General features: G+C 42.0%; 1 long non-coding RNA gene across 6 annotated transcripts; it reads right to left on the bottom strand.

Moving 5' to 3' along the window:
* Positions 1–46,692: 46,692 nt before the first annotated feature.
* LOC114016110 (uncharacterized) lies at positions 46,693–140,735 on the bottom strand. 6 transcript variants are annotated; one of them, XR_003560406.2, is made up of 8 exons: positions 140,254–140,735; positions 136,132–136,238; positions 93,878–93,909; positions 91,318–91,377; positions 90,569–90,620; positions 87,905–87,984; positions 85,463–85,668; positions 46,693–60,888 (listed from the first exon to the last, which is right to left on the bottom strand). It is a non-coding gene; the product is annotated as an uncharacterized LOC114016110 (long non-coding RNA). The 6 variants fall into 6 exon arrangements; XR_003560404.2 differs by lacking the exon at positions 85,463–85,668; XR_008735431.1 differs by lacking the exon at positions 90,569–90,620.
* Positions 140,736–144,179: the final 3,444 nt, after the last annotated feature.

Here is a 144,179-nt window from a genome sequence, read left to right as displayed (position 1 = left end):
TCAATCTTAAAGAGACGCAGAATAATAAACAAAGAGCAAATATTTGCACTAATAATCAAAAGGTGATATACAGACTCAAAATATTAGTAAAGAGCATGTGAATGGAAAGCATTCTCTTTAATATGTTTCGCTCATGTATTTCTTTCCACCAAAAGACATAAAACTACTTCCTGAAAATGATTTACAATTACTTTCTGCCTCCTTTGATTTCTGTACAAGCCTGGAACAACCCTCTGAGCCCTGTAGAGTCAGCCCAGATTTACAAATCCCATTGTTAATTATTAATCCTCATAACAGCACCCATCAGGTCAGCAATACAAGCATCAGTGGGTCTGCCGAACAGATGGGTAAACTAAGGCACAGGGAAGAGTAAAGGCAGCCTCACCAGCAAGAATGCACCTCCTGCTCCTACGATCATCAAGTGAAGGTGATGTGATGCAGGAGGTCCAGGATCAATCTGGGAGGACGAGTCTACAGGTCTGAGTGTGCACTTCATTTCCAGTTTGAATTTGCCTTGCTTGGTAACAGGCTTTTATGCTTATCTCTAGTTGATTAAATGGCCTTTTGGTGTCTAGCATTTTTTTCTCATGAATGTACCGATGAAATGCCAGCATGGAGTAATCAAGTCATCTCTCTCTACTCTTTTTCCTAAATAGACAGCTTTTTCAGTCTATCACTGAGCGACATCGCCTTTATCCCTCAAAATACTTCTGTGACTCTTTATAAAAGCAATGTTCATATCAGAATTATATACAGTGCCACTTCTTGTAATGACTTTGTGTAAGGGTGGAAATACCCTTCCTCTTGCCTTCACATCTGCCTCCTTAGAGGACTGCATGAGAACTTGAGCCAAAGCCTCATGTGACAGCCTGCACTGAAGCAGTGTCTAGTCTGTCCCCCACAGCCTTCTCAAGCTCCCTTCCTGAACACCGTACCCCTCTGGAAGGCTTGCTGTGCACTCCTGCACAACGTTTGTGTTGCACTTTCTGTGGGCTGTGACCAGGACAGGGATAAACTAGAAAACTGTCAGCGCAGACACATTAGTGATATTTCTATGCCAGAAAATGCCTATTTAATACCAACACAAATAGTTCCTACAGCTCTAGACCTTGCTGTCATACCTGAACTTTCTAGTCCAATTCTGGCAAAGAATCTCCATCTCTTGCTGCCCTGTATGAGCTTTCTACATCTTTCTGTTTGATCTGACTTCCCTCTGGCATTCTCCTTTCCACAGCCACACAATGCTCCTTGTGAAGTCCAGGCCTCTGTTTTGGGATCTTCTGGGGAAATGTTTTGCTATGTAAATGCAGAACATTGTCATTGTAGTAGTGCCTCCTGTTGTATCGTCTTTCCTTCTGTTAATTGATTTGTTGTTGTCTAGACTTGAGCTCATCACAAGGAGGGCTAAGGCTCAGCGTCTTTCCTTTGGAGCCAAGTCAATCTGTGAACCAAGTGGTGGGGCTCTAGACTGGATAGGGAACATGTTCTTGCAGATGTAAATGGCCTGGGAAGAGAAAGTAAAACTGAACTAGGTAATGAATGGAAATGGAATGGCCATCACTGAATCCACGAATGCCATTGACCTTTCTCAGATTTACATCATTATCTAAAGTTCACCAGAGACCTTCCATGCTTGTTATCATTAGCCCTCATTAGAAGTCACTCTAGAAACATTAACAAGCTTCTGAAATGCTTGGCTAATTGCTTTAATAAGGCAATACCAATACTAAACGATAGTTCCCATAATTTAGTACAAGGCAGGGGCCCTTCAGGCTACGTCTTCTTGTGTTTTACATGCTGTGTTGGGGGGCCTAAGGGAGAAAAGAAAAAGACTTTACTTTCAAGGGTAAAGCACTCACACTGGACGTAAAATGCTCTGATGTTGCAGATTGCAGCTATATTTTAAGTAAGTGGGGCTACACCATGCTAGTCACTAGAGGATATGAACATTGTCTAGAAGATGACTGCATGGTCCTTCACCTAGAAATGCTTTGGCGCATGTAAGCAATCCAAATTTAGAATGGGAAGGCTGGTGAACTTCCAAAGCGAGCCATTTCTCATACAATTTTACAAAATAGATAACACAAATACCTACATTTCTCTGGGCTTGCTCCCCAGGCAGCACAAACTAGCACAGCTCAGCTTTACTCTGGCAGCCTGTCCCTGATTCATACCAGGTAAGCATCTGGCCCATGAGCCCAAGCACTATTTCTTTTAAAGGTGGAGTACATTACTGGAGAACAAAGGTGGATCACGTGCAAAAACATACATGTCAGCACAGGCACACCAGACTGCTGTCATCCCTGAAATCACTTCGCAGTCATGCTCAGAGCCCATGAGTAAGCTAAAACACAAACTTGAAATGCATTGTTCCCCATAATCAGTGCTGGAAATAAACAGATGAACTAGGGGAAGTTTCCTCCTGTATTCTGCTACTGTCATGCTGGGTTGCATGTGGGAACATATTGTACTTCCCATGAGCTGTCAGCCCAGCTCCTTTCACCTGTACTGAGTCTAGACATCAACATTCTACAACAAATATTTCTTTCTGTATGCTCCACCTGCACTCTCCTCAGTATGTGTTCCTCATTTCCATTAATACTCACAGGATGCTTCCAGGGGAGGCCACAGTCCTTCAGAAGGTTCTGCCACTATAAGAATGAACAACTTCTGTGCTACCTGTCACTTATCTTCTAAAATGGAAAGGTGAAACAGGTACTAGGAACCAGTACACCAACGTTATTTGTCTGCAAACTCACATCAGCTCTCATTTGCCGATTTGCATTCAATGCACAGACTTTGAGTTGTTTTAAATGGGGAAAAAGGGAAAAAATACACCTACAGCAAACATTAATATATATTTAATGATATTCAATAGCTCTAAATTTACTCAGATCGATCTCAGCAGAGAAAGTCTGACTGTTCAAACTTACAGTAACTTAAGCAAAATTGCATGAGGATGCACAAGTACAGTTTCTATGGATTAGGAAAGGCCTGGGCCTCAGACTGCTCCCAGCTGTGCTATGGGCTTCTGGAACTGTGAACAAAAGCAAAGAGTCCGAGACTAAAATAATGGAAGGATTTTCTTCTGTGGATCTACGACTAAGCTTAAAAGGCCTCAAGAATCCTTCTGCCAGCCTCAGTCCATTTGTTGATCTGACTCTGAGCCTCCAGTTTTGGAAAAGTTATCTGTATAAGCATACGGGGAGTTTTGAAAAGCCAATAATTATTTAGAAACATATAAAACCCAAGACGAATCAAAAGAAAGCTAAAGGAAGGAGTCAGTGAGACTTTTTTCTTTTCCTTTAGTCATCTTCATAGGCTCAAATAAATCTCTGACTCCTGCTGATGATCTTCTAGAGTGGAATATTAACGTCTTTTTTTTTTTTTTTTTTTTTTTACTTAGAAATAGAGGCACAGAGCAGCAGAAATGCAGTGACTAGTCCAGTGCCTCATCATGAGTCAGAATATTAATGAATGTCTGAAATATTAGCATCAATCCCCTTCATCAACCACAGGGCATCACTGCCCACTACTAAAACCAGGCAGGGGAAATACCCTTTTTCTTCTTGATGTTCTCTACATAACCCCACAAAATCCTTGTCTGCTTTGTTTTCTCCCTAAAACGGGCCAGGGCTAGGATTACCTTACATACAGCTACGGTACATTATTAGATTATTGATTTACCTGAAACTATTAAATTAAGCAATGCTGCAATGCTACAGTGAGAACTGGCATTTTGGAAAGGGTAAGAAGTGATCTGTGGAGTTGATGCAGCTACAGACTTGGGCAATGGGTTCCCACAGGGAGAGCAAGGCAAGAGCTGTGGGCATTTTGGGGCATGAGTAGGGGCATAGATAAGCTCAGGGACGGGGGGCTTTTGCAGCAGCAAGGCAACCCACGAGAACTGCCCAAGGAGCTGCTTTTGCAAACACATTCATTTTGGTATTGCAGTCACTTCTCACTAAGGGTCCTACTTCCCATGGTGAAAATAAGAGCAAAAGCGAGCCACTGCACATGAGGGAGAGGGGTGGAGAATGCACAATAAGCTCACGTTCCTCTCGCTTCTGTATGCATCATGTTATTAACTTTAATGGCATGACCTTGCCTTTTGTGAGAGAAAGGAGAGCAGAATCAGGCCATTAGAGAGCAGAACAGATAAAACAATCCCTCCTATTTAATGGCAGCAATGAGTCAGCTTCATTATGGGGACAAAACCACCTTATTTCAGGAAATGAAGAGTTCTAAGAGCTGGATATTTATACATTTACTGTTTCATATCCTCCTTCAGGGACTGGTGCTACAATGAGATCCTTCTCTGAGAACTATCAAAGAAGGTAAGATACCTCCAGGATAGACATGGGTACTTCTAGAAATTATTACAAAAAGGTGACAAGCTTTGCTTGGTAGCTCTCTGCTGATCCTTTCCACAGGCATGTGCAGTCCTGCAGGGCCAAGCTGTCTCCGAGGCTCTAGCTGGCATAAAGACACTTATCCACTCACAGTGGGACAAAGCCTTCAGCTTTTTCAGCAACAGTGACAACTTCTGCAATTAGTTCCGTGTTTTCTGAGACACAAGTCTGCAGCACATATAAAATGGAAACAATAGGGCCCTCCCAAAATAGACTGGATTTCATAACAAACTAAATGCTGAGCTATTGTCAAAGAGTGCTATTGTATAGGGCCATGGCAGAACATTTGGCTCCAATACTCAGTAGCGAGGGCCATGCCTATTGCATTATAAAAAATGCTATGGCATCAGTTTTCACTTTGTGATGGTGTTTACTTGGCAGATAACAGCAGATAATTCCTCCAGCCATTGTGACAGCTTCAGCTGACCAACATCCAAGTTCAGGTTTCTATACTAATGAAGAGACAATTTCCCCACCACCCCACCCCACCCCACCCCACCCCCCATTTGTTTTTATTTGTCAAATCTCTGTTAGTAGTTTTAGGGGGAAAAGGAGACATAAATAAGATCATGGACTGAGAGGTATTTTTAATATTGATGAACTTTAAAAAAATAGAAAAGTAGTTGGATTTTAAAAATGAAATTAAGAAAATAAAGTAATCTTCTTTGTTTTTGGCAGGGTATCATCTATTAATAGCTTCTTTTCAGCTTCTACAGGTTATATTAGCATTCTTGAGATCCAGTGGTCATAAGCCAAATAGTTAGCAATTCACTTCTAGACAACATATCTGCTTTAAATTCAGCCTGGCAGTACGTATTTCAAAGGTACACCTGGAGGAAGCGCATCACTTTTAAGGGGAGCCTGCTGAAATGAGATGAGCTCTGAGGATAAGGTGTTGCTGAATATGTTTATACACAAAACCGATGGCTTCTGCTGGTGAAAGACGGAAGCCTGGAAGCGCACCCGAAGCCAGTTAAGTCCATCAAAAGACTCAGTGATGACTGATTTTAGTGACTTTGGGATTAATCCCTATGTTTGCAATTTACCAGAAGCAAAAGAACAAAATTTTACCTCCCCAGTAATCTTAAAGCTTGCTTGCAACAATTAAACAAAACAAAAGTCTCCAAGACCTTTTTGTTTCTGGATCATCCCAGCCCATGGTCCATGAAGTGGATTACTCTGTTGCTGATCTTGTTTGTGCAGGTACATTCTGGAAGTGAAATATTACCAAGCTATTAAAGCTGGTGTTTGTGTGGAGGATCAAACCAGCATTTTTGTTCATCAATTCAGATTAAAAATTTAATTTCATGGTACAATGAACCCATACAGAGTTATATCTATTAAGGTCACCTATTTCTTGTACTTCAGCTTACTTTAGGTATTGATGACTGCAAAACTCCTCAGAAGATAAGAATCACAGCTTCAGACTTCTCAGCTCTTGAAGTTTTAATGTTAGACACAATTTTCCTGACTCTCAAATACCTTGGATGTTATGTTTGGGAATGAGAGGAAAAAATTGAAACTCACTCTCTTTCTCTCTCAGTTGCTGCCTGGAATTTTTAAATAAGAGAGATCTGGCTTTAATTGAGGCTTTCATTGTTTGAAAAGGAGCTACAAGTCTTTCTAAACTAAAATATTTGCATAGTTTCTTGCTCACTCTGCTAACTCCTGAGAGGTGCTGGACATCTCGCTGAACTATCCCTTCCAGAGAACACAATTGCTATCCTGTTGCTGTAATAGAAAAGATTTGAAGAAAGGTCTTCTGAATACATATTTAACATCTAAATGTTTTCTTTGCTGTCTTTGGGCCAAGTTCTTTTTCGATTGTTACTCAAACAAAACTCCCATTCATGTCAAAGCAAGCCAGCCTTTCATTAGCTCAGGAATTTAGCAAATTTGTGGTTAGTGCATCCAGAAATTGGTAGCATTTAATTGATCAAATAAAATAATTTTTAAAAGGGATTTTCACCACTGAAACAAAGATGTGTGGCCATTTGGAAACACTTCAGAATAAACTCACTGGTTTTTTGCCAATTTTATTTTTTTAAAAATCTCTGGCTCTTGAGTGCTTATTCCTGGGTACTGTCGAACACATTGCCTGGGAGGAGTAGTGTTGTCCCAGTCATCTATGACTCAGGAGGTGATTTTTGATACAGCTGTCCCAGACTCATGGAGGACCTTGAAGAACAGGTCCTTGTAACATCCCGATAGTGAAATGGAATCAAGCACAGGACAGTGTGTTTTTAGAGGCAGCTGTTGCTATCATCTATACACCATAAAGAGTACAAAGTGTCCTATGTCACCTGCCTGTGAATTTGGCTGTAACACCTGATTTCATCTGGATTTAGTTTTGGGTATCCCAGAACAGGACGTCAGCCTGCTTGCGCAGTTTGTTTGACAAATCAGTGCTGTCTTGTTCTCCTCCTTCTTATCCTCTAGGTGTGAACAAATACTTGCTTCAATTATTTTTTTCCAATAGTTTTCCATGGGCTGGCACTGAAATGACTAGTGTGTGACTCTCCACTTCCCGGACTTCGCACCTCCCCTGCACAATATTTTTTTTTTTTTTTTTTTGAGATAAGCATCATGTGTGTGCTTTGTTTCTTCCCTCATCCTCCACATGCTCTCAGAGATAGCTGTTAACAGTACAGAGATTGCACCAAGCAGCCTGTAATTATTAGAGGATGAAGTTCATCAGGCCAATGGCATTTCAGACATCTAACTTCCCAACACTGTTCAAAAACTAACAAGAAGAGGCACTACGTTTAGACTTTTCACCATGACACAGTATCATCACCCTTCCTTCACTACACAGGCAATCAACTTTTTGGTCTTTCTCTTGTTTCTAATGAGTTTACAGTCAAATGTTGAGTTGTGTTTAACTGCAAACAGTTCCTTGAAATTAAGGAGAAATAAAAGGATTACATGACTAGACAGTCAGAAGTACCTTAGTTGCTTAGCGGCCACTGCAGCAGAGAAGGCAAGCCATTAACAGGACAGGACTAGTCCAGCCAGGCTTAACTTCAGTTACCAGGGTCTGAAACTTTATCTATGGGATGGTCAGCATCTCGCAACTGAGTTTGTCAGTTATCAGCAGTAGTGAAAACTGAAAGTGAGAATAACCTAACCCAAACCTCACTTTGAATAATAACCTGCGTCTACAAACTGGCGGTAACAAGTAATATAATGGGGAAAAAAAAGCTCACTTTTTTTTAGCCTGTTATTAGAGAAATAAATAAATAAATGCTCAGCTATCTAGAAAATGTTTAACTTCTATTGCAAGGCAAACAAAAATGGACTTAGATGAAATTTAAAACATACCCTCTTTTTGAAATGCTGTGCTGGAATCATATGTGTATATGTGTATGTATGCGTGTACATATGTGTCCTGTATTGTTTAGTTACGGCAAGAGAGAAAATATGAAGCAGACCTCAGCAAGGCTGTGGAGCTGCTGGACCTGCATTTTCTCTTGTAAATCAGAAATGACTCCACTGAAATTATGTTCTCAGACCTAGCAGCGTTAATCTCTATCTCTAATTGCTGTCATTCCACCCCATCTGTGATTCAGTGCTCCAAAGCAGCCTAAATCTTTTGACTCTGTGTACCTATGCACTTCCCTCCCTGTACATATGCCAGGGACCTGTCCTGTGTCCAGACATACCAGTAAAGTCGATTCTGTAGTTGATTCAGTGCAGAAACATATGCTCGTTTCATATCTAATCTGTGGCAGCATGTGTGTCTTTTATCCACTGGCCTCAGCAACTGGAGTGTGTTTGTGCCATGCACATCACTATTAGGTATTTTGTTAAAGAATGTCTCTGAAAGAGCTCTCTTGTCTGCAAACTGGGGAGATATTTTCACTGCTGAACTGGAGCAATCTCCATACTCCTCTTCCTGACCAAAGGGGAATCTACAAAGATAGCGTTTTCAAGCAGCTGGAATGACTCATGGCAAGGGGATGGAGCCACGTTGTCTCGGCATGGGCAGCTACTAACGGTCCTCCCCTGGCGTTGGCCCTGCATTCAGTAACATGATTATCCACACTTCTGTGTATCAAGTTCATCATGTGAATGGGTAACCCAAAGGTGAGTTCATGCAGGGATGCCAAGGGGAATAAACAAAACCCCCAAAAAGCACAAAGTGCCTGGGATTTGCAACAAGGATGAATTCCTCTGCCTGTGGGAGAAATGTTAATTTTCTTTTTAATTGTGCTGCAGGCAGGTAAACTGAGAAGGACAACAACCAACAAAGAATTCAGGAAGGACATTAGACACAAGCAGGAGGGCTTTTTTTTAAGGAAGGTTGGAAAAAGGAAAGTGTGGGGCCAATTCCTACAGGGAATGTCTTCCTTATTCCCCAAGAGCAGGATCGGGAAGAGCCAGGAGAGCTGGCAGTGCCTTCATCTCCCTGCAATCTCTCTGCACAGGACCAGCAGGCTGCCTGAAGAAAACATGGTGCTTCATGGTCTGTTAAGGGTTAATAGGTAGTGGCAGTGGGAGGGGAAAACAGGACAAACTGAAATCTAATATTCTCTGGGTGTTTCAAGCTGCTGGAATGGCCTTATAGGATGGATCAGATAATAGAAAAGAAAAGGTGGAACTAGGTCTGGTGTGTGCTGGACCTGCCTTGACCCACTGTAGCCTAATCTCCAACTGTCTCCAGAAAAGGTGAGGAATTAAAAATTCCTTTGGTTGTCTCTGACATGCTGCCTCAGTGCGGGGCAAGCAGGGCTGGGGCTTGAGCTGCCTTGGTTCCTCCCCAGCAGAGAAAACAGGAGCGACAGCATACAGAGGTGAAATAGGAGTTCAGCAGATCTCTTTCACCTGTGACAAATCACTTCCTTTAAATAATTTTTGTTATCCTTTTCTGGATCAATACCAACTCTTCGGTGTCAAACTGTCCAGGAATAGGTACTGAATTTTTCTTTTAGCTGTTCAGTCATTTAGAATGCTTTAATCCGAGTCTGGACATTGGCATGGATTAAGAAAACCTTGCTCAGTTGAGATTAATAACCTGCCTACTCTGCTTTATGATGTGAAAGGAGCTCATCACAACCTGAACATTCTCTTACCTGGCTGTCACATAAGCAGTTTGGTTCATTGTAATTGCTTCCTGAGACTCAATTGTTTTTGGACAATGAAAACAGCCACAGAAAGTACAATACATATTCATTTTGGATGCTTTAAGGACTATATTTTGACTTCAATTATAGTTAAATGGCAGCAAAGGCTGAATTCAAATTGTTTATTTAATTAGCTGTCATATTTATCACATTAATTAGTGTGCCGTACCTGTTCTGCTTAAATTCAGATTATTGCTCTGGAGGAGAGGAAAAAGTAATAATGGTCATGGGGTAGCATTCAGAGGAAGGTATCACAGCAAATCCCCTGTTTCAGGCAGCCAGGCTGTTCTTTAGACATGAGCTCTGGCTCGAAGCAGAAGTCCAGATATTGCAGATTTACAATCCAGGGCTTGAGGTGTCCCCGTTCAGAGCACTGATACAAAGCCAGGTTCTGTGGCTGTTCTCTCCCTGCTGGGTGAACCAAGGTGGAGCTCCACAGGTACAACCCTTTGGAGGAGGGAGGGACACAGGACCCCCGGGAGAGGGGTCTGACCTTACTGTTGCTGCAGATTTCCCATCCAACATTAGTATTAGAGCTCCACTTTTCAGTTTTCCTACCTCTGAAATGGGTCAGGGGGGAGCAGAGGATGTTCCCTGTCTCCCAAATTGTGTCCTTTAACTACAGCCATCCCTCGCCCCCTCACTCATGAAACATTTCTGTGCTGATACTGCCCACCATCCAGTGGATGTTGCAGGATAAAATGTAGTAATGCAAGATGCTGGCAATCAAAGACAGCAGAGAGCTCTGGAAACTTGCTTTGCAATTTGATCCGAGAGCTGTTTGCTGGAAGGACAGAGCAGTACCCCTAAGACTTAAGGCGTAACTTGAAGAGTAAGAATCAAGAAGTTTACTGCTACGTTATTAAATATAGAGGCTGTATAACATGATCAGCAATGAGTAAGACAGAAGCTAGGCTTTGCAGAGAAATGTCAGCCTGTACTATGCCTTTGCCTACTGTTCATCACCTGCATTGCCCTCAGCCCAATCTGTCTAAGGCTACAATGGATTTACAGCGGGGGTAATTTAGGTCCCATCACACAAAGTTCTCTCTCCCTAAAGCTGCTTCGTTTTCCTTTGAGTTTTGAGCTCATAAGCTGCTCTCCCCCGGTGTTCAGAATACAGGTAGGAAGAGCCGGTGGGGCTAAAAGAAACTGTAGATTTAACCTGGATCTAATCGCAGCAATTTGACATCTTGTCGTAGTAATAAATCTCTCCTGTATTGTCTCCTGAAGTCAGAGGAGACAGCAAAAAGAAAATGTAGCAGAAAAGAAATGAAACAAAGCAGGACCAGCCTCCCTTTCCTCCGTGTTCTCACACAAGAACAGTACCCCCAGCCAGCTGAGAGGACTGTAAAATGTACGTGTGTCTACCTACGGTCTTCTGTCATCACACAGTGAAGGGAAAGATGGTACCAAATTGCTATTCATCCCGCTGCTCTTAAGCACCCCTATTAGGACAGGATAAGCCACCCCCTATAAGTGCTCATATCTCTCCACTGAGACAGACAGTTCACCACTGAATAGCTGGTTAACCGAGACACGGTCCAGAGCTATTAGACAGACAGACCTCTCTGAGATTTATCCCACTCTGCCTGACACTATCAGGTTGTCCACTGGCACTGCCACCTGAAGCTTCACTCTCTTCAGGTAGACTATGCAGCTTTACATCTGCTAAATGTTTAGCCGATATTTAGTTACACAAAAAGAAAGAGGTGAACAGGCATCAATCTTCATGAAAAAGGTGGCAGGAGGTGACATCTGTCGTCTTACTGCAGGAGCTGTGATGGTATATCTGACTATTGGGAAGGAGAAAAAACCATCAATATTTCAACCCTTTCTACCCTCGTTGAAAAATGACACTGCAGGAAAAGGAAGATTAAGTTGCATTCAAATGGAAATTCAGTATGGAAAGCCATACATAGTGCTATAGCAATAGTAAAAGGAATAAAACCTTGCTGGCTAGCAAACTCTCAAACCAACCCAGGAAGTCTTCATAAGAATTAGCCAAATGTAAGACTGCAATATACTTCCAGCCTGCAGTGATCATCTAGAAATGAACTCTCCCATCTACTGGGATGCAGTTACTAAGCACACAGTAATTCCTACAAAGCAGTGGCCACATTTCACTATGGCACAGGACAGGTTAAGCAAGAGCATTGGACAATAATTGTGGAAGAAATAGCAGGTATTTAGTTGTTTTCTCACAAACTGTCCAGGCCTGAAGCAAATGCCAGTCAAAGGAGAGCCAATTTTTTTTCAGTGCTCAAATGGGTAGAGAACGTCTGCAACCTGCTTCAAAAACATAGCTACTGAGGGCAACTGATTAGGGACAGGACATCACAGCCTCAGGGAACAATTAACACAGACCCTTCCACCTGCTCTCCTGAGCCTACAGTAGGGATAATTAGTAAACCAGTACCTGAGCATCATAAGGTGCGGGCTGGCTTAGAAGCCAAAAAAGGATGAAACTAGATAACTGAGGATCTGGCCTCAGATGCCATGCAGGCTGAGAGAAAAGGGCTGGACTCAAACCAGGGATGGCATTCAGTACCTAAACTAGGACATAAAGAGGTTCTGCTTTAATATATGCTACTCCAGAGACTAGAGACCTCCTCCAACCAGCAAGAATTCCAGATTCAGTTCTGTGTTTTGCGTCAGTGTTTCCTGAGAAAGGTTTCATTGCCTGTGGTTTCAGGGAGAGAACTGCTGTAGAGGCTCCTGAAAGCCAGAGGAAAACAGAATGGCACAGGGGCCAACTTGGGTCTGTGTATGTATATAGTCCTATTTTTCCCTTTCCTTCATGCAGGCACTGGGAAAATATCTGCGTTTCTTGCTACTGCTTGAGCAGGCTGGGACATGGACATCTGACCTTGCACAGCTCTTAGAAAGGAGCTGTGCACAGACCATCTGAAGGACTAACTCATAAAGCAAACTGGAGCAATCAATAGGGGGAAATGATGAAGACCTGAGCAAGGCAAATGGTTTTGACGGGACTAGGAGCAAGGGATTATTTCTTAGGTGATAAAAAGAAATTATGATGCCAGAATCCGAGGCAGCTTCCAGTAGCAGAAATAAGACAGAGACAACCAATATCATGGCAAACAAATCATGAAAGAATCAGCTTCTGCTACTGATCCTTGTTCTCAGGTTTTATACCCTGCTCAGACAAGTATTTGAAGTGAACAGTCTGCAGGGTTTTTAGTTCAACAAACTTCGCTGTGACTAAAAATCCTCCCTGTGACTCTACCCTCTTGAGGAATGACAAGAGGAATATACCTTTCTTCTTTGCTGAACAAGGTTCGGTTTCTCTTAGACAACAATATAACAAAGGTCAGAATTTTTATTAGCCTACTCTCAACCTGCCTTAAAGTGGCTAATGAAAGATCCCTAGAGCTTCATCTTGACCTTGGCTTGTCCTGCATATTCCTTAATTGTAGGTAATTATTTTCTACCCTTTGGGTTACACTGACTCTTGTAAAGGAAATCTCTAAGAAAGGAGAGGACTGATTTCTAGCTTGATTGATGAAGATAACCAAACTGATTTGTAATATTATTTAAATTTTATTCTTCAATTATGCCCCCTTGCTGCTGTTAGGCATGTAAATTTGAACGAGTACATCTACATCCCGTGATAAATTCGGGTATCTTGACTTTGCTACAGTGATCCTGTACCTCACTATCTCCTTGCAGCTTGATTTGTACTGTTCTGAAGGAGGGTTAATAATAATAAGTATTAGATATTTAGCCATTAAATTTTCAGAAGAAAAACCAGTAATTCGTCATTGTTTCTAATCTTCAGTCCTGTAGTTCAGAGAAAAGAACAAAGCACTACTTCTAAAAAATCTCTCCCGTTTTTCTTTCCTATCACTTGTTGATACCACTTCACCAGTGGGAAAAGGGACAACAACTCGCAATACTCTGCTTGCAATTTTAAACAAGCTTCCTCATGAAATATCCATTTTAATACCTTTTTTCATAATTTTTTTAGAGGAAGAGTAAAAATCTAAGCAGAGATAAAATGTTTTAAATGATTTTTTTAAAGAAAACAATGCTAAGAGTTCTCTAGTACTGAACATTATTGCTTCTGCCCTGCAGACAGCCTGGCAGAAAATGCATTTTGTTTGCGATATATGAAAAAACTGTACAGACTATATGCATTTTTAAAATAACAAATAACAAGTCTGTGATTTCTTTTGGCAGGAAGGGAGTAGGAAAAAGAATACAACTTGCTTTGAAAGAAAACACTTATCTAGTCCTCAGGTTTTGCTTGTGTATTTCTTGTCCGTGCATCCATCTGTTAAGTATACTGGATTATCCTGACCTTTTCGGCATTCTGTATGCTGATTATTTAGTAGCTCCATTCCTCCGATGATAACAGCCTCCTCAACTAGTGGGAAAGGGCTGGGATAGCCAGTCAGTCAAACTGCAGAATAATGAAAAGGTCAGACCAGTATAGCATACAACCATATTTCATAGGCTACATCAGGCATTAAATTTTGGTACCTCTTCTTCATAAGAGAGACTGCAATGAGGTCAGAAATCAGGATGGTGGCTGCCAGACCAAAGGAAGGACTGGTGTAGGAAACCAAACATTCAAGACATGCTACAGTCCTGAAACCTTTTGGAGCTTTGATCACAAGGGCAGAAAATCTAGTTCATACCCCTGGTTTGTGCTGAAGATGTGATTCCATGTAATAAAATGAGAGGCAAAACCCAGCAAATTCTACTAGATGTGTTAGAAAATATAAATTTTCCTCTGTCAGGAAGAGGAATTAAAATAGAGTGCAGGGCTGACTTAAGTAACTACAGTGAGCTTCAGGCTGCCTTGTCCCAACAGGATAGGTTTTTTTCCCACAGATGACAGAAAATATGACTGCAATGCAAGCACAAGTTGTTTCACAGCTGGGAAATAAGAAAACATGCCCCCTGTGCCCCTCTGCAAGCTGTGTTCAGGCTAGCGGGATATGGCTGTTCAGTTATGAGCTGTAGTGTGGGACCTGCAGGATCTTACCCCAGGCACAAGAAGGGAGCACTATCACAGAACAGTTGGTAACTTGAACAGGCTCATCTTCCAAGGCATACCAGGAAATCCGTACTAACGCGGCCACTGGTAACCAGCCACTCACTGTTCAGCACCTTTAAGTCTGATGCATCAGCTATGTCTTCTGGCTGAAGAGATTCATGGAGGAACCTGACAAGCAAGCCCTTGGGCTGAGAAACAGTGGTATCAATTGAACACGTGTCTATAATGTGCCTATGCTGCACGTTACACTCCTGCCTTTCTCATCCTCTGTGCCTCATTACAGCTGCCTTGTCCTGTACCATGGCTCCCACTTCTCCATCCTCTTGCCTTTCATTTGCAAAGCATTACAGGTCTGTGCCCTGTTTTCCCCCTCCTTATCTCTCTAGCAATGGCATAGGTGTGTGTGGGAAACCATCCCAGTTGTTGTTTCCTCCCTTCAGCACTTCTGTCCCAGAGCAGAAGTGCTGTAAATGGCTGAGGGAACACTCCTGATCTGCTTTAGTGCAAATTTAGCCAGGATGGCAGAAAAACATGGCTTTAAAAAAAATCAGCAGCCATTGGGAGTTGATAAACAGCTTGGGAAGCTGGTCTGTTAAATACTGAACCTGGCTCCACAAGAGAAGGAACAGTCTATCACTTTGTGCACTACAAGGGCTCTGAACTTGCTTTAATTCTAGATGCTGATCCTAAACATCATGTAATAATACACACTAACAAAATGCACCAGGCCTTTCCCATGTCAAAATAAAATAAATTAAAAGAAAAGAAAGAGAAGTGAAAAGTATAAAGGGGATTTCATGGGATTTGAGTGCCAAACTCCAACAGGCTCTTCTGAAAATCCCAGCTTAGAGCAATAGACTTGTATTCTTGCATTTCTTTCTCCTTATGTCAGTAATAATGACTGCTGAACTAGTTTAAAGATCTCACATATTGCTCCAGGTTTTGTTTGTTCATTTATTTTCTGCATTTTATGCTCAAAAAGTTAATAAAGGGAAAATTCCTCTGCAAAAGAAAGAAGAGAAAAGATAAAATCAGAAGGAAAAGACTGAATTTTCATCCCATTTAAATCCACAGCTGATAATTGAAGAGGAAAGCTGTTTTAAATGAAGGATCTATTTGAAAGATTTTGTTTCTGTGTTCCCAATTATGAACTGTATATTCCAGAAACAGGTTCAAGTGCAGGGCTCTGGCAAAGTCCATGCTCAAAATTCAGCACAGTCTTAAAGTCCATTGACTCCAGTGATACTTCTCTATTTGCTAAAATTTAAGCCTAAGCCATGCTCAGCAGAGTTGAAATTAAGCATGTAGCTAAGCATCTGCTTGAGTGCTGAGCCTGGTCAGTGCATTTATTGCTCAATCCAGCACAGGAGAAGGCTGGGAAGATGGTAAAAATGCTGAAAATTTTCCAGAATTTTCCCCACAAAATGTCCTAGAGACCTCCTTAAATTCTGAAGTCAAGTGATCACTATGTCCATCCAAGAAAGGACTATGAGCTGTACTCTGAATTTCATCTGAATGAGACATCCAGGAACTAAGAACTCCCTGCTTTGTCTGAAGAACCTGATTCATCATGAGTTGTCCATCTCACCCTTTGCCCATCATTGCAGCATCTGGGCTGTTGGTACATTTCTTTTTCTCTTCTGGGTTGCAAGCAGGATGAAAACAAAATGTGCCATAAAACCACACAAGAGGCTTTGAGATTGGTATGCCAGACTTTGATGCAAAGGAAGAGTTTCCAGAAAACCAGCAAGGAATTTCCCTGTGGGATTTTTTTAGTCCACTTTGAGAGACTCAAGACCTCAGGAGGAAGTACATAGTCCAGCAGTTAAACCACAAAACAGGCCATCATCTCAGCCTTAGCCTTGCCCTTCCTTACGCTCTATGACCTTGAGCAAATTGCCTCCAGTCCGACCTTTCAAGCTCAGGGGTCTCCATATGGCCCCCAGATCCCTTTTAACCGGGAAGCTGAGTCTCAAAGTGCAAGCACAGCATCGGCAATGTCCAGGTGGGCTGTGAGAGTGCCACTGGCCCTCCTTTACCTGAAGCTTTCGAGGGAAATGCAGGCCCTTCATACGGTGCAATACTGTGAACGCTCAAAAATGCAGACAGTGGTCCGAATAATATAAAAACCGAGTGTGTTATTAGTGCTGTCAATTTAGCCAAGAATGTTATGGCATGCGTGTCACTAAGAGAGACAGAAGCCATTATCGAAATGAGATTAGAATCATTTTGAAACACCAACAGTGGCATTATAGTTGGTAACATTTCCATCTAAAATAGATGACATTGATGCTATACAATCAACAATGCCACTGGGAATACAATATAGAACAGAAGACTAGATTGTTTTACTCAATATTGATTTTCCCTTAGTAGTTTTTGATTAACTGTCAAATCAATTAGGTTTCCCCACCCAAACATCATATCACATTCCTATGTTTTTTGATGTCCCCCTCACAAACTCCCTGTTCAATAGCAAACAAACAGGAGAAGCCTGGACTCAAGTGCTCAAAAGCACTCCAAAATAGAGGTTTTACAGGCAGAGATAAGTCCCTGCAGATAGCCTGCTTCTCCTCATAATGCTGGAGTCCAGCCACATTTTTATTGAATCAGGTTCTGAAGTTGTCTGAGGCACTAAGAGATCTGATTATAGCCTTGCCATAATGTCCTTTTAAAATAAAATGTGTGGCATTTTCATGGTGACGTAATGTTCTTTCAGCTCAGAAGAGACAGTGTGTCTAGAAGTTTTTGACCGGCTTGGCCTTCCCACATTGGGAAGAGAACAGATCTATCTATCTATCCATCTATCTATCCATCCATCCATCATAATTTCACAGACCCTTTACAGAAAATACCTTGCTAGCTTTATTATCTGCATCCCACAGCAGCCCTACAGAAACTGTAGGAACATGTTGTTATTACTGGTGGGGCATTAAGGGGAATCAACGAGAGACCAGGGAACTTGCCCAAAGTCACAGGCAGTCCCAAACCACCTCTGGTTTACTGGGGGCTTCCCAATTACAAGGCCTCCTGCTTTTTCCTGACCGTTCCACTCCAGGTGAAGGGACACATGCAGCATGGCGAAGAGGGTTTCAATCCGAAAAACAGAAGTCGAGAACTTTTTCAGCTCCCATAATTGCTTCACACCTACATAGTAGCGACTGGTAGTATGGAATCATAAAGCTCAGACCCAGATTGAGTCTAGATCTGAACTTTTCAGAAGTTCAGAAACGTGCTGGACCTTGTCTTTTGTTGCACTCTTTATTCTTTAACTGCCATCTCTCTTCTACACCTTCTCTTTGTTTTTCTAATTCAAATTGTGTTCATTGTAGGCATTAAAAATCTCCTGGGGATGCTGTGCTATCTACTATATCTACCAGGACTGATAAATTGTACAATATATATTACTATTTGCATTGCACCAATGCTTATAGGGCCCAGCTGGGACCAGGCGCCTTTTATGTTAGTTTGCACAGACTCGCAGCAGAAGCCAGCTCCAGCTGTGAAGTTCTGGCAGCTTGAATGGGGACGGCAAGGCAAGGCAGGGAAAACTCAAAGTCACACAGCAGGTGAGTGTCTGGAACAGATCCTGGGTGTCTCAGTTCCCAGTCCTGTGCCCTATGCATTCAACCCCACTCTTTCTCAAGAGGTTGTCGTGACGAATGCCTTGGGACGGCACACAATAAATAAACACCTCTAATAAAGACTTCCACTGTTTCACTAAAAACAAGATCATCTGAACAACTTTACAGGACTTCATCTCCCTCCTGCCTGCTCCCCAGTGCTTCCCAGTCCTCTAATGAGGGAAAAGGATCTTTCCCTGCCTAAGCCAAAGCTGCCCCAGTGTTAGGTGTAGGGAGGCACAGTGAAACCAGCTGCTGCTACCACGCTGGCAGCCAAGACTCTCATTTGTTTTGGCTAGCACTGAAGAATCAGCTTAGGCATCTTTGAGAACAAAATGGTGCATGGAACCAGTCCAAGCTGCAAAAGATAAGAAGCAATAAGAGTCGCAACAGATTATTTGTCTAGTAAAACAGAAGGAGAATGCTATCGAAAAACCAAGAGGATCCTGGTCCAGTCCTGTGAACATAAGTTCCGTTTGTGTAGTGCATCTCGGGCTGCACAACAGGTGCTAAGCTGCAGCTATTTCTGGCAAATAACAAATTGCTGCCGCCGAAAAGGAATGACAGAGGAAAGTGATTTCTGCACAACTGTTGTACAGAGGAAGGCTCTTCAGCAACATAGCAACGCTCACAGCCTCCACGGCAAAGTTGAAGGGGAGGGATGTAAGTATTTGGCTAGAATAAACATAAGCAACAACTTAAAATAACCAGTTTGCTCTCCTGTGATGTTGGAAAGGGATATTTGGTTGAAGATTAGCCACAGCCTTCCCTAATTGATTTTCAGCAAGGCAATTAACCTCTGAAACTGGACCGAGGGTAAATCTTCACCACCTTCTATTGCATTTCAGATATATTTGGCCCATTTTCTCCCTGTCCTTTACATAGAAGGGGAGGAGACAGGGGAGTGTAAGTGAGAGGGTGTTACCCAAAAGGGGTCTAACCAAACAAATCCAAAGAAAACAAGAAAAAAAAGGAATTCAGTGACCAAATATAAGCTTAATAAGTGATGAGTAAAGACTTGCATGAATTCTAGAATTAGTTCTCACCTAACATACCTCAGTCTTGCTGAAACAGCCTTGAAGAACCTGAAGTAATTTTTATTACATGATGGTCTACCTCTCTTCCTTAGTCAAATGTAAACTTAACAGTACTTAAAAGTACTGATTTCCTTTTTAAGGGAATTTTTTAAAAATTTGAGATTTAACATCACTTTCCTTACAAGTCAGATAATAATCTTCTGAAGTTCCCTTTCAGATCTAGGCTCAAACACAGTCCTGATCTGGGAAATGAAACCCACAGAGGAGGTTCTGAACGTGCACGGAACACTCACCTTCAGCCTAAACAACTGAACTTTCACGTATCTTGAGCTAAAAAAAGAAGCATCTGAAGGGATGCCACAACAAAACTCAGTGTGCACAGGCATGGTTCTCACAGTCAAAGGTTTCTGAAAGGAAAGAAGTACTGGGCACGGTACAAGTGAAGCCAGATCCAAACCTCTGCAATGAAATCACAGACAACTGGACTCATTTCACTCCCTAACTGGGTTTACAGGAAATGTTTCATTCCTGTGTGACTTCCCATGTGTCCATTCCTGTGTTGGTCCAGAGAAAGGGTTTGTGTGCCTGAAAATGTGTTCTTTTTTGTTTTGTTCTTCAGTTCCATAAGAGGTTGCCATTAAAAGAGACTGCTCCTCCCTATGAACCCTGACTCCCTTAGCAGCGCACAGCATTTTTTAAAATTCAACATGTGAAAGGCTTTATGATAAACACATTTCTGCAGCCAAAGGGATTTTTAATCTCACTTGATTTACAAGAATTTCATTGCATTTGAGTATAATATATTTTAATAGCATGGTGGAAATTGCAGCAGGGGCTAATTAGAGCAACTGAGTTAGTTAGATTTCTGTGCATTTGGAAAACAGACTGCAACCTTTTAATAAGATAATCAAAATGGATCACCCCAAGTCGCAGAGTTTCGCTGTAGATACCTGGAGTACTTCTTCATGTAGTTTAAATGGATGTAACTCCATTGACGTTAATGGGACAAAGATGATTTGTCCCTGTAAGAGTGCAACCCCATCCTTAGGGTTAGATCCTGCAAAGTGGTGAACACCTTCAATTCCCACAGAAGTAGTGGAAGGTCTGGAGAGCTAGAAATCTGGTAGCACCGAGCCCTGAGGTTGAAACTCTCTGCTTTCACTGCCATGTTATTAGTAGCTGCTCAACTTGCCAGCAAGACCTGCTGTTTGGGATTTTTAAGACTCACAGTCATGGTCTTAAACTAAATTATAAACCATTTGGCCTCAACCAAATTTGACTTGCTTCAATACCATCAGGCTGGTTTGAATTTTTCTCAACTGGCAGCCATAGGCTACAACTAATTTGAAACACATTGTGAAGGTCAACAGACCTGTCCCTGGCTCTCCCTCTTGTCTTGTTTCTCAAGGTAAGTTCTTTACTCTTAGACCTAGTGATCTTTGGTTCCTACTACAGCCAAAGGAGAGAAACAGTGATATTTAGGGTAAAACTCATCTGACCTATTTTGTACATGCACTTTAGCATAAGATGAATCACATCCTACAAGTAACATTTACTTCCTCTGCAGAGCACCAGCGAGTCTAGACGATTAGCTCAGATGCAGACATGCCCAGCAGAATTTACCAGTTCAGGCTCTGCCCTGGTCTCTAATATTGGGTTACCTTTGAGTGACAGAAGCCTCATTGACAGGGACCTTGGCTTTACACTTTATCCCAGACTCAGCCAGGAAACCACCACTCAGCTGCTCAGTGCTACATGAGAGTGCACAGGTGTCACAGCCACAGGCTACAAGACCTGCCACATCCACTCACTCCTTCAGGCACCTGCTCAACAAGAATGGAGAAGCAAACACAGAGAAAATTAGATGTCAGTATGTGCTGATTATAAGTCTCAACCAGCACCATTCTCCGTCAACGAGGCATGATGAATATGTCATATCAATGTTAGAAGGATACTTCAAGCTGGTTACGTTGGCTAGGATCTTCACGTGGGTGCACTCCTGCTCAAGGAATTGACTAAACATCATTCCTCCTGCCCTCTGCCGCTGTTCACGCAGTTGCAGTGACCTTCCAGAGCCTCAGTGTACCCAATTCTGTTCTCATTTGTATTAAGTAATTTATCTGACTTCCAACAGTTACTTGCTTTAAGAAAAAGAAGAAAAGGGAAAATTATACCTACTTTCCACAGAAGTGCTTTTCCGAGGGTTCCCTGCCTTATATTGGGAGTAGGAAATGTTCCACCTAGGCTCAAGCAAAAGAGAGGAGCATCTTTGATCCCCTTTGAAATTTGCACAGAAGGATTTCATTTAATTTTCCAGGCTGTTTTGCCTTTCTCATGTAACAATACCTGATATCATTTAGTGCAAAGCACACCACCACCATTAAAAATGGTTATTAGTCTGGAACTGCTTCCTTAATAGGAAACACACATGCCACACTCTGGGAGTTCAATGTTTTTTAATAGACTTCAAGGTAAATGCCACTGTGACCCTTATTTTTAAGGAGGGAGGCAGAGAGAGGAATATGTTTCTTGGGCTGAGATTTTGCCCTTAGGCAGAGCCTTGGGCGAGAGGTGGAGCAGCACCTCCCCCCAAGAGAGACCCTGCCTCTGAAGCACTCCTCTGAGGATCTGCTCCTCTGCAGCGACTCATTTCTGCTGGAGGGAAGGAAGATGCATTAGCACTTCAGCATCCTTCCTCCCCAGCATCCAGCTGGTGCAGAGGAGCAGAGCCATGGCTCAGCATACTGACAGCCTTCTCCACCCTCTGCTCACCCTCTCCCTGCTTCCTCCTTCCCGCAGGCAGAACGAGGCCTTTGCAGAAGTGGGGTGCCCTTCAAGGTGACCCTGACAAAATCGGATAGGCAAGGAATTTGCATGTTCTTAAACAGCAGCATTAAGACTGATTGCAGTCTTGCCTTAATGCTTTTCGTGACTGGCTAAATGCCCCTTCTAGAGTAAGAGATAGTAAAAATTCCTGCCTTGGGGAAGAGTAAAACAGTATATACCAAACTTCAGCAGACTGAAATGTTTCAGTGTAATGTGGCACTACACATCTAACATTTAGAATTAACATTGGTACTTAAGATCTTTAAGGGTTTTCTTTATTTACCTTCCCTTCTCCGCCCACACCTTGAACCTGGTGTTTAAAAGCAGAACGTGGGACCTCCTAAATGAAAACAGTAACAGCACCGTACCCACTGCAGAACAAGGACACAGGGGAGCTGTGGGCAACTTGACCTTATACAGACATTCTGAATCCATAGCATGCCCCCTGTTATCAGTTATTTATCATACCCAATGCAAGATATCCCCTTTCCTTACAACTGTATTTCACCAACAGGATATTTTATTTGCAATGGCAGGGAATGTCTAATGCCTATCCGATGTTTGCACTGGGATTTGTTGTTGGTTTTGCTCCTTTCATCACCTTATAAAGGCCACACTATGATTGCGTGATGTTGAGACTTTTGACAGATGTAACATATGTGCAACAATATTTATCATTTATTTAGCATGCTGGGTATAGCGGCTGGCAAGGCGCTGCCATGCCTGACTTAAAGGCTGCTGGCATTTCCATTAGATAAAATCCCATCATGCAGGGGGTTAAGAATTCAGGCATTTCAAATCGCATCAGGCTGAACCATGATTCAAATCAGAAAAGCCAGTTTTTGATTCACTAAGGGCTGACAAAGTGGGGATAGGGGGAGGGTCAGAAGGAGCAGGAATTGATGGCAGGTCACGAATATGTTCCTCTTTTTGTGAGGATGATCAGGCTAGTGCAGTATAGCTTATGGTTTTAAGTAATTGAGAGAGAGAGAGGTTCTGCACAATTCAGATGTAGCTCTCAGATACACAGTATTTCACAGTGGGATTTTCAAAGGCATTCATATCTTGGCCTAGCTGTCTTGCTGCTACAGACAATTTTGGTGGAAGCAGACATAAGCCAATAGTCATCTGCTTTGAAAATCCCACTGCAAAGTGTCTGACAGTTGCATTTTAAGGACCACATGCCTGCCAGACACAGAAAGCCTCCTGCTATGTACTGAGGTCCTGCAGCTCCCAAGAACAGAGAGAAAAGCCCGTGCTGATGGCAAGATGCAGCAAGACCAAAACAGCCGGAGCCCCAGGTCGAGCTCAGGAGCTCAGCATCCAAATCCTCTGTGCTGGCTCAGTGTCTTCCGAGTGTGACAAACAAATGTACGAATGCTTCAGACCCATATTCAGTGTTGCAAAGGTTAGCATAGTGCAAACAACCTTTCTTAAGCCATCCTTATAAGCAAGATATAGCTTATGGGTTTAGTGATCATCTCAATGTTCTTTTTTTTTTTTTTTTTAATTCCCAAAGAAAAAAGGACTTTTAAAAAACCCAAACAACCAAGGACTGCCAGTTTACCCTGAACATGGCTTGCCTGAAGAGGAATAAGAAGAGTCTTTTAATTTCTGCCCAGTTGCAGTGCTCTCTGTTCTCATGGAGCAGCAACATACCACACATTTCATAATTAGGGCGAGAGTGAGAGATAAGGCCATCGGTCTGTGCACATGAGAGGAATGTTCTGGGTGTGGGGAGATGGTGCTGAAAGGAAGAAAAGTTTTATATGGGCTGGAAAAGGCTCCGGGAAAGCAGAGTTATGGAAGGGGGAGTTCCATGTGCCAGTGGGAAAGTGCACACATGTTAGGAAAATTTGCCGTTTCCCTCCAAGTCCTGCCTTACAAGGATTAAAAAGAGGCTGGTAAAAATACTTAAATTCAGATGATGTATAAGCACACACATTTGTGAGGGAGGTTTGGCACTCAGGTAAAAGGACAAGTGCTTTGTGGTGCTGCTACCCCAGGAGGGACACAGCTGGGGAGAACCTCTGATGGCTCTTGTCACTGAGGTCCTGCAAACTTGCTGGTTCGAGGCAAAGGGGTGCCTTTTCCCTTTGACCTTTTTTCGCAAATCCACCACAGGGTAATATTTACAAAGGCCCACTCTGCATTTTGGAGGCCTTTTGTGTTTGTTTGTTTTGAATAGCCTTGGTTTTGGCACCAGCCTAGGAAACCGCGCATTTTTACAAGCTTCCAAAGCGAAAAGAGACCTTAGTGCCAAGCACAAAAATAGTGGCGGAGGCAGAAGACAATCATTATTTGCTGAAAAAAACCATAGGTAAATCAGGAAATATGAAATTGCAGCAAAATACAGAACCGGCAAAATCTGATATTTATCCTGGTCTCTGCTACCAACAAATTGCGTGACCTTTGGCAAGTCACTTGATTTCTTTGTGCTGGTCTTGCTCCTCAGACCGTGGGTTTGTTTCCTCCGATTAAAACTCTGGGCGCTGAGCCCACAGCACTGGGCCCGCTGCACTTCTGACCTTTCTGGGGACTTACAGCTGCTTCTGAAAACACCAATAAATGCCCATACTCGATATTTCGCTTTCAGCCCATAACGCTCGCTGACCATATAGGAGACTGAGATCCATGTGAATGCTGGAGCCTGGTATCAATCATGTTAAAACTCCTAGGTATGAGTAAATACATATTAGCTATCCAGCCTAAAAACTTCCCCAGCTGTTTTTGGGAGTTTTGGGTTTTATTTTTGTCTTGCTTTTAACATTAAAATTCAGGTATTTCAGAAATGGTATGTTTTGCTGGGCTGCTGTGTGAGAAGGCTGGCCCAGAGTGCCAGGTGCGGGAGCAGCACGTAGCTCCTTTGTCTCAGATAAAAGAAACTGTCCTGATTTACACCACTGCAGCATCCAAGGCTTTGTTCAAAGGAGCCTCACATAGATTTCTGTCAGTGATAACCTGGTAAGAAATGACCTAAAAGTAGTCCACTGTTCTTTTCTTTTTAATATATATTTAAATGCTGTGTTTCTACCTGACAGCTGTTCTTCTGGGTGTTTTCTCCTCTGGGCAATGCAATAGTGGAAGCAATACTTAAGCAGCAGGCTGACTACAAAGACACTTGTACCAAAGCCTTGCATTTTACTAACAAAAGCAGCACATGAATCCCCTATAGAAATGATGTGGAGCATTTTCCTAAAATCAATCAGGCTCTATTATTCAGTTTAAGCCCAATCTCATTGTCTACTCCTTCCTCCGGAGGCCGATTTCTGCCAGGTAGAAAATTAAGTTTCCTTTACTTTTCTTCCCTACACAATTTTTCAGTGTTTCGGCACCCGTTGTTCGGTGTGGGAAACCGACTTCCTGTCTCAATAAACAAGTGCACACAAGGCTTTTCTGGACACATAATGGGGGCTTTTTTTTTTTTTATTTTATACAAAAATCATTCCACACTTAACACATCAATGAAGCCACTTAAGCTCTACTGCATCTGAATTAAAGGAGGAATTGTGTGATCAAAGAGTGTGAAGGAACCACACATGGAGTTCTTCAGACACTTTACTTTTGTTACATTTGATACATAACAAACCCAATAAATATGCTTATCCCAGTAGCCCATTTCATTATCTCATATCCTTATGTTTAAGAGCATTTCCTTTAAGAGCTTTTCTTTTTCTTTTGTTTTACAGCATCATAGTTTTGAGACAGTTTATTTTAAATTAAGATGCTAAAAAGACAGAGAATTTTTTTTTTTTTCTGGGTATGCTCAAACAAGACCAAAAATGCCTCTACTTTGAGTTTTCCACTGTCCTTCAACTAAGCAGAATATATTTATTCTATGGCACAATACAGATACATGTGCAGTAACCTCAGAAAGAAATTATTAGAGACAAGACTCGCACAGGACATAAGGAAGGAGAGAAACATTTTTTAACAATTGTTTGCAATAATTCTTTACGTATTCAGCACACTTACTTACACTATAGATCAAATTGCTTAGAAAAATAAAGATTTCATGTACCCACCCTGACACTTTCAGTTCTGGGAATAGTTGCAGATTCGCAGCTAACAGTATTTCTCAAGAATTACATTTAAATAATGTAAGAGTGGAGTCTGCCCTTTTTTTTTTTTTTTTTTTTTTCTGTTGTTTCACATGGAATTGACCAGTTTCTCTCCAGCCAACAAAGAAGCTGCAAGGTCTGATTTTTGGAAGTGCTTATCATTCGTAGCCAACAGTGATGTCTGGCTGGTCAAAGGGTCTGCCGGCAGAATAGCTCTGACTGAGCCAAAGCGAGGACCTTGTTTAGTTCCTACAGTGAGCAGGAGGTTTTAGACGGTACGTTTTACACCCATGCAGAATAGTTGGCCAAATCCACTGCTCCTGTGAGGAACCTGTATTTACGCAAGGAGCTTCAATGGGATTTCTGTCGGAAACTGTGTGACCACAGAACTATACATCATATGGTCTGCCGCAAATAACCATTGTAAAACATCACCAAACCTTCAGGATAACTCATTTGGAAGTAAATGACAGGTGTTTTTAGCAGAGTTTCTCATTAAAAGGCATTTTAAAATGTAATTTTTAAAATTGCCTTTGTATCTTTTTGGGTTTTTTCTGCCTTTTCCCCCACTTTCCCGAAGGGGTTCTGACAGAAACACTGGAGACAAGATCCTATATCCATTGAAATACTGAGATCAGAACCTGCTTTGGTAAACCCGCTTTCTGCCACACAAGATTGGTTTCTTTCTTCTCTAAAACTGGATGAGAAATTATCGTGCCCTAAAATTGTAGATTGAATTGAATACATTTAAATGCTTCTCACAGACTCACATGCAGCAAAGGCAGTGGGGAAAAAGCACCTGAACTACCAGAAAAAAACGTACTTTCTGCTCTGTTTAATTCCTATCATTAAACATCATGCTTTTGTAATGAGCACGCCCTGGTTATAGCTCCCTTTGTTTTGCCGAGCAGTGTTTATCTCTTGTCACTTCCCAAATCAAAACAACTAAACAAAACAACCCCCTGCCAACAAGACAGGGTCTCAGCTTCTAAGTAGGACACTTCTTCATGTCTTCACTCCCGCTGAGCTCCCACCAGTCAGTAGGGACTCAGCTAAGTACGAATGAGGTAAGACTTGCAATATTTGACCCCATGTCCCTCAACCACAATCTTTAAATGCCTTTTACAGCTCAGAGACCTCTGTCTCTCTGGTAACAGAGTTCTCCTGCCACCATGTTCTTACGACAAGTTTAACCATGTTTTTATGGTGTCTGCCATGAAACACAGTTCCTGAAATTATAAAAACCTGTGACTATCAATATTCATTAAAAGGGGGCTAGAAAAAGGAAGATGCCTTTAACAGTCATGGTTGAGGAGGATGATCTTGTAAAACATAACTGAAAGAGAGCCAACAATTTCAAATGCGACAAGGCAATGAGAACAAGTCCCACATATTACTTTCCTAATCCCATTGGTTTAAGACTTATGAAGTTAGGCACCTGACACTCAAGTCTTGAATGCTTCAGTTAGCAATACTACACCAACACCTCATTGCTGCAAAGTGTAAAAAGAAAGTGCTTGGCAAGGAAGAAAAGGAGGATCAAAACCAGCAGCCTGGCTGATACTAAAAAGTAATGCCAAAATATCAACTAAAACAGTCATGCTCGCCCTTTGTTTGTGGTGCAAGGGGAAACATTTATTTATAGTAGTGGTATCCACACACACATTAAATTTTCAACATTTTTCCTTCCTGCATAGCTTTTTTTGTTGTTGTTTTTTGTTTTTTAATGCAAATCCATTTTGGTCATTAAATCAAAATTTAAGAAGTATTTAGCAGCCAGCAGCTGGGTGGCAAAAGCCTGCTCCTTTAAACTCCTGCATCTCATTTTGGTGTGTAATATCTATCCCTTGCACATCCTTGTTATCGTGTCTAAAATGATCTAGTTGAAACAAACTGGAAGAAAAGAAGAACATTAAAGGAATTTTTTATAATCTCAGGTTTTTCCACAATTGAAATCCCTGTGTGATTTTCAACTTTTGTCTCATTTTCTAAACAGGAGTTTTTTAAAGGTAACTGTACTGGGTGTGGTAATCCAGCAGCATTAGTAGTTCTAATCACCTTTTGCTTCTGAGAAGGTATGCTTTGGGAGAAACTATTAGAGGAATAATCAGATACCAGCTTTTAAAACAGCCTGATTACAGGAGTTTGAGGGAAAAGGTGGAAAGGCTGCAAATTCTGGCTGAAGTCCTTGCCAAAACACTTAAATGATAACAAAACAAAGCAGAATTTAGTTTTTTACAGATGAAATTGAGAAAAGAGACCTCAAAGAGCCACTGATGCCTCATGAAACCGCTGCAGGTATTTAGTCTGGCAATACTCTACACTTAATGATTAAACTAATTCCCCACTCAGAAATTTTAAATCTTGATCTAAATTGTGAAGCAAATTTCAAAAAGAAAGAAGTGGATATTTGAATGGCAATGTTTGGTTCATTCCGCTGTAAGAAATAAGGTTTCCCTAGTTGTATTAATTCAACTAAGCTTAAAAACTGCCCTAGGAGGATTAAAAAAAAAATTAGAAAACCTGTCTTATCTGTATGTAAAGCTAAGGTATTCCTATGGATTTAATAAAACAAACAAAAAAAAAAGACGGTACTGTCCACCATGTGGACAAAGATGATTCTTCATTGGTTTTGATGTGATACAGGAAAATTATTTAAAGATTTATTTCAGCTTTTAAAGCTCTTTCTGACAGTACAAGGGTATCTGCAGAGCTTCAGAACTTCACATTTGCCATTCAGAGTTTAAAATGGATCATTCAAGTCCACAAGTCCAAAATCCTTAATTATGAGCCGTAGTCATCACTTCTTATGAAGGAAAGAGTACTACGATAATGAAGAATTACACAAGAGCCACCTTCCACTAACACTTTCTAACTTCAGATATTTCATAGGTAGTTTTAGGCGGGATCACTTGCCAATGAAGTACATGTTAGCCCTACAATCGCCCCTGCAAGCAAAGAATAAATAACCCAGTTTTCATACCTGATGGCAATTTGGTATCTGCCCAGCAGCACGGAATTCCAGCAGCTGTTTTAGCCTCTTTTGCTGTAATATAGAGGCTGCCAGGAAAACCCTCCACACTGACTTCTGCCACCATGGCAGCACATGAAAAGTACAACTTCAAGCCAGAGATGCCTAAGGAAAGTCAGATCCAGACTCAATATATTGGTGTGAAGCGAGTAGAAACCAGCACAGTCCTTGGTGGCATGGACAATATCCCCTTCCACTAACAGAAAACTATATTCTGTACTAGGGGGTAATTCCTCATATCTCTGGCATAAACATCCCATGGCAGTAGCTGAAAATCAAACCTAAAATCTGGAGGTCATAATGTCAGAGACTAAAATGATAAAGTTGCACATCAAAGAAAAGTACTGAAAACGGATTAATGTTTCTCGCTTGACACAAATAAACCCAACAAGATTCTGGGTTGCCCAATAAACTACACTGCTCAGACGGTACCAATGGGCTATTTTCAGAGTATTCAACAGAAAAAGTCACTATCACCATACTGTCCTGCGTATATGCCCTTCAACTCTCCAACTACATCTTTCACGTGCTTTCACTATATTTTAACTAATTAAAAAAAAAAAAGAAAGAAAGAAAGAAAGAAAGAAAGAAAGAAAAAAGAAGTGTTAAGTTTCAGTGCCTCTAGAGGAAGATCACAGCTGTCACCTCTGCAATAGGACTTAGCAAAGCTGGCATCAGAGTCCCTTCCACAGACCTAGACCTTATCCTTCAGCAGAGCCACTAAAAACAGCAATTCTACATGCAAAAATAGTGCAGAAGTATGAGCCTTCCTCTAGCTGTCTCACAACTGCATCTCGCTTTCAGAAAAGATCGGTCACTGCAAGGAAAGATTTGTAGCACAGGATATAACTCATCATGAGCAAAAGTGGGAATCTGAGCCATGACATTTTAATTTCAGACATATTCAAAGGTAGGAGAGTCACTCTGTTCTGACTGAACTTTAGATAAGCACACGCTGTGCCATGGTTTTGGTCTACTCACAACATTCCTCAAATTTTCACTGCAGTAGGAGGAAAGAGAGAAAAAAAAAAGAAAGAAAGGGGGAGAGAGAGAGAAAGAGTTTGGTTTACAGGAGGTGTTTTATTGTGTCGATACCCAAAGGCTGGATTCAATAAAACCTCCATCTGGCTCTCACACAGAGCAAACTCCTCTAAGACCTCGCAGCAGCTCTCCTCACCTCCAGAGTCAATTTTTGGAGGATTGTGAGTGTTTGCATGGGCTTCCCTCCTGCCACAGCAGGACAGGGCTTTTTATTGAGCCAGACCCATAGAAAGCACCTCTCTGACTTACACTTATTTCAGAGATTGAGGGTGACTTCAAACCCAGAGGATGTGCCAAGTGTGCTTTAAAAACTTGGCTTGAGAGAATCAACTATTCCCCCTGTGCCAGAGTACAAATAAAACTAAAGTAGTTGCTGAAACACTGCGTGTAGAGTCTACTGAGCAAGGTTCCCCAGCTTCACTTACAGAGGGGACCAGACATGCTGTTTACGAGGGTCTCTTATGGCCTTACCATCCACAAATACATTTCCATTCACCCAACTGAAACTTCAGTCAATTTTTTTTGTGGCTGAATCAGAACATAGGGTTAAAAAAGCTTGGAAATACATAAAGCTTGGTCCCACTGCCCTTATTTTCCGATTTACCACATGCCTGGGTACCAGGACTATAAGCACAAAATAAAAGCCTAGAAAGACAGTGAGATAAACAATACATACGTCCATAGACAGAAATAATTAATTAGATCTGATAGGCGTTTAGTCCTCTCTCAAGTAAAACAAATATCAACTCCCAGGGACTTTGGTTCTTTTCTTTATATTGTAAGATTTGATCAATAAATCTTTGTTAAAATACCATTTTATTTTTTTTTAATCAAGCGGCATTTAAATTTTTGAGTAAGTTAATTCCTTCTTTGTTAATTCCCACATAGCCTTTTCTCCTCCTGAAAGTTCATTTTATAGCTGGCATTTTGGCTCCCATTTTGTTTCATAGCAAAGACACACAGACAGACAATAACAGAAAAACCTATTCCTTTCTTAACAGATAACATTCGTGTCTTGTTACAGAATTTTCAGGCTGTAAATCAACTTGAAAAGCTAATTTAAGGATATTCACTTGCACTGTTCAGGGCTGTATAAACATTCCAAATTCCAATTTTTCACGAAGACATATGCGAACATTTAAAAGGGATTTAAAGAGCCATTTTGCAGCTAAGAAGATCTAGATCTAGCATTTTATTTTTCTTCAACAAGATTATCATGTAATATTAATATACAGAAAAAAAATATTTCCAGTGCCTCTATGTATTTATGAGGTCCTAAGGGACAGCAGAATTCCTTTAGCCGAGAGGAAGGCTGGAAGAAACTGCAAGAATAAGACCGACTGTTGAAACATCAAATACACGGCAGAATTCATTCATACACTGCAATTTCTGCAAAAGTGCTGTGGTGTTGGTTTTCACTGTATCTGCTAGTTTAATTGTTTCTGCCTGTTCATTTCTTTGTCCGCTGAAACCACTAGCCTAAGGGAGATTTAAAAATCAAAAGGTAGGACCGAGGTTGAACAGGAAATGAACACTGGTGTTGCGGCATTATTAAAGTAAAAAGTTCAGAAGTGGCTCTAGGAACTCGCGCATTAATACACGGTTTAAGTGCCATCTCCCTCTCTCCCTGCTCTTTTTGTTGTTGGGTTGCTGCTGCAAATAAAACTGAAATCTGCATGGCGAAGAGGCCTGGATTTGTGAATCTGAAACGGTGAGAATGTGTCCTTGGCAGCCCTTCCCAGCCCGCACGCACCGAGGACCCCTCTAATGAAAAGATCTGCATTTGATTTGGTGCCATTGCAACCGCCTATTTTCCCTGTGTATCCCTTACCCATGTGGGAGTTTGTGTAGACAGAAAGCTCGAACGGAGAAAGAGAGCAACACACGGATTTCTATTTTCGGTGGGGGAGCATAAAGTGAACTTCCAAAGTTAAGAGCTCCTCACCCCTGCAGGCTGGGTATAACACCAATGACACACTCAATGAAAATAAACAGAGCTGGCATTAGAATCTATGCAAGGAATTTCCCCCCCCCCCCCCCTTTTAAAGTGCACTCTATCTTTCTCCTCCACTACCTCTCCTTCCTTTTTCTCTGATCTCCAGGACAAAAGATTCAACAATCAGAAATTCAGACCCCAAGCAAGGAGGATTTGTACTTAAAATACCACATGGCCAATAAAACCTATTTTACAACATATCTCACCTTTAACAAGCAAATTGACCAATGTAAGCAAAAACTAACCACAAGTCCTTTTACAAAATAACCAAAAAAACCCCAGCCCTCAATTATAGCTATTTATACAGCCATACAATTACCAGAAATATATTCAGATTTTTTTTAAAAAAATCACAATACTGGGAGTTTCACTGCCTAAATGTGCTCACTAACCAAAAGGTACAAGGCCACAGATTTCAGGAATTAATTTGGGTTAATTCAAACAGCAAAGATGAGGTAGGCAAAATAACAAGCAATTACCTTTTCCTGCCTTTGAAGAACAATGAATTTGGGACTGGTCCAACTTCAGAAAGAGTGATTACAGATTTTATGCTCAGACGAACCTCTACCTTTTTAATACATACAATATATATATGTGTACATGCACACTACATATGTACTTTTTATGTACATATACTTATCTGTATTCCATAACACTCTGCACTTGAAGGATTAATTAGAGATAAAATTCAATTATTTATTACATACCCTGCTAATTATTTTTGAAGCTCTATAAAGAGAGCAGGAAAGCTAACCAACACAAGACATAATTAAGCAGAAAGGCAGCATTTGTGTGGTCACTTGGTGAATTCAACATGCAAAACGTTTATCATTTAACCATTTCCTCTATATTGTGCATCGGGGTGGAAGGATTTCAAAGCAATACAGAATTACAAATTTGACTTAAATATGTTTTTGAGGAGGACACATCTATTTCTATGTGTATTGACAATCACTTTAGTGGATAATAAGCAATGTTAAATAAAACATGTAGCTAAATAGGCATTAAAGGCCTTTTACATACTTGGAAGAAAAGAAAACAGGTTTTTTTCTTTTTTTTTTCCTTTTTTTTTTTTTTTAATGCTGCAGACTGCAGGCATTTTGGTCTATCTCTGTCAAGTGCAATTCTTTCTTGATGAATGACAAGGTACGATAATAGGCTGCCGTTACCAGGGCAACCAGACAGCAGAGCTGTGTGCCTTGAATTTTGTCATCTGAAAATGAAACCAGAAGCAAAAGAAAAGCTGAGAATCTAGCGACAGATTAACTTGGGGGGGGGGGGGGGGGGCTGGTGGGGAGAGAGAGCGCGGGAGGAGGAAGGAGAGAGCAAGGCGGGGGGAGAGGGGGCTACATTACAAGCAATTAAAACTACTGTAATATGTGGTATATGTGTATCTGCATGTGCCTGTATTGCAATTTCAGATACCATTTGTCAATAGGCTTTTATTCCTGTTTTCTCCACCACTCTCTTTGTTCCAGAAATTTATAGAAAGCTTTAAAAAGTACCTTCCAGAGAGGCCTCTTCAGCACATCCACCTTTACAATAGGTGTCTCTGCAATTCTGCTCTCCACCCTACCACCAGCAGCACCCCAGCAAGTGCCTCCCAGTCCCACTCAGCCCCTAAGATGCTGCAGCTGAGAGCTGAGGATGGGGAATTAGTACTCGTTGCTGTAGTTCATGCTGGGCAGGTGGCATGGGGCCTTCCCACACATGGAGCTGTTCAACCCATGGCTAAATAAGACCCCCTCAACCCAATGATTCATCTAGTGCCTTCGCTTTGGACCGGGAAAGTCTCTGCTATGGTCTCTGTGAAGTTCTCCTGGGTCAGACTCAGCCACAGGGGCTGGTTCTGGTTCATGCTGGGGTTCACAGATGCAAAGTTAGGGGAGGTTTAGCAAAAGGTTGAAAGCAAAAAGACTGAAGAGGAACCAGTTGCTAAACTCCAACCTGTGATCAACGTTTAAACACCAGGATGTCTGGATCTGGGCTTAATTGAGGTTTGGACCTTTCAGAGATGAGCTAAGACTGAAGCAGTCTACCTTCTGCTTTGTACCCTGAAGTTAGAATAAAATAGAATCAAAACACACATAAACCTCAGGTTTAGAAAATATAACTAAACTGCAAAGCTTGAACTGTTGAGGCACAGTATAACATAGCCACTGGCCTTCACAAACACACAATAATATTCATAGCTGAGACAAAAACTCTGCTTGCTCAAGCCAAATTAACTAAACCTGTAGCACATTTCCTCAGCAAAGTAACCTGAAACCTCATCCCGTTCGTGTTTCAGAGCCACCATCTTCCATAGTCTTCATGGATTTTTATGGATGTCCTCTCTCAACAACCTCTTGGGTTATCAGATGAAACCTCGCTCCTACCATTTTGCAGAAGAACTGTTGATAAAATAAGCCTTCTGTAATTTCTCTGCTGTCCCTCAGGCAAAACTCCCTGTGATCCTTGCACGGTGTGGGTGAATCATTAGGCTCCCATACCTAAGTAGCAGGTGTTTCTGCCAACTTTAAAGATGAAGAAACTGACACAGAGAAAAGCTGCCCGAGTCAGACCCTTTGGAGAGGCAATGGGACTCTTCCATTGTACTTCAGCTGGTTTTGGAGCAGGGTTTAACAGCCTCCCACGGCACTGTGAAATAGGACCTAGCACTCCTGGCTTACAACCTCAGGCCTTAATAAGCCAATTTCTTCCCAACAAGCTTTCTCTCAACGTACCAATTTAAAACATAGTTAATTCAATTAAATGAGAATGCAAAGCAATAAATGATGCTTAACTAAGATTACTCCACCTTTGCACAGGAAAATTATACTTGAAACATGTCAGTCAGAAGGATGACATGTTCTTGAAATAAAAAAACATAATCTATGCATGTATTTACATGGGGAAACCAGTTACCTGACTTTTAAGGCATTAAAAAGAAATGATCATCTCTAATATTTCTCCACAGACACCCAGCATAATGGATTATACAAGAATGACTTAATTTTTTGACATCTTGATTGTCTTTGAATATTGTCCATGGAAAAATGAAGTGATTTTTCTCAATATCATCACTTGCATGATTGACTTTTTCACCATGACAAGTCCAGGACATTTCAGTTATCCTGATTTATTTTTGCTTGACTAGTATCCTATGACTGGGTCTACATGCCATTGAGAAGAACCCCTGCTAGCTCTGGCATCAGCAGCAGTCTAGTTGCATCAGCAGCTTCATTCCATATGGACTAATTAGCTTCAGTTTTCAAGCAAGAATATTACATTAAGCACAGTTATGCTAAGTTTTGAAGCCAGATTAATATAATCTACATGTTACATGTAGCTTTAGCTGACGTCCTGCACAGGTACCAAGAAGACAGTAACTGCTTTTTTGGGTTGAAGGAGTAACTGGCTACTTCATTTGCCAGTCTCCATTGCCAGTCTCCATTCAAGCAAGTGGTCACTAGGGCAATTACAAACTTGTCTTTATTGCAGGTTGCTTTCCAAATGCAGGGTTTGAATTGAATTTGAACGCAGGGTTATTCCTTCTGCACATCTTTTCCATTCAGATTTCAAGAGGTAACAGGAATCTTCATTAGAATTTTTCTGTTACCAACTGGATTTATAAAATGGGAAGGTCTTACTCCTGATGATGTTATCTTGTAACTCCCAAATGGATTTTGTCCAATGCAAAAAACAGTATTTAGAATTTCAGATTTCCTGCTTTTTCCATCCTTTCTGCATTCCCCGGTTTCTGCGTTGTGAGAAAGGAAGAAGGGAAGTTCTGCTTTATCCTACTCACTTATTCCCAAAAATCAGGAGATGTGGAGAACACAGTAAAATACAGCACTTCTCCAGCTACTGCCTGTCAATTCTATTTCTCTGCTACCACGTACCACCACATAGCATAGGTGTCTTTTGCCATATGGAAGATCCCACAGTTGAATGGCAGAACCATGAAAACCAAACTTTGGGAAATGCTCCTCAAACCTTGGGCACTCCTTATACCTGCTTTGGCTAAATGGAAAAGTGATCGCCTTAAAAGAAAATGATTACATATTAGTTACATTGACTAATTCTAAACTGCTTTTGCTAGCTTTGCCTAAACCCACAATTGGGTGAGGCAGTACAGAGTATAGCCATCATGACTATGTATTATTTTAAAGATGGGAATTGAATTAAGGTCTCAGTTTCAGAGCCATGTCTTAACCACTAGCCTATCCTCCCGCTGCTTTATAATCCTCCTTCTGTGCACCTCTGGGTTAACTCAAGCTGAAGCTGAATTACGGCTCTTCTTTACCCCTGATAAGCCGAGGGAGCTGTGGAAGAGCAAGCTGGAGTTTACTTGGCCTCATGCATCCATCAGCAACATGTCAGCTCGTTTCCAGTTCTGGAATCCTTACTAGCAGTGATGATGGAAGAGGCACATGGAAAAAGGCGGGGTTTTCAAAACCCTCCATTGAGCACAGAGAGGTGACAGCTCAACAAATCACCTTTAGATTTGTGAACTCAGCAGATTGTTTCTGGAAGTTGTTGAGAGAAAATAAATATGGGAAAACTGCAATGTAATTTCTAAGAGTCACTTTTCAGAGGCTGACCACATTTTAAGTATGTGTTAAGTGATGTCCTTTCTCCTACCATTCTTCTCGCCAAAACCAACGTTGTATCAATCTCCTGACAAAGACAAGTTTGATGCTGGGATTCCAGACACCAAAACAAATAACACCACCTACAGCCCTTGTGAGTCACAGAACTCATGTGATTTTTTTCTTTTTTTAAAAAAAAACAAAACCAACTAACTCTTAGTATAAGAGGCTCAAAAAAGGAAATAACTCAGTTACCAAGGCTTTCCCCTTTGTGAATGATCTTGTGTTCAAAGGAGAGAGAATGATTTATAAATATCCTGAAATAACACAAAGAACACATCTTTATATACTTAGTGATTTTTGCATCTGGACCCAAAACCACCCTGCATGGTCTGATCTCATGGACAACCTCTGGGAGAACTATCCGATTGTGGTAAGCTGCATAGCTTTCTTTAGCTTCCATGGAGTTTGATGGTCCTGCATTTCTATGCTGTGGAGGTGAACCAGCTCCAGCCCCAGTTTATATACACTCATATGTTAACATGGCTGCATGGCTATCAGACCACAGTCGGCTCAGTTTGGCCAGCTCTGGACACAGGCAAGTGCAGCTTTGGGCTCTTTGCACCGGCCTGCATAGGTAAGTCCTTCTCTGCTGCTGGTTGTGTGTGGACAGCTGGCTCAGGAGCATCCCTTGACTAGGCAGGTCCTCAGCCAGCTTCTCCAACAGTCCTTCCTGAAAACTATCTCAAGGACAAATGCAGCATTTACAAAAGACGACTGGGGAAAACGGTTCTATTGGAGAGACATGATGCTACACTTACATATGCAGTATGGGGATACTCTGGTTTTGGGTACATTAAAATATATTTAAATGCGAGCCTTCCTAGTGCTTCTTACTGCGAGTGCGGTTGTCCAATAAATTGTTTGGGAAATGGCTTTAGACTTTTGCAATAATAGGTTTTTGGCAAGCAACAGGACTCTTAAAAGAACCACTTTATCATTATGAGAAGATCATAAATGAGAGTTAACTCATAGATACAGTGGTTTGCTAAGCGTCAGAGGTAATAACAAAATATGAGCTACTTTTATATGGACTGCCAAGGAGGAAGCTAGGGGGAAAAAAGACTGTCACCAGCCCACAGCAGACCAAACAAATGCATGCAAAATGTATTACACCCTGCAGTCCGGCAGATCCTCTTTCTGTCATCTTGTATTGGCACAATATACTTTTTTCTTTGGGAAGATTCACAGAACTGTCTTGTGGGCCTCATCTCCACTGGACATGGAGAACAATGTCCTCCCTTCTCTACTTCTTTCTTTTATGTATTAGAAGGCAACTTTCAAGTTTCACTTGCAGCCTTCTCTTCTCTTAAATAAACGCCCCCAGTTCTCTCAGATTTTTTTTTCTCCAAAACCATTCATTACTCATAAGCCTGTAGCCACTCATGCTGCTTTTCCTACAGCGTGATGGGTTCATGTTATTACTGAAGCACAGACCCAAGAGAAGATGATGCCCTATACCAGTTCTGCTTGGTAGAGGGGCATGTTTATTTCTCATACACGACATCCCAATACGATGACATTGCTGACTCATGCTGAAGTAGCTGGTACTACATATGCGTGTTAAGAACATAGTACTTGCTAGCCTTCACACGTGCCAAGGTGGGCCTTCAAGAATAAAGCCATGTTCAGCAAAGTGGTGAGCAAAAGTCAATTGGTTGCCCATGGAAACATGATACCCTGGAAAAGTAACTTTCAGATGCTCGGAGATGGGGACTATATTGACAGGGAACCGAGGGACTCAAGCTGTAGTGACAAAGGAGACCAAATATTTGGAGAACGACAAGAAACAGCCTAGTCAACTTATCTGTTTTCATAGCAGTTGGAGATTCTCCTACATCTACATTGGCAAGTGGGTGGGGGGTTAAGATAGCTGTCACACTTCGATAAGTAGGCCACTCAGTTATGAAAGATTAAGGCCAGAGATGCGGATGCAGCAGAGTGTAAATGAGACTCCCAAGAGTGAAGATCAAAGTTAGTAGGAAAACCATAGTAAAGCATGAAACCCAAACTTCCTACCAGGATTTTAAGCATGAAAGGGCTATGGTAACTTTCAGCTTCAAGGCCAGAGGCTGAAGACCTTATTGAAAGCTGGTGGAGGGCCTCTGTGCCAAGCTTAGACAGTCCTCACTGAAAACAGGCAGGAGAAGAGGGGTTTCTTCCTGTCCAATAAAAAGAATCAATTTTGCAGGCTGGGGAATTGTGCTAACAAAGTAAGACAAGATACAGCTTTGATATTTCTTGGCATTTTTCTCCTACAAATATGAAGACCACAAGACTTTAAAAAAAGCCCAGAGGGTTCTTGTCTGTTTGTAGTCATGTAAACTGCTGCTCATCAGAGACTGTTTCTGGCCAAAGAATTAAAGCCGTTTCCTTCCTGGCCCCGTTTGTTAAAGATTTGCTCTCTGCTGCTCCACTTACATTACAACTGGCTGGGGCTTCGCAGGATGTGAGAGGTATTGGAAATCCCTTCCACAACAAGGTGACATTTATGCACTCTCATCTGGTATAGAAGAACAAGATGCACCAGTTTAAGTTTCATATTCTCTTTCTTGCAGTCCTGTTAGAGCCTACAGCTACCTGATGAAATCCTGGCAATTTTTTTCACTGCTGTCAATACAGCCATGTTATTACCTTAGCCATTTCCCTCACTCTGTGAATGACTTTATGTGAAATTTGGGATAAACAACTCGATTTTCCTGTGCCTGTAATATGGGAGCACGTGTGTGTGTAATAATTATTGTATTTGCCCTACAAACTGCAACACAGCCTTTAGATCCATCTTACCTGAACATCTGATAATCTATTGCTCATTACCACATTATAACCATGAAGTTTATAGAAATGTGGTACGGAAATAGTAGAAATGAAGTCTGCGTTGATGTTCTATCAGAGGAAACAATAAAGGGAACACTGACAAGCTGGTTTGGCAATGGTACTTTCTCACTTTTCAAATCCCAGCCTCCTTTAATTAACTTTTCTAAAGTATTCAAAGAAAGAAGGGTGGAACATTAAGCTCTGCTCATGGATGCTGGTGTGCTCTGATTGCTATTTCCAGCAGCTGCTGCTCATTGCAGATTTCAGTGGAGGGGGAATAGGGGAGGTATCTCCCACTACAAATACCACCACATTTGTGTGCACTATCACTTCTTAATCGAGGTTTAAAAGTCCTATTTAAAAAAAGACAATGTGCAGTGGAGCATTTTGAGCAGGCTAAGGGAAGGCACAGCTGCACCCTGCATCAGTGCTGCCAGGGTTGGTCAGCTGGAGGTGAGGAAGGCAGATTCTGCCCTCCCGTGCAGTTGCACTGCAGCAACTTCTATCCCCATGGACACCTCATGGTGGGGGCACTTCAAATGCCTTATCAGTGGCCCTGTGCTGTAAGTGAGCTGTTCACAACAGGCTAATACTGTCCAGCACCTTCCCTGTTACAGCTGTGGTTAGAGTTTATAATGCGAAACATATCCCTTGCTGGTTTATTTTCCCCTTTTCCTACATTTCTCTCCTCTGGTTTCCCGTTTCATTCTCATCTTTCTTATCAAGTCATTACCTCTCTTGATCTTCTATTATATCTCTCTGAGGAAAATGAGTGATGTAACATTCCTCCTGCTCACACTTCAGCAGTATCTGCTTCAAACGTGTACCAACCTCATCCCCTCAAGGGGTTTCAGTTCTGTCATTGTAACTCGGCAGCAACAAATTTATCAGAACTAGACAGGGGTTTAAGTGCCACAGTGACTGAGAGCGGGACACATAGCTAGGCCTGAATTTTCTAACCTTAGTAACATTTCAGCCCAAAGCACCTAGCATGCACTTCACCATGGTCTAGCTCAGTAAGGGCTCTGCACACGTACTCAGGTAACCAGGTCAGGCTAATTTCTGTGCCGTCGCATTTCCACCCCAGATTCACCTGCTAGCAGTAACATAGTCTCTGGTAGCCCAAGCCATAATATCTCATCACACCTTCACCTCTGGCAGCAGGGCCAAACACTGTGAGGAATTTTCAGCATACAGATATCATCATCACAGGTGGCATGAGTCTGTTCCTGTTGGCTTTAATCAATGCTCTCCCTCCTCCCATTCATGCAGAAAGCAACCCTTAGCTGGGTGCACAAGAAGACTTCATCAGCAATGTCCAGGAGAGCTAGGATGATTTACGACAGCTGGGGACTGAACCAGATTATGTTTAGCTTTAGTCCCCTGTTTCAGAAACAGCAACATTATGAATAATCCTGTTATGTTCATACATCTTGCATAAAGATCTGAAACGTATAAAACCAAGGAGAGGAGGGAATTCATTAAGGTGGTTCAGGGAAATTTTGCTCAGAGAAATAAGGGTCTGCCTAGGAGAGTTGAAATTATTTTATCCCGCTATTTTTCTACAGAAAAGAGAAAGGAAGGAAAAAAGAAAGGAGACAGGGGGGAAACTAAATATAAGAAAAATTTCCAAGGTGTGGTAAGGATTAGTCTGTGGAAGCATATTCCTGAGGAACTCATGGCAACATTATTGGGCTAGTCCAGCTGTACTACAAAAAAATGTGTGATAGTGATTCTTCTGTGTTTTACTGCAAAATTCCTGATCAGCCAGGTCTGAAGTCCAGAATCAATAGTAATCTTTCAATAGAGTTCAAGGAACTTAAGGGCAGGCCCCATGTGCTCATTATTATAAGTAAATAAAGGGGAGAAATAGTGAGTCAAAATGTGACATGGGCAGTGAATTTAAGAAGAGCTCCCTAATTTTTAAGAGACCTGCTTAAGCCAACTTTTTAAGACAAAACAGTGCATGCATTGAATTTTCGGTTCAATTACATCATGTCAAACTGATTTCATCTGGTTACCGCATGTTATTGGAGGGAATGTAACTTGATGCAGCTCAATACAGCTTGTGGCATACTGTGATTTATTACAATTTAAATGATAAAGCACCCAAGAATGTTCAGGCAATTGGATTACTCCATTGACTGAATGTTTAGACATCTATTTTTAGAAAAGAGATGTCAGTTTGTGCAATACTAGATGGAGCGATCCATTGTTAGTGAAGGGGCAGGGGAACTTCCCTTATCCCATAGCACTGCTTAATGTTACCTCTGCATTTTATTCTTTTGAAGTGGTTTGTGAAGACCTGGATGTGACAGGATTTTATTCATCAAAGGCATTACCAAGTTCTCAACACACTTTGCTGGGCCTTCTTCTGAAACAAAGATTGACTGACAGGATAAATCAAGCCCAAGTCCAAATTTTGCCTGCGTCTTAAGGACACTCAGGGCATGGTTCTGGTTTTCCTACATTTTCTAAGGAGGGGTCAGTAATGATAATTGCTGAGGAGCAGGAATAGGACTAGAACTTGCCTAGAATACACGCAAGTCTGTGGATGCCAAGTTCTTGGTTCGCACCATCCCATACCCTCATAATTTATCAGCTAGATTCGCAAAGCTGGAAACCGTTTGGACCCACAGCTCTAGACAGACAGACAGGAAATGGAAAAACTATGTTCCGTTCTTTTGTTTTACAAATATTTTAAAACAAGCTATATGCCAAAACAAAAAACCCCCATGAAATTGGAATGATTTATGAATAACATGGCACAACAATAAAAGGTTGGGCATTACTGCAGTAGATTCTTTAATTCAGCCAAGAAGAGAAAGTGCTAAAATCAACACAAAGGGATCCCAACATGTCATTAGTAGATGAAAGGCTGGTTCCAATCGCTTTGGTTTTCTCAGCTGGATCTCTTTAGGAACACTGAATGGTGAGGTGGGGCCTAATTCTCCATTTTTTGTGTTCCTAAACATGGGACATGGGCTTTGGGTGTGTGAAGGTAGGAAAGGAATTTGATGTGTGTGTTTGTAAAGATAGTAATAACATATTATGGCCATCGTATATCAAATTAGTCCTTCTCTTTGATATCGTAGTCAGAGAAAGTCTTGTCATGGCTCCAAGAATGTGTTCCTGTCTTGACAGAAAACTCCTCACTTTACATGAAAGCATCAGAAACTTCTGGGAAATAGATTAAATCTAGTTCCAAACTTCCTCTTGATATGGATAAAAAGTGTCTAAGAGAATGAGCTTCATTAGTATCAGCAGGAACAAGACCTCCTGCTGATGAGCTCTTGGTTCAGTGTTTTAACATCTGATCTTGCTGTCTCTGGGTCAAATTTATGCCTGATGCAACTTTGACAATAACATCAGAGTCAGCTTAAGAAAGAATTTCTCCTTGCACATGCATCAACCCAAGTCCAGGTCTTAGGAAAGAGGCAAGGCTCTGAAAAGCCAACGCACAGAAATAAACTCATTAAAAGAAAAAAGCACATTTAAGTGCTCATTCTTTTCAATATCTCTACTTTTGCATCTCCTCTATCAGTAAAAATGTCTGGTTTTATAGAAGAAACATAAATGCATCAACAATGCTAAAGATTTCAACAATTAATTGCCTAGAGATAGTCAGGGGGAAAGTCACCAGAAAGCCTGTTACCTTTGTCTTCAGTTTTAGCAGTGAGGAGGGGAAAGCTGAAGCCTGTATGAAAGGATATTCTGGCCCAGGTGATGTAAAAAGTACAGGCAGGCTCCTACCAAAATTGAGTATGTTCCCTCATGGAACACCCTTCCCACTTAATCCTCCAGTCACAGCTTCCAAACCTCGCTGGGCTGGGCTGTTTTGGCCCACGTGGCAAGATTTCCATTAACCCAACTCTGCAGTCACTCCCTTGACCACACTATGGTGGAGAGCGAGCTGTGAAGCACAAGGGATCCTAGTGTCCCATCTAAGTTAATGCTTCCCATGGCAAAACACAGGCTTTATTTTTCAGCTACCACTTAACTAGGGTATTCCCTGATCCTGCATACTTCTCCCAGATTTACCTGTTGTTGTTATATTTACCTAAAAAGAAGTCTGGCTATCAATCTACCCTACAAGGCAAAATATAATGACAGAAGAGAATGTGTGCAGAATCAGCGAAGGTTTTGTCATAATCTATTAAAAAAAAAAAAAAAGAAGAAGAAAAAAGCAGGACTTCCCATATGTGCAGATAGGAGCCTTTTAGTCTTGAGGTCAAAACAAACTTAACATCTGAAGAAGTTAAAGTCTTGATTTAGCAAAGATTTATATGTACGTGCACCTCTCCTACTGACTTGTCTTATTCAAGCGAATGTGAGTTAACACAGGAACCTTTTTTTTCTTTGCAAAATCATAACCTCAGATACTACCCATATAATGGGATCTAATTGGCATTGCAGATCCATCTGAACCTGGCACATAGTTCAGTTCACGGGGCCTCACAAGCTTAAACCCAAGCTTGAGTTCAGATGCTGAAGGTGGTGTAGATGGAGACTGCAGAGGCAGTCTCAGAGGCTGCGGGTCCCCATCCTGTGCCTGAGCTTCTCACTGTGGAGAGCAAATCTCTTTGTCCGAAGACTCAAGCTGAACAGCAAGCAAATTGTTCAGATGATTAGGGAGTTTGTGTTGAAATTAGCCTAATACGACCCAATAAACATAAGAAAGTAGCTTCCCTGACCAGGATGTAAAATCCTTACAGGTGTAAAAGCTATTGAATCTGCCAAATGTAGCACACTCAACTCTGAACATCCAAAACTGCTTTATGGAAGGAGATAATGCTGGGTAGGAGTCAACAAGCTCCAGTGCACTGCACTAAGAGCTGCTGAAGGCACAGCTTTATCCCCCCGCTGCTGTGTTACCTATATTTGAGGTGTCTTCAAAGCACAGATGGAAAAGGCTGTAAAGGAAACATTTCAAAACTAAGGGTGCATTAGACAAGTGGTTGCAGGCACTGTGATTTATAGCTGTAGTAATGAACTGGATCTCAGAAGAGCAAAATCCAATTATCAGCTCTGCCATCCCAGGCAAAACGCTTAAGCCAAACTTTCTAATCAGTGCTTTCAGGTTAGGCTGATTTTCAGAGGTGCTAAGCAACTCCCCACCCAGCAAGCTCTGTGTAGAATAACAGATCTCCAGCCTTCTGTAACGTAAACCCTCCATATTGAAAGCCAGTCTCCCCTCCCTTGTCCCAGAGGAAAAAAACAAAACAAAACAAAACACACACACACACAAAACCAAAACCAATCCAAACCCCAAACCCAGCAACAAAAAACCCGCAACAAAAAAAAACAACACAAAAAACCCCAAAGCAAAAAATCAAGATTACATTTGATTCTACTGTGCTTGATATATTTTTTCAATAGTTGGGTTGAAAATGAACAGTCTTACTTTATGATATAAGGAAAATGGAAGTGTGGAAAGGAGGACACAGAGGTTAAAAATATTGAAAATAAGGGACTTGATTCTTTGCCTGTGGTTTGCTCTCATGTGAATAAGAACTAGGAACATTTCCATACCCACCTCACAAAGGGACTTGTAAGAGTTAATTCAGCTGTCTGCAGAAAGTGCCTTGAGATCCACAGATGGAACTTGCTGTAGAGGTGATGCATTTACTAAATAATGAGGTACGATCACATGTGAACAAAACACACTCGTATATTGCTCCCTACGTTTTATAACATTAAGCTCTGTGTTGTTTTCCAACAGACAGATACATTCCAACCCAGAGAGGATCAAACACATCCCAGAATATTTTGTCTTTTTTTTTTTTCTGAAGTGAGGAGATAGTTCCAACAGTGTTGTCTCTTTTGGGTATTGAAACCAAAATAGGATCTTTTTTCTTTTTTTTTTTTCCTTTAAAGACGGAGGGGGGAAATAAGGTAAGGTTTCACATACCATGTGCCAAAGGAATGTAACTTCTCCCTGGACATCTGTCCCTGAACAACAGAAAAGACCTTGGGTCTTGTATCTCAACTGAAAAGATAAATGTGGAAACACACCTCCCGCACTGTCCCACTGCAGTTTCACACTGGGACCTGGAGAGCTCCCTCAGGAGAAGTACTAATTTAAGTTTTGGTTCTGCCACTGCACTCTCTTTTTGCCCATCTCCAGCTCCCAGTAAATGTGCACCAACTACACACGTGACCTAACACAGGGTCCTCCATGCAAGTGCACTAGATAGAGGCTTGTGCTTCTTTGGGGCTGGAATCTGGGGAAAGTTCTTCCTGAAACAGGCAGTAAGGAAAAAAACTGGAGCAATTTTATTTGCCTTTGCAATGCCAGTTTGTATGCTGTGATTATAAAAAAAAAGAAGCATTCGGGTGCCTGAGGAATACGGGGATTTAAAATTCTTATTGAATACTTTTGGCAAAAATTCATAATTTTTTACCATACCAGAATCAGAAAAATATTACATGCCAGAAAGTCATATTATTTTACTGGGTTTTGATCACTATTTGTAACTTTCCTATTCATATATTCCAAAAGGAACTGAATGCTGACATAAAGACAGCAAGCAGAATACTGCTAATTCAAAACCAGGGCATCCCTCCTCCTGCAATTATGTTTCAGCATCTTTCAAAATCCACATTACACCCCAAAACTGTACATTGGATGTTAGATCACATGAAAAGGATCAAAGGGGGAATGAAGGAGAACAGGAATTATGCCATAGCTGTACTGGTTTTTCTGAATTACCTGTGAAACATAGGAGAGAGAAATACAGATTTCATGAGATTTTAGTGTATTTGGGCCCTCAACACTGAGAAGCAACACATCCCTTAAATCACGTTACCTTGCCAGATATTCATGAAGTGAAAACACAACCAAAGAAAAGATCTGAAGGCAAATTTTGATCAGTCTCTGTGTGAGGTGCTCCACGAGCCCACCAACCCTCTTCCCAAGATGGTATTCTTCCCCCAGCAAGACCCAGGAAGAACCCAGTCCCAACCACTCCATCCTCAAGGGCAGTGAGGTGCTCTAAAAGCAAGGGGATACCCTGGGGGAAAGGGGAGAAAGGGGTGATCAAATGAGACAAACACACTTCAAGTAGCTGATTTACAGATTCACCATTTACTGGATTCCTTGTGAATAAAAAAGTATATTCTTTGCAAGTTCAGACATGATACAAGCACACATGCACAGGAAAACCAAAGTCCACTGATTATTTTTGGCTCCTTTTCACTTTTTGTCCTTTCCGGAGAAGCTGGAATCCAGGTGAGTCTCAGATTTTTATCCAGAAATGAGTTCATACACTGAGAGAGGGCTCCTCCTAATCCTCAGCTCCTGAATGTCTGATGCTTCACAGGATTCCTTGCATAATTCATCTTAAAAGTGGAGTTACCAGCAGGGCAGTCAAGTGAGAAGTACCTAATGGCCTGTGATCATCAGACACAGCTTCCAGGGAACAGAAGCCATCCGTTCAGCTTCTTGTAGTAGCCAGAGGGAGCTGTTCGGAGACTTCTCTCAGGAGCTGACGTAGCTTATCCTCCTCTTTGCCACACAGGACACCAAAGGGCACCCCTTCTGTCCCGTCTTCCAAAGGCATACAACAGCAAATAGCACCAAGTTTCGGCCAGCATGCTGGCTCTTTGTCATGAGTAGCCATGGTCTGAGAGTCAGCAGCACAAATTAAATTTCTACTCCTTGCTTCTCAGAAGCCCAAGCCATCCTTCAACAGTTGCTGCTGGATACTACCCCTTACTTCAAGGACAGCATGAGAAGCACATATTGCACAGTAAAGCCTATACTCATCCTTTTATCCCACCTGCCCCATCCCCCACCTCCCCTTAAAGAACATATAATTTATATCCAATGTACCATCAGCCCACCTAAAAGACACTGCTGTGGGTGGAGCTCTGTGAGCACGACACAGTCGATCACGGACACAAGGGCCAGCAAATAAATGATTCTGTAAGTGTCAGATGTTTCAGTTCAGGAGATTAGAGATTCATTGACTACACTGTGGGAAGAGCTGTTAAATAAAAATGACTGCAGTAGTCTCAGCCTTCCACAGTCACTTTGACTACCACGTAAATCAGAGACTCATCTTTCATCTTGAAAAATATCTTTTTTTTTAATGGGTTGTAGTGGCCTTGTATAGCAAATACAGCATTGGGTGAATGACACAAAAATGAAAGAGAATAAATGCATGACTTGCTTACAGAAGTAACACACTCTTTCATGATTACATCTGGAGGTACACAAGAGGGTCTCCTGGTATATCAGTAACCTTATTCACAACCTGGAAAGTTCCACTGAGGAAGAATGTACACATGTATAGCAGCCCTGTAAACCAGGAGACATGCATTATTGCTTTGCTAATGGTGTGCTGTGCTTCCTTGGGCAAATCACTTTTAGGTGCCTTTTCCCCTCGTGTTCCCTTCATCTATCTTGTATAAATCAGCCTCCATCTCTTTTGAGGAAGGAAAAGTCTCTTTCCATGTACTAGGGACACTGCTATCTTAGGCACCGTGCGATTTCAGGATGAGCCTCCAAGTTCTACCTTCCATGCATTAATTACAAACCAGAGCATCTTACCCCACAGCATTACTTTTCTGGGTAGTCCATGGAGTCAACCTGCACCATAACTGTAACGCAGGAGTAAAGTTCAGTTTGGGCTCAGAGTAAAAGCAAGAACTAGTGCTGTACCTAAAAGACTGATGCACACGCCCTTCCATTATTTAAAGGGTGAGCTGCACACTGACATTTTACTTGAAACAGAAAATGTTTAAATGACTGGTAAAGTCAAATTTTCAGACAACCCTTTGTTTGGCAGAGGAAAAAGTAACCTTAAATACATCAAACATAGAGGCAGTAAATTACAGTTTGTAAATGTGTCACATGAACTTGTGGATACATTTAGATCAAAAGAGTATAATGAGATATTCTGAGTAATATTTGATGCACCTAATTACTAAGAACATGCCTAGCAGTTTTTCAGTGGCAGTATCAATGCCCTGCAGGTACTTGTCCATGCAGCCCATTCCCCTGTATAGGATCTGTAGATGGCTAACCTGGCCTGGATTGTGCTCATGGATACATACAGCCACTGATTCCAGCTAAAAACCTCATGCATCTAGAGAAGAAAGTGTTTGCATGGCATGATAGTTATAGTCGTCCTACCAAAGACTGGAAAGAACTCCACTGATGAGAATGGAGCTCTTCCCAGTCTGTACCACTGGCAAATGAGACAATGCTCTGGCCTTGAAATTAGAGCCCACATTAAACCAGAGGTCCCAGACTTCTCCCAGACTCTGCCACACACTTCTCAATGTCAAGAAAAGCTGAAAACAGGCAGTCTAGGTCCCCAATTAACTCTATAAAAAGATCTTGGACTCCAGCATTCATTCACCAACTCCAAATCAAAATGAGTCAGGCCCATCACAGTCAACCCAAGAATGGCTCTGAGCTGATAATTTAATCTTTTTAATGGATCACTTATAATAATAGATCTGGCTTTTCTGAAGCTATGATCTTTTTCTCTACTATCGACTAACACTGAAAATTCCAGCTATACATATTGATTTCCTTCAAATACTTAATCACCTTATGCAGAAAAGATTATCTTGAGAAACAGCCCAAATAAATGTGCAACTACTTGTAACCTTTTGTGTCACTGTATCAGGTGGTGAAGCAGTAGCAACACTGGAAAACACAGTGTCTTTGGGAAATGTAGCATATTATTAGATTTGATGATTTCCATTTTCCCGATGGCTTCCGAAAGATCTTTGTGCTAATTAGTTAAGAATACCACTGAATTATTTAATTATCTCTACTTTTGTGCAATAAAATATGTTGTCATATCACACTATCTTGCTGTTGCTGTTCATACTTAATGATCCCTTTATAGTTAGCAATTTCCTTTGTTCTCCCTCTGTAAGTGGTTTTTGGTGGTGCTGGGGAAAGCAGGGGGAGCAGAGAAGGAAGGCAAAGGAAAAAATATCAGTTTTAAAATGTTTTTTTATGTGTGGGAAAACCTTTACATGTGTTTATCTCCAGCTCCGGTTCCCCACGCAATATGTGAAATGTTTTCCAGTGCTACAGCAGACCCATGCGCTCGTTGCTAATGTAACAAGGAATGCTTTCCAGGGGAAGAGGAAAGAAACTATCTCTTCAAAAAATTTTAAATCAGCAAGGAATGTTTTTAACAAGGAAGAGGTAAATTATGATAATTACTCTGACTGGTAGGGTCCTTAAGCATTACTAATTAGCATTTATTGCCTGGATTATTGAAACAATGTGTGTGTTCCCTAGAGTGAAGAAGAACTGGGATGCTCTTTCCTTCTGAGCCCTGGGAAAAAGGCAGGGCAGCAAGAATGCGGTACAGTTGGCAGAGAGGCTCTTCTTCCAAGCACCGTGCGCACCAGCCTTGTGCAGAGCTGCACACAGACACTGGGAAACTTGCACCTTTCACAAGCCCGCATTTTGAACTTCTTAACTGTGTGGCTGCATTCCACCTCACTCACAGAAAAGTGAACAAAATCAGGGTAGCATGAAAGGGAAGTGGCCACTAAAACAGTCAAAATCATTTGACAGGGGTTAGAGGTGCAGATTAACATTTACCTTATACTCCGGGTACTACAGTGCCTTCTATGATTATCAGGCTGCTACACAAACATACTATGAATAAACGCTTCATTGCTTTAAAGTGCTGAAGTATGGCCAAGGACTTCATTGCAGAGAAATTAGAAGCTAACAAATTCAACAGAAAAAAAGAGGTATATTATGCCATTTTCAACTAGCATTTTGACTGAGTTCATACGACTTTGTGAAGAGGCTGCAATCAGATTTCAACTTAAGTTGCATTTTAATATCCAGGATTTATAACACGAATGAAGTTTTGATTCAGAAATTGATTAGAAATTAATCAGTCAAATCAGTACTAGCCACTACGTAGTATCTCAACTATAATTTGGTATCTGGCCCAATTAGTAATTGGAAATTATTCAGGAAAGACAGATAGTACAAGTATTCTCCATTTTCTGAGCTGCAGTACTATGCAACTTTAGGTACCGTTAAAACCCTTGAAATAAAAGAGCAACAATGGGAAACTGCAGAATGCCTTGGACCTTTTTTACCTTTTGCTGCCACCAAACCCCATGCCTTTCAACCTGGGAAAGCAAGTTCCAACTAAGCTGCAACAAGGTCAAAGTCACAGAGCCAAATGGTACAGCGACTGCCCAGACAGAACTTCTAGACACTAGAGTTTTTCAAAATTTGCGTGATTTTTTTTAAAAAAGCACTACTCAAGAAAAAATATACCTGGCTTTGTCTATCTTTCTCCTTTTTAATTATTTGCATCACGTATTGCACAGAGTACTTGGGAACGTGTTATATTAGATGTCATGGTAGCATATTAGAAATACTTTTAATTGAAACTAGTCCCAGTCTGGTATTTTTCTTAGTGGCTGAATAAGATCTTCAATCCTTACTAAGCCCAGCTTACTTATTCTATTTGTTAATTAAATTAACACCTAAGGTTTATTTTCTCTTCCATTTCCCTCTTAAGATAAAAAACTGTCTTTTTGTCCACAGCTTCCTTTTATTCCAGTGAAAACGTGCAACTACAGAGACTGATGAAATTGTCACTGAAGAAACTGTGTAATACTAAGACAAGGTAGCCTTGTAGCTATATATATATTAAATATATATAGATAAATACATATATATATAAAATATAATTTGTCTGTATATATATAAAGCAAAAATAAACCCAAAACTCAACATCCCTTCTTTTGTCTGCAGAAGGTAAAAACCGTTGCAGGAGTAGTTCCGCACTGATTTACATTTGCTTGCAAAGAAGTTGTTCCAAGGGGGTATTGATAAGGCGCCGAGGTTCGGTGGGGCTGACGCCCCCTCGGCCGGCGGGCAGCGGCCCGGCCGCGAAGCCCCGCGCCGGCGGGCTGCGGGATGCCTTACGCTGTGCTTCAGCTCCTATTCCCACGTTTTCTTCTCGCAAGAACCTCGCCTTTTCCACTGGAAATGGAAAGTGGGGGAGCCTAGTTTTCGGGCTTCCTCCTTATTTTAATCCCTGCCAACTGTTTTTCATTGCGTTGGGTTTTATTCCGCTCGCTCGCCGCGCTGCGGCTCCCGCGGCCCGGGCTGCTTCCAGCCGCGCTGCGCCTTTAAAACGCCAGCGCCGCTAATTGATGTGTCTGGGCGAGTCTAGACTGGTAGTGATTGAACCCGCTCCCAATTATGCTCTTCGCTGCGCCGGAGCGGAGCGCTGCGCGCCCGGCGGGGAGGGGAGCGGGCCCTGCCCCCGCAGCCGCAGGGCCGGCCGCCAGCGCCCCCTCCCCCCCCCGCCTTGTTTTGCCGCAGCCCCGCGCAACTCCCGCCTGGCTCCGCTCCGCACCGCGCAGCGCGGAGACAATAGCGGTGCTGCAGCCGCCGGGGAGGGAGGGGCTCCGCGGAGGGGTGCGGGCGCGGCCGCGCCGGGGGGCTCCCCGGTGACCCCCCTCCGGCAAGGGCGCAGCGCGGTGCCAGCCGGCGGGGATGCGGGGACGGGCACCGCAGGCGGCTGCGAGCCCGGGGCAGACAAAAGCGCTCGCCCCTTCCCCCCAAGCTGGGGGGGGGGGGGGGGGAAACAACAACAACAGCGATTAAAAACAGCTTCAGAAGGGAAAAAACTACTTTTTGCCCGTCTCTGAGGTGGGGGGAATAGCTGGACAAAGGTGGCCGGGTACTACCGTATCCTATCCCGATTTACAACGCCGAACAGGTAAACAGAAAATAAACGCAACGCAGAATAAGTTTCTCACTTTGAAATTAGAAGACGTTTGGAAAAACACACAAATTCAGAAGTGAAAGGCTTTGCTGGCATTTTTTTTTCCATAGAGGTAAAATACTCAATGAAATTACAGTGTCATTAAAAAGCTTAAAAAAAAATATCGAACAAGCAACCTTTTCCAGTTTGATAACTATTAAACAATGGAAACCATCAAACATACCCTGAGCGACCAAATACCAAAATGTTACACCATCAATTAATTTTTGGTGCATTGTGGTTTAAGTTAAAGCATTTGCATTCAAGTATCAAACAGTAAATCGGTGCCATAACAAGGTACAGTAACTTCATTATAAATTGCCTCGCAAAACAGAGATAAGAAATACAGTACCAATCAAAATTAATTTTACAGCAATGTAAAAATCTAATAAAGAAAAACAGCAGCAGCAAACATTTTTAACATTTCTGATTTGTCATTTACATATTTTTTTGACTGGAAAAGCAGGAAAGTTTTAAGTTCTAGAAAAAGACTAAAACAAAACTTCACCATTGGCTCAGAATTTCTTTTTAGTAGTTTCCAACCATTAGTACACACAACCATTTTATTATTTAGTTTATTTTTGACCTAACGATCCATAAGATCCAACCGGTCTCCTGGCTTTTTCACTGTTGGGGTTTTTTTCCCTTTTATTTTTGTGTGTGTGTGTGTGTGTGTGTGTGTGTGTGTGTGTGTCCATAGAGCACATTTCTAAGATTAATCGTTCAGTTTTAAACTTGGAAGCATGAGGCATGCTGGGATTTCAGCTGAGGTCAAGCACGAATGTACCGAGCTGTTACTGTTACGCTCTCAGGGTACTCTGTGTTGCTCTCAAGAAGGGAGGGAAGGGGGGAAAAAAAAGGGGGGGTGGGGGGGGGGTGGAAGAGAGATGCTATATGCAGTGGCCTGCAGCAAGGCAAATCTCTCTCAATATGAAAACACTGGCATGTCTATTAATATACCTACATATGTAAATATATATACATATCTAGGGTTTTATTTGCCTACATACATATTCATACACACATATCATCCATATGTGTATCTATACACACACCTCAATAGCTATATTACATGCATCCATATCGTGTATATCTTATCTACACACGCATATATAATATCACTATATGTGTACACACATACACCCCCATATCTGTATCAGCTGTAAAATTATAGCTTGAATATACACACACACAAATCTGCTGTACAAACGCTAGTTTTAATTTGAGATATTTTTACAGTATATGGCCATAACCACCGCCCTACTATTAGCCGATCAACCCTACAGAGGATGCACGTTTTTCCCTTAAAAGGTCTACTAAACACTGTTGTATGTGTGTGTATATGTCTATATATATATACACACACGCGCGCACACACATATACATATATATATGATATATTTATAAAATAAAGATGTCAAAGCACAACTCACAGCTCCCAAGAGCCTAACCCGTGGATTTAAAAGCTAAACATCACAAGTTAGGGTCTCAGGGATTGAGAGGGGCGCAACAAACTATTTCTTGCAAAAAACAGGGATCAAAAATAAAAGATAAAAAGGAGAAAGAGGAAAAGAATAGCAGGCAAGTTCAATTCATGGATCAAGATTACAAAACAGGACACACAGGTGGAAGGAAAGAGCTTCTCTAAGGACCCTCTGTTGAGAGAATACATTCCATTTTTAATCGTTTATACAAAAATGACAAGGCGCGGCAGGTTCCTTACAGCTTCCAACAAGGTCGCTTGCGACAAATACATGAAAAGTCTCCGCGTTTAAATAACGAAGAGGAGGAAAGAAAGGGAAGTTTGGGGCAGTGACGGAATTATTTTCATTGTTTCAACGAAAAGGAATGCAGAAATAAGAGCAGGAATATGCAGGCTCTCCCTCCAGCCGCCTGGCACAAAGCATGCAGCAGCATAAAGGCGCTGCCTCCCCGCCCCCTCCGCCAGCCCCGCGGCCGGCAGGGATGGAGAAAAACCCCGAGTTGCAAGAAAATCAGGTAGAAACTCACCATTTGGAAGCGGGGGAGGCTCCGATCTTCAGCGCCAAGAGCAGGGGGGAAAAGCCCGGCGGCGGGGAGGCGAGGGGCGGGCGGACCCCCGGGCGGGCTCGGGGCAGGGGCAGGGGCAGTGCCCGGACCAGGCTGGGTGCCCGGCGGGTTTTGACACCCGAGCGAGCGCGGGCGAGCGAGCGAGTGCGAGCGTGCGGTGTGCGCAAGCCGGGGGAGGGAGGCGAGGGTGGGTGTGTGCAGCTGGGCAAGCCGCTTGCATTTTTAAAACATCTTTTTTTTTTTTTTTTTTTTTTTTTTTTTTTAAGGGAATATATCAAGGAAAAGAAAAGGGGGAAAAGGAAAAGGAACCAAATTCCTCCGCAGCTCCTCGCTTGCCGCCCTCCTCCCTCCGCGCACCCTCCAATGCTGCTGCTGTTATTGTTGTTATTATTATTATTATTATTATTAAGAGAAGGGGCTGGGGAGGGTGGGGGGGTGGGGGGTCTGCAAGCAGCGGCCCGCTCCTAACTACAGCATCAGCTGGGGGCGGCCGGAGCCAGGGCCAGCCCGGTGCCAGAGCCAGCCCCAGACTGTCAGCGGGGAGGGAGGGCGCGGGCAGCGCCGCCGCAGCCACGGCCACCCTCCCCTGCCAGCCGCGGGCAGCGCTTCCGAAGGAAAACCTGGAGAAAAACCCGCTTCCCCGGGAGAGAAGGGTCCGCGAGCACCGTGCGCGCACACACACACACACACACACACACAAAAGGGACTCCATCCTGCACCGACTCCTCTCCAAGCACCTTGTGCAACCCCAGCCAATGGAAATTTACGCCGGCCATAACCGAGAGCACCATTTCGTCCCCAGCTTGCCACCTCCTTCTCCGCTCTTTTCCCCTTCCTTCCCTCCCTCCCTTTCCTCCCTCTTCCACCCCCACCCCCCCACCCCCCGCCCAAATAAATAATACGGATCTGCACCCTCCACCCATCTCTGGAACGGCTTAGGCCCACCGGCATAAGCGGGGAGAAGCCGAAACGTACCGGAGGGCCCGAGTTTAAAAATGCAAAATATCCGCCGCTGCTCGCCCGCCGCCGAAAGCGGGTCCCCCCCGGCCCCGGCCCCGCACGCCGGGCCAGCCCGGCTCCGTGCCCCGGCGCTCCCCGCCACCGCACGGCCGGGGGCAGCGGTAACAGGCACCATTATGGAATCATCATCATTCACTCCCCGTCCTTTTCTCACCTCAGGAGTCTGAGCCCATTCACCAAAGTCCTTCCTCGTCCAGGATCTCAATTTTTTGGTTTGGTTTTTTTTTTTGGTGTGTTTTTTTTTTTTTTTTTCCTCCTTCATGGATCAGCCAGTCCCGACATCATTAAACTATAGTCCTCCTCTTCCTCCTCCTTCCTTCTCCCCCTCTCTGTCTCCCCCTCTCTCCGGTTTTTTTTTTTTAATTTTTTTTTTTTTATTTCAAATAGGGGGAGTGGGGGGGTAGCTGGGGGGGGGGAGTAGACATAGCTGCATGAAGTGGCTGCCTTTTAGAAAGCACATTTAATCTTTACTGGCTCCCCTAGGCTTCGATGAAGTAGAAGGGAAAGGAGAGGGGGAAAGAAAAAATACAGGCAAGGGAGGCTGTTGAGGGACAGCAAGCATCAGGCTCAAATCAACGACCAGATGAAAATGTACTAGACCACACTGCCCCCTCTCTTCCTCTCGCTCTGTCTCCGTCTCTCTCACACACTCTCACTCCTGGAAAGCTTCAGTGTCTGGTTACAGACTCTTTTGGATCCTTCCCCCCCTCCCCACCCTCGCCCTTTGCCAACTATCCTAGAGATTCCTTGCATGCCTACTTAAATCTTTAACAGAATAAGGACTCGCTCCCCCCGCCGCCAGCCTCGCACACACACACCGGCCCCGCTCACCCCTCCTCAATAAGCTCTTAAGCTCCCGGGAAAAACCCGCCGCCGCGGCCGCCGGCGCATCTCCGGCGCGGCTGCCCCGTCCCGGTGCCGGTGCCGCAGCCGGTCCCGCCGCCGGGCAGCCCCTGTCGCTGCGCCCAGCCCCGGGACCCTCCCGGGCAGCCGGGCACCCGCTCCCGCCCCACGCTGCCCTCCTCAGGGGGTGCAGGGGGGGGGTGGTGAGAGAGAAGGGGATGAGGCGGGGAGTGGCGGGACTGCAGCCCTTCGCCTAGCATCCCTCTGGCTGGATCTGGATTTTAAAACAATAAAATCCACCGCTGCTATCTCGGTTTCCCCCGCTCCCCCCCTCCGCCACACTGCAGCCCGCAGCCGCCCGTGGAAATCGCACGCCCCACGTCTGCATTGAGGCAGGCAGACTGCCTGGCTCATGCCCGTGATGACTTTAGAGCTGACAATCTCCTCTCCTCGACACCCTCCACCCCCCACCCCGCCCCGCTCAATGGCAGCACTGCTGCCTCTCACACCAGACTATATTTGCAATATGTGCTAATTTACCAGCTATATGCCCTTGGATTTTAAAATGAACTCATCAGTCAATGTTTCTAGTACCGATGCTCCCTCTCTCTCCCTCACACACACCCTCTGCTGCAGACATGTTACTCATTCTCCAAGCATTTCCTCTCCGAATGTCCGTCAGACGCATATACACTTCATTGATCAAACCAAATCCCTTGATAACAATAAATAATAATACAGACAGTTAACATCAGCGGGGAGCAGAGGAGTGGGGGGGAAGACAAAGATGACGACTAAATCTGCATTGTGCTTTACTGGGCTGATCCCTGCATTCCCCAGAGATGCAGTACACAATGCGGAGTGCAGGTATGCCCCTGAAAAGACAGCACACACCTAGCCGAGTGGGGCCTTACCTGAGACCCCACACTTGCCTGAGCAATGGAAATGGGAGGTGGGGCTGTTGATGCCTAATACCTGACTCTGCACAGGCTTCAAATGTGCTCATGGGAAGAGAAGGTGGTCTTCGCTACAAGGGAGAGGAAGCACCTAATGCAAAATACAGAAATAAATAAAGAAGGTGGTTTCCTTGTAACACTACGCACTGCACAGATGCTTAGGACTTAAAGGTATCTGGGTATCCAAAGACCCTGACAGGTGCACAGTGGGATTTTCAGAAACACCTTCTTAGTGCCCGATGAAATGTTTCCTTTGTATTGAAGACAGCAAGCACTGATGCAAGAAACCAGGTTAGGAAGACAGTCTATTAACTATCCCTCTGTTACACGTGCCGGCTATTTCAAGGGCTTTAGGGCTCCTGTGGCTTTATTTCCTAGTTTTCTGGGGCTAAAATGGGGAAGGCAGGAGAAGCTGCCTCTTGGGATTTTGGCTAGCTAGACATCTTGTGTGGGTCTGGCAAAGAGAAAGTGACTGCAGTGTTCGGGAAGTTGGGGAGGGTGGGGCTATCTAGAAATCTTTGACTCACTGGGGTAACTCCCTGAGCACAGGAATTAAATTATTACTCAAAGCAAGCTACATTTTAGGAGCAGCAGCCTCAGAATGAAATTCTGCATGCATACAGAGTTTGAAACAACTAAAATAAACATATGGAAATAAATATACAATGCATAATTAGATCATTGGAGGCAACGCAGAAGTCCCTGGGTGAGAGAAGAGGTGGGATTATGCAGTGAAGTCGGTCCAGGGAATCACGGATACAAATTTTCTTATTTATACCAACATAATCCTGATTGACATCAGCCTAGATAGGGGAAGAATCAAACCCTGTGTACTAAAGGATCTAATCTTTGGGAAAAGTTGACTGGATTAGAGAGACTGTATCTGCCAACGATCCTTTCACTCTCCCTACAGATTCCCTCACCATCCCAGCAGCAGGCAAGATTTTGCCATCACACCAAACAATTTGCATCTATTGTCTTTTGCACGTTCCCTTATCTTCCTTCCAAAAAAATGTTTGATTTTTTTTCTTTTAAAATTTTGTTGCAAACACATGATTTCTTTATACGATTTAACCAAGTCTTTGGAGGATACTTATTTCAAGCAGTTAACACCTGACCCCAATTTTTGTGGGTAATTAGTGAGCTAGATAACCACACAAAATGGGTAATTATTTAGTACCCAAGGGTACTGTACAAGAGGGTAGGGGCTGGCAATGTTAGCAAAAGCACACCTCTAATAATTGTATCTATACTGGTGATGTTTTAAGAATAGTTACTCCATCTAATGATCCATGATAAATCAGTAAACTATTTTGCTTCCCTTTAGCACATATACGTAGGCTGACCAAGCGAGGGCAAAGCAACCTGAAGCCCCAGCTTTGGAATATGCACAGGCCCCAAGAGAAGTGAGAGGCATCCACTTGGAGAAGGAAGTAAGACTGGAAAGGGCTGCTCTAGAACAGCAGCAGCAGAGCCTAGTAGCCATCACTAACAGCTAACAGGTTGGTTGGAGATGGCTTGAAAAGCCATGTAGGGAGAAGCTTGTAGAGCATGCCTCAGGGTCTACTTCTTGCTTAGGCAATGTGGCCGGGCTGAGGGATCTTTGTATACAACAATAATCCTACTCATGTTTTAACTGAGTTCAGTCTTGCTTATTGAAAATCACTTTGAAAGCTGTACAAATGAGGCGTTCTGTGTTTGTGGAAGGTCAGCTCTGAAATGCAGGAGGGTGGCATGGGGGGGAGGGGGTAATATTTGATAAATTTCAATTATTTGCCATCTTCAATATTTACGCTGCAAATAACATGTTTCTCCCACGGAAAATATACCACCTCAGCAGATTTTTTTCACCAATTTAAGAAGTAGGAAGAGATGGAAACTATTCTGAAATAGAAACTAAATAAGAAAAATTCAACTACCAAAGAAAAAAAAAAAAAGGATTTGATCATCAGAACCATGTGAAAAGAAGCATTATGCTGGAAACAGATCCATAATCTCTAGCACAGTGGTCACTACCCACTGACCACTATTTGCAGCATTACACACACACTTAAGGATATCTTCAAACCAAGACATTACGCTCAGCGGAAAAGCACTTTCCTTTTTTAATTGCTTTTATGAATCATCAGTAACATCCGGACACTTCATTTACTAGAGTCCAGTAACCTTGGTTTTCAAAGACTCAGATTCCAAACCTAAGGGCCTGCAGGCTGGCACAAAAAATAGAGGCGTCATTCTCTTTTGATCACAGTCATGCATTTAACTTAGCTTGCTGCTTTCGGATCATTCAAGCCAGGCACTACAGAAGAAAGCATAAATGGCAACATCACCTGGCACTGTGACCACCAGGAATTAAACAGAGGAAGTCTGAGGCATTTCCACAGCTCCTCATATTTATCTTTTGTTCTGTTTTTTGGTTGTTTGGGGGGTTTGTTTGGTTGTTTGGATTTTTTTTTTTCAGTGAAATAAGTGCAACTGGAAGAGGCCTGAAAATTGCTCTCATATTTAAAGAGGCCAAGTCTCTGCAGTCCATTTAGTCCTGAGCATGCGCGTTCATATTACCAATGTGAACAGATTCAGAAGCAGAAAAAACCCCACCAAACCCAAACCAAATGCCAGAACTGGCGGTAAGTTCAGAGCAGCTGTGAGGTAGACACTTATCCACTCTGAACTACACCTGAAGACTGAAGCTTCTTTTGTGTGCTACAGGTCATTTACCAATTCAGTAACTTATAATAATTGGCTGCTACCATGCTGAGGTGGGTTTAAATAAATTGGCACCCCCTTCACTAATCCTCTCAGGGCCCTGGTTTGCAGGAAAAGGTCTTGCAGAAATGGAGTGAGAAAAAGTTTGGAGAGAGAAGCTGGAAAACAGAAAGGAAGAATGAGTTTAATTACGAAGACAAGTTCAAAGGAAGAAGAGACTTTGGTAGGTGCACAGTTACAGCAAAAGCAGAGTAAAGACAAACTATTACTACTTTTTTGTGACCAATTGGAATTAGCAATTCAAAGTAGAAGGCACACAGGAGAAAGGATGCTCAGCCAGAGAGGATGGTTTAGAGACTTAAGCATTAACTATAAAACCTTAAGACCTTTTTGAGACAAATCAATAATTTCACTCTGGGCAAACTATACAGAGATCATTTAGGAAATACCTTTAAAATAAGTTACATCTCAGCTATATGGACAGCATATATGATAACATATGAGAATAGTTTACAAATTAATAAAATGTCTTCAGTGGAGTAAAAAGTATTTAATAATACAAACAAAGAATTCTAATGACATGAGGACAAGGTACAAATTCACAGTGTGAGGCACATATATGGAAAGCAAAGCTGGGCAAAGGCATCATGATTTGGGCATTACCAGAACAGTGCTCTATCAAGTGAGGAGCTTGACAACCCAAAACTTCTAATTTGAACCTCACTGTTTTGTATACTGTTGTCTAATTCCCCATCAAGTCAGTGATGAAATCACTTCACCTCTTCCTACCCTGCATCCCCAAAATACAGAATCATCACAACAATACTTACCATGTCCTTGGAGTGTTCTGAGGTCCTTGGAAGAGAGCTGCTATGTCCAGATTACTTTTGTTATCCTCATCTGATATCCTGTTAGTCAACAGAGAGGACGGAGTGTGGTTAAAGATCACGTAAATTCCCTTTCATTGCCAACAATTCCTTTTAAACTGACTCATCCACCAACTTTCACCTCCAAACCCAACAAGGCATGTGTTAGCAAATTACCTCACCCAAGCACTATCCTGACAGCAACACAACTAAAAAGGTGGTAGTTGTATTTTCTCTCCATCCCCCAATTCTGCTAACAGCTTTCTCAAAGATCTTTGAGCTCCAACTATATCAATCCCTGGATAATGGAGAACAATTAAATAATAAGGTGAGAAGGCCATAAAACAATTCAATCCCAAGGCGAGTAAAGTAAGCAAAAAGCAAAATGAGGTGGTGCTGTTCACCTCCCGGTGAAAGGTCCTGGAATACTGCACCGTTTGGTGCCCTTACTGGAACCCATGTATAGGAAAATGGGAAGAGTTCAACAAAAGGTCAGTCAGTAGAACAGAGAGATTTGAAAAGAAAGGTTACAGAGCTGAATTCGTCCAATTATCAAAGAAAAAGTATGAGAAGTGGGAATGCAGTACCCCGAGTGATGTGCGTTTTGCGTTGGGGGAGCTAACAATCTGCCCCTATCCGTGAGTTCTGTACACATTGGTCTGAAAACTCAAGGTGAAACTCGATTTTATGTGAAGTCATGCAAAAAAGTATTACATCTACTTTTGCGTGGTTTGCCATTTCCATATCACATAAGGTACCTGAAACCCCTTGTATTTCACATGGTTTCAGGTCCACAAAAGTTTCATGTAAGACTCACTTCACTTAAAACATAACAAAACCTCCAAGAACCTCACTAAAATTTTGGGTAAGACTAACCTGTTTCAAGCTGGTGACATGATTTCCTAAGATCTGAAGCTTCATACTGGAAGTCTGACAAATCTTGTAGTATTTCAGTTACTAAGTGATGGAGCTATATTAATACATTAACTTACAAGGTTGCTACAAAAGTATTCTATCTGGTCAACATTTAATGCTTTTTTAAAATTTACTTGAAATTCTAATAGAATCATTGCATGAAAAAGATGGTCCCTCTCAATAAACTTTCTTCTTTTTTTCTGAAAAAAAGCCAGCAAAACCAACATGTGTTGAGGCTGTTCAATTAGAATTCAACCTGCTGAACCCAGATTCAACTTCAGAAACATGGATAAAGTTTAGGAACACTTTGGGAATCTCACCTGGCAGGAAAAGCAGAAAATTAAATTAAAACTAGAAATTTGTGTGACAAAGCAAAGCTAGAATGAATTATATTTCAATAGCAAAGAAGTGCTAGGGTCACTCTGTGAAAGATTGTAATTCAGAGATTGGAGGGCTGCTGCCTGCAGTCCACAGACCTGTTCCCATCTTCTCCATGAATTTGCTGTGGACTCTCAGTTCTGCAGACTTATTTCCAATTCTCCCCTACATAAACGCAACACAAATAGGTAACATAACTACTGCAGGTAAGAAAGGAGCTGGGACTATGAGCCTTAATTAACGTTTGTGAAGAGCCCTGAGAGATCACAGGGACCTGAGGAACCTCAAAGCAGAGTTATCCTTAAATATCCCCCAGACTTCCTGTGAGATTCAGCCTTTTCAACCAGCACCAACTTGCTTTTCAAGGAGAGGGTGGAATTATTTAAAAGATAAAACAAAGAAAGAAATGTTTTTCAGGTTTTCTAGTGCTCCAGCTACAGCTTGCAGTTGACACAATTAAAAAAGCCAAACACAAATAACTGAACAACACGAGGGCATATTTCTCTCAAGAAAAAAATACTTGTCTCAGCCACTGCTTAAGAATTAAACCAAGAGGTATGACTCCAAAATATTTTCTACAGCTGGTTGGTGAGCCCAAGCCACCAGTCCCTGTGCAGGGACAGGCAGAAGCTGGCATAGAACCAGCCAGAGGAATCCCAAATCAGTGGTGATGACAGTGGTGAGAATCCAAAAGGCCTGTTCCTATTCCCAGTCCTGCCACTCGGTGTGCTAAGTGGCTTGGGCAAGTCTCCCCTTCTCTTCGTGCTTCCTCTTCTGCCTGCCTTATCTATTTAGCCTGCAAGCTCCTGGGGACAGGGAGTCTCTTCTCACAGGGTATCTACAGGATGCCAAGCTGTTTAGGTATTGCTGTCAAAGACATAACAGGCTTGGGCACTTCAACACGGGGGAAGTCTGAACGCAGCCCCAGTCACCTTCACCTCTTGTGAAACCAGACACAGAGGTCTTAACATACAGTAATTTGTTTTCAGCTTCTTCGCTGGTGGTGAGAGTGTATTAAAAATTAGAAAGCCACATATCGAGAGGCATGTGACAGACAGAATGAATGTCAGAACGCGAGGAGGATGCAGCAGCCTCTGAGGACTTACTTTCGGCCCATCAGATGCTGCTTAGCCTCTGCATGCCAGAAATAGCAGCGGGACGCAAGTGCAGCAGCCAGTCTCCCCACTCCTGGTGCCAGTTCACACTTCTGCATCACTTCACGTTGCAGTGCAGGCTCTAGTACCCCCTAAACTTAAATTTAGTTGGTTTTATAATGCAAAAAGACAATGTAACATTTTTATGAGATACAAAATGAAGAAAAGAGCACAACTGGAATGTTAGATTATTTAACTTATTATGATAATAAATGACATGAATTGGGATTTTTAAAGTGTAGTAATAACCATTTCTAGTTGATTTTATTTGTCTAAAAGTAGTATTAGGTTATAAATATTGTTGATTTTAACTTTGTACAGCTAATGAACGTATGTCAGCATGGAGGTAGTCCATATTTCTTCAAAGAGATATATATCATGCTCACTTGCAATTCCAATATCACATGCAATACGACTGCCTCTGAACAATTCACATACGATCAGTTCCTCTCTGTCTTTACAATACTCCTTATGAGGAACAAGGACCTCTATTTCATAGATAGTGAATAAAACCAAAGAAAAAGACGTGGCTCATCCAAGGTATAGTGAATAAAACCAAAGAAAAAGACGTGGCTCATCCAAGGTCCCACAGGGGAGTCTGTAGCAGAACTTCAGGGTCTGCACCAACAACTTTAAAAAAAAAAAAGAACAATAATTGCTCCACTGTAACAGTAGAGGCCGTGCACAATCTCCACTCCATTAATAATAAAACAAGACGGACCCCATGAGCTGTATTCAAACAAGAATCCCTCACAGTAGAGACAATTTAAAAATTACAAAGCTAATTCACCTGGTGTCTCAGAGAAATCTGAACTCACATTTCCCAGCAATAACTCCCGCCAGTCATGACAGTAAGCCTGTACCTGGGATGATTCAGTAGCAGCTCTTAACTCTTACAGTTTGACCCACACAGGTGGCCTCAATGCTTCATGCTAGACCGGACTTTCCACATGGAACCAACTGCAGCAGCAGGTCCTGAGTCATTATTTGATCACTTTCCTGCTTAATTGCCATTTTTAATTACTTGCATGGTAACAACAAAGAGTCTATCTACCAACGGAAATCCATTCTTTGAACAAATTCTGCCTTTTCTCTTAGATGTAAGCTATTGCTACATAAGCCATTCCTGATTAACATGGGGCCCTCATGGGAAAGCCACTGCCTGTCTTAGTGATTTCATTTCCTACATCTTCTCTTCTTCAACTGACAATCCAAGTCACTAAAAAGTAAGGGCAAAAGATCCCTTATTTTATTGTTACAAGATGACAGTGTTTTTTGCCTTGCTATTTTCTTTCAGCAAGATATATTAGCACTACATTTGCTCCTCCATGGGGTGGGATTTCTTAAATAAAAACGTATGTTATATACATATGATCTTGGAACCAGAGCTGCATTCGCCTATTAACTATCCACATTTGCTTCAGACTTGGCCAGCCACCTAGAAAACCTGCCAAGACCTTTCTGGCAGCCTTTTCACAACAGTTCCAGGAAAACATGGAATATTCAAAGAATTTTAGGGCCTCCTGGCTTCGTTTGTCACCACTCTCCTTGCCCACTTAACACTAAATCACAGGCAAATTGCTCTAATGCCCTATTAAAGATTTAAAAATGGCCTTCTCCACAGCAGGGTATCTGAGGACAAATCTGCGCTAATATATAATGCAAGGCCTGCATTAATATGTAATGCAGTGTGGCATGAGGCAGACCAAGGGCTTCACAACATGTAAGGGAGCTACTTTACAAACTTTGAACCTCCCAAGTGAATTCTGTCCTAGTTGGAGTTTTCAAACCACCCTCAGATACCCAGGCAAAGGAAGGATTCATTTTGTCCTCATCGTTACTCCAGTGAATTACCGTTGAGGTTTCAGGCCCACGTCATACAAGAAGCAAACAAAAACGTGGACAGTTACATCGGAATTCACTGCCTCTGTGGGTCTCAAGGCACTGCTTGAGCAATGCCATTAAAGATACGTTGGAGTCCCATTGCCTACAGCTTGTCTGTAAGCTAACTGACAGACTTTGGGATGACCAGATGACGTGATTCTATTACCGAGATTCAGAGTAGCATTCACGGAAATGGCAGCTGGAAGCGTTTTCTTTGCAGCCTAAACCAGGATCTAAGTCCTTTCAAAGCCATGGCAGGAGAAAGACAAAAATCCTGCTGTCATTTGCATAAATTTATTACTAACCAAGGCCCATCTCACTTGCACAGCTTCCCCTGGTTTTAAAAGGCAAGAGAAGCATACTTTAAATAATTTGAAAAGGCTTTTTTTATTACACAGAAGTGACTTCAGATGTCAAGTAGTCTGTATTAATTCCTAGCATGAATTATAGATTAAATGTTTAACCCTGGACTTCAACATGGATTGAGAATTCCTTGCTACTGAGAGCTGACAGAAGTGCCTCACTGAGCACCCCCACATCCCCACATCATTGCTTCTCTGGACCATTTCTAGTTACGCCTCAGGACCTCTTGACTCAATTTTGGTGCAGGACTGAGTCTCTGCACACATACTGTCTTGCACCTTGTTAGTCTAAAAGTTATCACACATTTCTCTTTGCTCCAAATAACCTTTTCTGGCTCTTGAACTCATTAGTCATTGTTGGTTTGCCATCTGCTACTTCATAGGCACATGACAAACATATACATATATACAGCTACAATGTTAGACAGCACCAAGACAGAATGTTTTATGAGATCCCCCCCACTTCTTCTAAAACACACAGCAGTGAGCTGGTGGGCATACTTCCTGAGAGGCTCTACACACCATGTAATGAGATTGTGGGTATGTATTTTGCGATTAAAAGTTGCCCCTCCACTGGAATATAAACAAAATGGAGCATCATAGAACCCCTCACACTAGCAATTCCACCAGCAGAGTGTGGATATCTTCCTCTTTTACTGAAGAAGGAAGAGACTACCGTTCCCTCATTCTGATGCAAAGTCCCGAGTAGTCACTTTATGAAATGCAGCCACCAACATACGGCCCTTGTGGATTTATTACAGCACCATGGTTACAGATTGCTGATCAGTGACTTCTATCCTAGAATTCTACAAACAGACATGATTCAGCAGTCTAACTACACCATTACTAACACAGTAGGTAGTGGACACTGATTTTATTTTTTCCACTAAGACCTAAGCTGTTTAATGTCTCATTCAATAATTATTCTCATGTACAAATGAAGGGAATCACATGCCCTATCTTAGGGCTCTTGTAAAATCAGTTCTCCTTTCACATTTCAAAACCTATTGGAAAGGCAATCTCTAACATCAACTCAAACCACAAGATCTGTAGCTGAGAGCAATCATGTCTTGCCTTCTTGCCTTCCCATTTCCTTCCTGCTTTTTCTTTTCTTCCTCATTCTTTTTTTAAAATCCTGTCCTCCAAATCTAACAACCTCATTTATGAGAGGAAATGGAAAGCCAAGGGGAAGCTGTGGCCTCTGACAGACTGCAAACACCACTATTGCAAACCACTCTCTGATGCCACAATTGCTATTCCTTGTCAGAAGAGATGAGCAGCCACTTCAAACACAAGGAAACCAGACTTTACAATAACCCCCCATCAGTGTCATTAATCTGGGAATGGGTTTGGCTTGCTATTTACAATGATTCCTTAAATCTCACTTAAGCTAAGGAATACAAAGGGTGTGCCTATGCTCTTCAGGGGACTGACTGTAGTGACCCCAAATCTAGCACCAGCCTGAGCTGCTGCAACTACAAATCTCCAGCAGTACCACATGGAAGTGCCAGCTCAGGCTCCTGGGCAGCAGGGCTGTGGCTAGTGCAGCACCACACCTGAGCTCATCACATCCCACAGCAGTCAAGTGACAGCTGGACTGTACCTGTATGTCATGCTCTTGCATGGTGAGGACCAGCTCTAACCTCATATTGAAAAGTCGGTGTGAAAGCAGAACCAGGTGTAACCCTCCTCACTGTTTCTCAGACTTTTATTCCTCCTGGTAATACCAGAGTTCCAAGAAACAAATTTAATGAGGAATGGAAAGGTCACGATGCATGTTTGGACACAGATTTGCAATTCAGCTGACTTGGCTTTTGTACACAGCTCTCCCAATGATACACTGCCTGGCCTTGGATAAGTCCTTCACCTTCTGCTTCAGCTTCTGGACAGTGGTCCGGCAATCCTTTCCCATTGCACATGGTAACCGTAAGGAGCTGGAGGTGGCCCATGTCATTGGATAATTACTACTAAAACTCCTATAGTGCAGTTATTCAATACACGAGCCCAAGTGAAGGCCAAACTCCTCTCAGCCTTTCACTTTTATTTGTCGGTGGCAAACTATGCACTTAATCCTTTGCAGGAGACAGACATAGAATGGGTCAGAATCCAGACTTCTCTAACACACCTTCTCCAACAGTGACAAGCATTAGTGGCTTTGGACAATCAAGAGCTGTCCTTCCTACTGGTTTTTCCCTGGTCTTGAATTGCTGTACTTCATGCAGAACCTTGAAACACGAAGTCTAAACTCAGTTCTAAAGTTATTATAATGAATTACAATAATTCTATGTATGGTTATTGAAAACATAAGTATCTAATCTGTTCTAGACTTGCAAACTTCCCATTAACTTCTAAAAGCAATTAAGTTCATTTTTAAATTAAAAACTGGTGGGAAAGAATTGCTTTTTAAAACATTTTCAATTTGTCACCATTTAATTTCTCTGCATGTCTCCTTGCATTCACTTAGTGAAACTACGAGAATTTATCAGTCTACCTCTTCCTTCCTCTCTTTTCATTGTAATGTCAATTTGTTTTTCCTTTCTAAAGGGAATGGTGCCAGTATATCAATTTTGGATATCTCCCTGCTTAGGACTATTTCTGCTGGCACCTTTTTAAGCCACTCTTCCTCTCCTCAGATTTGGTAGTACAGCTCCTACACTGCATGCCTTATTGTCTTTGGTCCCAAAAATACAGACAGACAACACTCATATGAGTTTCACATCACTATTGTGCAGGGGTTTATCCACTCTGTGTTTATAATAGGATCAAGCCCTAAAATGTTCATAAAAGCATCCATTCATGGCTTGAGCTTTATATCCCTACTGAATGTCAGAGCAACAGACAACAAGATCTATCCAGAATTCTGTGAGGAGTAAACAAAAGAAAATAAATCTCTGCCTTTATCAGCCATTTGCCTGACTAGTTATGGCTTTTTTGGACATTGACAGTTGCATGTGTAAAAAATGGCCCATTCACAAAACCACTCTTACACTACAATTGTTAGACATGACATTTACACATCACTGTTAATTATAAATTACTTGATCCTGACATTTCCTTAACACGTTATGAAAGCCATAATGAAACCCTCTCAGCTGTGTGTCACACCTGTAACAAAGACAAGCTTAGAGAAATTACAGTCTTGTCAGACCTGAGCAAAGGGCTGAAGGAAAAATGGCAGCAGGGTGACTCACACTTGAAGCGGACTTATCCTCAATGACCTGAGGGGGGCAAGTGAGAGCCCTGCACCACAACATTTGCTCCTCTGTGGCAAGACGTGCTGATTTGGTCACCTGAATGTGGGAACCTACAAGAACGTAGATGGAAAACAGAAATCAAGGACTCCATAGTGGCTATACTTACACTGCTCTCAAACAGTATTCTTAGAAAGGGTCTTGAGTATGGTGGGCTCTTTTCTTGAAAAAGAAAAAGTAGTTGTACATTGAGAGATGTCTGGCAGGAGCCAGGGAGTAGCTCCAGCAGGTATCCTGCAGCCACTGGTAGGGTCCTCACTTGTGGGCTGACAGCTCTTTCCCCATAGGTAAGTGTCTTCATCCTTAGCACTAGTAGTGGCTCTCTCCTGCTTTTAAGAAAGTAAGTGCTTGGAATATTTCTTAGCCAGTGGCATTCCATTTGCAGTACACCTCAGACAATCTTGGATCACCTAACTGGAAAGGAAGCTGTTTTCTATGACTTTGAGAAGGAAGCAGGGAAAGGTGGTGGTGAGGAGGAGCCACTGCATATAACACAAAATGTGGAATTTAAATTTCTTTCCATATTTGCCCCAGAAACCTGATTCTTGAACTTATTTAACCAAGAAACAGGGCCATGACATCCATGACATTGCACAAAGAGGCTAATTTCACACTATTGCATGTAAAAAAATTATTTGCTCAGGGAGAATACATTTTATATTTTGAATATATATATATATAAATATATGTAACTGGGACTGCCTGGAGCATCAGTGGGGTCAGGGCAACTTAAAGTTTTGTCTTGCTTGAAAAAGAAAGAAAAAAAAAGGGGTGGGGGTGGGGTAGGTGTTCTCAAGTTAAACATTTTGGATCTTCCTCTGCTATGGGAAATTTCCAAATGTCAGATTTCCTTTCTGTCCCAGTTTAGACTGGAAGCTTTTATCACAAGGTTAAATCCTGACAGCCCAACAGCACACATATATGAGTTTGTCTCTGACTGAAGTTTGAATGGATATAGAACTTATGCCAAAAACTCATGCTGGAAATGTTGAAATTCACCTGGTTGTATATCTAAGCCACCAAGCTACGAGAAGGGAAATGTAAGACTGAGAAGGACAGTGTTAGTCAGAGCTATGTGTTCAGATCTCTGCTTTGGCCTCACACTGTTCATTTCCAATAGAAGAGTTCCAAATATTGAGCTGGTCTACACCAGCTAATTCTTTTATTTTCCAATCGCACTATGCATTTCAATCAATTATCTACATCTAATTGAAAGGACATCTGTTTCCCTTATAGGTTATACTTTTTGACACTAACATGCAAAAAAGAACTTCCTTCCTCAGTAATTTATAATTTCAAAAGGAGAGCATAGCAGCATTTCTGAGGTCTGGGCTTTGAATCTGTGTAATGAAATTGTCTTATTTTTAACTGTCTGAGCAGCTTTCAAGCAGAAGCGTGTTAGAATTCATATTAATTTATGCAGTACCCTATCATCATCATAATTTAGCTTACAAGGTTGCTGTGCTTGGAATTCCAGTTATGACATGAATTCTATACATTTTATACGGATTTATAAATGGCACCAATAGAACACTTAGGGCCTTATTCATTAAACAATGAGTCATTCTGGCATTCCATTCTATTTCATCCCAGTTCTTACAAAACTTTTATGTACAAATTTGACTGTACTTAATGCATCTGATTTAGCAGCAGAAGTGTTGCAGCATAGTTTCAGCTGGGTGTGGAAACAGATGAAAGGCATTGTTTTTTTTTAAAAAAAATAAGGAAAAAAAAATCCCTCTAACAGTCAAAGTTTCTGAGTTACAACCTCCTTTCCAAAGGAACACCATTCAGGTCCCAGGAAACAGCCCGTGCCTCAGCTTTCTTACCATCTTACCCTCCCCAAGCAGAACTGTGAGGCCACACAACAGAATGGTCAGAAGACACTTATGGAGCCGCAAGCAATCAGGTACTAATTCTGTGGATAAGGAGAGTTCCTCCTTCTTCAAGACTGTAAGGTGGCCATCTTTCACAAGCATCACAGCCACAGAAAACACAGAAGCAAAAGAAAATTTGCAATGGTGCACTATTGCAAGTATTTTCTAGCTGCCCAGCAAACAGGAAAAACAAAAAAGGTATTTCTGAATACAACACTTTAGTAGTTATTCTTGATAGATAATTTCAGTGTACACTACAAGAGGCTTAAAGGCTTCCCTTAGTATGCGGTTTATGACTGTGGCACCAGCAAACTAATGATGATGCAGGACCACAACATGAATTTTTCAAAATAATCTCCCTAATGTCCTAGAGCTTCCAGTGAGATTGGTTATATTTTGTGTGTGTTTTAAATGAGAATTCCGTTGAAAATAAAATGATTAAGCCAAAATAAGACCTGTTACCTGTCTTTCAGGAATGCACCTATATTACAAATAGTGGCTAACAGTATGCCTACACAGCAAAATATAGGGCCATTGTTTGGTAAATTCTAGCATAATCTAGGCAAAGCACATAAAAATAGCAGTGAAGTCATGATGGTATGGGTTTTAGCATGCTCTAGCAACTACAGTACAAAGTCTTCAGGGACGCGCTGGTTACTAGCCAGTGGGAATCTGTTTGAACTGTTCTCATTACTTCATTCAATCCAGTTAATCCAGGTAAACTGGCATATGCTACAAACTGCTCTCCATTTTACAGTTTGGGCACCTCAGCACATATGACTATTTTACCTTCCCTTTGTCCTTTCAATCTTCTTCCTGACTGCTGGATGTATGGCTATGATTTCCATAATTTCTGTAAAGCTTTCTGGAGCAGAATAGTCTCAGAAGTCACTGCTCCTCTATCAAATCTGACCGGGATTAGAAAATAGTCTCAGAAGTTGCTGGGAAGAAAGAAGGCACAGATATATAAATGTGCATAAGGCAAATGAGCACACTAGCTGCCATCTTTTCATTGGAAACCATTCCAAGACTTCATCATTCCTCGGATGCTTGCAGTTTTCTTCATTACGTATATAAGCATCAGTGCCTGGTTTTGGTCTTTATCCTTAACAAGTCACAGTAAATTTGGAATTCATTTCACTACATATTCTTGAACATTAGGATACTACCTACCAAGCGATCACCATACCAAGAAAAGCACAATACTCTCTGCACCCATGGTCCTTAAGGGAGAACAGGGATGCGTGCTTAAGTAAAAGGTACCATCTCATTTTCATTAATTCTCTAACCATGAGATTTCTAGTGCTTCACTTTGCATTACAGACTTGAAGGGACAAAACCAAGATCAAAGTTTACATTTCATTATCCCAGGACAGTTTTCAGGGAGGTAGATCACTTCTTTTGCATTTTACATTCCAGTGGAAATGTTCGCTGAAAAACGGTTGCTATCTCTCTGACTATTTACAGGCTTAGCTGAATAAAAACTGGGAATGTAATGAAAAACAAGGAAATCTTTGAACATCTTTGTCTGTTCATTGCCCAAGCTGAGAGAAACAAAAATGGCAGTTAAAGGAACTGTTCAGGGTGAGCCACCTTCCTTTTGCCTCCTCCTCTTTTAGTCTACAGCTCATGAGTCGTTGCTTTACTCATTGCAAAAGGTCCATAATTTTAACACTGCCATATTCTCTTGGAAATCTATTGAAATGGCATATGATACAAGCCATATGATAGAAGCTTAATTACACAGAGGGCATATGGAAGGCATATGACATAAGGACATATGGAAGGCATATGATAGAAGGGCATCCGAGGACATATGATGGAAGTCTAATTAATTGACAATACATTCCCCTCATCACAGGGAGAGCTGGAATGCTATTTTGTTCAGAAGAAAAATATGCACGTTGAATTACGTTTACCACTGACCATTCTCCTTTTTAATTATTATTCCTTGTTCTTTGGAGCAAGAGAGATCATTTGATTTACATATCATATGATTAACATACTTATCTAAGTTTGATAGCCACAATTGTGTGTATTAGTATAAATAACTGCTATTTTTGAACCTTAAGAAGTTCCCTTATATGTGTGCAAATAAGATCTAAAATGCTCCCATCAAAAAGAAAAGTGACTGTTCTTATTTGGGAGTTATTACTCCCCATTCATAAAGCTATTCCTAGAGAAGTACAATGCAGGTTAAAAAACAACAACAAAAAAATAATCGACCCTTACGGAACAGCTCTACACTGGATGCGAGTCAATGTAGCTTGTGGATTCACAGCTGAAAATTTTCACTTCCATCTGCAAGAAGATTTAGGGGGGGGGGGAGTTCTGCCTAAAATGTGCCAAAAAGATTCCTCTTTTTTAACTACCTGCACGTGTTTGATGTATGTGCCTTCATGAACCACAGAGGCAGCGTTGTGTTCACTCGGATACTTGCCTTGTCCCAAGGAACTGCAGAGTTATAAACCATGGCAGTGATATATGTAACCTCTTTGAAAACAAGAAGAAATAAAATCCCACTAATCCACTCTTTGAATAACTAATAATTGAGCACTGAGTAACACCTGAGAAACCAACAGCTTCTCTTTGCGCTCAGTGAACAAGGATTTGCAGATATTAAAGTTTTTAAGTGCCGTTTTACCAGAAAAAACATTTTTCTGGGTAATGTAGAATATCTCCAAATATTGTTATCATTTTCACACTTTTAGAGTAGCCTAACAAAATGAACCCTGTGCCTACCTTTTACTTTTATTCGCTAACTTAGAAAATTTACCCACTAGCAAACAGCCTCCCTTCTATCTGGGAACCCTAAACCTCTTGTCAGAATTAGTCATATATGTAGTCAAAAGACGTAACACAGCTCGTGTTCTGGGCCCTGACCAAACATTACAGCCACCATCTTCACTCAGGCTGCCAGGGGACCAGAATCCTGAACAATGCCAGCTTGAAGACCTTGACACTTGTGTTTAAACTTTACCAGATAAATGCCAGAGTTTCAGAGGTTTTTTTTTTTCCTTAGGCAAATAAAGCTGTAGATTTCAATAGCAGCTAGATATACTTGGTATAGTCCCTGCATTTTAGACGTGGAAGATAAATCAGAAACATGGTCTTTTGCCCAGAATAGCTGGCTCACCATGTACCCATTCTCCACACAGTTCCTCCACAAAATTTGGGGTGGTTCCACAGCTCCTTAATCCAAACTCTTGTGAGGGAGAAGCAAACCACCTCTACTGGATGTGTCCAGAAGCATCAGCCTTTGAAACACCTAATGTAACTGTACAAGCCTAGGGGGACAAAACCCCCTTAAGAATCACCGTTTTAGCCGACTGTAATTGCTAATAGATATTCCCTAAAAACAGCTCTCCTGAGGACTGTGTAGATTTAGGTACTTTCACAAAAACCCTTACAGGCTTTATCTGGAAGCATCAGCACCAGCCTCCTACGCTTCCTGAGAGACAATGAGTGTGCCAGGTCTCACACTGCCACAGGGCACAGCCTTGTTTAACTCCTGGTGTAGAACTAACCAAACCAGCCAAAGACTAATGGAAAGGGAAACCTGCTTACACACCTCAATAACAGATACAATACAGGATGTTTTTCATGTTACCTTTGGAGACTTCTGATTGCTGACTGCAAAGGCGATAACACTGATATGTTGCCATGGTGCTTTTTAGGAATGTTACACATTGTGCTGCTTGAATGCTAATAAAGGAAGACAAGTATTACTAGTCCACTGAATCTGCAAAATCCTCAATAATATAGCACCAACAGGTAAAAAATGCCAAGAGAATGAACATTTCTGAAGTCCTAGAGTGGCAGAAGAAAATAACAGGTTTTCCAGCTCATCTTACCTGCTCTTTCCTGTTCCATGTGTCCAGAGCAAACATTGCTGAGGAATTATGGTCGCTCATCACGCCGTTCTGTGCAAGACCCAAGGAAAGCTAGGAGGTTGTACAGTTATCTCCCTTGGTGTAATTCTAAACTATACAACCTACTACCTCAACCTGGATGCATGCAGTCAAAAATGCTGAAAGCTACCCAACACTTCACAGCCGACATAATGTCAGGGTTTCTAGTTAAAAAAAAAGTCCTCAAAATTCTCAGTGCACTAATTTAGAAGTAATTAATGCTTTGCTGGTGAAAGACACCAAAACCAAATGCAGCTCCCCACACTGCATATGTTAATAGATAAGACACAGTAAGCCATGGTTATTACTTCTAGATATAGACAAGATCATGGTCACTTTTCACACAAGAGGGAATTTTGCCTCTGGCCAAAAGAATACCTTTCCTCTTCCACAGTAAATGCATCTGCACTACAGCACAGAACATACACATACGTCTTTTTAAAGCACTTGAATAAGGCTTAGGATGACATTTGTCCTAACATGTCTTTTCCTTTTTGAACACATACAACATTAACCTTGGAACATGCATCTTGACTCCTGCATGTTTAAAGCATGGTTGCAGGAGTGGGATTAGGAGAAAAAGGGTGGGAAGTTTTAAGTAAATTTAACCCTTGCATCAAACTCTTGTTAAGATTAACGATTTTAGAAATGCAACACTGAGCCACTCTTTAGCAGTCAGAATAAGGTGTTCTCTTAACAAGGAACACATTACATTTTTAACTTGTATTAGTTCACAGTCAAACAACCAGGATGTTATCATTGTGACTCATTCCCATTACCCACCAAGGTATTACTTAGAGCAGCATGCTGCCTATTTATTATGGCTTACAAACAGGGATTAGCATCTTAAAATATGCTAGTGCAGACAGTGGAACTGAATCAGTCCTGAGATCCTGCCTCTCAGGTGAATGCATCCTCAGGCACAGCAGCTCTGTAATGGAAGGGGATTACAAGGGAATCAAACCCTATGAACAAACGCTGAGCAGTGCTGAATAGATGGCACCTTGGTTGTTTCTGTTTTCTTAGGATAAAGTAGCATTGCTGATTATGAAAAAGTCAGTGCTCTACCTTTACATTCAAATCCTGACTAGAAATAAAGGAGGAAGACGAGAAATAATACTACTCTTCAGAATTCCGCTTGCAGCAGCAGAAGAGCATTTGAAAAAACCCAATCCTTCTGCTAGGTTCAAATGTACGTAATGTTTATAGTATCAGCGGAATTTATAATGACTCCATATTTGGTAAAGTTTACTTTGACCTGATAAGGCTCTGTGAAAATACAACATATTATTTTAGTTAACAGGGCAGGAAAGTACCCTAACAATAGAGTCACTGTTAACCATTTTATTAGTTAGAACAGTGATCCAGCCACAAATCTGGGTAAGGAAACCATGGCTCTTTGGCCCTCAACACTGACCAGGAGCTTTACTGCTGTCTAAAAGCATCCTGAAATTATCCCAATTCCTTGATGCAACGTCATAATTTTTGTGCACTGAACATCTGCCTTCTGACACGAAATCCAATGATGTAACTAATGTAGCCCTATGGAACCCAATGAACCTGTATGCTCATTTAGGGTGATGGAAGATCTCAAATCCCACCTGATTTCTGTGTGACCCAGGAGACTTAACTCCCCTTTAGACTTTCAAAAATGTCCTATTTCATATTCTGTAGCTATAAACTAAACCATTTCCGTGTCACATGGCTAGGCCACTCATGTTTTATACAACTTATAATTACAAGTATTTTCCAATATCTCTGTCTTGTCATGAATGGTAGATATTATATAATTCAAACAATTTAAAAATTATTATCTCCCTCTGATCAGTTTAATCAAGGAAAGTACTGTTAACAACACCACTGCATTGAGACTAACACAGGCGTACCTTGCAGACCAGGCAGTTTTAAGCAGAGCTGAGAAAAAACCTCTCCAATAATTTGCTCTAAAATAGAAGGCAGGGGAAAGGTGTTTTGTTTCATTTATATCCTCAACTCAGTAAAGGTCCTTTCATAGATATATTACAATAGAGAACTCCTTATGAAAAAAATCCTTACTCCCAACTTGTGCCTAAATAACCTAAATTTTTCTTAGGTTGGCAAGTGCCACTGTGACTGTTTTGTTCATGACTCGCCACCTCTCCTTGCTGCTCTTCCATCGCAACTTCAACTTCCTCTTCATCACCACATTTACAAATCCTTGAGCTGTCAGCCCTGTGCTGGCACTTATTCAAAGAGCATTCTCGCTCCCTCCCCCGTCACTATATTGAGCTGAGCCCCGCTTGGCACATGTGCTTTTGCTGCAAGTACCAAGACCTGCTCCAAGGTGCCATAGCAGTGTCCAAGCACAAACCACTGAGAGAAGGTCCTCACTGGGAAAATATTTGTATCCAAGCTCCCACGTGTACTAACACCTCTCTGCAGAAATGTGATGGTAATAAGCAAGTCCTTCTGTGGACCTGTAGGCAACCTATGCTCTCTTTACAGAGCATTACAAAAATACTTTAAGATAAAGTATTTTCTAATTACTAAAGCAGCTTCTGTCCCAGGGTCTGATACCTAACTCACCCTCTGGTCAATTTTTAGATACCTCTGTAGCCTGATTATCCGGGCAAATTAAAACCAGATTATCCTGGCAAATTTTCCCCATTTTTGAAAGCTTGGCTTTAGAATTACAGGTATTTTGTTCCCACCGCTCTAAGCTCAGATGAAGCTTGGACAGATGAGTGTATTTGCATCTCAGAGTAACTGTAATTTCAAGCAGAAAAGAGTGTCACACATCTAGTCGTTCCACCAATTAGAATATCTCTGCTATTACTGACATGAAGCATTGAGTTTAGGAATAGAGATCAAATATTAAAACAGAAGTCATCTAATTACCACTGCTTCACAATACCTATGAATGCCTGACTCTTTGGTAACTACCTATGTAGTACAGACATTCTTCAGGGAGGAAAGCAAGAGAGATTCACAGCACTGGTGTCTATTAAGACACTTTCTTTTGGTGGCATGAATCTCCATGTTTGTTTTCTGGTGATTTTTGTCAATTATGTCTTTACCCAATTAGCACAATCATATCGAATTATGTAATTAGACTAAATATGTAATCTAATGATAATGTTCAATTATGATATGTATCAATGTTGTAAAAGTTCCTATTAAAAATTGTGATAGGGAGAACTGCATTACATGTAGAGCTGTGTGTTCCTATGTAAGTTCATGTGCCCCAGAGCCTATTGTTTGTGAACCCTGTTAGGCCTCTTGCTTTTTCAGAACCACAGAAATGATTTCACACTTCTGTGAACAAAAGGAAATCTCTGTCCCAGCCCAGCTAGTTTTATTTTAAAGCAACATTATAATCAAAATTGTGTTCTTTTACTTAGTGTAACCCTCTGAATTCTGAAATACAGTAGCTTAAGTAAACGTGAAAAAGACTGCTGTCTTATCACACAGAAGATGGAATTCATGTTCAATGAATACTTATTTTCAAATGGAAAGGAAATGTCATTGTAGCAGTTCTTCCCAGAGAGATCACAGGTTTCTGCCTCTGAACTTAACAACAGCCCATGCCACTGACCTCAGAAGACCTTAGATCAAGGTGCAAGCTTTAGTCTGGACTATGAAGTTATGCAGAAGTATCGCTCCTCTTACCGCCTGCTCCCTTCATGGACTTCAGGCGAGAGAAACATTCAGAAACCTGCTTCCCCTACTTTACACTACACAAACCCAAACTTTAATTTTTCCACAAATGAGGAGAGAATTCAAATCCAGAACTGATTTTTGAGGACTGAATGGCTGCAATATTAAAGTATTTATTTTTTTGAAAACCATGCTTCAATGCAAAGCAGCTATTTAGTCACAATCCACAGAAAAGGAGGGTTTCAGAGGGGAGAATATTCACAAATAATGACACAGAAAATACTGCCCCTGCAGCTCTACCACATTTTGTGTGCATTTAAAAACCACTCCTATTGACTTTACAGATATGAACAAGAGAGTAAGGATACCAGCAATGGGAATTCAGTACAGATGTATTCAGGAAAGCTGAATTATATTTTGTTATTATCCTCAGTAAAATCATCAGCTGAGATTTGGCTCTGAATCTTTATGGATGTGAATGATGCTGAAGAAGGAAGAACCCACCTTCACTTTCAGATCCCAGGCAGGCTATTGCAGGGCTAGCCAAGGAGCGGGTGGAAAGCAGAAAATACTCGTGAAGCAAATATATTTCCTTAAGTCATTGAGAAAAAAATAAATACCAAACCCCACAAATGATACTTGTTCCAGTTTGAGGTCTGAAAACTTGTTTGCTAAATTTCAGCCCAGAGTGATCTTTTTTACAGCTGACTTTCATAAGCCTCAGACAGAAGAGATTGTACAATGGAAATGCTGACATGATTCCTTACTGGTCATCTCACCCATTCAGCTTTACTTGATGAAACTTTGTTATTAGAACTTAGTTGTGATGAGGAACCTCAAGAGGTTCCAACGTTTACTCTAGCTCAGAGAACTCCTAGAAGTCTGGCAGATATGCTAAACAGGGCTGGAACTTCAAGAGTCTGCAAAACAAGGAAAGAAGTCTCATCTGGGCTCAGCTGAAATCCAGAGCAAGTAAATATTTTGGAAGCTGTCCAGAACTTTTCAACACATTTAAAAAATGGCGTTTGCCTCAATTTTTAGCAAGAGTTACAGCAATCTGAAGATTTACTCAATATTACATTACAGTATCTGGTACTTTCTAGGGGAAAGGTAGCCACGCTCTCACTCCTGAACCATATAGAGCTTTTTGTCAGCAGCTGGAGTGCAGCATCAGCTCAGGGTTATACAACACATGACATAGACACTTTGTGCTGGGTCTAAGGGCAGATCAGTGATGCTGCTGGGCAAGGTGACACAAGGGCTGCAAGGCTGATTGCTCTGACCACAAAACCTAGGTTATTTTGCTTAGCCCAGGCCTGCCCTGTGATTGAGCAGTGCTCTATGCTTCTTGTGTGAAGCTCAGTGAGCCCAGGTTGAATACTCTTGTTCAAGATTCTGCACACCATAATAAGGACCCAGAGCCAAAGCTGTTTTCACATCCGCACTGAAAACTAAAGGAACTCATAGGTGATCACCAGGAAGCTGTACCAAAGCCTGGTGCCACTGCCAGGGTGGCATGGTGAGGCTGTATTTCAGCACGATACTGCATATCTACAACCAAAGGCTCCACAGGCCAGCTGGAGCACAACTCCTCTCCTCCTCCAAACTGCTGTAGCCAATGTTCCTAAGTTATGGAGACTTCCTGGCTCAAGGGCAGGTGTCTGTCTTAGTCTTGCATTCCTCCCCTAAGAACATCCTCTCCTTATTTTCTCCCTTACTGATTTAAAAGCACAAATAAACAGAGGGGGAAAAATAAGTCAGATTACTGAAATAATCAGAACACTGAAATTTATCTGCTTTTTAAGATTTTAACCAGATTTGATTATCTAAATAAGGGCATTTGGATATGGTTCAAGTTGCAGGGTACACAATTACATTCTGCTTATCATGAATCCCATTTGCCACTGCATATGGTTATTCTAATTACCCGAATGCTATTGTGTGCTCTTCTGCTGATAAGGGCTCACTGTGCTCCACACCAGACGAGACTGGGAAAAGGGGGAGCACACAAATGTAATAATTTTCATACCCCAGTGGATACTGTGCAACTTGCTTGTCTGCAAGGGACCTTACAGGTGCGTTCAGTGAAAGATGCCAGGAACAGAAAAGAGAAATGGCCTTGTTACTCCAAGGGAGAAAATCATGATTTACCAAGCCTGAAAAATCAGAGGAATCTGCTTTGGAAAATCTTTGGTCTGGTCTTCAGGCAAGAACTACTGCTTCTAGTTTAAACTGTAACTGGCCAAATGAAATGCAATTGTAGTAAAGCCTCCCCAGATGCAGATATAGCCATGCAGTTCCACAGGAGGCATTTGTTTTCCCCTTGGGAGGTACTAAAGCAATGACTCTGCCTATTGCTAGAGAGAGGGACTGCATTAATTAAGGTATCAATTTTTGAAGAGGATTTGGGGACTTTTTCATGTCCTCCAGGCCTTCTTGGTACTTTCTACATTCAGGTGCTCTGGTTTGTTTCCAGCTACAGTAACTGCCTTCTATTTCTTTAAGTTCCCCTGCAACATCAAACTGGGTGAAGTATTCAGTACTTCCTGCCCTTAGCAATTTTGCAGTGTGTCTCTCCGCTGTTATGCAGTTGCTGTGCCTCAGTGACAGATGAAGAGATCTCTGTGCACTCTGTATGGCACTTGGATCAAAGCTGTTGCATAAATGTAAGCTCCTTACCAACAAAGAGAGGAAAAAAATTCATAAGAAACACACAGGTAGAAGCTCCACAGACTCCAATTAGTTTTTTCTATCGTAAAGAGAAGACACATTTCAAGGTTCTTCACATCATTTTTTCAGACTCCAGTTTTGCTCTACAACTTAATGAAGTGCAGTGAAATACAACCAACAGAAAAGAAATACAAATTAACGCTGAAAACACAATACAGTTCTTTTCAAAAAGCTGAGCTGAAAAAACAAAAGGGTGGGGGAGAATATTGGAGGCTATAGTTAAAAAATAACAGGGGGCAGTTTAACAAGAAACAAACTAAAATAAATTCTAAAATTTAGTAAAACATAAGAGGAGAAGGAGGAGAGGGGAAAGGCACATGAGCTAGTGGCAGGAAGGCAGAAGTGGGAGCCAGGCCATCCCAAGTACTAAGTTTGGCACAGGGAGTGCAGCCTTAGCAATGCCAAGCAAACAGGTATAGTGGGAGAGCACTGCAATACAAAGACCCAAATTACATGTAGCATCGTGGCAGAAAGCATGGCTACACTCTGCTCAGAGAAGCTATGCTGGTATTGCTGACAGATGTGCCAACTCTTCCTATGCCCATGGTGGTGTCCTCTCTGTGGCCATGCTGCTGCACCCAGTGCTGCAGAAGACACCAGTGTTCAAGAGGCTTCCTTGGGCATGTTTACCCTGTCCCATAAAGCAGAGGCCACAGCGTCTCCAAGCTCACGTCAGGCTGAGCTGACGCATACCCACACAGTGGCACAGATACCCTTTTTCTTTGCCAAGCACCAGAAAACCAGAAGCAACCAGAAAACATGCTTAGCCTCAGAATACAATGTGATGGTTCTCCTCACAGAAGCACAGGGCTTGCATCTTTGCCCCATTTCTGATGGTACATTTCTAAGTTTTGCTTCCTAAGTATCCAGCCATGTTTAGATCAAGTCTCTCACCGAAGGAGGGGGGAGGGGGGGGAAGGGAAGTTAGATACTGACTAGCAGGTCCCAACATAGTCAGTGAGAAATTACACTACAATGTTTAAAAAAAAACAACACACGTTTCTGCTTTCCTGTTCTTTGATTCAAATACTGATTTTTCTAATCCAAAAATATGCTTTCAGACCCAACTGTGGTATCTCATTTTGCGACACATCTGCCCAATTTCCCTGCCATGGGCTTTTGGCTCTCTCAAAGCAATGTCACCTGAAGTGCTAGCCTCTAGAAACATCCATGACAAATTCCAGGCTTTTCTCAGCAAATTCTGCCAGAAGCCTGATGTCTCCAAATGGCTTTACAGAGAAGAGACCACCATGCAGAAATACGTATTATATTGGGAACTGGGTTTGACCAGCTCATTTCTCTTTGGCGGTTAGATGAAATGAGCCAATTCTTCCTTTGTAGCCATAAGACAGGAATCTAATGCAGTGAATATTCACAGCATTTTAAAACAAACAAACAAAAGCCAACACAGAATATTAACAGCTCCTCTGGGAAAAACTGTTTTTACTGTCACAACTGGATGTAGTCTCATCCTGCTTCGATCACTGCCCATGACGATACCCTACTCATTCCACTAAGGATGAAACAACGTCCACTAGCAAAACCAAAGTGGAGGCGGGAACCAGCACCACATGCCAAAGGAGATCTTGACTCAAGGTCCATATTCTGGACAGTACCCCACAACCAGGCTTCAGTGTGGCCTTGCAGCACCCTTGCTTGGAAGAGACTTATCCGTCCCCCTCAGCCACCTCTTACTGTCTGTTTTTTGAAAAGCCAAGCCATTACCTGTGGCCATGCGTCTTAAGGCCTTTTCCATACAGGTAAATGAAACCTGAAGAGAGGTGCTCAGCGCTCATCCTGTGCTGTGGCAATGGTAAGCACACAGCTGGAAAAACAGCTGCCTCGCACTACAGAGACAGCCCAGCAGCAAAAGTTCTTCTGGAAACCACGCATCTGCTGCAGTGCAGCTTTTATACCTTAATCTCCCATACATGCAGGAGGTGAATATTGACCACCAGCTCCTGTACCCAGATGCATGGTCACACAGAATGCCAAACTGTGCATTTTATTTTCTTTTTTAAAAGCTAGTTTCAATTCACAGGGAGAAAGAAAAGCAGTTAGACTGAAATTTTATTAGCAGAAGCCTTCTTTGACATCGTTTTATGCTTCTATAGTAAATAGAAAACACATAGAAAACCCTGGAAATTCAGCAAGGAAAAAAACCCCAAACTTTTTTGGACTGCAGCAGTGTGCGTCAAACCAACCAAGTTCAAAACCAGAGAAATTTAAAAGTGGAAATGCAGACCAAATCTCTGGTAGAATTAACACTGAACGCTGCTGGAAAAAAACAGTCAGACTTTATTTTGAGTTTACAGCCTAATTATTCTCATATAGAATCTGTATGTGAGGTTTTTAAAAAATGACTTTTTAAAAAATAATTGTTCCACTTTCATAACTTAAAAATGTTAGTTTTATGCAGCAGGTTTTATATTGCCTGCTGACATGGTGAGGTTTTTCCAGCATGATTGTTTTCCCTTAAAAACTATTTTGAAAGACACAAGTACCATGAAACTGGAAGGGATGGGGTTCTACAATAAAGTGGTTTTTGAGACAGAATAGTAGTTGGAGGTTCAATACCCTCCTCTGTTACAGAGCTGCAAGCCTGCAGCGTACCCAGTGATTCAAAGTTACTTGATAATAAAGGCAAACAGGAGCATATACTCCTCTCATAAACAAATTGCTGCCACTAAGCAAAGAAAGAATGGATCCAAGTTACATTATAAATGAAACAATTTTACGTGCTTCCCAAGAAGCCCAGAATCAAACCACCTAAGAACACTCCCTACCACGTCCCCACAGCCAAACCTATGCATAATGTATCTGAGCTTTAATTTCTTCGGTCTGATGTCAAATAACTCCCCTGTCCCATTTTACTCAGGCACAAATGAACTGCTGGTTTGTATGAGTGTATTTTAACACTAACCAATGCTGAAAACTGATATGATAATTGCAGAACAAGATCTGCAGCTCTAATTTTATATTTCTTAAAAAAAAAAAAAAAAAGGAGGAGGGAAGAAGGCATTAGACGAAGGATACAAAGAGCAAAGTTGAACACTGTCAGTTTAAATGCATAAACACAACACTTTGTGCACTTGCCAGATAGACACATACCTATAGATACAAGCTTGTGTGGAGTATGACCACAAGTTCGGATCTACGGGTTTGTGGCAACAGGCAGGGATCTCTTCTGTAATTTGCTAGGTGTGGGTTTTGATTTTCTATTTAAAGAGGAAAACCATTTCTGCAAATGAAATTTCAGAGCTGTTAGTAAGTAGCAGCCTTCATTCTCCTCAGCACCTTAAAAGCCCTCCTTTGGAGTAGGGGCGGGGAGGGCGGGGGGATGTTGGAGGGGCATGGGGATGTGGGGGGAAGAGTTTCTTACTGAATTTGCTATAAAATTAGCGCTGTTGCTACAGTTTCCTTCACTCCCATATAACCCTCTGGAAAAAATTAGTGAAATAAAATGAATATTAAAATAAACAAAGTAAAGTAGATCTGTGTTTCTTTCTTTTGAGTTCTTTGCTGGACAGAATTACTGATGATTACACAGTACTGGAGAATTAACAGCCAACGTTGGAGGTACATCGTTAACAGCGTAGCAAATAATCACACAGCAAAGTTTTTGTATGTAGACAGACTTGCAATACACATGCATACCCCCACCCCACAAAAAGCTGTCTCATTTCCATTCTGGCAGCCTGGTTAGGACAGATAGAAGAAACAACTGCCTAAGAGTTGTTTTAACTTTCAGAGAAGTCATTACTGGTCTGGGGTTCTATTTAAACTCTATTTTTAAAGAAAAGAAATCCTTTCACTCTGTTAAACAATCTAGAATTTTCCCCTAACTCCGTCTCTCTGCTGTCTCACTGCATTTCTTTCTAAAATGACAAATATAAAACTTCTTCAGGATTTTTCTACTAAGTATTGGAAAACAGTCATGGAGCAAAATTTTGCCACTGCAAGCAAGAAGCATCCCCTCCTTCCCCCAAAGTTTCCAAGTTTTCTTTCCTGTGTAACTAACATTTCCCATTAATGAAATCTTACTGGGTGGGCAACTGCTGCGGAGTTAGGCTGCAAAGCAGTCGGGCTGTAAGCTCCACACAGAAGTGGTGAACAACATCAGTGAGATTAATTGTCGCTTAAAGCATCACAAAATTTTCACTTTCTACCTCTTCTCTTTCTTCAGAAGATAAACTAGGTTAATGCAAGGTAGTATTATTCTCTATAAAATGAAGTAGTCAACACTTGGAAAATAATTTTGCTATTTGGATGCTTTTAGATAGTTTCCCCCACTTCTTGTGTAGGGTCTTAAAATAAATCACTTCAACCTTTCCAACCTGGTAAGTATGCAATTAAAAAAAATGCAGTTTTCCTTTATTGGAATTACTGCTTGGGCTGGGTTACAAGAAACTCCTGTTCCATCCAGCAATAGAGATGTTAAACTTTCTCCATCTGTCCAAAGGTTATCTAAATTGATCATCTAAGTTTGGATTCCTATGCTTATACTCCAATACCTACCTTAAAAGTATCCAGCTTTTCCAAAGTTTTCAGCACTCAAAATTCATGCCAAGAACAGGAGCTGCAGGGGTTCAACATCTTTGAAAAATCAGGACAACTTTTATGTTTGAGCCTGAATGCAATTTAGGAGCACCCAGAAATCAGAAAGGTCTAGCCCTGCAATAATTGTACAGCGGTCAAGGCAATGGGTCAGGGAGCACGTGGTCCTGCAGACAGAACAGAGTCACATCATGCACAAATACACGTATTGTGCACTTCTTTGGAACCAAACTGCAAACGGAATATAACAAATGCTACCCTACCAAAAATAACCCAAGCCCTCTAACTACAAAGCTCATTTATTTCAGGGAACCTAAGATTAAAATTCAAATTGTCTTCTGACCCCTCTAATAGGGCTTAAGAGGCACAATATCAGGAGTCAGTAACATTGCTGCTGCGGTACCAGTATTACGATGGCAAGGGATTTTTCTGTCAGACTTCTGCATGCCACTCTCATGCTGTAATGCAATATTGCATAAGACAGAGTATTTTCTTTATGAGTATATTAATTTTGACCCTAACACTCTTTACGTTAATGTATGTATATGAAGGTAAGCTAATTTGCATGTATGTGCTGGCAAAGAAATACTTTATTTTTTCATCTGAGACAGGAAAAAAAGCAATTATCACACTGAAGTACACATACTGTGTGGAGGTTAAATTGTTACTAGGTTTTCCTAGTTCTAAAACTCACCCCCCCACCCCCTCCTTAGTAGCTCACAATCTCACTTTCTAACCACTGGGATAGCTCAAGTCCATGAAGGAAACCAATATGTAACATTTGGGTGGCCTGTACATACCTCCTTGTGGTATAGGACACGTGTCCTCAATTCTGACTGGTCTGAATGGAAGTTGCAGGCACCCAACGCACTTCAGCAACTGCTCTTTATTACTGAGTTATTGCAGCTCTTCTCAGAGACAGAACTGAGACAGACCTTCTAAGAGCCCATCACATGCTTGCAAGGGCAGCTGTTAGGTGTTGACCCACACAGAAAATACACCCTTTATTTAGTTGCCTAAACGAGAGCCGACCTCTGCTGCAGTTCTGGCCAAACATCTCCTACTGCCTTGCTACCTGATTGGCTTTTGCAAAACAAAAGGGGAAGAATATAAAACAAAAACGAAAGGGAAGAACTGAAGCCATAGCTTCAGTTGTTAAAAAAGGAAAGAGAGGAAAAGAGAAAGCAGCAACAGCTATCTCTAGAAAAGCACCTATGTATGCCAAACAAATCCCTCAGGCAGGCCCCCACTATAAATCTGGTCGACCTCTTCTGCATTCCTGTGGGCCCTGAAGAAAGGCAGCTCGGTGGCACAGAGATTTCATTTAATGGCACCTGCGTGCTGTAAATTACAAGTATCCAGGAACCAACCTACTCCTTTTCATACATTTTGGAAAAAAAACTCATTTGAGACAGTGAACTGATAAAGGCAGCAGCAAATGAACATGGTTTTGTTTTTTGAAAGATATGGAGATATATATACGTTTTTAATGAGCACTGCATTTTAAAGATGAATTTCACTTACGTCAAATATATGCAGGGAGATTGAATGAGAGCCATAGAATATACAAGATCTGGGTTTTGAAACATTTCTCTACATTGATTAATCGTACAGCTATTGTACCTTTTGAAAACCTGATGAACATATACATAGTGGCAGAAAATCCATGATAGGCAAACGAATCTATTGTCTTCACACTGTATTTGTCTAGAATGCTAAGATTACAAATAAAAAGTTTCCACCTGTACATGAAGGATCATATTATTTATATTAAGCACTGCTATATCCTTATACTAAGCATACTTTGCTTCACTATTAATTTTAAAATATGTCAGTGATCACAGGCTTTGCTACTACAGCCTGGGACAGTCAAAAAAGTAATACACTTTCATTAGAATTAACCCAGTATAAAACTGGCATTTTATAGATTTATAGCCAAAGGAATATAGAAGGAAAGATGTAGAAATAAAGTCTCTGAAGACATAACATTGGTTTTGGTCTGTGGGTGGTATTCTTACAAACCACAAAGCATAAATGCCCTGTCCAGGAAAACTGATCATTATGGAATGCATTGTGTGCCTGAGTAAAAAAGCTGTTTGCAGCCATTTCATACTTCTCTCATGAAAACAAGACAAATAAGAAACAGCTAAATAATTGCTATTCTTTTCCCTCACCTCTTCCCTCTAGTTTTAATCCTAATCTATTTAGGCCTAGAAATACATATATATATATATTTATTTTTTTTTATACACACGCACACACACACAATCTCTCTCTCTCTCTCTCTCTCTCTCATAAACCTGAGAAGACCTGTATCAATAGATTCCTGTACTTCAAATAATTTTAAGAAATCATAAGGAAAAGGAAGATACTGACTGGAAAATGTATGAGAAACCAAATTACCTCAGTAGCAGCATTTTACAAGATTTCTTATCGAATGTGCGCTGCCATATTGCTAGGCCCAACTCTTCAAGGAACGTATTCTGGAAGACAAAATATTTATGGATATTTTCATGGCATATTTTCAAAAAATGGATTTTACCTTTATATATCCAGAGGCTACAGCTTTAGAAACAAAAGGAACAGACAAGGTCCTAAGACAGAAATTACTCCCCCCTCCTGATGTCCTGATTTTTACATATTATTTTTTTTAATTATATTCCATGTTACACCTTGGATCAAACTACTCCTGCCCTCCCCCCCACAATGAGTTAAATCTGTGGAAATAAAACATTTCTTGTAACTAAAACATTTATGAAGTTTGCCAATTCTATTACCACCAAAGCGATTAAGAAAAAATACAGCAATGTGGAAGTTGCAACAGCAAATGCATTCCCTGCTAGTTAGTAACACGCATCAACTTCTTAAACTGATTATTTATCATATATAGATCCTTATCCAATTAAAGTTTGATAAAACAGAATCAAATAGGAGGATTGTTACCTGCTTTTGAGAAGGTTCACCAAGCAAGCATTTTAAGCTTTTTGACTCTTTTAACACTGATACAAGGAATAATTATTTCTCTCTGCCGATGCGATTGTTAAAAGAAGAGAAACCCCGGATTGTGGTGGCTTCGTGGATGCTATTCTTTTTGCACCACAGCAGGATTCTTGGCTGCCAGTCCAAGCTGCTTTCACTTGCCAAGTTTTAAGATGCCGGTTTTGCCTTTCATTTTATTGTTCCTTTCGCAACGTTAAAGACCGACTTAAAAAACCATGCACAGCTGCTATCGGGGAGGGGGGGGGGAATTATTTGAATTTTGCACAAGAATGGAGATGAGGAAGGAGCGCGCTGTGATGTAACCACAACGACACCCACAGAAATATTTCCAATACTGGGGGGGACGGACTCACGCTCAGAATCCTGGCGTTTTCTTACAACACAGTTGGGAGATCTAGTGTAAGAGAAGGAAATAATAAAAATGTCCAGACCCACGATCAATTGTAGTCACATTAGAGGTGGAGGTTGATACTTCTCCCCCCCACTACCTATTTTTTAAATCCACTTGCTGCAGCTTAAGACTATTCTTTCTTACTGAGGATTTCTTGCAGGGGGTGCAGGGGAGCAGAGGTTGGGGAGCAGGCTAACAAAAGGATTCCCCCTGCACACAGACTCCTACCCCACCCTTTTGCTGCTTCCCTCTGATAGGAGTTCACCCATGCCCAAACATCACGGCCTTTCTCTTGACGCAATGCCACCGTGAAGAGACTCAGCATCACGGCGCAAAAGCTTCCATCAAAATTCAGTACAGCGCTGCGAATTCTTTCATCAAACACATCCATTTATCATAAGCAACAGACTTTTTATTTTTTTTTAAGAGATTGTGTAGAAGGATGGTGGGAATAGATTTTTTAAAATCCCCAACTTCTCTATATATGAGTTGATTTATTTTATTTTACTTGATGTAGCAACAAAACTATTGGGAATGGTACCAAGGCTCAAATGCATTTAAATGAACAAACAGCAACACAAAGTTGGTTGTGATCCTTCTCGGACTTTAACTTGCTATTAAAAGCATTTACAGTGGCTTATGCTCAATATACATCATAAAGTATAGAATGATATAACTCTTCCATCAGACACACATAGAGTCAGTCCGAACAACTACTTCTTGATACAGATGTTGGAGGGACATATACTTCCTATCTGTGTGAGGAAAATTCCCACTCAGAGACAGTTCCTTGAGTTACCCATGCAGACAGACCTACGCGCATATGTAATGCACACAGGGTAGTCAGAATGGCTGGAGACGACTGTTTTTTCGCAGTACATAGGTGACTGTTTATACAGCCTGCAAGCCAGAAAATGGAAGCTGTTCCAAACATACAGTAATCGAGGGTGAAAACAGCTCTGGCACCAGCTGTTATATGTGCAGAGGTTTATGGCTGACTTTACAGCAGAGCTAACTGCAACTAGCAGAAGACGAATACAGCCCCCTATTTCATATTTTAAGAGAAAAAGAGGCAGACTACAGACAGCTTAAAGTTTCTATGAAAACCAACAGTCTTAAACAAAACCAGCGTGAATTAATAAGGGGGAAAGAAAAACAGAAGCTTTGTTCTGAAGTGAAAGCATAAGATGTGAAATTTCAAAATCAGATGGCTTGGTCTGTGATTTCTTTCATTTAAATGAATTGATCTGTTGCTAAACTGCTGCTCGTGTGCCAAGAAACTTTTAACTCTTTCGGCTCAAAACTCCCCATGTTTTGCTATTTTCTGTCTCTCCCAGGCATACTACAAATAAATCAGAAAGCAGAAATTAAAAATGAAGTGGGAAATAAAAAACAAGAGCATAAAAAGAACAGGGGAATTAAACCCACAAGCACATGCAGAACACAAAAGAGCCACAATATGGAGCGTATCGGTGCTTCGTTAGAACTTCTACTGTATAAACAACGTGATTCTTGTTCTTACAATGTTGCTAAAACTTGGAAAGGAGACAGAAAGGCCTTCAACCTTCACAATTCCACGTACAGCAAGAACTCCAGGGCAAGCTCAACAGAAACAGGGCTAGCAGCAAGAAAAACAACAGAATCCCTGACCTAATTCATTGCAAATTTTCACTTACCGAGAATGCCTTAAGCATTTCCAATAGAACCCCCTTTCCTACACATGTTCGCCTATGTGAAAAAGAGCAAAAAATCAAACTGACAAGCTCTCAAAAACACCCCAAAAGATAGCTGCTTTGGTAAAATTTGAGTGAAAGTTCCTAGTGCTTTTCCATTTTGTTTTGGATTTATTTTGCCCACTTAAAAAAAAAAAATGAATGAAAAATGTAAAATAGACATGTTGTAATTAGAGATAATTCCAGGGAGAAAAATATTTATGTGTAGAACAAAAAAAAAAAAAAGAAAGAAAAAAAAGATATTTTTATATCTATATATCTCCCACTTTCCAGTTCTTCTGCAGTTCCCCCTAAACTGCTGCTGCTTGCTCCAATCTGCTGCCTGCTTAACAACGGAATGACAGGCAACATCTGTTTGTATAGAAGCCAAGACCAAGCCTTTAAAATTTTTTTTGGCTCAGTTTCTTTTTTCTCCCCCCACCCACCCCCCCACCCCACCCCAAAAGCTTTAAAAAAATAGAAGTAAAAGAAAAAGTAAAAGCGCACAGCAAGATTTTGAAAGCAACTCAAGTGAGGCAGCAACTATTTTCCCTTGAGTTATTTCAAGGTACAGTACTTTGAGGATAACTCTTTCCTCTCCCTCCACCCGCCGTCACCTCCTCCCCTGCTCTCCCCAGCCTACATCTTCATTCTTGCCCCATGCTATTAATAAAGTATCACACAAACTGGGGAAAAAAAAATATCCAACGTACCTTGATCACTAAAAGGCCACTCCCTCCTATGGGGAGGAAGGGGGTTTCTTCAGTAGGCAACTAAAAAAAAATTGTATGGGGAGGTGAATAATGGGACGGTTCAGGGGACAGCCTTGCCACAGTCCTCTCACCCTCTTCCCGCCCCCCCCCCTGCATTTTACAGGCTATAAAATATATTGTGCATATTTTCAAAATAAAAGAAATTGTTTTGAAATAAATAAATACATGAAAAAAAATCAGCCCAGATCCAAATACAATTCAAATGACTAACAATGTCAGTCTACTGCCAATTCTGTGGCAAATCGGGAGAAAGCACAATAATTCCACATGCTGAGATGTGAACAACTGGAAAGAAACCAACTCTCTAGAAGTCACAATAAAAACTATTACGGTGCCCCCACCCCCAGCCCAACTGCCATCCCTTTCGGAGTCTCCCCCTGTACCCTCCTCCCTCCAGGGGAAAAAAAAAATTAATAAAAAATTCAGCCACTAATTTAACAAAAGGAAAAGGAGAAGGGAAAACAACAAGACCATCAACCGAAGCTATTTAAAAACTCAGGGAATGTTTTATTCACTGGTGATTTGGGACAACGCTCCCGCGCGTGCACACACCCCCCACGTGAAAAAAAAAAAAACCAACAAAAAACAACCAGACAAGTTGCTAAGGAGACTTGTGTAAACTCAGAATACAGGCACATTTCTGGCCTTTCCCCCTATATTCCATCTCGTATTCTGATCACGCACCACTGCGGCATGATTGCACCAATGCACTGCATTAATCTTGGCCTTAAACGGGCTGACTGGCAAAGCAAACTGTGTGTATATATCATCTTTCAAACTTAACAAGTTAAAGGGAGAGAGGGTGGTGGTGGGTGGGGAGGGCTGGGGGGCGGGGCGGGAACCTTCGTGCTGAATATAAAATATAAGAGCCGAGCTTAGTAAGGGAATCTTAAAGAGGAAGTGTTATTGAGGCATATATATAAGCCTCCCTGAGCTTTCTTGTGTCTCTCTCGCTCCTCTCTCTCTCCCACCTCTCCTAACAAAATCCCCCGTCCCCTGGCAGATGTCTGAAACCCTGCCAGATCTAACAATATCGGACCCACTCTCTGCCACCAGACATTTGGGGCTACAGACCAGCTCATTCTCTCAGCACAGTGGGGTCATATATACATACTAAACAACCATTTTTTTTTTTTTCCAGTCCTGATGTGCATGTTCCTAAATCATACATTTAGAAGTAATATTTTCACTCGCTACTTTTAGGAAGGGGCAGGTTAAATCAAAACCTGACCCATTCGTGGAAGGTGACTGTCACTAGCACAATCCATGCCTCAGTAACTGACAACGCACCAGCCCTTGGCTGGGACAAAATTAAACTTCCCCCCCCCCCCCTCCCCCCCCCCCGGTTCCTTGTTATTGGGATGCAGGAAATACATCTCTTTCTTTAGGCCCTCCTCCCATCTCTCACAGTCTCAAATCCTCTCCCACTGACAGACAGCTCAGTACAATCATTCAACACCTGCCTTTTGCTTGTTTTGTACACTGCATTTCACAAGACAAGAATTTCAGTCCTCAAATGAGGAATCCAGTAACCTACGAATTCAACAGCAGCACATACAGGAAAAGCCAATTTCATGGGCTGTGCCTTGGAGCTAGTTAGTCCTGCTTTCAGGTCCAGCTGAGGGCTTTTACTGAAGGCAGCATATTCCAGGAGGGGAGCCCCAACTGCCTTAAGGAGCATCATCTTCACTTTATACCCAGGCCAGCAAAAGCACAGGAGAAGTGAGTCCATTTGCTCAGCCTCAGAGGGTTTCCATGCCAGAGCTGAGAGTGGTCCCTGCCTTCGTTTCAGCACAGTCAGTGTCACGCCATGGTGCCACCCCATCCAGGAGAAGCATCACCATGCGTTGGGCGTATAGGGTCAAATGCTCATTCCCTACCCCAGTACTTGTTGCTCATGTGAGGAACTCGAGCCCTATGCTACGGCAGGGGTGAGGGTGCTGAACAGCCACACGTCCCGTGGGCTTTGTCTCAGCTGCAATGTAAGATGCAAATAGCTAACTGTGACTAATGCTCTTGACAAGGCATAAAGGAGGGACAATATGGAAATCTGAAAGAAAAAGCATAGCTGGACTCAGAGCATCATGTGGAGAAAGGAGAGGCTGGCCATCAAGAACAACTCTACTGGTATCTCCCACTTAATCTAATGACAGTCTCACTCACAAGACTATTATCACGGCACCCGGTGGGGCCAGTTCTGGCAGTGTGCTTTCCTTTCAGCTCCAAATGAAAGTGTGAAGGCATTACTAACAGAGGAGAAAATTATAAAGTTCTAATCACCAGATTTGGGCTCCCAAGGAAGTGAATCTGTGGCACTGCACAGAAGTTAGAGCATGAAATATATACTTTTTAAATGCCTCTCAGTGGGTTATTGCTCAGGTGGCTATAGAGCCATCCTGAACCTCACTCCCTGAGATTTGGAGGGGTCTAGCATTGTCTCCACTCATCATTTCTCATTCCTCTTCCATAGATCTACTGGGAAGTGGAACATGTGACTCACCTGACTGCTTATCTTTGTTTGGGAAGAACCAGCTGAAACAAAAATACCAAATGAACAAGTTAAAACTATTCCTTTAAGAGAAAGGTTTGGCTTTTGCCCTAGCAGGTAAAGAAAAAGTAGGAATCGTCATAAAAAGATTATTAATTTCTCACACACCAGTATTTTCCTGAGTTAAACAAAAGCATGCAAAAGAAACATTTCCCTTTCCCTAGCTTGCTCAGTTCCTACATACAGAGAGGTGCTCCAAGCCCAACAATGCAAAACCGAAGCACCTGCCTGCAGGACACCTACACACTTACAAATGGCTGAAATGAGGTTTAAGATGTTGTTGCGCCTTAACTTCTTCGGAAGGAGGGTATCACTTCTACAGCAGAGCCAGGACAAGGGATCATGCCACGGCTTCTCTAAGCATCAATAAAAAATCAGCCATTTTAACTTGAAACCGGCCAAGGAGACAGTATAGACCTACCCACGCACTGGACTGGATTAGGGGCTGCTCACACACTGCTTTCCCCTGGGTGAGCTGTGGAGGGGTGAGCTGCCTGCAGACCTTCAGACCTTCAACCAGCCCAGTTGAGCTGGGAAGAAGGTATGTGCCTTCACCTCTAGTGAGCCATCTGCAGCTGGCCTTTGAAAATCTCATACTGGAAGGCAGACGTATCCATCTCTGCTGAGGCTGATTCAGTCTTTCATCGCTGAAGTAGGTAACTGAGCCCCAAGCAGCCCTGCCTAAAGGAATACGCTCAATACTGGGCAAAGATCCGAGTGCACTGACTGCTCCTGCACCACTTCTGTCGAAATCCATACTGACCATGGAGCAGACAATCATGCGCGCATAGCCTGGACACAAATTGAGCATTTTTCCCAAGGAAAACAGAACCCACAGGTCTCAGACCACTAGACAGCTATTAAACCACCAGGCCCAGTAAGAATGGGTACTTACTTGCACCAATATGGATAGAAACTGAGAAGCAGTAAGGCAAGGTAGAAGACGCAAAAATACAGTAAAACCACTGCAGATGCAGTAACAGGTTGCTTATAAGCTTTCCCAGTTCTGGGCCCTAAGGTTTTCAGAGGGATTTCTAATGTTGAGGTTGACTAAGCGGGGCTACATTTTTGTTCTGGTTGCAAACTGGAAACCACTATTTTTATCCACAAGTCCCCCAAAACATCTGTTTCTCTCTAGCTATTTAAGACTTCCTTAGGACCTAGTTAGAGGTACATAATTATTTTTAAATATTACTCTTTGCAGTCACACATTTTATCATCATTACATGTGTCATTATCTGTGTATTTGAACTGTGTAATTTGAAGATGAGGAGATAAAACTCTTGCAGGGGGTCTGAGAATTACTTGCCCTTAAGCAAATATTTTGGGATAATACCTACCATTTGGTACAAGCTAGTGCATCCTCAGTGAAAGGAAAAGCAATCCTTTTACAGGTCACACTTTAAAGTCACCTAGAGAAAGAAACTGTTTAGAAGAATCCAAAGAGTAGGCTAAATCCCCAGCAGAGAAGAATACCCTAGTTGTTCCTAGCTTGCAGTCAAGGCACAGTCATCTAGAAAAATCGGTATAAATACAATCTGCTTTCACTGGAAACACCATATTCACATCAAGTTCTGTTCCTCCCAAGGAGTAAAAGATGGGGATATATCAAACTGTTTCATGGTTGGACTGTAAGACAGAAGACAGTCTGTCTTATTTAATGGGCTACATGGAGTCACAATTACAACAGACCTGACAGAGCAGTGGTTTTGGACCACTTACGGTTTGTATAATGTGATGCAAATGTAACTCAGGTCATCTAATTTAGGAGGCCACTTTCATTTTGCTGTTTCTATAACTGATCTACCTTGCTGCTACTAATGGCTATGGGGATTTTTTTATTGCCTTATCACTGCTGTCTCCAAATGACAGGCAAATAAATGAGATCTACTCCAATCTCTTCCTACAGCAGGCAAAACACACCCTCTTGTTACTTGACAGGCTAGGTACATCATCAGGTTCCAGAAGACTGTAAGGCACCCATAGTGGGATGCTACCACAACACGGGGAAAGCAGCAATGGACCAAAAGTCTCAGCATCTGGGTCTAACCTGAGAGATGGATGCATGCAGGAGTGATGTTTAAAACTGCATTTTAAAGGGAACAATCAGATGTGTCATGCAACCAGCAACAAGACACGTAGAATTTCAGTTCCTGACAAGCAATGGCCCCAGTCTGACCTAAGACTGTGTTGGTCTTGATATTATTCTTGGAGTAAAAGCTGCTACGCTGTCCAAGAGCAGGTCGAGCACACAAAGTGGTGAACAGAGTCACACATGTTATGAATGCTTTGGGTTACATTTTTCACACCTGTCAAGGCCTCCTAACAAGAAATTTTGTCCTCTATATACCCTATCCTACAAATCCTAAAAAGAAAAAAAAAATCTACCTTCTTCCACCCTAAAGTCAAAGCTGATGACTAATGAAGAGACCAAGACAAGCAAAGGCAAATCTTAAGACAGAAAAGCAATGGTTTACAGGGAATGTGAACAACCTTACACAGCTTGTAGGTGAGCAAAACACAGTGGGATAGTAGGGGACCTTTCCTTCAACTTCTGCTATCCAAACCCAGTTCACAGCTACTTATTCAAAAAGCAGCTGCCACATGAAGTTTCCATAAGGGAAAACGCCAGTGTCCTAGGCTGAATAACACACCCAAGGATTTGTAATTTTGTTTTCAGTACCAAAGTGCTACACCATGCCAGGGGAACACTTTTTCAAAAAGTGTGGGGAGGGCAGGGAGTTGTGCCAACCTTTGGACAACCATCTTCATTGGGACTCAGCACACCCTGGGCTAACATCTGGGAGGTGTGCAGGGTGCTGAGACCACAGCGGGTGCACATGCAGCTTACCCAGGCTGCCCAACCCTACCCAGAGCTGCCACTGCCTGCCATATGCCCCCCGGGAAGAACGTGTGCACACACCTACGCATACCTTCTGCATTATTCCATGGAAGGTTCATTCCTTTGGCCACCGATGCAGTGAGCTCCAAGCAAAGCAGCCCTCCGAGAGTTAGTGCAAAGACAAAAAGCTTGACTGGCATCTCATCAGATTTGAAAGTCAGATATAAATCATGCAAGAAAGATGTTTCACTAAACATTGCTGTCATATCTATATGACTCCAAACCTTCAAACAAGAAATAGAAGACCCCAGAACAGGTAATTTCATTCTGTATATTACTCTAGTCACAGACATCTACAATTAGGTACAAATGAATTTAGTATGAAATAGATGATGACAATCCTAATGGAAGTCTTCAGTAACTGTCCTTCCCTCTCCCCTTCCCTCCAAACATGAAGCCGGCAAATGTCCGTATCAGGTACCAAGGGAGACAAGCCTTCATCCCAGTCTTCTCCATCAGATTGTGACTGTTGTTAGTGAAGCACTTCGCCAAATAAGTACATTCCAATAATCAGAACTGCTGCATTTAAAACTTATTAAAATACAGCTATGTGGGCATACAAAATTAATTTTTCTTCACCAGCCTTTTAGCATTGCTCATGGACATTCATTCCTTGGGCGACCTAACTGAACCCAGAGAGCAGTGTACTGTACCTTCGATTCCCAGTGTTGCTACTCCTCAACCACTCTGAACCAGGCTGCTTCTCACTGTCATCAGGCTAAGTAAATAGCATCGATCATTGTGTCCTTCAAACTTGTCTAAGCTTTTGTGCCCTTACTTTCAAATTTTAAACATTTTCCCTCTTGAAGGTGCATGGGGCTAGATCACTATTTTAACCCTACAGTTAAGACTTTCAGAAAATTACCTGCATTGTCAACCAGGAGCTTTCAGTATTGCAAGTATGCTACTGAAACAGTGAGAGCAGAGCATGACAATTTACAGGCAGAGAATGGAAACACAGAGAGAAGGGGCGATTTTCAGAAGCTGACAGAGGAAATGTGCTACAGAGCCTGGAATTTATCTCACATCTCTTGGCTCCAGTCCAAATGCTTAAACCACAAGATCATCCTTCAGGCCTAGGACACCGACAAAATCTTTAACTCTTGTAAGATCCTGAAGCCTTTTCAACAAGTGTTTTGTAGCAGAGGTGGCCTCCAGCCTAGAACAGGATCCTGATGTTCAATGACAGAGATACAGAGTTCGGGACCTGTCTGTTGGATGACAGCCCATGCTGGTTTTAATATCTGATTTGGGTATTTCACACCCCGGATGTGACATAGCACTCCACGTACTTCTGCCTCAGCTGGCTATGACAGTTTGCTGAGATCTGAAAATGGTGAAAGAGATTTTTCCAGATACAATATATTACTGCGAGAGTGTCCCTTGCCACTCCTTCCCTGTACAACCTCAAATAGGGGAAAAAAAAAGAAATAATCAGAACTTTAGGAAAACTGTAATGTAGTGAGTAGAATTGCAAAATAACTTGGAAGTAGAATACTTAAGTATAAACCAACAAGTTTTCTTGGAGAAGATTTGTGGGGAGGAAGAATGGAGGTCTTCTAATGTCCAAAACTTTTGCTTTTCAGTTTATATAAAATTACTGTTATCCCCATCTCTCTTCAACACAGAACAAGGCACAAAATAAAGTGAAACATGTTAATTATCATAACAAGAGTGATGGCTAGGGATGAAAAGGGGGACAGGTAAGAGATGTGTCTATGTGCTCAATACCAAGCGAGGAGGGTTGAAAATACCAAGCAAGGAGGGTTGAAGCAAAGCAGACTGGGGGGGGGGGACGTGGCACCCTCTTGTCCATCTCCTCTTTGGCCTGAGACTAGAGAAAGGACAAGTGAAATAAATGGAGTCACAGCTTGCCACATATCACAGAGCCACCTAATGGGAAAAAAAAGGCCTCTTTCAGTTTCAAATGACTCAAAGAGAAATTGCTCCACCACTTCAGACTACTTGGCTGTGTGTTTCCTTAGAACAGAGTGCAGTGAGCATTTTATCTCCATTTTCTAAATATAGGTCACCTCAATCCATGGCTGCACTGCTAGTGATACCTCAATGATTTGCCACAGCCCTGGCTTAAAGTAAGTCAGAAGAAACTTAGGAAATGCTAAACAGCAGGCAGCATCTAACTAGGAAATGGAGGGGGCTTCTCATAATCCGTTCTCTTGCACAGTCACCGAAGGAGATGGATCCCCTACCTTTGGTGATGGCTCACTTAAGGAGAAAAGCCTTTGAGCCCACAGTCAAAAGCCAAGAAAATTCACCTCTTTGGCTGCTGGACACAGCCACAGGAGAATGCATCATCATTACCATCATGCTATTCCAGCATGGGCACAAAACTTGCCTCTGGCAAGAGGAAACAGCGATGGAACAGACAGGTAAAGTGGTTCACACACTGCTGTCAAACTTTCTGGAGATACCCTGATGTCTTTTTTGGAGACACTTGCAGATCTAAGACCAGCATAAATTAAGTTAAAAAAATGAAATCTGAAATCGGCCCTCGCAGTTCAAGAAACGTAGTCTTTTCCCTTTCCTTGCTCTTGTGGGATTCTCCCTTTAAAAGCCCTAAAGGATGAACATGTAGAAGATGGTCTCATTTGTCGTAACAAAGCCTATTGCTGCAAACTGGAAGAGGGAGAAGTGCTTCAGACCTGCTTTAGATTAGGAGGAGACAGGAGAAATAAAAAGAGCATCTGACACCAAAATAAAACTATTTTGATCACTGCCATCTCCCTTATTCTAAATGAAGCAATTGTGGGCTACGTTTGTTTTGCATTCATAATTAGCAGACAGAACAGATGGCAAAGGTGTCACTTAAAGCCACACGTCCGACAAAATAACCCAGGCTGCCAGTGCAATTTTTCACTAGGAACAAGGAATACTTTCCCCTCTTCTTCCCATTGAAACGTATCCCAAAGAAATGAGGCCAGCAAATGTTTGCATCAAGTAGGGGATTCACCGCAAAAAGGAATCCATTGTGTTTTGGAGTGTGTTGATTACTGGCTGAGTGAGGAAGAAAAGGGCAATAGCAAATGGATTGCTAAGAGAACAAAAAATAGGAACGGAAACTAGGGATACATTGCCAGAAATATAACAAGGGGCTCAAATAAACATATACTCTCTCCTCCCTTTAGCCTTGTGGTTCAGGCATAGCTTGCAACTCAGGACATCTGTGTTTCATTTACAAGAGAGCTGAATAGGAGAATTTTTATCAGTGAAGGTATCTGTTGTCTTACGCCCATACCTGAACTCTTTCTGTAAACGCGCTTATCCTCTCAATACCTATCTCAGTTTAAGGATAGTGGAAAACTCACTAACAAGCAATGTAGAAAGTTTAATGCATCACCCGCTGCATCCAGACAGTTCAAAACCATGGCCAGGAGAGACTATTTCACTAGAAATCTGGAGTGTAAAACATGCGTGTGGCACTCCCATCCTATTTCCTCTGCCACAGGCAAGGAATGAGATAAAAAAACCCCAAACTACATGCCACTTGTTAAAAACATTGAAGCACTGTTCTTTGGTCTATTAGTACTGTACCATGTTTGGCTTGTGACACTCACAATACAGGTACGTGAACATCTCAGAGGAAGAACTTCTCTGGGGAATCTCTCCTGACAGCCCATCTTGCATGACAAAGTCCTTTTGTTAAGTTCTTAACCTCCTACAAAGCCCCAACAATTTAATCACACTGAGTATCCCTGCTTGTAGGAAAGAAAAAGGAGAGACAGATACTAATGTAATTTTGTTCCTTTCATAGCCTTGTGAGGTCCTCCGACAGCCTTGCTGATGGACTACAAGAGGATTTTGGCATACCGTTCTCTGAGCACTATGGATAAGCTGTTCCTAGCATGCATGACTGAGCAGTGTCAGGACACAGACTGATGGGCAATATAATAAACATCATGAGTCATGCTCCACTCATACTGCAAATGTGCTAGTAATTGTAAGCTTCCACAGCTATTGTAGCCTCAAAACCTCCTCTCTGATACTATTAGGATGCTAATAATTGTGAGCTTTGTCCAGCTACTGCAGCCACAGGTCCCCTCTCTCAGATACTGCAAATGTACTAATAATTGTGTGCCTCAATAGCTACTGCAGTGTAGAACTCTGCTCTTTTTGATGTTGCAAATACTCTAATAATAATGATGCTCAATACAACTGTAGCCTGCTCTGCTGATCCTCAGCAAAAGAGCAACGCCTAGAGAATGAGAATAGATCTCTAAGAAAGAGCACAGGATTAGGGGAAAACAATAGGTGCCTAAGAAAGAGTATAGACCTAGAGAAAGAGATTAAGTCCCTACAAGAGAGTGAAGTCTCTAGGAATGCATATAGACCTAGGACAGACCTCAGGCAGGACCCAAAGCTACCATCTCCACCTCTGCCCCCTGGTCAAAGACCCTTCCAAAATAGGAAAGCCTCTCTGGGGATGAATGTGTTGACCATCTTGGGGATGATGCAAAGTCCCATCTACCTGCCAGGTGTCTCCATGAGGAGCAGGATGGACAAGCTGCCTTAACACTCAGCCTTTCAGTGAGGCTCGGATCCCGGATGATACTTTGAGCAAACCCCATAGCAGTTCTCCCTCAGGCCTTTCCTTCCCTGATTAACCCCCCTTTCCCCACAAAAGCATGCCTCAAACTGCCATGTATTAGAACCCACCAAATAATGTCAGCACAGAGCACTGGTGTTCATGCAACAGGACTAACAGCTAATAGTGATGTTTCTTTCTACAAGGCAGCATAGTAACTTTCTCGGGTGATTGCAGTGGTAAATCTCTCCTAAGCATTGCTGCTCCACTCACCATCCACTGGTGCAGGAAAGGACTCGGAAGTGTCAGCAAGTTCGACAATATTAAGAACATTCAACTTTAAATAGAGAAAGCACAGCCACTTTATTTTATGGGTAAAAGGACTTAATACAAAGCAGCTATTTTAATGCAAGATACAGTTAATTCATCTTCCTAAACCAGATGGTTTTAACATTTTTGGACACCTTGTTCCTATTTCCTCTCTGTTGTATAGTAGAGGCTTAACTTTGTTTTTACCTCTTTCTGCAGTTACCTGAACATAAGCAGAGAGCATTGTGCAAGAAATAGGCTCACCCAAAACACCAGTGTGATTTCCCATCAGCCTCAGCCTCAAATGACATGTGCTTTTTGTTGCCTCCACTACCTCTGATCTCCCTGCTTTTCCCCAGCTGCTCAATAACCCAAGAGAAGGACCCCTATGCTAAGCCATCAGAACACACAGCCCAAGGGCCAGAGCTTAATACCCTCCAAATTTAGCACTGGACAGTGGTCCACTTGCATAACTTTTAAACATTCAGCAACTCCTCTGAATTGGGAAACTGCTTCACAAACGCTCCTAGAGATGTTTTGCATCTACTGGAAATTCCCTTTAGATTCGTAAGAGAGGGAATAGCTGCCAACAGTGTACTGCCCTCACCATTTCTGTGGCTTACAAAGAATCCCACAAAAGCTTCACAGGGGCTTCAGCTCTTGCAGGTAGAATTCATATGGTCAGAAATCTGCCCCAATCATCTCAGGCTCAATTACTCTGATTCCTTATGCAGAAGTTTGGGGATCTGAGGTGCCCAAGAGGGATTCTCAAAATATCAGATTCAAGTCTCAGCTATCCAGATTGCCACCATGCATGCATGCATTCTGGGCTCTGCATAAAACACTATGACCATGGCCAATTGCATGCAAAGCCCTGGAAGCAGACCACACCATCCTCCCTTACTGCAGAAGAGCAGTGGTAAAAAGACTGAGGAAATAGAAGGAACGACTGTATCGCCTGTCTAGGCTCCCCAAACTTCAGAGAACATGCCTTAACCAGCTGGCTGTCAGCTGCTTTCTACTGTCTGGACCCACTGCACTTCCTGCTAAAGTTGTGGGAAAAAGATGGAAAGATTCAGCACACTGAGAGATGGAGCACAGCTCCCTGATGTGCTGCTTGTGGCACTCATCTAGCGAAGGGGAAACCTAGACTGCCTATACCTTCTGCAATAAATAGCAATTAAAATGTACAAACAGTCCTCAAAGCTGTAATATCAATATAAATAGTCACTGAAATAAAACGATTCACTAGTTAAATCAGTAGCACAATCACTAAAGGCGGTAGGAAGGTGAATACTCGCCTTAAGACCTTGCCTCTGCTGGTACTTCGTTATTCATGCAAAGTGGAACAGCTGTAAAGTAGGCTGGAGTTTAGCACACATTCCTGCAAGCTGGACGTGGTTCAAAATTCCTAGAGGTAGGGGAGGTAATCAAACCGAACCAGGGTGTCCCACATCTGAGGTGACTGCACAAACTCCTGAGCCACTTGATGACAAGAAGATGCTACTGTGACTACTCTTGACACTCTACCTTCATCTTGTCAAATCCAGCCTTCAAAGCTCTGCATTTCACTTTGTGAAAGCTCAAGGCAAACATACCATGTTAAGCATGAGGAGAAAAAAATGTGTGTCTGTGTGAATGATTTCCTTGGGGGGGGGGGGGGGGGCAGGGGCAATGTAGGCTTTTCTCCCTTAACCTCCTGCTTCTGCCACTGATCTCTCCGATTTCCTGCCCCCTAAAAATACCCCATTATTCACACCATCCAGGAACAAATTAATCCCACTGAAGTCAAGGGTAGTTATAAGACTTCTGAAAACTTGGTACACTTCTAATTTAGGCACCAATGAATTCAGCAGATTAACAGATGTCAATTTATTCATGCATATGGCTTCATAAAAGCAAAAGGCATTTGGACCCAGAATTCAACAGCAGCAGAACAAAGCTAGTACACCTATTATATAAGCAAGCACACACATTATTCATCAGTTCACAAGCCATGTTATCATGCTACCTACACCCATATGTGTTAGTCACTATGTTACACAGTAGGCATATGTGCATTCAATATTTAATCTGCAATAGCAATTGGGGGGACATCAATTAGACATGTGTTACATCTTTTAGAACATACATAAGCAGGGAGATGAATCTCAATGCAAAGAGAGGTATTTCAAGTCTCCAGAGGTGAAGCCCTTTACAAATGGATTGATGGGGTCAATTCACCTTTACCTACAGTCCTCCTGTAAGTCTTAAGCACTGGCAATTATGTGGTGCCCTACCATTTCTTCATGGTGGGAATTTTACCTGGTATGGATAATACCTCCCACTTCCACAGCATTAATTTTTGCCCATAGGCAAGATCCTCAGAAGTGCCATAAAGTATACAGTTACCTCATTCCTACTGTCTAATCATAATTTCAAGAGAATGAGGTAACCAATCTCACCAGCAATAAATTTATTATCATTGTTCAATCCAATTTCCCTCCTTTCTTTTCATTTATTCAGCTAAACCTGCTCACATCTATGGTCTTGTATAAATGCTACACATTTATGGCACTTCAGATAACATTACCCACAGTGGAAGGCAGCTCTGAACTCCACCTTGAGTTCCACATCTCCTGGTGAAAAGACACTAACTTGACATGAGATGTCTGCATCCAGTTACCAGCTCAAGAAAGAAGGGACATGGGTGTAAGCACTACTGCCAGTGCAGAAGCTCCTGGTAACTTCTCCAGAGTTACATATGTCACCATAAAGCTGTCTTTATGAGACATAAAGCCTCCCAGGTGTGCTTTTTCTGCAACTTCCTTCTAAGCTTGGGCAACTCTGCCGTGATCCTTAAAGAATATCTGAGCAATTCTCACAGCCTCTTGAAACCCAAGCTTTTTATTGATTTTTGCATTTCCCAGCATGCTGGAAAGCCTCAGAACTGCGTATTACCAGGGACTTTTGACAATAATACTGGGGTATTGCTCGGGGCCTGCAAAACATAGATAAACAAGTACCCTGATCCCAACAGCGAGACATACTTTCTGATAACAAGTTTAAGGTTCCTTTGGCTTTATTTCATCCTGTTACTAGAAATTTGTGTCCAAATTTCTCAGGAAGACAGAACTCAAATCCATTTAGATGTACCCACGCAGCAATAAATAAGATAATAATTAATAGGTTACTTAGATAAAGACTTTCCATCTTAGGGCAAAGGAAAATACTCATTAATTAATCATCAAGTTGGCATTGACTTATCTTTTGGCACCTACAATAAAATGTAAGTCTAAAATGAGCGGGGGGTGGCGGGGGGGGGGATGAAGAAATAAGAAGCCAACAATAGTTTTGGAAATGGATGACAAAATCCAAATGTTCTGCCTCACTGCTGCTAAATTAAGCGCAGTGTTATCAGTGCAAAGATTAAAAAAAGAGAGATTTTCCTCTGAACCTTAAGTCACACTTCTTAGCTACACAGGACATGACAGCAGTAGTGAAGACAAGAGAATTCACTCACCCTGAAAATGAGTGGCAATAAAAGGATCTGTTCAGTTATTGATTTCCCCAAACACAGCTCTATATAGCAGAAAAAGAAAAAAAGACAGTAGTTTATTGTATGCAATGGATGAAGAAGTGATCCCCCACACTCCTTCCCTTCCTAGGCACCATCCGACCCACCTTTGCCTTCCTCTGCCTTCCGCTGTTTTCCCTTGCAGGGCACAAGGCAGGGGATTATAGCCAGCCTGCCTTTTTTTTTTTTTTTTTTTTTTTTTTTTATACTAAGTGGAAGGGGCTCTAGCAAGATCCTGGCTTTAGCTGAATATTGTTCTGGGAATCATTTTAGTGTAAAAAGGATGAGAAAAATTGTTTTCCCATCTTTCATCAGAGGCTTTGAGCTACCAAACAAAGATGAAAGATCCTCACATAGAATTGCCTTTTCTCCAATTGATTTTGTTTAGCTTCCTTTTGACTAAAACTCAACTCTGAAAGAGAGAAGTCAGTTCCAGAAATACATGCATAATGTTTAACGTATGCATCAACTTGAGTATTAAGGGATGCACGGTTCTCCCATGGTTCCTCTATCTGCAGTTGAACTGTACTTTCTCTGCCTCCTGCTCTGTATGCATAATGAAAAGTCAGATAGATTCTTGTTTATTCTGTTATGATTTTCTGGGATTTTTGCAGAAGCAAAAGAGGTCTCTCAACATCTCTGTCCATATGATACAGCAATGACAGCATGGGAGACACCAAAAGGGATATTATATTTCACTCTCCTAAACTTCTTGAAAAATCATTTATTCTCCTAATCAACAGAGTGTGGGAAACCTAGGCCTCAATTTTTAAGATGCTCCAGGGCTTTCCTATTGTTTTCTATTGCTGTTGACTTTTGATAGTATTACTAATTATTACTACTACTCTGGACCATAACTGGCAGCTTCAAGTCAAACAGATCCAAATCCCATCCAAGACAAACTACCTCTGCTACAGCCTTTCTCCAAGATCTTGGGCAAGGCACGTACTCTTCTGGTACATCTGGTCCCCATCTATTAAGGTAAGATAGAAAGCACTGCTCTAGCTTGTGGTGATGCAGTGCTGTGGGATGCTTGAATACTATGGAGCTGGAAGTTATCTAAGCACTAAGAAGGAAAGAGATGCTTTGATGCTCTTGGGCTCACAAAGGAGATCTGCTGTAATATTTTCTGGATTAGATAGTTAATCCTAGTCTTTACCATTGACCTATTCTTGGTAAAATCACTCAATCAACTGATATCACCACGTATGTCCCAGATAAACCTGATGATACATTAGAAAAATATTACATCTGGCACTTTTACCCCAAATCCAGATGAGAACCAGCAAGGGAAATGGCTATACACATTTCTTCCAAAATTACAATTAATGAACAGTCAGTTCAGTTCCATGTCAAACATTTTGCAACCACCTGTGGTTGATCAAAGTAACTGTGCTCCTTCCCGCCCAGGCACAGGCAAATCACTGCCTGGTAAAGCAGGCAGTAGGATGGGTATGTGCTGTGCTCCTCCAGAAAGCCATTTTATTACCAAATGACCTGTGAATAAGGGAAGGTAGAAAGACAGCCTTAAACTATCTTTGCTTCTGCCTTTAATTCCAGATACCCTAAACTACCTTTGCCTACAATAATACCCCCCCTGGAGTCCTACTATCATCCAAGACTCTCCAGAGCCTATAAAGCCAGTGTTGCCAGAAGGCATAAAGGCACCTGATACAGGCCAGCTCTGGCAGCTGTGCAACACCTGGGAAAATCCTGGTATTCTATAAAGCCAAGTTTAAAAAGCAAAAATCAATGTATTTCTAATCAGCAGGGCTACTTAAGCACAGCACAGAGCCCACAGCTTCTCAGAAAGCCCCTACAACCCCATCCAAATGAAAGCTTCTGTAGATCCATGTACGATTCCCAATATTCTCTTTCCTTCTGTTTCCCTTTTGCCACCAAAATGATATAAAACCCAGCAATTCAGCATGTTCTGATAAAATGCACAACCCCCTCCCGAGACCTGGTCTTAGCTGCATCAAAGTCCATTCAGAGGCTGCATTTTTTTCACCAAACTTGTCCAGCCACAGTGACTCACAAATTGACAGTACGGAGAAGTAAAATGTTTCTGGATCTCTAAAGAAAGAGAGGATGCACTTTCAGGTGTCAGGTTGGGGGTTTTGTTTCACTGAATCTTGCATTCATTAATTGCATTTCAAGAATGAAGTCAGATTTCTTTTTTTTTTCTTTTTTTTTTTTTTTATTTGTAATGTGGCTGGTTATTTGATGAGTGAAGCATTAGATTTGTGAGTTGTTCTGCAAGCCAAAACATGCTCCCTTTCATTCATAACACGGAGCTGCTCTGTGTTAAACAGCCGATTATCATGAATGAAGTGGGTGTAACTTCCTTGAAATCCTCCAAAGACCTGTCAAAGCAGAGCTACTGCAGCTCAGTTTTCTCCTTGAAGTGTACAGATCATTGGTTTAATTGTTCCACACTGATCTTGAAATATGCTTTCTTGGTTCAAAGCATTAGGCAGTATCATTTTTTGAGGAGGAAAGGGGAAGGGTGGAGAAAGGTGCCTCAGGATAAGAGAGAAGAGTGGGTATGTGCCTCAACCATCAAATTTAGATTTTTCTTTAGGAATCTAAATTGAGCTTCATCCATTTAAAGTGTGTCAGACAAAACCATACAAAGCAAAGCCCTGGCCTGTTTTGCATGGATAATCAAGAGCCTCTGGCTCTTTTTTGTAAGAGGAAATGTTTAACCCTAAAAAGAGGAGGACTGATCTTATGATTAAAGTGCTGGCCAGCGGCTCAGAAAATTTAAATTTGACTCCAGGTCTGCCACTCTCCATCCTGTTTCAAACCTTTTGGTGTAGCCCCAGTGTTTCCACTTTTACAAAGGAACATGCTGATATTTCCAAACTGTGATAGTCTTTGAGCCCAGAGATGGAAAGACTACACATACATAACAAACAAACATACTACAATCTGTGTCTATAAACTCATTTAATATAAAGATATTTCTGAGGATGGCCTCTACCTTTAACAAAAAAACCTGCAGCATCTCAGCTATTCATTTTATCACACTTTAGGACAATGATGGGTGGATCTTGGCCAGTAAGAAATTGTGATAGTTGCATTGACTTTGGCAGACCCACTAGATATCTGATCCATATCGCATCTCTAACATTTTAAAAGCCTAGCAAGCTAGAGATGACTACAGGAAACTCAGTAAAGAAAACCAAAAACATGAGTACTAACACACTTACAAGGGTCAGTCTCAGGAAACACGGGGGGAAGCGGCACCAGTGGAAAGTATTAAAATTTTTGTATTTCAGATCAGATTTTCTGCTAAATTTCATTATCTCACCTACAACCAAAACAAAACCAACAAATCTTGATAGTAGTTTCATGACAACAGTTTTTACACATCTCTTGACAGCTATAACACTAACAAAGGCTGACACTTCTGAAAAAAAAAATATTTGTCCAGCATTTTGGAGATTTCAAAACTAGTAACACATTGCAGCCAGCCCCAGGGACGGTGCTGTTTCCCACTGGCTCCTGATTCCTTTATAACCTCCCTGCAATGAGGTGATACGCACCTGGATGCATTCACATTTGATTGGAGAGTGCACTCTACTGAAATGCTGTCCCCTCTCCTTCAAACTTCAGCGCAGTAGGTTAAAGGTGCCCAACAGTCGGGCACGTACTCTGCCAGCTCCATCTAAATCCACCCCTCTTCCTTGCTTGTAAGCAAATGGAAATCACAAGACCATATCCTGAGGGGTTATTCTGCTCCCATTAAAGTGATCGAGAATTTTGACACTGGTTTAAAAAGCAGCAAGAGTTGGCTGACATACAAGCAGGTCTGACAGGTTGCATTTTCATTCTCATTACTATTACGGGCATGAGGATACATTTCTATTTATCTTTAGCTGGCATTCAGTCCTGGATTTAAACTGCATCTGTGGTTGCATTGCTGTGAGATGTATCACTAGTTGTGACTCACACTGCAAAGGACACATTTGTAAACTGACCCACCATTGACAAAATCCTCTCTTTCTTCGTTTGTAGGAGGCGAGATGAGGCACAGGTTCCTTGACTGATTCATTTCCTGAGGAAATTTTTACTCTATGCATCTTTTTCAGTCCTTATTCAGTCAGAGAGTAGTGAAGTGATTAATACAAAATCCGTGCTTGACACAGAGTGGAAGGAGGATTCATTCAAATTCTTTTAAAATCAGTGCTTAATTAATTGCTTAGAAAAACAACCCATTGCCAAAAATGTGTGGGGTTGTTTTTTGGCTTTTTTTTTCTCCCCACCCCCACACCCCACACCCCCCCTCCAGTTGAGAAAGCGTTTTCAGCTGAGAAACTAATTACAGGCAACAGCACACAGTGAAATGCATGAAGGACAAATCTGGCACCTTTTGAAATCAGCTCCTCAGAAGGAAGAATTAGCAGCCTGGACAGAGATGCAGGCAACTCCAGCAATCCTGTGTCTGCTGCTTGATCTAATTCACTTACAGCCAGCTCTGGTCCTTTTCTCACCACACTGCAGAAATCCTGGGAGAGCTGGATATCTAACACCTCTGACAAACACAACAATGATCAGAAAATTAAAATTGCCAGAAATAAAAGATAACACAAAGAGAGCCCTGAGGAAACAGCAGTAAGTTTCTTGACAATTTTTATCTACCTGATTATTCATATCAAGACAGTACTAACCAAGTCCAGATCGGGATGGGGTTGTGAACAATCCCTGGGGCTTGGAAGGCTGTTCAGAACTTGGCACTCGGGATCAGGCTATTTTCTCCATCCTATTAGGGTGGACAGTGCTAGCCTACAGAATGAGGGAGAAAAATTAGTGCATGCTTCCCCTTCATTTCTTCTCCCTCTCCCTCTCTCTCTCTCTCCACGTTCTTCTCCTCTTGTCTTTTTCACTGTGAGCACTGAATGATGGGATTTTTGACATCAGAGGAAAGTCATCCTTTCTCCACTCCCCCAGCTCCTGTCCGCTTCCTCCTTATACATGTCTGTTCGTTTGCGTACTATATCCCCACTCAAAGAATGGGATCAGCTGATCCGACCACAGCTTCATCTAACTAAGCATCCTAAATCCTGCCCAAAGTAGACCAGACTGACTGGTTCATTCACCCTGGCAGCCTGCTACCAGCAAGCCTTTAAAGTGCATTTTGTAACTGCTACATAGCTGGCACCGACTATAGCAAAGTCATTGTTTAGTCAAGGTAAAGTGACCTCTGTTTACTTAGACAACTCAGCTGCCTACAGGGAGCTGATAATAATAACTGGATTTGAGATAAGTGAAAATTTGCTGGGAAACTTTCATTTTGGCTGGGCTGATGCTTACTACAATAAGCTAAATGTTTGGTCAGTTCATGCCCTTTCTCCTGCAGTTTCTTCAGCTCTTTGATTTATTATCTGCAACTGGACAGCAAATGATCCCATCCAATTTCAGCGAGTCTGTGGTAAGCCGAAGACAGATGAGAGATTTGTTCAACTAAGTATATTTTCTGATCCCCAATAAATATCCCGTTGAATACTGTAAGCTGCCAGGCACCTGCCATAAGTTGCTTCAGGTGTTAAAGAAGAGCATTGACTAAATCAGGTCTTTTTCTACATGCAGCTTCTCATTCTCCCCCTCAGATAACTCTGGGCATCAGTGCAGAAGTGCAAGTTAATTCCAGCTGCGCTCCAGGGGACGGGGAGCGGGGCTGTGCGCAGGGTCAGGATCAGGGCTGGTGCGAGCTGAGCACCACCCCGGGAACTGCGTCTGCAGTGACTCAGTCATGACCGAGTGAGTCACAGCGCTTCTTCTGCTTCCTTCTTTCTCCTGGGGGGCGGAGGTAGGAATTTCCTGCTGGCCCGTCCTCGTCCTCGTAAGTCACAACGTCCTGTTGCAGCAATACTGCTGGGAGGGTCAGCGAGTGGGAGAACTGGAGCCGCTGCCCAGCCCACCCGCTCCAGAGGAGAGATGGGGCACATTGCCCCACTCAGGCATGTACACGGGGAAGAAGGCAGAGAGAGATCACAGCAGGACCCCGGGTCCTCTCACTCCACATCATAGTTCAATTTGCAGAATAGCCCTGACACCTTCAGATACCTAACAACTTGACTGAAACAGCGTATTATCCATCCAGCAACCCAAGAACCCAATTGTCCTTTTACAAAGATATAAATTATGCTGATATAATCCAGGTAATTTCTCTGCCTTTCTTCAAAACAGCACTGTAGTGAGAGGAGAATCAAGTCCTAAATGTCTGCATGGCATCGCCTATACCTATGCATTTGAAGGTGAAATCCAAGGCATTCGGTGGAGGTTCTGGGACAAATCCAACCCTTAAATGCCACTCTGTGAAAGTCTTCCCAGCTGCCCTTCAAAAAAGTTGAACTTAATCACACTTGCAGCTAGAAGGAACTCAAAAACACGGATGGGCTGTGCCATGATAACCCTGAGAAAAGCCAACGCATATCTGTGAGAAAATGGGCCATGCATAATTAGAAAGGGAAGGAAAGTTATTAGCCTTGTGAAGGCTGCCTTCCAGAGCAGATCTAACCTATCCGCTGGTGAAAATTGGTGTTTCAAATGGTGGAAAGGAAATGAGGGATACTGGCAGAGATGGTACAAAGCAGAATTCCTGGTCACACTGCAGGGATGGTGAGACAGGCCCAAGTTTAGCTTACATCAAATGCATGTGCAGAAGTTAAAATGAGCTCAGTACACTATGGCAGTCATTCCTTCAGACTCTGCACAAAGAACTGGACTGGCTGACAGCACTGATTTACTCCACAGGCTCACCTGATACACAGCCATGTTGTACAGTGCTTAATCACTTTACTTAGAGTAACTGCTAAGTACCACACAGTGACAAATAATATTACACAATAACATTAATAGCACCTACCACAATAGGATTATATCCCTTCAACTATGCTGGTATAATTATATGACCTGCCACCAAGTGTGGCCACAGTGGGTGGGACTTTTCAACCTCTCTCTGTATATTTTCAATCATGCACCTTTACACTGGTTTAATTTCATCCCTTCTAGGGCTAACTTTGCTTTAGCTGTTGCAGGGAAAAATATTACAGTGTTCAGCCAATGAAAACATAAAGGCACATGCATGCAGGGATATCACCACTTCAGCACTGTTAAAAGCATTTTATGATACTGATACTGGAGAGGGAGTTTGTGGATAGTCAGTGAATGGATTGACTGAATGGATTTTGGCACATTTAACAAGAATGGGTTTGGGGAGAGATCAAATGTTTCCAATCTGACTTTCACATCTTATCTGGAAGTTGATGGCTCTTGGAGCATCTTTTGGAGCATTTTGTATCTGGGCATCAGACTCCTACCAAAAATTTTCACGAGAGTTCTTCTGTCTACAGATAGAGGTATAATCAAATGCAAGACAAGGAAATTAAAGCTAAGTAGATTTTGAGCAAAAATAAGATACTTGTTTTTAACAGCCAAAGGCCATTAACCCCTGAAAGCACTTCTGAAGGACAGTGGGTGGTTTTTCATCACTCAAGTGTTTTAAAATCAAGGACAGGTATTTTTTATCTAGACAGACCCAGTTCAAACAGGGAAGTCTTATGGCCAGCATCACGTGGAAGGTCAGAGCAGACTCTGCTGAGGATTCTGGCTGCCTCCATACCCTACCCAGCCATTTACCTACTGACTGCTCAGTGCTGTTCTTGCAGTACATAGCTTTGTTGTTCACAGTCAGTCTGTTTCCCCACGGATGACCAGACCTGACCCTGCTTAGATTACAAAAGCTAAAGGGTTCAGAAGTGAGGAAAACAGGAAATCCAAACAGTGAAAATCTCAGCAATAACGTTTCCTAACAAAGACCTTCAGATCTCACTCTTGGCCAACAGCTGTATTCGTGATGTCCAAAAAGGATGATGTTTAGTGTGGTGAAGACTGTCTTTCTGCCTTTTATTTTTATCTTGTTGGTTTTTTTTTTTCCTGTACTGTGACATTTTCCTCCTTGTTCAAATCTTGGTCATAAATGAGGGTGCTAATCCAGACCTAAGAAAACATACATGAACACATGTAACCCATACGGTTCAATTACATGGGCTCATAGGATGGAATTTTCCCTACAGAAAACCAAACCAATACCCATGCACCACTTACGTTCCCCTTTGGGCCACAAAATGGGATTGAATGTTGCAGAGGCTTTTTATGTCAAAAGAATTGAAATGAGGTGACCTGTAGCTTCATTTATTGCACCACCAAGTCTGGGGCTGCAAAGCAACTCAAAGCGTTATCCTGTGGGGAAGCATGAACAATAGCTGAAGAGTAAGGAAAGCTTAATTGTGAAGAAAAATATCATGCTTGTTTGCCTTACTGCTTCTGCATTTTAAACCTTACCGGAATTTCTTTCCTGACCTAATATATATATATGCAAATCACAGGTATGGCTGTGATAGTCATGTGAGCTCTGTGGGCCAAATCTGTGGGTGGCATAAACTGGTGTAGCTCCTCTGCCATTGGGTCATAAGTGAAGACCTTGTCCTAGGTCTTTACAGAGACCGTTACAGAAATTTAAGGAGGTTGAAGAGGCATGTTAAGGTCTGGTTGTTTTGCATTCAAATTTTAAATTTCATCCAGCTTTTTAGGTAAAAATTGACTTCCCTGGCTGGCAGCACGGGGCAGGTTTTTGCCATTGCACTGCCATCTAGTGCTGCGAGTTTGCAAGGCAAAGTAGCTGGCAAAAGATGGCTGACCAACAGCAAGTGCCCGAGTCAAGTTCTGAGAGTCCAGAATTAACCTAAATTCTATTATACAAAAAGAATTGCAGAAGGCACACCCATTGGTGGCCCTCAACCATTTACAGGAAAGATAAGCATTATGGTATGTAAGATAACAGAACACTTACAATAGCAGGGGTTGCATAGAAGCTCATTCATTATCCAGCTGTTACACATGGCAGGGGACATTCAGAACATGCAGGTTTGCAACTACAAGTCTCAAAGTCCAGCTGCTCAGCTGATACAAGCTGCTATGGCTCTACCAATTTATAACTGCCAAGACTGTGTTTAAGCAAAGCCTGCACAGAAGTTTTTCACAAGAATGACACTCTTGCAAGTGCTTGAATGCCTTTGGCCATGCTTGTTCCAGGTTTACTGGATACGCTCCTCATCATAACTCCCTTCTGCATTGTATCAGACAATCTGGGCCAAATTTATTCTCTTTGTAATTGATTTCAGTAGTTCCCACCATGGACCACTTTGATAGCCTCTACTCACAGCCATTACCATGGTCAATCAGCATCCAAAAAGGATTTACTAAGCAAGCATGTCATATTGCTTACAGAAATTCCTCCTTATAATCCCCATGCTCAAGGACTTGACAGCAAAGTTAAGGCTTAACATATGAACCTGAAATTAACTGACCTTTATGAGTTAAAATCACAGTCCTAATGTTTTACTCATCTTGAGAATATTTGCCCTCAGTGGTATGTGTATCAGAGGGCGTGAAAGTGAGAGTGTCTTGAGTTTAACAATTGTTCATACTTATAGTGGATGAATCATATGATAACACCACAGCAACATCCTGTATAATTGTTGGGAGCCTCTATTTCTGGCAGTGTGTCCCTACTCTGTCTCATGAGCAAATGTTATTTGTGCTTTACTATCTAAAACCAAAACCAAACAAAATTATACAACGGGACACTATTTTGCAGGCACCAGCCAAAATCACAAATGCCTAATTGAGCCTCCAGTTACCCACTTCAATGATGAAGTTAATAGGGCTGAGATGGATATCTCCGTTCTTCATCTGATTAGTACATGAGCAACTCTCCGCATGGGAGTAACAATATTTGTGTTTCCTTAGCCACAATTGAACTCAGTGGGACTATCACACACGTAAAGATCTGGGACACTGCTTGTGAGGCAGTGGGTGCTAAGGGAACAAGCACTGTGTTGCAGGTCAGGAGATTTGTGCTTTCCTTCTGGATGGCTACAAGCAAGTCACTCCTCCCTTTTCTCCCCTCCCTTCTGTCTCTTCAGACCTACAGTCTGGAGGCTTCACTGCTCTTTGAGCAACAGAGATACACACCAAGAAGACACCCAACTCGCTTTGCCAACCCAAACACAGACCTGCCTGTGGAAAGCAAAACACAACATGGCAGGCAATGCCAGAGCATCACAGCCAGTCACAGATTTCAAGCAAACTCCCCAGCACACAGTAAAAATACCAAGTATCAGTACCATCCCTAGAACAAAAAGGCATCGATTCAGCTTGGAACCCCTGTGCTGGAGTTTCAAATGTACACCGCTATGCCCTAAACACTGCATCTGCCTGTGGCTGTGGCACTGGGGGCTACAGCAGTAACATACTCAGCCCCTTTGGGGTGCATGTGTGGCTGCTGTCATGCATTCCTCCGGTGGGAAATGTTTGCTGTAGGTACTCTTGCAATACGCACACTTAGGGCAGAGGCCAGCTCTTGTTTGCATTCATAAGGTGATGGCAGGATTTTGGCCCCTGCTTTGTGACTCTGGTTCTGAAGCACTAATGAAACACAACACACTGGCAAAGTAGCTAAGTTTTATCAGCAGTCACAGAAGCTTCAAGGGAACTGTGGTTGAAACACCCTGGGAAAAATCAGGCTAATGGTGTAAAAAACCTTTTTGTGTGGAATAAGACTAGGAAAAACCTCTAAATCCTGTAAAACTATCAATCAAAAATTTCAGAACATTTTTTTTTCTCATTAGAATAAGCTTTTGCTTTGACATTTACTGGCTCTACTATTATATTTTCATATATTAAATAAAAATTCAATATCGACATAGAATCTTTTAAATCCTTCTACAGTAAATACGTATTTTTAAAAATCATAACTATTTTGATGAAATGGTAGATTCTGTTCCAATGTATTTTTTTTCCTGAAGGAGGAGAGGGACAGGCAGAGGAAAAGCTTCCTCCAGAGAATTTCAAACTATGGGCCAGTTTCTGAAAACAACTACATTTGAAATCCTTTGCAAGAACTATCTACTGTTTAGCTCTAAAATAACATATTTCTAAAATGCCACCCAAGTTCGCTAAATTATTACCCTTATTATTTTTTCATTTTCATTGGCAATGGTTACATTCAGTGTTTTAACCACTACTTGCAGTAGAAATTTATAGAATATTCATGCTAATAAGAATGAGATTTTTAAAACAATCTAGGGGATTAGCCACATCTTCCATTAAAACTAAAGTACCCTTGACTGCTTTACATTCTCATGACACTAATTTTAAGAAAGTCTATTTAAAATTAACATAGAAGTGGGCCAATATTAGGGTGTGGGGTCTGAAACCCTTTTCTTTGCAGTGGAAGCAGATGGGAATTTCTTCGTGTGCAGCACCCAAAAGGCACTGCTCTGGATTCTGAAGAGACTTTACATTATTTAATTGTGTCAAAAAAAAATCCAAACCAACCAAACATAAAAAAACCAACAAAAACCAAAAACCAAAACAAACCAAAACAATGGGTCAAACTAAAATAAAACAAATCAGCAAATGAGAACATCAGCAACAGAAAGCAGAAACACTTTATGAGGTCACATTTACTATTTTGGCTTTAAATCTTTGGATCACTCGCTCACGTTTTGCTGCTTTCAAATCCCAAACCTTAATCTGAACCTGCGAATAACACAACCCCAAATTCAGACCCGCCTCCCCGGGCCAACAGTTTCAACAAACCCCTCACTGCAGGACTGGCCAGCCTGAGCATTCCTTGCTACAATGTAAGAAAAAAACCCGTCAAATTAAAAAAATATCTTCACCGCGGCCTCCTCATTTCCTGGCTGCAGCCAAAGCCGGAAATGGCCACGTTTCCTGAGCAAGGCCGCTCTCCGGGGAGCGTCCGTCTGCCAGCGACGGGATGCCAGGGCTGGACGGAGGCGTCTCGGTGGATCTCAACTCTGAGCTGGAATCGCAGCACCGCAATTCATACTTAGCAAGGGACACCTAGGAAGATAAGGCAACAGGCGAGGGAGGGAAAGTGGGAGGAGATGTACGTAGCAAAACAAGATGGGAATATAAAAACGTGTTTAAGGAAAAAAAAAAAAAAAAAAGAAAGAACGAACAAAGAGAGGGAGCAAGACAGAGGAGAGTGTAACCAACAGCAGAGACTGTGCTCGGTGAAATCAGATGTAACTCCATAGCCCCCTACATTTTAAAGGACAGCCTCTTGGTCTATGCACTGTATACAGGGCATCTATTTGGTCCTAATTACTTTGAAAGGGGTATTTTCCTGCAAAGCACAGTCACGTTCAACAAGAAAAGCAATTTATTAAGACAACATGAAGGCTTGGTTTTAGCAGAGTGGGGAGGGATTTAATAGCCCAGAGGGAGGTGGGGAAAGATGGATGAACGCAGATTACTTCTGAAGAACTCTGCAAATAGGTGGAGCGATTCACAATCCAATAAACCTCACAGGGAAAACCTTATGTTTCCTTCCTGCATTGGAAATCCATTCTTCCTTGGCTCTTTGTGGCTGGGAAAGCCTCTAATTATCCAGAGAGATGTAAAATCCAAAACAGTCCATACACCTTTCAGGTAGTCATCTTAGATTGCTTTTGTCAACAGAGAAGCTAAACAGCATTTCAGAGTTTTTACCACTTTTACCACCATTATCTTTGCAATGTCTATGGGTCGAGAGTGCTCATTATTAAAGAGGCTGAGAGACAGCTTGAGTCATATTCAACTTGTAGCTCTGACCATCTCAAAGTTGGGTGTTAGTTCTCATCTAATGGTTTAGGTGCTTTATATCACAAATAAAGTGATACAGGCACCTGTGGGGGTAAATCAACCAACCCTTAAGCAGACAGAAATGATGGACGCTGCCAGTTATTCCCCAGAGTGGTAGCTTGGTCTAGAGATCTGGATTTTAGCTGATGGAACTTAGTCAAGAGAAACCTCACTCACAGAGGCAGTTTAAGGAAAAATAATAATAAAAAAATACCTAGAATGGCCTAACTCCCACTGTAACTAAATAATAATCCAAAAAATGGCCATCAGTGACCGAAGGTCACACAATGAGTTTGCAGCCACAAACCACAAATTCCTGACAGTCAGTCTACTAAGAAGGAGGCTTGGACTTGGCCTCCGCATCATCCTACGAAGAGCATGTCAGTTGATAAAACTGTACCATGTTTAATTGTTGAAAATAGCACCTCAATCTGACCAATATATAACCCAACCAATCTGCTGAGCCTTCACAATTTTTATCCACAAAACATCTTTGCTTTGGTAATTATCAATCACCCTTATACAGAAAGGTTCCTCCATTTTTTTTTAACTACTCAATCCTTTGAGAGACAGATGAATTTTAATGATTTAGATTATTAACCTAAAGGTTGTTCCAGACTGGGAGGAACAGAATTAATCATTATTATTATTATTTATAATTATTTAACATAGAGGAGAAAAATATCACCTTAAATGTCATCATGATGCTTTTTAATTGCCTCAGATGAAATTCAGAATAATCATTACTCTCTAAATGCATACAGATCTAATTTTAAATACCCTAAGATGCTGGATATTTATCTGGAAAATGCAAAGAATGCATATTCATTACTGTATAGGGAGTTACAAAGACAGAAAATAATTGATCAACCATTTACTGAAAATTAATTCTTTTCCCAATCCACAACTGGGCTGGTAATCTGACACGAAGCTGAAAAACAAGCTGAGCCAGGTGATTTTTCTTATTCATTCATTCCAGCACTTTAGTATGTATCCTTTATGAGGAGGTATGTTTGATGGATGTGTAAGAACATAATTTTGTGTGGCTATGATTTATAATACATACGTTGTGGATTTATCTGCATTTAGAATGGTCACACTAGGGGATGCCCAGCATATGGGGAAGTTCAGTGTATGAGGAATACTGGTACCCAGGCACTTGTGGAGAGTATCAATACACAGGAAATATATGAGACTTGATAGTTTCAAAGGATTTTTTGTTGTTGTTTTAGCTTGGTTTGGTTTGTGTGTGTGTGTCTGTGTGTCTGTGTGTGGGCATGTGCATGTGTGTGCGTGCGTGCGTGTGTGTGTTCACATCGCTACTTCATAGAGATGCAAATGAATGCAAAAATGCAGGTTTTGGGATGAAGGACAACTAACTTTGTGTAGGGCCAGCATCTCACGGGAATGAATAGCATAAAAGTGGGACATGGGATATGGGATGACCCAGGGAGGATCCAGACCCATGCTTGTACAAACACACCATAACTTAGTGATGATGAACCCAATATGAGTTACTATCAAATTTAAGTGGAAATGGAAATTGTGTTTTATTTCCACGATGGAAAGACAGTCTGTTGTAAAAAAAGCCTCAGAAAACAAACACAAAGAATTAAGCAATCATCTCATGTTTTAAGATAATGGCAAGCTTAGAGCATAAAGACAGTCATGCCAGTAATTCTGACTCCACTGAGCTGATGCTTTGGGAGTTTTACATTGCAACCAGGTGTGGATGCAGGACCATGAAACCGAATTAATTTGGAAATGCTGTCACCAGCTGAGCTAGCAACACAAGCAATAGTTTGTATGGAGTTAGAAAAGAACAGTCATTATTAAATGGGGTTGATGCTGAATTTTTGGTACTAAGGAGCATTAGGCTGTACCAGATAGACAGGGAAAAGACCTTATTTGTTCAGAGAAACAACTTGATATCCTCCTCAGAATCCCCAGACAAACTCCAGCACCTTTGAAGACACAGTCAGCATCTGATTCACTGGCTCTGATGCTACCCTTTGAGCCACCTATAAAGCCATCCATAAAATCTGTCTCCAATGTGAGGGGGATCAGAGGTCCCAGGCTACAGCAACACAGACAAGGAAGAGCTGAAATCATCAAGCAGGGTCCATAACTACTGCTTCAATGACAGCCTTGCCACCAGGCTCCAGGTGCAGAAACATCACTGCTATCGCCCAGGCCACCCTGTTAATTCCTGCAGGTAGCGAGAGTCGGGGGTCAGTTTGTAACATCATCGAGTAACCACGGAGTTCTCCCACAGCAAGACAGTCTCCAACGACACATTGCGGTACCTTACACCATTGTACCCACTGGCTATAAGAATGCACTTGATGACAGCATCTCTGCACTTGAAGGAATAGCCTTCTTTCTGATAGGAAACCTTCTACAGTAAATAACAGTTACATATAAACAAAACTAGAAAGAAAGAGATATCAGGTTCCCCTGTAAATTAGTAAAGGATCCAATAGTCTAGTGCCAGGTGAGAGGGTAATCGACTCCACAACAGAAAAGCTCCTGGTTTTGCAGTAGTTCCAGTAGGTACCCTACATCTTGCCCTGGTCTGCCTTACTCAATACTTCATTTTCCAAAGCCCTTTGTTTTCTAAGCTGTGTTAGATCAAGGCCTCCCCATTTCCCATCACATACATGTCTCTGTGCCCCTGCTGCTGCTATCAGAGCTGGGACATAGGCACTCCGAGTGCCTCTTCTCGGGGAAACATTTGCATTTTCATTGGCACAGGTACAGCATTCAGAATTCTTTCAGGCCAGGCCAATTAAAACAAGCTGAAAACTGCTGAGTGAAGCAGTTTCAGCAAGGATCTGCTTACATTCCCCCTCTGAGAAAAGCAGGGGGCCCACTTTCTGTAACTCTCTCCCTCTCTGCACAGCGTGGGTTTTGCTTTTTTCCCCTTTTTCTTTTTTTCTTTTCTTTTTAAGGTGGAATAACTTGTGTCCTTTACACAGTGGCTCTAAGAGATGGATGGCAGAACTTGGGAATGCAGCTTCATTTTAAAACCAGAGCCCAGTCTATAATACCAAATTGAGGCATGGGATAAAAGGAAAAAAAAAGGGGGGGGGGGGTGGGGGACGGACCCAGAAAACCTCAACCAAACACCAACCCAAAACCTGGTAACTCTCCACAGATCAACACACTTTACCTCCTTCACAAACCTTGCATGGTATTTTCTTAAAAAGGAATAGAGCCACATAATTAGCAATCAGTTGAAGCCTAAGGCTTTTCTACCACCGCAAGAGTCTATTCAATGCCTACTGGCTCTGCTAACACACTCTTAATACTCTTGGGTTTCTTTTTGGACAGCCTCTTTCAAACCTCAGATGTGTTGTAAATGCATACTGACAGGTTGAAAGATACCATTTTTAGACCCCTGAGCAGAAAAAAAATCCCATCCTACTAGTGCTGTTTTCTTTTATGATAATCCTCAAGTGCTAGAACAAGGCACGAGGTTCTAGGAACAATGAACTACCTCAGAGGGTCCCAGGGAAGGAAGGACATGCTCCAAAGGCTCAGGTTTCTGCGCAACACCTGTTATCTCAGGAGGCTGGCAAAAACCTGCTAATGGCAGCAGCCTTAGCAGAGCCCAGAGCTCTGCTAGTCACAGTGGCCACTCTTCCAAACACCAGCATGCCAGGACCCAGTGTCAAATAACTACCACAGAGAAAACACCTGCAAATGCCCTTGCATCAATCTGAGGAAAAATGGGCTAATCCAGCAGAACAAACCACAGCACATGGATTTGCATTTGTTTTCATCTCTGAGAATGAGGCTGTGTCAGTCTTAGACTCAGCCTGAATTGATGTGAAACATGTATTGCATGTAAAATTTGGATCCATTTGGAGCTGATCTGGATTTCAAACAACCACAGCACCAAGAGGAATCTGAATCAAAATTTCTTTCTACCCACTTCCACTTAAAATTATCTCACCTTGACAAATAAGCACTGGGGTTACACAGCAACCTACACAATACAGTTCCCATCGATGCCTGTACACTCAGGAGTTGCTACAGTACAACTAGAAACTAAATCGTAATGCAACATTGACAGGTCATCTGCTCACCTAATCATCACAGCATTACTACTACGTTAATAAGAGAAGCATAGAAGAAGCAAAACAGGTGACAGCTGGAGTAAACAGTGAAAGATTTGAGACAACAGAAATACCAGATTTCTTAGATCATCCCTGAGAGAAGACAATTCTCTTCTGTCCTTTTCTATTTGCTTTCAGAGCCCTGTTCTAGGAATGAGCTGGCCCAAGAGACTAGGAAACTAGGACATCATGACTATTCTGGATCAAAATCCTTTTCTTTCTCAAATGCTGCCAGGATGACCTCTTCGGTGACCTCAAGCAGCTCAACTTGTCACCTGCTACACAGGTGACTACAAAGGCCATTTATTGATTTAATTAGGGCAGACAAAGAAAAGACATAATCGATCCCTGAAGTACATGGAACATGCAATGAGTATCCTCTGATTTCAGCTCTACCTGTTGAGAAAATGTGGGATTATTGATCTTTAAAACTGTGAGCAGAACCCCAACTTTAATAATAACAGGTAACAGTATCTGACATTCCCATGGCAACTTTTATGTTGGAGTGTCCTGAAGTACTTGAAAAGACACACAGCTATGCACCTCTGCTTCCTGTCCTGCTTTACAGCTCCACCTCCACAATGGCCTCTCTTCTCAAATAACCTGCAGGTTGAAACAACCCCCATACCTTTTATCCAAAAGCAGTAATGTTTTTTATCTTTTAGAGATCGTTCTTGCCTTCTTTTCCTCACCAAGGAACCTCATTTAGTCTCCATTTTGACTCACCTCCCCACAGAAAAAGCAAACAATAACAAGCAAACATATATTAAAATATCCTCCATGCAGAGAACTCCTCTTAAGGCATAAGCAAGGACTGCACTGAACGGGTCACATTCAACAGAAATTCAGGTACTAAAGGAAATAATATAAAGAAAATCTTTTCAACTGAGCAATCTTGGTGGGCCAAAGTTACCACCCACCTGGGGCACTTGGCCTTCTAGTGACATTTGCCAAGGGCATCACCCATGTTGGGATTCCCCCAGTTGTGCCCTCCCAGGGAACCTTCCTTTCTGGCCCTCAGGGGAACACACACACACATGCGCGCACACACACACAAAAAAAAAAAAAAGAAAAAAAAAAAAAGGGGGGATCAGGAAACACTCACTTGGTCATCTCCTGAGCAATTCCCAAGATGCAAATGAGCCTAGGCTTCCTGCTGTCCCCTCAAATATGTTACTTTCCACTCCCACCTTTCTTCCTCCTACTTATCTCCCTCCCCCTTGCCTTCTGAGGCTGACTGAGTCAACTAGTCCAGATTAGATGCCAAGCAATGCAGTCTCTGCACAAAGATTCAACTCCCACTGACAGACTAGAGAGATAAAAGCAGTCTAGTTAAACACTGTCCAGAGACAGCACAGGGAAAGCTGGGCTCCCAGTGGCTGACTGGGTGACGTCCTGAACTGGTGACACTCCAGCAACTGAACTGCAAGTACTAGAGGAATAAAGACTTCTTTCTGGTGCCTATGCTTAAATGCAAATGAAATGGGTTAAATTTTCCAAAATATCCACTATCTGGAGACAAGATTGACTGATGAAAACCCTTGTTCAGGTATCAAAGACCTGCTGCTCAGAGGTGCAATGAAGCAGCCCTCTCATTTACACCACTTCACTGGGACCAGGTGCTCCCAGGCAGATAATGACAAACACTATGCCAGGTCCAGGAACACCCGAATTCCCTTGCTATTGATATAGTCATATGCAAGTGCACCTTTATCCCGTGCTAACAAAACCATTTCCCTTGCCATTGAAATGTAAGAATTTCTACAATGCAAAATGAAGCCCATCTAACAATGCACGTGAAGAGCACACAAAACCGTGGTGCCCCTGTAACCATCTGAACCTACGCAGAGAATCTGTGGAAGTTTGGAAGGTAATGTCCCATGGGAAAGGTGGACAGAGCCTACCTCTGCAAAACTTGCTGTAACACCACATACTGTGGGTAGGCAGATTTGCCAATCTGCAGTCGTGCTATTCAGTCTACCCTTGTAATGCTCTCCTGTCATTTCCAATGGTATTGTTTGCCCCTTGAATGATACACAGAACATCATGGCATTTATTGGGGTAAACAGTTCAGTGCAAAGTGCCTGTCCCACCTGTGGACCTCTAAATGACCCTGAATGCAGAGGTACAGAAAAACTTTCAACATTCACTTGGCCCATCTCTGGTTACACGGTAGGAAACGAAGTTGACACAGCAATATAAACATTATTACTGACAATGTTAAGATAGACAGTGGGTGCAGGTCAGGCCATATATCTGGGCGATACTCTCTAACAGTCACCATCATATTTATCTCTGGCTTCTTCAGAGCCAGTTTTAGTAGTTGGAGACAGAGCACACGAAAGGACTATTCCGTGTAATCCATGATCTGAAATAAAACAGATGCATCGTGGAAGTTTGCAAACTCCCCAGCACAGAAGGTTGGCAGATCTCTGCTCCACAACTAGGCCCCATCTTCTTGGCAGCATCAGGAGCCCTTCCATAGCTCTGGTGCCAGTGGTACTGCTCACACTGTTTAGATGAAGGACTGTCTGGAGGACAAAGCACTTAGCTTGGCAGTTAACAGGTAAACCAAAACTCAGAGGCCACCTGAGCTTTTAAACACTTCCACAGATTTTGGCTGGTAAGGGTTCTTTTGCTTTTTCTACTGTTCTGGCAAATTACTAGGCAGAATGGGAAAGCACATTGGAGTAAACCCTATCATCTGACTTGCTGGTAGTTTTACTCTATGTAAAAAAACCTGAGTAGTCAAGGTGCAACAAATGTCTATAGATGTGAGGTTTCAGAGACGTGTGGCGTGAAGCAATTTTGAAGATCTAGTAAAAAAGGGTGCAGTAAATCAGGTATAAGACCAAGGACTGATCTGAACAAGGTCAGTTTTCTATCTGGAAAGCATAAGGGAAGATTCAAGTGCTTTAAGTGGAGAAAAAAGCCCCCAAAACATCCCAGTTTGAAATGAATTTTGTACCCAATTTAAGACCAATCCAAAATGCTTTTGTTCATAGCTGGCATTTCAGGAGTGAGTGCAACCAAAGGCACCTGGTCTGGTTTTATGGACTGAAGTGCTTTTGGAAAGGAATCAGATATGATTTGGACGAAAACAATGGAGGCCCAGACAGAGAGGCTGCCCTGGGAGAGTATACCAGCTGTCTGCTCAGTTTCAAACCTCTAATCATGTTCTTGGAGAGAAAGCAAGGGGACCTGTTAGGGGTTGCTGCGCTCTGTGCTCGGGGCCAGGTCCAGACGGTGGAGCCAGCGAGCGTGAGTCCTCCCCATACAGAAGCAGCTCCATCGCCTCTTACAATTCTGGCAGAGCACAACAACAAATGAGGCTGAGTCTCTGAACAGACACCAAGGGCTGGGAACGAGGCAGCGGGATTAAAACCAGCAGCATGAGCAAAGATGAAATACTGGAACTCAGGGCAACGACGAGAGGAAGCTTGGCAGTGCCTGGATAGGCAAAGCACCTGCTGGCATCGAGAGGGCAGGATTGCTTTGAGTAGGCAATAGGTCCCACCACCAGCCAGCATCCGTCAGCCTCATTTCTCGCTGGCAGCCTGGCTGTGCTCAGGTAAAACAGTTTCACGGCCCTGCTCCAGCACTGATGGCTTGATCCCAAAAACAGAGGCAGTGCGCTGCCTGGGCTAATGCAATGTGCAGGATGGACAGCAGAGGAATCCAGGCTAGTGGTAATGACGGCATGGCCTCAAAGACTTGGGTTCCACAGCAGATCAGCAGCATCTCCAAAGGTGATTCAGTCCATCCCATTGACTCTGAGAGCTTCGTGCAACTAACTTAGGTGCTGGTTTTAAACACCGAAGAATGGGTAGGGTGAATTAATCCAGGCTTGTGCATGTGTGGTTCAGATCTCTACACAGGATTTTGTTGCTGCCACTGAACAGTAAAGCGCCAAACATGGCTCATACCAATTCTACCTCTCACTAATATGTTTTGTCAGCTCATCACAATCTTAAATGGAACCTTTAGGTGCTGGGAGGCATCTTGGCTTCTAATTAGGCTCAGTCAGATTTTGTGGCCTCCTATGCCTATGTAGCCAAGTTAACCTGGCTCACACTGTTGCTAGCTTCAAACACCTGTACCTGAGATCAGTTTTTCCACTTAGAAGAAGATAATGTCTACAGCTTCCTCCCCTCAGATAAGCTTAAGAAGAGAAGAAAATGAAGTAATGTCCCTGCCACTCAAGATACATGTGGTTCTGTATCTCATCTCCACAACAGCTCCCAAACCAGGACACCCCATACAAAGATCTGGCATCTTTCTCTGCAGCATTTTTAAAAGCCTGCACAGCAGTGCCCTGAACCCATCCCCTTTCTGCTATGCCTTCAGCTCTCACCGTGATCAGCGGGAGAGATGGGCATTTTCAGAGCAATACTCAATCTCCCAGAAACCTGAGTTGCCTTCTGCACCCTTTTATTTCTCTCCACTCACTCACAGGTATGCTGGGAAGCATAGGACTGTACCCTAGGCAGCCCAGCCAAATGCTTAATGTTAGACAGAACCAGTCTTCAACTAAGGAGTTTGTACATACAGTACAAGAGAATGAGAATTGCTCTAGTGCACTTGCACCATAAACCACTATGCACCTAAAAAGTTTTCAGTCTCAAAGCAAACCACAACTATGAAGCGTGAATGCTTTAAACTGGCACCTGGTCTTCTCAGCAGCTGAATATGCATAAACCATGTTGATGTTAACTAAAGGAATGACCAAAGCTCCAGGAAGCCATCATAAAACTGAGTTCTGGTCATGGGAACTGTAAGGAACTTAAACTTCTACCCAGGAGGATCAAATCCTGATTGCCAGATGAGGGAATAATTTCTCCTGAAGCCACCCAAGACACAGGTTTGCACCAGCTGCAGATCTGAAACTCTTTCAAAGAAAAATTGCATTCAATTTCTTAGCAGATCTTAGCTGCACATTACTGGCACCCAAAAACAGAAATCAAAGCACAGGATACTTCAAGGGGTGAATCAGAGAGCAAAAGAATTCATGGATCTCTAAGCCATCACAAAAGATTTTCATAAGCTGCTGTTCATTACCACTACCATTATTTGTATTTTCAGAGATGTCACAGTGTTCTCAGCACTCTGCAAACAACACGCCAGAACTTGCAGACCTTTCCAAGCAAACTGCCTAGTTGGGTTAATGCAAAAACCAAAGGCCATCCAAAAAGCAGAAAATTCAAAAACTGACTCTGTCTGTCTCATTACAAAGCACTTGCTGAAACTTTATTCATCAACCATTTGCTTACTATAAAACATTTGATCTAATACCATTTTTAAAACCATTTAAGCCTTACAACTGCGTAATTTTCTTTCTGATACAAATGAATTTTCAGTCATGGCTTTTTTATCACCTTTAAAATCCATATACAGGGCCTGACTGAATTATCATGGGATGTTACTCACAACTCTGACAGTGACCCAGGGAAAAGGTACTGACCTGTTGTGGTTGCAATATGTGTAATGCACACCACTTGTGTCCCCTTTGAATACAACCTGAACCTTGCCTCAGTAATCCTGCCTTTGCAGTGGCATTCCCTTCTCATCCAGCTGCCAAAAGGAGATCTGAAATGAACATAATTAGCATCCATCAGTTATGGCTTTTTTTTTCCCCCCTGCTAAGCATCCAGAAACATATCTTAGATAAACAAACAAAAACAAAACTATTGGCCTGAACCAAATCCTGGTTCAAACAAATCTGGGTAAGAAATTTGTGGTTGGGATCTGTCACATTAAATTCAGCAAAGTAATTTGACCTCAGATGTGTCCATTACTATGATATATGGACCCCAAACCATTTGGTGGGTTGGGTAATGTCTTCCTGGCATCTTTTAGGATGCAGCCCAGAAGCATGTCTGTCTGGGGTCAGGGACAACCTGGTTGCACCTGAGAGATAATTCAGACCGAGAAACACTGAGCAGCACAGAGGAAGATGCACTCAGGTTTGTTTTGCATGAGCAGTATAGCTGTTGGGATCAGGGCATCGCTGTGACCCCTTGCTGTGGCTAACTGAAGTCAGAACTATCTCTTTCTCCCCATGGACATGCCCTTAGGCCTGGACATATCTCACTTACCTTTAGGGACCTGCCTGAGGTAGCTCAGGTGAGGGACATCCCCCAAGGCACTTATTCAACAGAGGTATCTTTGGAGACTTTGATCTCTCACCATTAGCTACAGTGCATTAGGGTGCTTCAAGCCAAATGTTCTAAGCCAGCCACTGCCTCAGATCCAGCTCTTCCTTTGTGCTCAGTTATCCTGGCTGCTGTTTGGCTCACACCCAAAAATGCAGCACCTTGGGAAGCCTGCATCACAACCCAGTCTTTCCAAAGAGCATCATCTGCAAAGTTGTAAGGACACATGTATATCTTCGGTTCTCATACAGCACATCTTTCCTTCCCACTGACTCTTCAACCACTGCTCTGACTTCCAGGAAACACAAGGGATTTGCTGTGGCATGTGGGACTTGAGGGCAAGACACATTGCTGAAATGGAAGGAGGGTCGAGAGGCTGTAGAGCTCTGAATGGGCTGCCTTGTCTTTGCAGTTTCCACTGAGCTCAAATTTTGCCTAAAAGGGATTAATTAACACTGGACAACCCCACAGCAATTCCTCACCAGCTCTGGAACAGAGGAGCCTGTCACTATGTTGATACAACATTAAAGGGCTGGGTCCAAAACATTATTCTGGCAGGAAGATGCATGTACTAGGCCAGAATCTGATATCCTGGGTAAGCTGGTTGTAACTCTGGTGGAGGTACTCCAGGCTTGCCCTAGTGTCACTGAGATCAGCCCTGTCCCACAGCCCTTTGAGAAGAGCTTCATCCTGTCGTGCAGATGGTTCACTTTCTAATTTGGAGGGGCTGAATGACTTTCAAACCATTGATTCCTGACTGATGTATTCACTTCAGGAGACACAAAAGTACAAAATCTCAGCATGGAGTGATTCCTGTGCTTTCTTTTTCTTCCCCCTCACCCCCCTTGTCTGTTCTTTTCTTTTCTTTCTGGACAGTTTTATATATATCTATTTAATTTGGCATGCGGCCAGAATGTCTGTCTTACTAGTCTGGGCTGGCTGGCTGGCTGTGAAACATCTGCAGCCCATAATAGCAGGAGGATGAAAAAAAATCAGTTGTCATAGGTAAAGTAATGACCCCTTATTTCTTTGTTTTAACATACTGAAAGGACAGTCGAGAGGGAAAGTAAAAAATGACATAGCTTTACCAACCCTGCCATTGACTGGACTCAACTGTAGACATTGGGTCATATTGCTATCTGGTAAGTGACTCCAATAAATTATTGTCACTTCACACCAGCGAGAGTTCCAGTTTATTAAATATGACATGCATTTGCTGCATTTAAATAGTGTCTTGTGCACCTTTTTTTAATTTATGTCTTTAATATGAACTAACTAGGCACTAGGAAGAAACTTCCCTCTGGGCAGGTTATAACTAGACTGCCTACTGGCATACCCCCTCCAGTATCCCAGCTGGTATCGGCTGCAAACACTGCCAGATCCAGCAGAGCCTCCATAATGGCAAGGCAAAAGGGCTGCAAGGGTGGGGGCAGATACTTCGAAGTCCCACGGGCCACTGCCTCAACCAGAAGAAAGGCTGAACATCCAAAAGACTGACCAGGGTACAGGCAGTGATGCAGAAGTGGGTACTTGGGGTAATCACTGGAACTGTGCAAAGCCTTTTATAATAAACAGAAACTTCCATGATCTAGGTATACGGTGACACTGGTGAGACAAGTCAGAGGCAATATTTACTCACCCAGCTCCTAGCCTAGAGAACTCTATCTTACCTCAAAGACCAGCTAACTGTACTTCTGCAAGACTATTCATCTGGAGATGAGCCCTACTTATGTTTACAAAAACCTACTTCAAAAGATGTATTTGTACACAAGAATGGCTATTACTCAGAAGAGGTGCTTGGTGCCTGCTAAGATGGTTGACAGTAAAGAGATCAAAACATCAGACCCCTTAGAGTGTAGTAGTGCCACAACCAAAACACATCTGGACTGAAGCAAAGGCCACAATCAGACCTCCTGGTGCAGATTTCTGCATGTATGTCATAGGGGATGCCAGAGAGAGAGGATCTGGAAGGACAGCTAGAGGTCTAAATAATTTATCATGCTCTGGAACTAGGAGAACAAAGTAGGTAGCTTAAATGCAGCTCCAAGAGTTTCGCTACTGAAAGCAGACTCGCTCTCTAAGGATTACATGGTATTTCAATCCCAACAGCCCATTCAGTGAAAATGCCACAGTCAGGATTTCAAGAAACCCAGAATTCCTTCCAAAACTTTGCTGTGTTTTAAACAAACTTACTTGTCTAGCTGCAAGGCAGCTGAGACATTTACCCCAGTGGCTGATTTTTTTAGCTCTGCATCAAGTTAAGCGCTGCCATTTGGAAAAAAAAAAAAAAAAAAAAAAAAAAAGAAAAAAAGAAAAAAAGAAAGAAAAGAAAAAAAGAAAAAAGAAAAAAGAGAAGAGAAGAGAAGAGAAGAGAAGAGAAGAGAGAGAAGAGAAGAGAAGAGAAGAGAAGAGAAGAAGAGAAGAGAAGAGAAGAGAAGAGAAGAGAAGAGAAGAGAAGAGAAGAGAAGAGAAGAGAAGAGAAGAGAAGAGAAGAGAAGAGAAGAGAAGAGAAGAGAAGAGAAGAGAAGAGAAGAGAGAAAAAGAGAAAAGAAAAGAGAAAAAAGAAAATAAAAACTTGTGACCACAAGAGAGACTGCCAAATATTCCCACTACTGTCCTGGAGCATGGAAATGCAAGTCTGCTGTTGCACATGGATGTGACTATTTGCATTTTTTATAATTCCAGAGTTTAATTAGTATCATGGCCTTAATCAGAGGCTGAAAATACAGCTGAAGTCATCATAGCTTAATTAGTTTTAAAAAAAAATCTGCAGTCTGAAAATGTCTCTACTAATGTGAAGGTCTGTCCTTAGCTTGATGCTTTGGGGTTCAGATGAGCTTTTACCTGTTGCTTCTGCTTTCCTGTACCAGCACACCTTAGAATAACTCAAAATTCCCAACCAATATCAAGTCAAATCAGCGGGCTTCCCTGTTTATTCCTATAAACTGTTCCACAGCTTTCTTGAACTGAACTCAGAAAAAACCTGACCAGATTGAAGAGAGTATCTTAACTTAATCCAGGGATATCCCACTAGCTGCATGTGAATTTCCTCCCTACAGGAAATATAACGTTCTTAGAACATCAGCAAGTATCCCTGGATCTTCAGTCAAGCCAGCAGGAACACAGTCCTGAGGGAAACAACTATGTACGGCCAGAGAAATCACCATTTAGTAGTGGGACTTGCAAAAGCTGCCCTCTGTGAGAGCTAACACTGTTGCCTTGCAGCCAAAGTTGGGTGGTGAAGCACAGGAGGTTTGGTGCTGCTTCCCTTTTCCAGTGCAAGGGATGGATGTGGTCTCAAGGGGAATTATCGCCTTTGGGCTGAGGGATCTGAAGCCCTGGCAACAGCCATCCATTTACTCACTGGACAGATTGATAGCATTGTACAGGACATCCTGGATGAACTTTTTCAAACAATATGTGACTTAATGGTGGGATTCATCACCATCCAATGCTGTGGGGCCAAATATATAAACAGGTTAAAAAATGGATTAGCAAAATTCATGGAAGATAGGTCAGTCACAGACAATTAAATATGGTAGTCCGGATGCAACTTCCAGTTCAGGAAGTTAGTTGGTCTAATGCCCTTCCACCTCTGATTTACTTGTAAAAGGGAAGCCAGAAAAATTCTCCCCATGCCAGACCTGTCCCTTGGCTCCAAGCATTAGCTTGAAACACAATAAATTCTTTTTTATTTGGCAGGGGGAGGGGGATATAATTTCTTTCAGTAATGATATTACAGCGTGCTATTTATTTCCCTCTGCAGCTCCTGAACCTCTCTGTAACCTTCCATCTCCCTGTCCCCTCAGGAATATCACAAATAAATTAGTGAAACCTACTGATACCACTAAATTCCATTTAGCGAGGAATTAGGAATCCGATCACTTATGTACATAGGAAAGGTCTGACTGGATCATACTGAAAAAACATTCTGTCTTTTAGAATACTGGACCAGAGGAAGATGCTGGAAATTCAACATGGAAACATATAGGTTGGTTTGTCCACAAGGAAAGTTTCTTGTAACCTCAGGGCAGCTGCTGTTTGATTTATTCCCTGACACATGCCTGTGCAGAGGCTAGTTTTATATATATAAAATACATACATACAGTACATACTGCAGTATTCCCATTCTCTTTGAATCCTGCTAAACGCTTGCAAACTCTTGACCCAAAGAGCAGCTTATGGCACAGGTTATCCTCTCTTTGCTCCCTTGTCTTCTTACCTGCTGCAAGCATTTCTACCCATTGTCTGTTATTGAAGATGTTTAGGGGGTTTGCTGGAGAGCAGAGGACAAGATGACGAATGAGCTAACACACAGCAATGGAATGTGAGTAAGTCTCAGCTATTTTTAATTAAGAAGCGATGACAGCTGACTAAACTCCCTGACACTGCAGTTAAAGGCTCCCTGACCCAGACATTATTGGACACACTCCTAAGACCAATATATATTGGTCCCGACGGTGCTTCTATTATTGTCCTTGCCGTCTTGACAGATGCAGGACTAACAAAATCTACGTCTATTATCAGCATGCAAATAGTGAGATAAATGCGTGAATACTTATGAGCAGGAGGAGGCAGCAGGTGAGAGGAGGACAACGAAGGTCATTTTCAAGGGAGTGCTGAAAGTTCCAATGTTTGGTTCCAATAAATGTTCAAAAGGTTTGGACAAATTTAACTGCCATTTTCATTTTCGGTTGGTTAAACCAATGATAGATTGACCATAAGAGAGGCAGAGAGACAGAAAGAACATTTCCTGCTATAAGGCAGATAAAAGATAAGAAGCAAAGCAGTATGGTGCCTTGGACTGGCTTTTCTCAGCCCATAGATCACAGGGAGAAAGCTTTTCTTCTAATTCCAAAAACAGAGAGCTCAGCAACCTGGCGGAGTGACCTGGATTCTGAAGGGTAGGGATTCATTTGGCTTCATATAAGGGCTCTTTAGCAGAGCTGAGAATACAGTCCAGGTGTCCAGCTCCTGCTGGCACAACAGACTGTCTCAGAAAGATGTCAAGGGGAAGATACCAACCACAAAAAGACAACACAAAACTCACTTCTGTTCTCAGGGCTTGCACGGCAATGAATCCAGCAGCAGAACCCTTTACCTTGTGCTCACTAGTTGGTTTTAGTAGGGCAGACAAAGAAAGATTCCCTTCTACCCTTCCCACAGGATCACAGAGAAAAGGGGTAAACCGGCACATGCAGCAAAGTCACACAAATCACGTACAGACTTGGCGTGAGCGAGACAAATACATTAACAAGCATCACCAGGAACTTTCCAGCATGGTTGTGGGGTGGGAGGGGGAAAGAGTTGCTTTCTGCTGTTGCTGAGACAGTTCCCCGCCCTGCTCTCTCCCAGCCCAACCCACCGGCTTTCTCCTCTCACTGGCTCACCGGCTGCATCGAATGATCCTGACAGTTCCCTCCTCCTCGCCCTGTTGGCTTCTGCCTATGGCCATTATCGGGGAGAGCCAATCAGGCCCGTAATCAATAGTTTGTGGGAAGGAACAGGGCTGTGCGACGCCACATTTGCATTAATTCTCTTGCTGCCTGTGTCTCTGCATTCAGATAAGCAGAGATTCGCTCTATCGGCCATCCTGGCAGAGGTGAGCATCGATGGCGGACGGAGAGCGAAGCAGCGCTGCAGTGAGCTGTCAGCAAAAGACAGCCACTGCCTGCTCCAGTCCTGAACTTCAGGACAGGCTCAACGTGAGGAGGAGCTCAGATCTCGACCTTGCAGGCACAGTTCACGGACCATCAGCATCCTGCCTGAGCACTGACCCAGATGTGCAGATCCTTTCTGGTAGCCTGCCTGAACTCATGTCCCCAGCTTGGGTATTCATCAGGGCAGCCGGCTCTGAAAATAAGGAAAAGGTGTACAGCAGGGGAGAAATCTTCTTCCATGCAGTATTAAAAGTGATGCCCTCTCCAGCAAGCTTTTACAAAGTTGTTTGGTCTGAAGGCATCTGGAGGCCTTCCAGGGCAGGCAGAGAGCATGGAAACACTGCACAAGGTCAGAGGAAGTTTTCCTGCCTTGTACCAGGAGGGCCACTGACAACAGTGCTGCTTGGTCACCCCCAGCCTTCAGAAATTCAGGAACAGTGGTTCCTTCGTCTTGCACATCGCTGTCAGCTCGGCTCTCCCCACCCCACCAAAACCCAGCTGCTGGGCAGTAAAACACAACACTCTACCAGTCTTACCACAGACCAGGTCAGGACCTGGAACCAGACACAGAGAAGAGGCAGATGAGTTGGAACGTTTTTCCAAATTCAAACAAAAGAGGCTTGAATTGACAGCATGCATCAATGAAACATCAATGCAAAACAACTAGATGTTGCCAATAGCTTTAAACCAGACTGTGAAATAAAACTTATCGGTGATTGGGACCTCAGGCACCAGGGCATCAAACACACAGCCAAGCTAAGTGTGAGTAACTACTGAACTGTCCTCAGGCCTTAAAGCTTTCCAGTTTAACTTGCCCAAGTAAAGCAGCTGATGAAATATCCCCAGGCACACTGGGACACTGGTGAAATAGCTACCCTTTGGCTATTTTCTTTCACCACACAGGTGAGTCAGCATCCGGACTGTGGAAGAAAAACTAGTGTTTCCTTTTCTGTTCAGAACTGGAAGTGGCTAGCAGCAGCAGGAGTTCAGTCCAGTTTCTAGCCTGTTTCTAACAGACATGTATACAGAGGTCAATGAACCCAGCAAAGCTATCCACTGTGGCTGGATGCACATACATTGGCTGTAAGCTGTCCCTTAGACAGGAGATTAGCCTAGACATTCCACTTGCTCTTTGTCCTTTACATCATACAGACACTCAGTTAGGAACAGTTATAACTTAAAATATTGTAAAATAATATAATTATGAGGCAAGACACAGGAAAATGTTCTATGGAAATTTCCACAGAAAATCTATTTATTTATTTCAGGGGTGGGGGTGGCTGGACACAAAACACTGGGTCAGATTAAAAAAAATAATTCCTAAGTGTCTGACCTGAATGAATCCATTTTTATGAAATCCACAGAATCATCAATATAACATGGAACATCAAGTTAAAAGGAGGAAAGAGAAGAAAAGAGCGCATATGAAAATCAGGTTAAAATCCCTGCTCGGCCTCAGTCAGTAAGGACCTGGAATTAAACGGCTTCAAATATTTTAGGATCTTTCTGCAGTTCATATGAACTAAGTTTCATCCTGAGGCAGAACAGGAAGAATGTTCTGCGCTCTCAAAAATGTTCATGACTTCAGACAAAAACATTATACTCAGCTTAAAAACAAATCTGTTCTCTTTTTGATCTTATGTAATAGTCTAGATGTCTGTGTTTTGATTTCTCTCAGCTGTGCACTCAAACTGGTACAAAGCTCAATGAAAGAAAATTAATGGACTGGAAGGAAACCTACACTTTTTCTTCTCTAAACCATGTGCCTCTTTTGCAGTTACCTTTACAGAGAAGAAAAGCCTGAAATTTAGCAACCACCAAGATGACAAAAATGAACTCAAATGAGAACTCCTGTCATGAGTTAAGCCTGCTTCAGCCACTCAAGAAGATAGAGCCTATGAACAAAGCCTTTTTGATCAATAAAAGCATTTTAAATAAAATGAAAGCTCTTTCAGACTAATTCAAGAAGCAACCTACAATGGAAAAGATTCAGTCCCTGATGGCCTGGGATCAAACTTGTTTTCTCCTTACTGTTGGTGCCTACACAACAACATTTATCTGGACCTATTAGAATTGCTGTAGATGGAAAAAGAACTAAATTCTTACTATGAACACATAGGAAATATCCAACAGAAAGGCAAAGTTGGTATGTTACAACCTATGCTGCTAGGACTACCACAGGGTCAGTTCACATTTAACTGGTCACTCCACCACCCAGGGAGGAAGGTGTGCTCCCTTACCTGGCAATATGTTCAGTCCTGAATGACCACGTGGTACCTGTCCTTGGCAAGAAAGGCAAAGAGGATGGGTGTGCACTTCTTCTCCTCCAACACTTCACAGGCACAACCTGGGGTAACAGGCATAAGAAATATATGAATATAAGGAATAACACGATGGATGCCCTGACAGGAAACGCAAGTGGAGGAAAAACTGTGTTCATATCTCTATTTCCCCACCCCATGATGTATCTGCTTCTGGTCCAAGGCTTAGACCTCAGGGCTTCCAGGCTGTCATTCCCCACCTCTCTGGCACAGCTGGTGAAGAATAAGGAGCCAAGAAGCCTGAGAGTCACTTCTGAGCCAACAGCTTGTGTTCCCAGACTCAATTTTGGTTTCAGATTTCCAGTTTGAAATATTTCCATAATTTCCAATGTATATCTTTTCAGATCTGTCTTGCCTTAAATATTATTGAAATGCCAGTTGTCTCATCACTTTTGTTATAGAGAGGAAACTTTTTTCCATACGCATTTCAGAATTTTTCACAAGAAAAAATCCAAGGATGCAGCCATCCTTACTTAGCACATTGTATAACTGTCCACAAAGGGATTTGATTTCTGCCTATCTGCTTCTGGTTTGTTTCCCAGCTCCATTTCATTAATAAAATTTCTCAAGAAGTTCATATCATTAATAAAGCCAAAATACAGGAATGATTCTCATAACTCCTCTATTTCTCTGATGCCAAAGGCTAGTAAAAGGTCTCCAAACTTGTATTTCATCTTTAGATAGTTCTATGCAAGGTAACTCAATGTTACTAGTCCCATTTTGCTATTAAACAGAGGCACAGAAGAATGCTAAGAATTGTCCCAGGCCATAAAGTAAGTAGAAAAAGACAATCAAACCCTAAATCCTGATACACAGCGTCTTGCTCTGTCCCAGTGGACAACATTCTTTCCTATGAATACTAAAAATATTGGGGTCTTCTGTGAAATAGACTAGGATGCTAATTTTTGAGGTGAAATGACCAACACAGCATGGGAAACCATGTAAGTGAATACAATACTCTCAGCTTCCTGAACTCTTGTACAATAACAGCTTAACTTGTTTCCCACAGAGACACCTGTATTTTAGTAGCAGATAAGAAATGACACATGTATATACATAGACGTGTTTTCTTTTTTTCTAGCTGTACACGCACATATACCCATATAATCACTAATATAAAATACACGCATATATATGTATATATCAAAGTTATTAAAATTAGAAGGAACTTTGATGTTGGACTCTGCATGGTCTGAAAAAACACTAATTACACCACAGCACAGCTGTGGGAATGAACTTCCTGCTCTGGGCACAGCACTTCAGGTATATAAAATGCAAAGACCTATTTGGAGGAGAGCACAGAGCCAACACGTTTCCTCAGGATGCTTCTTCCCACCCATCACACCTATCACCTGCTCATGAAAATGAACTTCCCATGTCTCCACTCGTTAAACCTTGACCCCCTTTCCTGAGAATGTGCCACTCCACAATACTTGCTCAATATCACCACAACACCTGGCTACCTAACAATTACATTTTTTTAAATTGGAGTGCAGACATACCTAAATAAGCCAGGATGAGATGGCTGGATGCCTTTGGCACTAATGCCAGTAATCTCATGAATGCTGACTCTTAAAGCAAAACAAGTAAAAAAGAACAAGTAAACTAAAAAGTTTCTAGACTTATTTGTTTAGAATAACAGATTGACAAACATAGTAAATTTTAATATATTTTTTTCTACAAACAGCTTTTTATAACTCACAACCCAAAATAAGCCCTAACCCAGCTGTGGTGTCTTGTTAAACAGTAATTACTCTATATAAGGCTGACCAAATGGGAATATTTGTGGGCCAGCGGAGTGAAATTATTTTAGGACTTACACAAACTTTCTCTGGGAGTGGTGAGACTAGCTGTGGGCAATGTGGCATACCTAAGAAACAAGCAGACACTGGAGGGCTTTTTTTCTTCTTCTTCCAAGCCTCCATTAAAACTCACTAGGTGACATTAAATGACTTCCTCAAATTTCTGCTCAAGGGAAAAGGAAAAAAACCAAAGAAGTAGAAGTGAGATTAGTTTACCCCTCTATAACAGAGGCTTCACTATGTCATTGTACACATTTTGAGATTCTCCCTCAACGTAGCTACCTGTCATGCCTGCTAAATCTCACCCAAACCTACAGCAGAACATAAGCAAGCAAAGGTGCAAAGCAAGACCCTTGTAATGTTTCATTATACTGGGAGAAGAAAAAAAAAAAGAAAAAAAAAGGAAACAAACAAAAAAATCAAGCCTCATCTCCAGCTCTTACCTACCATTCAGGTTGCTTCATCATGAGCTACTGTGCAACATCAGCTACTGAAATGTCCATCATCAAGCATTTTCCTGGCTAGGACTGTCACAAGCACCTCTCTTCCAACCCAGCCGACATGCTGCACCAATGATTCCTTGCCACCTCGCTGCCACAAAGCCAAACCCTTCATGGAGAGTTGAACTGTTTTGCTTGAGCTTTGAATGAAATTATGCTAAACTACATCAATACATATCATGGAGCAACTTTTCATCCTGTCTACCCTAAGGATGTGCTCACACTCCTCATCTTTTGGCAATGTTTGGGCCCACTGAATCTGTGCTGCTGAGGATAAGGGAGGAAGAGCCCATAAATCCAAACTCCTTCATCCTCTCAAATGTTCAGTTCATCATTTCAAAGTGCCTGATTTTGAAGCTGGTGAGGCAGCACAGCTTGCAGAGGAAGGAACAAAAGTCCTGTAACCTGGAGCATGTCCTGCTTTGTAAGAGGGTGGGGATCTCTGTGGGGAATCCTAGAAGAAGAGGATGACAGAGCTTTCAGAGTAGCAATGCTCAGTTCAAAAAACCTGCAAAAATTAGCGGCAGCATGCCATTCTGGTGCAAGTGGCAGTTTTCCAGTTTCCAAAATATCCCTCCTCCTTATGTCATGGTAAAACAGCAAAAATGGAAAGTGGTTTAGCAAGTAGGAACATTGCAATTCAAAATAGAATCAGAGAGGATTAAAGCAAATACCCAGACTGTTCTAACCTGTGTTTATGGCCCAAATACTGTACCAATTCCTGTTATTTTCAGGGTTTTTTTCCTGTGTTGTAACATTCTCTCTGCGATTAAACTTGGTCCGTGCAACATATGACTCATATGACTACAAGTCCCTGGGCATGTGCTGCAGGTTCCATCCTACAGCCTCAGGGCCCAATGCAGCACATCACATGTGGGTTTTTGCTGGAGAGGTAGGAAGAAAATGACAGCATCTGCCTAACACTAAATTTTCATCCTTATTTAAGGACTTAAAAAAAAATGTCCATTTTTCTGAGCAGGATGGTGGGTGGAAAATAAAATAAAGCTAGTTTTTAATGATCTCAGTGAAACTCAAGTCCATTTTCTAGTTAATATGCATCCTTGCACACAAGAATTTCAGGTTAAAAAATCGTTACTATGGAACTCATGTTATCTGCAGACCAAACGCTGACAGTAGCCAAACTAATCCTGGGTAGGACTCCTCTGCCTTCACTGATGTGAAACAGATTCACTGTTTTCAGCTTTGCTTTTCATTTTACCCGACCTTCTGCATTCCAGAAGACAACTTCTTTTTATGTCTGTCTCTGATTAGTTTTTGAATTACCTCCATGTTGCATGGTTATTCAACACTGAGTCCACCCTGCCGTTCTTCGTTCTCTTTCAATGACCCACTCCAGTGCCAGTATCATACTGACATTCACTTAGAGACACAGTAATGCCTTTAAAGTTAATGTTAAATTCACAGGTGAGATCAATTTTAGCTGCAACAAGACGTAGCAGGAGGTGTTCCAAAGAATAAAAATTCACAGAATAGAAAGAGAGGAGGAAAGAGAAAGAAGATAATCATGCAGAAGCAATGGACTTGTGTAATATGTCGAAGGCTCATATTACCTTTGTACAAATATAGTATAAATATAGCAATGGGTTATAAAGCTTCTGAGCTCTTAATTATCAGTTCAATTCACAATTGGTAAGGCTTTTCTAACAGAAAGGAGCAAAAAGCTAATGTTGCACATTTGCATAATGTAAGTAGAGTTGACTGGATGCTGAACATCTCACCTATAAACAGCTCCTCCTTGGGCTGTTTGCCAGTGGGAAGGAGCAACCATGAATTGGGACAGCAGCTTCTGTTGTGTGGTTCACAGAAGGGACTTGAGCAGCACTGTAGATCCTGAAAGAGAAGGAAATTCACACTCATTAGGGGAATTAGTTGTGATCTCCACATTTTACTGAGCTATTGTCTGCTGGAGAGCCCAGCTCTGTTCACACGCTGAAAGTTTTATTTATGCCTAAGAGAGTGAGTCTAGGCCTGGAGAATTCAGGTAATTCAGTACATTGGTAGGTACACGAGAATCCAGCTGACTGCGGTGGACATGTCTGTCAGTACAAGTTAATCAAGACCCAGAGCCTCTTGTACAAGTTAATCAAGACCCAGAGCCTCTTGCTGAAACGATGCCTGAGGTCAGAGCTGGCTGCGCCACCTTCTCCAGTGTTTGTCTACTGAAATCAGCAGAGTTACATTGGCAGAAGGGAGGCTGCTCAAGATACTCGTCGGCCTTAAGGCATATACTTTAGCCATAGAGAAGCAGAACTTCCTAACAGCAGAAGCTGTGAGCCCTCAACTCAAGGCTCTGCTGACTATCAGGAGAGCCAGGCTCCTGCCTTCAGAGCCCTGATCCACTCTCTTGGTGCTCCACTGATGAAGGACAGCTCCACATTCACATTTCTGCTTTCATTGGCTAAGACCAGATTCACGTGAATATCATCCTTAGTCTCTCCATCTTTATATATATGTGAATCTGCAACCTTCCTTTAAACACAATCAAGCATGACACAGAAATACGAGGTAATTAAAGAGAACTATGGAAAGTAAATACATATACCCTTTATTCCATTGGGTTGTTTTAAAACACAATGCTGTGGTTTATTCCTTCTCTCTCAATCTGTCACCAACACTCAGCTACATGGGAGAAAATTTTAAATTAAACTCAGACAGTATGTCTGCTTCACTACTAACACCTTCTAAGCAGTGATGAACCTCTTACATAGACACTTTGTGCTATAACCCCAAACTATAGGGCAAGTCACAATAACTGACAGCAGTTACAGACCTGGGCAATATTCTGAATTAAAATATAAAAAACAAGTAATAAAACCAGCAACAACAACAAGAAAAAGATTTGAGTCCTGCCAAAGTTACTTAACTTCCCAAGCTCAAAATATTTGCTGCAGTCTTTAAATTTGAGATGTGTGGTGTGTGTGACAGATGGCTGCTCCTGCAGTACACGTAATACACTACCTTTGTACAAATACTGTATTGTACAAATATTCATCAGTTAATTTCTATAATGACTGTGTCAGGTAGGATCATTAACACCACCCCTAATTTTACTGATAAGTAGGCTGAGACAGAAGGGTGGAGAGGATTGTCTAAAGTAAGCAAGCAACAATGAGAACTCCAAAACATCCACCTGTCTCTAAGCCTATTTGGTGGGTTTTTTTGAATAAAATAAAATTTAAAAAAATAAAATCTTTGGCACAGTTTGACCCAACACCAACTGAAATTTGAAGACTTAAAAACCCCACCAACCAAACACTGGACTTCAGCTCATACCCTGGGTTCATAGCTCATGAAGCACTTACGTTACTCTAAAAATGTGGCTTAGCTTAAGTATCCATTTTTAACTATCAACAGAAGTGAAAACATTAATTCATGCAAATCGATGTTCCCTAAACAATAACTTTCCCGTAGAACATTTCTTCTTTTTTAACATAAACTCATATCTAACATAACCCACTTAAAGTATTATATCTGCAGAGTTCAGCAATTAACTCTGTAAACTGTTTTCCTTGAGTATATGGAAGGCTATACATTACATAGTGAAATATAAAATGTATGCTATAGTGAATGAAAACCTCTATTTGAATGATGATTATCTTTCAAAAAGTCTGGGATAAGGGCCAGATTACCAAAACAAATTCAAGTCAGCTATTAGAGTTCTACTTGTACATCCAAAGTCCCCTGTTATTTCATGCAAGTATCCATTTTCAGTGCATCTTCGGTGGTTTTCAAATGCAATTGTTTACATGTAAAACCCATAGACAGTGCTTTCCTGAAAACACGGCCAGAAAATTCCAGTCTGATGAATAAACAAGCAAGCAAATAGGAAATGGGTGCAAGAAAATCACAGAAAGAGGGAAAGGACAGTACATAAACCAGCCAAATGAAGGCAGGAGATGGCACTGAGGGTACTTCAGATGCTACTGAAAGCAAGGACAAGGATGGACAGGCTACACCTTGTCTGCCTGCTAATCCAGGACAAAATGAGAATCACAGAGATTTGTAGAAAAATGTTTCACACAGAGGTTGTAAAAGACTGCTGGAAGTCACCTAAGCCATCCTTCTACTCAAAACATGGCTAACCTCAAAACTGAATCTGGTGTTGCCCACTTGAGCTCTGAAAATCCCTAAGAATGGAGATCCCACAGCCTCTCTGGGCATCTGCTCCAGTGCTGCACCACGCCCTCAGGTTTGAGGTCTGTCCCCCAGTCCCGTCCCATCCCCCCATAGCCAATCAGAATTCCCTTTGTTGCAGCTATGACAGGATTTTTTTCCCCAGTTGTTTAAAGAAAACTTTGCTCACGTCTTCCTCTCCATCAGGTGGTTAATAGGAGCTGCCCACTGCAACATCTTCTTTGTGGCTCTGCCCACTCTGATCCCAACCCAGAAGCTTCCAACACCCACTGCTGCTCCTCTGCACAAAACACAACCCCCTCTCCTTGTTTTCCAGGTATATCTTCGTCAAAGAGCTGTATCCATCCATCCATCGCAATATCCATCCAGTCATGTGAACTATGCCACCATGCCTGCCATTACAGCAAAGCTTGAGTAAAGCCCTTAGTACTAAGGTACTAATTAAATAAAAGTACTGTTACATATACTAGGTGAAGCAAGGCACACAGATGAGGGCAAATTGCCCAGTATCAAGCGTTACTGACAGAGCCATGAAGACAATATAGGAAACCAAACTCCTCATCTTACATGTTACCTTTTAAACAGCCCTTGATGATGCCGTAGAGGGCAAAATGAGAAGGAAAGCTTCTCATGGAGAACAGTCAGACAGGGCCAGATGCTCAGCAGATCAAAATCGGTGAACTCCACTGCTTTCAATGCAGCTATGCCAGTTTACATCAGTTGACGACGTGACCTATATAATGAAAACCAGCTTAAAGCAGCCAAGGAATATAACCTTGATTTATTCCAAATACATTATACTTCATGCTGTCACTTATCTTTTACATGCCAACATGCCAGCTCAGGAGACAGACACATTTCAATACTCTCAGCTGGGAATCGTGTTCTTGCAACACTCCTCGATGATGCACATACTGTCTCTATTTGTGCTCACCCTTTCAGATGGCACAGTGCCCATGAAACAAGCTGATTAGCACTTGCCCTGGGCTATCAAGGCAAGGCAATGGTATGTTTAGATCAGCAAACTGCATAACAATATAAATGTCATCTATTCTACAAGAAGCTTTGGCAGTATTTGCATCTTGTGCTTCATTGCAAGTATGTGCCAAAAAGAAACTCAAAGACATGCAAAAGGAAGACAGGCATGGGATTTGCCAGCCCTCCCAGTTGCCAAAACATGCTGTAGAGCAGTGGGTGCCTCATTATAATCCCCAAGGACCATCCACCAGGTGTCAGATTGTATGTAACATGAACACTACTGGTACATATATATATATATACACATATAGCCTTTTTTGTTCAACCAGGCTCATAAGCAGAAAATGAAGCACAAACAGTGTGCCTGGCACTGTTCAAGACATGATCTGTATGCTTGCCCAAAAAAGATGGCATCTAGCCTAAACAGAATAGGCTTGGGTGGTCACTAGCTGGTTGTGCAACATCTTTGCTGACAGGGCAAACTGTAGCAATACCTAGCAGATACAATGGATAATGGGACACCGAGTTTAGG

This window comes from Falco cherrug, chromosome 17 (genome assembly GCF_023634085.1).
Source record: "Falco cherrug isolate bFalChe1 chromosome 17, bFalChe1.pri, whole genome shotgun sequence".
Classification (NCBI taxonomy): domain Eukaryota; kingdom Metazoa; phylum Chordata; class Aves; order Falconiformes; family Falconidae; genus Falco; species Falco cherrug.
This window is presented reverse-complemented; position numbering and strand designations above follow the sequence as displayed.